This window comes from Salvelinus namaycush, chromosome 16 (assembly GCF_016432855.1).
Source record: "Salvelinus namaycush isolate Seneca chromosome 16, SaNama_1.0, whole genome shotgun sequence".
Taxonomy (NCBI): Eukaryota; Metazoa; Chordata; class Actinopteri; order Salmoniformes; family Salmonidae; genus Salvelinus; species Salvelinus namaycush.
Genome location: NC_052322.1, coordinates 35,967,130 through 36,111,308, shown reverse-complemented (window position 1 = coordinate 36,111,308; position 144,179 = coordinate 35,967,130). Strand labels below are relative to the sequence as shown.

At 43.2% G+C, this 144,179-nt stretch overlaps 1 protein-coding gene across 1 annotated transcript; it reads left to right on the top strand.

Annotated features, from left to right (window-relative positions):
- The first annotated feature begins 55,290 nt into the window (after window positions 1-55,290).
- On the top strand, window positions 55,291-134,951 carry LOC120061653 (solute carrier family 12 member 5-like). The gene is made up of 27 exons (XM_039011553.1): window positions 55,291-55,325; window positions 55,527-55,540; window positions 91,698-91,801; window positions 92,125-92,268; window positions 106,926-107,072; window positions 113,992-114,046; window positions 116,191-116,321; window positions 117,046-117,293; window positions 117,795-118,006; window positions 118,154-118,321; window positions 119,199-119,297; window positions 121,699-121,756; window positions 122,027-122,201; window positions 122,748-122,866; window positions 122,982-123,080; window positions 123,460-123,579; window positions 130,312-130,416; window positions 130,664-130,832; window positions 130,929-131,124; window positions 131,235-131,404; window positions 131,492-131,623; window positions 131,750-131,857; window positions 132,577-132,699; window positions 133,668-133,834; window positions 134,418-134,432; window positions 134,539-134,672; window positions 134,860-134,951. Exons 1-27 carry the CDS (start codon window positions 55,291-55,293, stop codon window positions 134,949-134,951), a joined length of 3,339 nt encoding a protein of 1,112 aa, XP_038867481.1.
- Window positions 134,952-144,179: the final 9,228 nt, after the last annotated feature.

Here is a 144,179-nt window from a genome sequence, read left to right as displayed (position 1 = left end):
GTGTGTGTTTTAAAAATTCAGCGACACAAACCTGTAAATCTAAACCATATATACAGGGTGTTGCATGATGTGATTGTTGAGAAAACTGGGACTTGTATCTTGCAACAAATCCTGAATTGGTTGTATACGTAATACTTGGTGTTAAAAAAATAAAAATTCTCAAACTGAAATGTTGTCGTTATTTGAAAGTGGCTCATTAACGTTATTGTCCCTCAGAGAGGCAAGAAGGATGGCTGAACAGCTGTTGAAAAACATTTATTATAATCCCGCTAACCCCGGGTCTTATGGTGGTAAAGAGCGTTTACAGAGAGCAATAGCCGAAGAAACAGGTAGCCTGTTAAGCGATGCTAAAGTGAGTGAGTGGTTATCAGAGCAGGATGCCTATACTCTCCATAAATCTGTAAGAAAACAATTTCCAAGAAATAGAGTTTTTTCTACGCATCCCTTATCCCAATTTCAGGCGGATCTATGCGACATGCAGGCCCTTGCCGATAAAAATGATGGAAATCGCTACATGCTAACGGTTATAGATATTTTCTCTAAAGTAGCCTTTGTAAGGGTTTTAAAAAATAAGAGCGGGGCCGAGGTAACCCGGGCCTTTGACTCGATCTTGAAGGCAGGAGGAGCACCCAATAAAGTGCAGACTGATGGCGGAAAAGAATTCTTCAATAAAACATTTCAGAAGCTGATGAATAAGTATAAAATAATACATTTTGCTACAGGCTCTGATTTGAAAGCTTCGGTTGTGGAACGCTTTAATAGGACTTTGAAAGAGCGGATGTGGCGATATTTTACAGCTCACAACACCCACAGATATACAGACATAGTTCAGGATTTAGTAAACGGGTACAACCACAGCTTCCATAAGAGTATACGTATGAAGCCCTCTGACGTCTCTTCGGAAAACTCTTTTCAAGTCTTTAAAAATATGTATGGTTTGTTCCCACTTCGCCGTAAGAAAAAAATGACTTTTAAATTCCTAGTGGGTGACTTGGTTCGTATATCAAAGTTGAGGGGTGTTTTCGACAAAAAATACGAACAAGGCTTTAGCTCGGAGTTGTTTACCGTTACCGAATGTCTGCCACGCATTCCCCCGGTCTACAAATTAAAAGATTATGACGGGGATCTTATAGAGGGATCTTTTTATGAGAAGGAATTACAGAAGGTCCAGTTGGGTAAAGACAAAGTCTTTCACGTGGAGGAGATTCTAGATCAGAAGAGAGAAAAGGGTAAAAAATGGTTGCTGGTCCGCTGGAAAAACTGGCCTCAAAAGTTCAACAGTTGGGTATTGGAGCATGATGTGGTGGAGGCAACGGGGATTAATTTAAACCCCTAGTCATGATAACTAGCGCATCAGTCGCGTGTACACAGTTGGGCATCATGGAACACAGCGGCTTCTACCTGACTCTCCCCAGTAATGCGTCGGCACAGATATATCGTAATAATCAGAGTTCGAAGTATACAACCAATTTTCCAAAGCCTATAGAGTTATCAGAGGCTTGGGAAGTAGGTCTCAGCGAGATTACATACCCCCATAGTTGGTATAATATCAAAGCTAAGGACCGTGATTTTTATTGCAAAAGGTTATCGGAACCTGCGAAACTTATTAAGCTTAAAAAAGGTTTCTATAGAACCGTCGACAGGATCGTCTCAGAGTTGAATGAACACCTAACCCTGAACAAGATGGAAATATTCCTATTCTACAATCCAATCCATAAAAGGATACAAATCTCAGGGCCTGCTAACGGAGGTATAAAGACCAGCGGTAATTTATCCTACATGTTGGGGATGGGTCCCAATAAATGGACGTATGTGAACGATAAATTATTCCCATTCCCTGCGGATATACATGCAGGCTTTTACAACATATTTGTCTATACCGACATCATAACCTATCAAAGGGTCGGAGACAGCTGTGTGCCCCTCCTGCGAACAGTTCATATAGACGGAAAGGATGGGGACATCGTCACTGTCAATTATGACAAGCCGCACTACGTACATGTCAGCAAGAACTATATTGAAAACATTCTGGTTGAGCTTAAAACGGATCAGAACGAAAACATTGAATTTACTTATGGTAAAACGATTGTAAAACTCCACTTTAGACCCACCAAAACCTCTCTACATATATAATATCTGTATTATATTTATAAACATAATACAAATAAAAGAGTTATGGAGCACCATCAGCTCGACCCTAACCGTTATGTTTCATACTATGTGGATCAAGTTGGTAATGGACTACCAGGATATCATGGAGCACCGACAATGTATGGTGCGGGGATAGGCGGTATATTCCGTAACCTCTTTAGGATGGTTTTACCGTTTATGAAGAGGGGCTTCAGCATAGCCAAACCACATTTAAAATCCGCGGCTAAAAATATAGTAAGTGAGGTTGTAGCCAATGCTATGACCCGAAGGGCGTCACCAGATGTGGAGCATCAAGAAGGCTCGGGGCTTATGATATTGTCTCGAAGACCAAAAAAGAGACCCCCAGGTTTAAGACGCAGGCCGGCACCTAAAAAGCGGCGGTTAACTGTTAAAAGAACCTCAGTAAGTCAAAGACGTGGTAAAGTGAGGAGGTCTGAACCAAAACAGGCTAAAAGAATACTAGGAAGTATTTTCTAAAAGAATAAGTGACATGGCTCTTTTACATCGAATGTCCTCTGAAGCTATAAAGACAGAACTCGATCTTTTCACGGCCCCTTTAACGCAGCATTCAATAGATAGATCCAGTTATGTGGAGATAGCCCCTCTCTCTGCTATTACCGATAACGGGCCTATCGAATTTTTCATACCAGGCCACGGTGACAACTATCTGGACCTCAACAACACCTTGGTGCATTTACGTCTAAAAGTGACCAAAAGAGATGGGTCTAATATTGCAGGCGATGCCAAAGTGAGTCTCATTAATTACCCCTTGGCCACCATTTTCTCCCAAGTTGATGTGACTTTGGGTGAACGCCTAATCAGTCAAAGCAGCGCCACATACCCTTATAGAGCCATCATGGAGTGTTTACTAAACTACTCCGAAGACACTCTCAAAACACAATTTAGCGCCGGGCTGTTTAGCAAGGATACTGCAGGAGCCTCTATGGAATCGACAGACCCTTCCACCGGTGCAAACAAAGGACTAGCGGCACGAGCTCGCTACTGCGCCGAATCTCGAGAGTTTCATTTGCTAGGCCCTATACACTCTGACATTTTCTTTCAAGAACGGTTACTCTTAAATTCGGTTGATTTAAGATTAAAATTAACCAGGGCCAAGGATGATTTTTGCCTGATGTCTCCCCAAGACGGGGATTTTAGTTTGAAAGTGTTGGGGGCCACCCTTTTTATTAAAAAAGTGTCTGTATCTCCGGCCGTACGCCTGGGTCACTCACATGCTTTGATGAAAGGAAATGCCCTTTACCCTCTCCAAAGAATTACCATGAAAACCTTTAGCATACCTGTGGGCAGTAGAATCTGCAGTCAAGAAAACCTATTTCTAGGCCCTTTACCTAGATATGTGGTTATAGGTCTGGTTGATCACGCCTCTAATACGGGGAGTTTAGATAAAAAACCCTTTAATTTTCAACACTTCAATGCAGAGTATGTAGCTCTCTGTCAGGACGGACGTCAGGTTCCTGCTAAGGCTTTCCAACCCCAATTTAACAACAACATATCTGTGCGAGAATTTTACAATCTATTCCTGGCTACAGGGAGGCATCTAAAAGATCTCTCTTTACCTATTGACAGAAATGATTTTGCAGAGGGTTACACGTTGTATGCTTTCAATTTATCCCCTGATGATGACACCTCAGGAAATCTGTCTGTGGTGTCCCAAGGTAACCTCAGGCTGGAAATGCGTTTCCGTACACCTTTAGCCTGTACAGTTAGCATGATTGTTTACGCATGCTCTGATTCAATCTTGGAAGTGAATGCCCGAAGACAGGTCTTAGTGGATTATTATTAAGGACCTTTGAGCAAAGACATGAATACCCAAGAGTTGGAAGGGCTCATGAGCCGCTTGATTGGAAAACAATTTTGTGGAGTGATGGCTTGTGATGAATTACCTATTGAGATATGGCCTGAGAGGCCTGCAATGTTTATTGTCAATACCCATCCTAAACACATGCCTGGTGAACATTGGCTAGCTATGACATTAGAACAGGAAGGTGGAAGAAAAATCTCAACTTTTTTTGATTCCTATGGCTTTCCCCCCGGTTTTTCACATTTCCCTAAATCTATTAAAGATTTTTTGACCCTAAACGGTTCAAAGATCTACTACAGCATCAAACAAGTGCAAGATAACCTTTCCACTACATGCGGTCACCACTGTGTATTTTACCTGTGCCAAAGAGCCCGGGGAGTTTCTTTTGAAGATGTTATGTTTCTTTATAAGGATGATTTAAGAAGTAATGATAACTTTGTATCTTGTTTTGTTAGAAAATATCAAAAGTGTTCAAATGTGTGTCGTTTAAGAACGCGTAATCAAGGCGTATGCTCACGTCATATGTTTCAAGAATGCCACAAATGTTAAATTGCTTATTTTTCAAATAAAACATTTTATTGAATTTAATCATAGTCATTCAAAAGTCATTTTCAAAAGTCTAACCACGCCGAGAGATCGGGATTAGGAAAAGGTCCTGAGACGTTCATGGGAGTAAATGAGTTAGCATCATCGCTTTCATAGGGGGGCGGTGTCGTTGGGGCAGCTTTAGGGGTGCTGTATCTCGTTGAAGGCTTTTGTTTTAAAGCTTGAATCTGTTGACGAAGCTTATGGTTGGGTACACCCGAGAGGGGAATGTTCAGGATTGCCAGGGCCTTAAGAAACTGACGCCAGCCGGGAGGCCTTCGGTCATCAGCAACCTTGTGGGCAGCCGTGGTACTTTTAAGTAAGTCCACCATATGGGACCCCCTAACAACAGCGCCCTGAAGTATAAACTCTCCAGAATCGTTCCAAGCAGCTAACCCCTTTGAGTCTTTTATCTTGTTCATAATGTATTTAACATTCTTCCTGTTACGTAAAGGCACATGTGTCAGTAGGTCATGCATAACTTTATCTTCAAAAGGCATTTGAGCTTCACCAGACATAGGATCTTCACTAGGTAAGATCGCCGGTACAGGCCTTACCGGGGCCTGGCTATCGTTAGGTTCGACATCTGTTAAAGGGTCCGGTAGGGAAAGTGTTAAATGGTTGGTCTCTCTCTCCCCTTGCTTTACCAGAGTCAAATATCTTTGCATTAGGTTTGTGTATTTTTGGATCTTATCATAGGGGTTCAATCCTTTTCGGTTCAAAACATCCTTCATGGCCGTATCCAAATCATTTTCAGCTGTTTGTCTGATATTTTCAGGACCCTGCATTTGATTTTTAAGTCTATCCAACTCTTGTTGTGGCACCAAGTACATTTTAGTGGCCATCACACCGCGTGTTCAACCCCCACGTCTGGCCGCAATAAGGCTGGTGATGAAGGGCACGGCTATACTGAGTAAAGGTAGAAGAAAACCTCCAGACTGTTGTATACTATGTCTTTTCTTTTGAAGACTGGCCCTTTTATTGGCAAAGAGTTTGATCGCGGTCTTTTGTCTCTTTAATTTTTTCAATTGGTTCAGGGTGAGTGGAATGCGTCCTTTGAGAAGATTCAAAGCAATCTCACATAAGGCTAATATGAGATCTGAAGAACAACTACCCAAGATGGCCTTCCGTCCTTTAGCTGTAGACCCAACTAGCCTTGTCAAGAGGGGCAGGTTTCTTTTTAAACGCAGAGACATAGCGTTTACTTTTTAGGAAGGTATGCAGCAGGCCGCTCCCACGGAAACAGCCCTGTACGTAGCCTAAGGTGTTCTGGAGTATTTGCTTTTAAATCCACGATTAAATAAGAAAATGGCTCTTTGGTAGCGTCCTCATAGCTCTCCATAAAGTATGATTTCCGTCCAGGGTACATCTGCTGAGCTAGAGTGCTAATTTGCAGTTTGTCTCTAGGATTTTTAAACAATACCATGTAGTTGGCATTCAAGCTAATGGTCCGACTATTTTTACCTTGGTGAAACACATTCTGGACCAAGTAAAGCACGGACAGGTTTCTATGATGAGTATATTGGGTAAAAGCTCGTGCAATTTCGGGGTGTTCGCTACCAGCAAATAGCATATCGTCCAAAACCAGCAGATTATATTTATGTGGGGGGAGAAGTTCATCATCAGACAGAGATTCGGGTATTCCTTCAACAAACTTGATTTTTATTGTCTTCAATAATTCATCATACAGAGGTTGGTAACATGAATAACACCATACAATATTGTCAGGCTTTTGAGATAACACATGTTCAGAATTCTCTAAAATACTTTTTACAAAAAAAGTTTTACCACTGTTTGATGGGCCTGCAATTAAGGCCGAAAAGGGCAGTTTTAAACGGGGGTCAAAATCCTCGACAGCCGTCATTATATCTTAAGCTTTAAGACACACTGGGGCTTGTAGCCTAAGTCAGTAGCCAAAGGGCAATGTGGTACCGTCAGGCAATAGCCGTCTCTTGTCATAGACTACCCTGAATCTTTTAGTGAGTGGGGCGTTTCTTAGATGGAACCCCTTTTTATCCCTCACTATTTTGTTGTAGGAGGTCAAAATCTCCAAGTCACTATTCTTGTCATTTACGAACCCCTCGACCAAGCGCGTGATTGATTCCAAGTTTACACGCGGGGCATTTTCGTAGTTTTGAGTCACGCCTTTGGCTTTCAACACCACGTGATTGTCTTTAGTCCTAAAAGCATAGCTTTTGGGCCCACATGAGGACCATTCTGTGATATGGTCACCCTCGGCGAGTTCACTAGTTAAACCCCCAAGATAGTTGCTAAGTGGGGGGTTCCAATCCCCCGGCTTGCTTACATAGACCACAGAGTCTGTGTCGTGGTAAAGAACCCGCCGCTGAAGCTGTTCCATGAGGGTGTACAGTTCAAGTCGGGCATAGGCTGTGGTAAATGCTGCAAGAAACACATTTACATTACCTGGGGGTAGAACCCACTTTGGGTTGCGCCGCCATTGCACCATGGCAATGTCTTGACTCAAGAATGAAAAATGTGAAATTTCGTATTGGTCCGAAAAAACAAATTCCAAAAATTCTTCCGGGTCTTTAATGATCGAAGTTGTTAGCATATTGCTTCTCTGCGCTAACTTCCCCCAAAGGGAGTTCAAGTACAATTTCGAAACATTTCTTTTGGTTTTGTTGACCTGTATTCTGTCAGGGTCAAGAAGTATGCCTTCTCTGTCATGGTAGTCTTGAATGTACTTCTCTTTACTCTCTTGATCTGTGACCGATGCTGGATAGCCTGAAGCCATCTGCTTGCATCTCAAGAAGGTCTTGATGTACTCTTTAAAAAGTGTGTCTGATTTCCTGGAAAAGTTCCACACTTCAAAGATTTTGGCCACACGATACCCCTTCTCCAAAGCCTTAGAGAATTCAACGGTGACCCATACACCTGTCAGGGCTCTTTCTTGATCTGAGTGATCACATGGGTTTTCCTGGTTGTTGTGTTCACAGCATGTGCGACAAAGGGGAAAGAAAAGTTTTCCTTTAGACCCCTTGTAAGGCAGCACAGGTATAAACAGACCCCTAGGAGGGTAGACAGTCGCTTTGATTAAACCAAAATAATTTTGAGGTATGTCAAAGTCGCTGTGAATAATTTCAGGATGCCCTATAGGATAGCATGAGGAACTCATTACATGAGGATATAGGGATGTAAAATCTACATAGCCTATTGTCTCGTCGGGTTGAGCTACATAACGCAATGTCAAAGCATTGGTCCTGCCTCCAAACAAGGCCTGTCTCGGTTCCAGGGGCTCTGGAGGGTCATATTGGGTAAGGAAGGCCTGAACATGAGGATCCGCCTTTTTCAGGGCTGTCCATTCGTGTTCCCACAAAACCACAACTTTTAACCCGTAAGTAGCCTTTAAAGAATTCAGTTTGTCTTGAAACTCTTGGTACATTTCCCCAAAAGTCTTTTGGGTTAGGACACACATGGCCTGGGGGACAAAGCATAATTTACAACCGTGGAAGAAACAACCGTTGTACTCATACACTGTCTCAACACCGTCAATCTGTGTGTATCCATCGACATGGTAAGGCCCAAAAGCCTTCTCCCCCCGATTCAAAGCATGTTGGATAAAAACATTTTTATCCTGGGCGAGGTACTCCAACCATTGAATGGAACCACTAGAGTAGGCCTTGAATTGTCGTCGGTAGTTGTCTGGCGATGGGATAGCTATAGATGCTGGAGTTAGATAGTGTGTACGATAGGTTTTCATGCACGCGGATGCAATAGTTGTACAGCTCCAGGGGTCAATGCCTGCATCTTTGATTACCTCTTCTCTGAATCTGAGGCATCCTTCACGTAGTATAACCACGTCATTGTCACAGTATGATTCCATCTCTTTATGAAAATCAAAAGTTCCATGTCTTACTGTCTCGTACCACGTCATGAATTTCTCACGCTCTTTGGGAGACATTTGATCACAACCGTACATTTCGGGGGCTGGATAAGCTCCTATATAATGTAGATTCTCCTCAGATGTGAAGAAGTGGGGGAAATAGCCTTTGACCGAGTTTTCAAAACCCAAGGCCTCTGGCATTTGAGCCAATCTCATGGGTAAGAAGCTTAAGCTGTCAATGTATCTCTGTTTGAAGGCGTGGTCAACAAAACATAAGATTTTACTCCCTTGAGCAATGACACTGGGCGCCACGCCTTGCTGTATCAAAGGGTTCAGAAGCAGATAGGAGTCATAGGCTCGCGCATTGTGAGCTATAAACGTGAAGTTTCTGTACTGGGCCTTTCTAAAATGTTTTAGAAAGAGTCGGGCGCAATCGGGCCCCTCGGCCGACCACTTTTCACCGGTGAAAGTCATGGTAGATACAAAAATAGGCAAGTGAACCCCTGATTGCTGATTTGTCTCAAAATCATAAAAAACATATTTCTCTGTATGTTCATCTTCAGCCAAGGGCTGAATGTAACACTCATGTGGTACTTCTTGAACAAGTTCTGCGTCTCTGCTTTTCAAGGGCCCTTTACAGATTGGGCAATGTAGAATACCACAAACATGGGGTTTAGGGCTGTCTATTTTAAGGTTGTAATTGCAATGACATTTTGGACATTTCTTGTTAATGTCACAACTGCTTACAGATTTACAGGCCTTGGGGTGCCATGTTTCAGTTTTGTGTTTTTCGTAACAGTAGGCCGAACGACATGTGCGGTGACAATCCTCACAGGGTGTCAAGTTTAGCGGTTGCATAGGGCATTGTTTATCCAGACATACTGAACAGTTATAACGGCACGAGTGCCCCCCCTTGCGGGTGTAGCCGGTATGACAGGCTGGACAGACATATGGGGCGCCTAAAAATGCTGTGATGTTAGTTACGGCATAGTAATGCTCATTTTGCACATAAAAGTACATAGTCTTAGGGTGTGGTTCTTGTATATTTTGGAACTTCAAGAGAGCGTCATTAGCCCTGCTGTGGTACAAAACCACAATCTTGATATTCAGAAAGTTTTCAAATTTGCCTATGTCGGAGAAAGCCACAGCCTCCTGTATACCTAAACCCACAGCCTTTTGTAGCTCTTGAGCTTTCTGTAACGCTTCACGCTCTGTACATCCTGGGCTGAGTAAGTGGGCCAAACCTATGGCAAAGCATAGCTTATTACCATGATTGTGAACGATTATGAGGTAGGCCTTTTTATTGCTTATGATTTCGGACTGCATCAGGCTATCGAGTTTACGTCTCTGCCCGCCGCCCCCTTGTGGTGGCCGGACTAATTGTACTACAAGTTCGAGGGTCCTATCTGCTAGCACGTTTAAATTTGACTGAACAAGGCGTTCTAGCAGGTTAACAAATTGTTCAAGATCTGCTTCACCCTTATTTAAAATAAGCGATACACGGCTCTGCAGACTGTCTCCAAAAATTTCCAACTGTAAGGTATCCCTTGGTTGGCTATAAGCTCTAACTCTATCTACCAGTTCATTCAAAGTGTCCATAAGCATTACGTAAAACACAGCATATTCCCGAATCTGACCCCCCCATGCGAAATTGAAAAACTGTCGAACCTCAATATTGTGGAATTTATTTCGATACAAAACATGTTCACTGCGATCAAGACCATCCCCATCCTGATTTGCTAGACAATTGTCCAACTGTTCAAAAACAACGTATTGGGTTTCAGACTCTTCAGACATGGGTGTTAAAGGCTGGCTTAGAGGTGTAGGTGGTGCAGAATTAAACCTAGGGCTCTCGTTCTGTACATTGTGATCAAGACCTTCCCCCTCCTGATTTGCTAGACATTTGTTCAGCTGTTCAAAAACATCGTATTGGGTTTCAGACTCTTCGAACATGGGTGTTAAAGGATGGCTTAGAGGTGTAGGGGGTGCAGAATTAAACCTAGGGCTCTCGTTCATCTGGGTAATTAAAGATATGATTGATTCGGGTATCTGTGATAACCTGTTTTCATCGGCAGACCCTGACTCATTCATACGTGTAATAATTTCAATGAGTTCGGAGGGAATCTGGGATAATAGGTTTTCATCTATAGCCCCTATGTCAATTAGCCCAGAATCATTCATATGGTTAATTATATCTTGGAGCTCTGTAGGGATTTCCGCTAAGAGGGTTTCAATTGTCTCGCTTAGGTCTATAGGGGGCGCCATTTCTCTACTTAAGGATGTGTGTGCTTGTGTTTTTTACATATGTGTTTTTTAACGGAGGTATTTGCTTGTTTTAACCCTACTGTTGTTTAACATGCGGGGAAGCTCTCTACGCCAGAATGACACATCCTGATTGTATTGATGTTCGAATAGAATACCCATACGACGTTGAAGTAAAGCCTTTCGTGATTTTAAACCCTGTGTAAAAGCCTTGAAAAGCACGGCTTGGTCTATTTCACAAGAGGCTGTTGCCCCACCAGAATTGGCCGCTTCAATAAGGTTGGCCACTTCACAGAACATCAAATCGTCTACCTCAGAAATGTCATTTAAAACTTTGAAATCATCAGGCTTCGCTGTTCTGGTGACTGGGGTCTTTGGCGCCTCCTCGGGATCTAGATGTGTAGCTTCTTGGATGTCTTTATAAGCCGGCGAGGAGTCTGCATTAAAAATAATACATACAGAAAAATAGGTTATTAACCCTAAAATATGTTAGCTAAAAATGTCAAATACATTTCAGATATAAGCCTATATATTAACAATACATTAATTAAATACCTCGGCTTTTTTGACGAGGGCTGTTCTGAAGAAGCTCTGAGAACTCGGGAACATGTCTTTGGTCAACCTGTATTACAGCATCTGCAGGTTCGGTAGATGGTGAGCCTGAAAAAAAACAAACAATATAAGGCCTTGTTTTAACATATTATTTTATATATTCAGGCATAAAAATAAAATATATATATAAATGATAATTGATTCATACCTTGTCCTTGTAACGCTGTCTCGTGAATACCCTCCCAGTAGTATTGTTCGGGTGAAGCAGACCTGTGGATCTGGGCACTGATTGTCCGTTGGTGTTTAATAGGGGGCGCCCAACGGTCCTGGCTCAGGGGAGTTGACCTGCCGTTTAAAGTCTCTGTTTGCGGCTTGTGTGTAAATACATCCTGGGAGTAGGGCAAAATTGTCTCGTAGGCATATCCTTCACAGAAACCGTGTAGACTCCCTATGGCACCCCTTCTAGGATGTATTTCCGCTGTAAACACATAAAATAACTTTTAATATAAGATGCCGACACTTTTTGTTTTTTAAGGTATAAATATTCTTACGGAATTCTTGGATCTTACTTACTACAATTCAGGGTCGGCGTTGGGATGTAAGCAATTTGTTCCGGAGACCCTACGGCCGGTTCGAGTTCAGTTATATCTCGGAGAATCTGCGTGAAGGTTTGAGAATCTAAAAAAACATTAGATAATATTAAAGCTCTAATCATTTTAGCTAATATTGACATTTTATACGTTAAGAATCCGGGCCCTAAGGCCTGTTTAATATTTCTATAACATACAACGTTTTCAAACAATTCCCCAGAACAAACAAATCTAATATATAGCATATGTAAATATTTATTTCAAGAACTAACCTTCAGAAATATCCATGAGGAGGTTTTTCCCAGATTATCTTTTTTAACGGGGTCCGTCCGATAACTATTCCTGGGGGAATGCTGTAGGGTAAATGCGCTAAAACGAGGCTAACAGGGGGACCTGTTTTGCTTAGCTTTTGTAGCCGTCTGACTCTAGTGGTGTCGTATTTTTTCGCGCTAAAACCGCCTCAAAGTTATCTTTGAAGCCTAAGACATGTGGTTCAAACACCTGCCATTTGGTTCAAACATAGGGTATTGGGGGGTGTCTAAACATTAGGTATCTTTTTGATATTCTAAAATCTCCGGGGGCTAGCATCTAGATGCTGGGGTGGGGAGGTCTCGACATCGCTGGGCTGAATGACTTTTAGGCCTCTGTTTTGCCAGATAGTGTAAACCTTGGTTTCAAACGACCCCCATGCATAGAGAGCCTTGAGCGCAGATGCAAGGGTATTTTTTTAACAAACACCTAGCCCCCTTTTTCTGTTTTTGAAACACACACACACACACACAGCCACTACAGCACACGCACGCACATACGCGCGCACATGGCTTTTTTCCGCAAGTTTTTGGGCTAAGAGTGAACAAACTAACGAGTTCATGACGTGGTGAGATTCTGCTTTTAAAACCATTTATTTCATTCAAAATATTTAGTACATACATTTTATAGCCTTACATTATTAAGGTCTTTTACGCAGCCTTTCTTACAGATCCAGGGATCTGATGCAACCATCCCCCATTATCAGTGTCCAGTTGGCCATCAAAATGCCGGGATCTCTTGCAAGGTTCATCAACACTTGGTAAGTTTTCACTCCAGGGGTAGATCCGACGTCTGGCCTTTTGGTCTTGACTCTGTCTCAAGGAAAGCCTCGCCCAGCGCTGTAACTGTTCACCATTTTGGAAGAGAATGTCCAGCTTATTCATAAGGGTTATGAAAATTGGATAATCCACCCATTTAAAACTAAACACAGGAATAAAAAAGTTTACATGTTTGCGTGCTCTGGAAGCTACAGGAGAATTGACAGACTTTGTAGCATTAGACTTATCATAAAGGTCACAGGCTAAAATTGTCACTTTGTTGTCAGGGCTATAGTCCATTGAAGCAATTCTTAGAGCCTTGAGATCACTGCGGCCGCAGACCTGTTCTTCCAAAGCATATCCTGGCACATTTGTACCACTCAGGACCTGTTCAATTTTACAAAGCGCCAGCCTGATGTTTAGCCATTCTCTCATCCCCAGAGCCGGGGGAAAACTCCCAGGTTTTGCCGGATAAAGGGGTTTGGGTCCACTGTCTGTGAATATCTTTACCGTAGAATCCTCCGGGTGGAATATGTAAGACATGTGGCCCTCACTCGTACCCAAAAATCCTTTAAAACATTCTGGAGCTTCACACAGAACTTTTTCAAGGCTTTGGTCACTGGGTTCATGACAAGCCGTGCATAACATCCCTAAAATTGGCATAGGTGTCATTTTTGTTTAATATTCAGGGGGGTTATCATGTACAGGCTTAAACAGGTATTGTTCAGCCGCTTTATAAGGGGCATTAACCACCCCCAAACCGTGAGAAACAGGTTGACCTGACACCTGGTCACTTACTCAACCCTACCCCCCTAACCACCACGATGTCCTGACCTGAAACCCAAATATGGGCATGCCCCCCTTCTACACGCCATTGGGGCATCAATCACTACATAGGGTCATAAATCATGATCTTTTTTGATTTACGACATTGACACCTTGTCACTTACCCCAAAGACCCCCACCTAACCATCAGGATGTCCTGACCAGAAGCCCAAATATGGGCATGCCTGCTACAACAGGACATAGGGTCATAAATCGTTACATAGGGTCATAAATCAGGCTGGGGTCATAAATCATTACCGGTTGACCTGACAACTGGACCCTTACCCAAAGACCCCCACCTAACCATCAGGATGTCCTGACAGGCAGCCCCTTAGGTTCACATAGCGGTCACATAGGTTCACATAGGGTCATCCATCAAATTTTGACGTGTGACATCTACTTTAATCTCTCTGACAGTGAACGTTCCTGTGTGGCTTAGTTACAAATTTGACTGAAATCTACTCTTGAAAATCTACGGCAAGACTTGAAAATGGTTTTCTAGCAATGATCAACAACCAATTTGACAGAGCATGAAGAATTTTGAAAAGAACAATGGGCAAATATTGTACAACCCAGGTGTGCAAAGCTGTTAAAGACTTACCCAGAAAGACTCAATGCTGTAATCGCTGCCAAAGGTGATTCTAGCATGTATTGACTCAGGGGTATGAATGCTTATGTAAATGATATATTTCTGTATTTCATTTTCAAGGCATTAGCAAACATTTCTAAAAACATATTTTCCCTTTGTCATTATGCGGTATTGGGTGTAGATGGGTGAGAATTTTTTTTATTTATAATTCAGGCTGTAACACAACAAAATGTGGAATAAATAAGTCAAGGGGTATGAATACTTTCTGAAGGCACTGTGAATATCTTTCCAAAAGACCATATTAATGTTAAATGCATTAATATTTGCTACTTGACTAGCATGCTGTTTTTGAAGGATTTCCTGACAACAGCGTCAACAACATATCAGTTGCATCTTGTGACTATCAACAAACCATGGCTGTTGTAGCAAAGTCATCAAACACTGAATTACTAATGAGGATCAAATCCCTTTAAAGGTCCAGTGCAGTCCAAAAAGTTATTTCCTTTGGTTTATATACACTGCTCAAAAAAATAAAGGGAACACTTAAACAACACAATGTAACTCCAAGTCAATTACACTTCTGTGAAATCAAAGTGTCCACTTAGGAAGCAACACTGATTGACAATACATTTCACATGCTGTTGTGCAAATGGAATAGACAACAGGTGGAAATTATAGGCAATTAGCAAGACACCCCCAATAAAGGAGTGGTTCTGCAGGTGGTGACCACAGACCACTTCTCAGTTCCTATGCTTCCTGGCTGATGTTTTGGTCACTTTTGAATGCTGGCAGTGCTTTCACTCTAGTGGTAGCATGAGACGGAGTCTACAACCCACACAAGTGGCTCAGGTAGTGCAGCTCATCCAGGATGGCACATCAATGCGAGCTGTGGCAAGAAGGTTTGCTGTGTCTGTCAGCGTAGTGTCCAGAGCATGGAGGCGCTACCAGGAGACAGGCCAGTACATCAGGAGACGTGGAGGAGGCCGTAGGAGGGCAACAACCCAGCAGCAGAACCGCTACCTCCGCCTTTGTGCAAGGAGGAGCAGGAGGAGCACTGCCAGAGCCCTGCAAAATGACCTCCAGCAGGCCACAAATGTGCATGTGTCTGCTCAAACGGTCAGAAACAGACTCCATGAGGGTGGTATGAGGGCCCGACGGGTGGGGGTTGTGCTTACAGCCCAACACCGTGCAGGACGTTTGGCATTTGCCAGAGAACACCAAGATTGGCAAATTCGCCACTGGCGCCCTGTTCTCTTCACAGATGAAAGCAGGTTCACACTGAGCACATGTGACAGACGTGACAGAGTCTGGAGACGCCGTGGAGAACGTTCTGCTGCCTGCAACATCCTCCAGCATGACCGGTTTGGCGGTGGGTCAGTCATGGTGTGGGGTGGCATTTCTTTGGGGGGCCGCACAGCCCTCCATGTGCTCGCCAGAGGTAGCCTGACTGCCATTAGGTACCGAGATGAGATCCTCAGACCCCTTGTGAGACAATATGCTGGTGCGGTTGGCCCTGGGTTCCTCCTAATGCAAGACAATGCTAGACCTCATGTGGCTGGAGTGTGTCAGCATGTATTTCCGCTGCTCCAGAGTCAAATGGTGGTGAAATTTACACCACTCCAGCCGACGCTTGGCATTGTGTATAGTGATCTTAGGCTTGTGTGCGGCTGCTCGGCCATGGATACCCATTTCATGAAGCTCCCAAGTGTTGCAACCGAGGACAGACGATTTTTTTGGCCTACAACTTCACGGCTGAGCTGTAGTTGCTCCTAGATGATTCCAGAAATTTGATGAAGTGACTTGTTGGAAAGGTGGCATCTTATGACAGTGTCACGTTGAAAGTCACTGAGCTCTTCAGTACGGGCCATTCTACTGCCGATGTTGGAAATTGCATGGCTGTGTGCTTTTATACACCTGTCAGCAACGGGTATGGCTGAAATAGCCGAATCCACTAGTTTGAATGGATATACACATACTTCTAGACATGTAGTGTATATTGTGTATTTTACCCATTAGGAAAGAGATGGTAAAAAAAAACATGCAGAGATTTAATTAAATGAACTGAGCCAAAAGCACAACATAGACACAGGGCCTGTGACAGAATCAGATGAGTCACCCCTGACCTTCTTTTGTCCAGTAGCAAAGCCTGATACCAAATGGCCTTGGGTTAATGTGACCTTTCCATTCACATGACTTCATCATGCAGCTATATTTATTTTTCATAAATGTTTTATGATGAGTATTTAGGTAATTCACGTTGGTCTCTGTAGTTATTCTAGTTGCTTTGGTGAGAGTTGTGATGGTGGCTGCAATGTAAAACTATGATTTATACCACGTGTGTGTGTGTGTGTGTGTGTGTGTGTGTGTGTGTGTGTGTGTCTGTGTGTGTGTGTGTGTGTGTGTGTGTGTGTGTGTGTGTGTGTGTGTGTGTGTGTGTGTGTGTGTGTGTGTGTGTGTGTGTGTGTGTGAGATGTGAACCAGCGTGTGTGTCTCCCTCACAGTATTTTTATGAGAGAACTAGAGCTGGCATACAGATGGTTCTGAGGTCAGGACAGCACCAGCCCCAGAGCTGAGAGACCATCACTCCTGCCTTTGGATGCCCTTGAAAAGCCCTGGGCATAGATTCAGGACAGCTAAATCTCTCCCAACTTTTTCACACCACTCTCAGAATCCCATATCAGTCGTAAATCTCAAAAACCTTCGGACTGCATAGCCAATAATGACAGAGTTTGCCCCATAGGCTTAAATTAATTTAGCACACTACACTGGATCAACTTCAGCAGTGCACTGCTAGCATGGCATTTTGTCTGCTGGTAGAATAGGGAAAAAGCTTGAGGAGCAACAGTATAGCAACTGACACGCTATACTCATTTGTGGTATATCCATATATCACACAGGGAAAAATGCATGATATTGAAATGTACGTTATATAACCTTAACATGCCATTATTAAACAGAAACATGGTGATAAAGGACAAGGTTGAGAAATATTGTTAACAACATCTAACATCGCATGCACCATGGAGCATCAAGTTGTTTGTGTAGCAGTTTGGAGAGATGTAATATTTACAGGGCTCTTAACAACTCCCATCAAGGTCTGATTGGGCCCAAGGTCTACCCAAATCGAAAATAAATTGATTTGTTTCATGCGCCGAATGCAGGTGTAGACCTTACCATGAAATGCTTACTTACCGCCCTTAACCAACAATGCAGTTTTAAGAAAAATAAGAGTTAAGAAAAATATGTACTAAATAAACTAAAGTAAAATATAAAAGCGCCACAATAAAATAACAATAACGAGCCTATATACAGGGAGTACCGGTACTGAGTCAATGTGCGGGGATACAGGTTAGACGAGGTCATTCAGGTAATATGTACATGTAGGTAGGGGTAAAGTGACTATGCATAGATAATAGATAATAAACAGCTAGTAGCAGCAGCGTAAAAAAAAGGGGGGGGGGGGTCAATGGGGGGGGTCAAGTCCGGGTAGCCATTTCATTAGCTGTTCAGTAGTCTTATGGCTTGGAGGTAGAAGCAGGAAGGCAGGAAATACATGCCATCTGCAAGTCAGCAGAATCATGGGCAGCCAGCCTGGAACAACCCTTTTGGGTAGGACATGGAGTTTTCCCTGGTCTGGGCCGTATTCATAAAGCATCTCAGAGTAGCAGTGCTGATCTAGGATCAGCTCCCATCTCTTATGTATGGTGTTTCAGAAAGCAAAACTGATCTTAGATCAGCACTCATACTCTGAGAAGCTTTGTGGATATGGGCACAGGTCACGGAATAAAGGAAAAACTTCTGACTTGAATTATGATTCATAGCTATGGCCAGACGAGTCCCTGACCATGTGTCCTGACTAGGAAACCACCATCAGATCAGTGGTATGTTAGGAAAGGAGATACAAAATAAAACACTATTGAAAAGCAGTGGGACATAGCTTGTATGTAGCCTGTGCCTGAGCAGGAAAAAGTAAACATGGATCAGCCTAGCCCAGGGCTCTATGGCCTTAATCTGAGGGATTAGGGCATCAGAAATGATGCTGTGACTGTGTGTTTGTTTGCACGTGTGTGTGTGAGTGAGTGTGTGTGTGTGTGTGTGTGCGCATGCATGCATGTGTGTGCACATGTGTATACTTGCGAATGAATCCATGTACGTGCACGTGTGTGTGTATACTTGTCCGTGCATGTGTGTTTGTGTGTGTGAGGTTGTGTTGCATTTGTGGTAGGCAGGCAGGCAGGGAGGTGGCCACGGGTTAAGAACTAAAGCCGCTTGGCCCAGATGAAGATGGCTCTCAGGCTCTCTGCCAATCCCACCACAGCCAGCAACCCACTCTCACTGAGAGACGGTGAGCTAGGACACACCCACACAGGCATGACTGTCAGACTGCTGCCTTCTTCCTCTCAATCGCTGTGTTCGCTCTCTCTACTGATTTGTTGAAATCTATTTGTACGTGCTGGGATGGAATAAAAACCAGCACACGCTTTGAGTCCCTTTCAAATGTAATTACATTGCAATGTTTTTAAACACATCAACCATATGTCTTCTTGCCATCTTGGCTTCATGCCTGGTTCACTGAATAGGTCATTACAATTGTAACGGGTGTCCTCCTCCTCTTCAGACGAAGAGGAGGAGTAGGGATTTGAGGACCAAAATGCAGCGTTGGAGTTAGACATAATATTTATTTACAAGAACCAGACGAAGACGGAAAACTCTTGAACAAATTACAAAACAACAAACGAAGTAGACAGACCTGGACTACGAACTTACACGTAACGAAGAACGAACGAACAAGTACTGACTACAAACAAAACGAACTCACGATACAGTCCCGTATGGTGCAACAAACACTGACACAGGAAACAACCACCCACAAACAAACAGTGTGAAAACACCTACCTTAATATGGCTCTCAATCAGAGGAAATGAAAACCACCTGCCTCTAATTGAGAGCCATATCAGGTCACCCTATTACCAACATAGAAACACATAACATAGACTACCCACCCAAACTCACGCCCTGACCGTCAAACACATACAAAATAACAGAAAACCGGTCAGGAACGTGACATAACCCCCCCCTCAAGGTGCGTACTCCGAACGCACCACCAAAAGTCTAGGGGAGGGTCTGGGTGGGCGTCTGACCACGGTGGTGGCTCAGGCTCTGGGCGAGGTCCCCACCCCACCATAGTCAATCCCAGCTTCCGTATTCCCCTCTGAATGACCACCCTCCTATTCCACCCACTTAATTTAAAGGGTACCGTCGATATAAGGGGCAGCACCGGGATAAGGTAGCTCAGGACAGAGAGGTAGGTCAGGATAGAGAGGTAGGTCAGGATAGAGAGGTAGCTCAGGATAGAGGGGCAACTCCGGACTGAAGGGCAGCTCCGGACAGAGAGACAGCTCTGGACTGAGGGGCAGTTCTGGATGGCTGGCTCTGGCGGATCCTGGCTGGACGGCTCTGGCGGATCCTGGCTGGACGGCTCTGGCGGATCCTGGCTGGACAGCTCATGGCTGGCTGACGGATCTGGCTGCTCATGGCTGGCTGACGGATCTAGCTGCTCATGGCTGGCTGACGGATCTGGCTGCTCATGGCTGGCTGACGGATCTGGCTGCTCATGGCTGGCTGACGGATCTGGCTGCTCATGGCTGGCTGGCGGATCTGGCTGCTCATGGCTGGCTGGCGGATCTGGCAGATCCTGTCTGGTTGGCGGCTCTGGCAGATCCTGTCTGGTTGGCGGCTCTGGCAGATCCTGTCTGGTTGGCGGCTCTGGCAGATCCTGTCTGGTTGGCTGCTCTGGCAGATCCTGACTGACAAATGGCTCTAGCGGCTCCTGACTGACTAACGGCTCTGACGGCTCGGGACAGACGGGCGGCTCTAATGGCTCGGGACAGACGGATGGCTCAGACGGCACTGGGCAGACGGATGGCTCAGATGGCGCTGGGGAGACGGATGGCTCAGATGGCGCTGGGGAGACGGATGGCTCAGATGGCACTGGGCAGACGGATGGCTCAGATGGCGCTGGGGAGACGGATGGCTCAGATGGCACTGGGCAGACGGATGGCTCTAGCCGGATGAGGCGCACTGTAGACCTGGTGCGTGGTGCCGGAACTGGAGGCACCGGACTGGAGACACGCACCATAGGGAGAGTGCGTGGAGGAGGAACAGGGCTCTGGAAACGCACTGGAAGCCTGGTGCGTGGTGTAGGCACTGGTGGTACTAGGCTGGGGCGGGAAGGTGGCGCCGGAAATACCGGACCGTGCAGGCGTACTGGCTCCCTTGAGCATTGAGCCTGCCCAACCTTACCTGGTTGAATACTCCCCGTCGCCCGACCAGTGCGGGGAGGTGGAATAACCCGCACCGGGCTATGTAGGCGAACCGGGGACACCATGCGTAAGGCTGGTGCCATGTAAGCCGGCCCGAGGAGGCGTACTGGTGGCCAGATATGTAGGGCCGGCTTCATGACATCCGGCTCAACACTCAATCTAGCCCTACCAGTGCGGGGAGGTGGAATAACCCGCACCGGGCTATGCACACGTACAGGAGACACCGTGCGCTCTACTGCGTAACACGGTGTCTGCCCGTACTCCCGCTCTCCACGGTTAGCCTGAGAAGTGGGCGCAGGTCTCCTACCTGCCCTTGGCCCACTACCTCTTAGCCCCCCCCCCAAGAAATTTTTGGGGTTTCTTCTCGGGCTTCCTTGCTAGCCGCGTACCTTCATATCTGCGGTTTTGGGCTTGATTCTCCGGCTTCCAGCCTTGCTTCCTTGCTGCCTCCTCATATCGCCGCCTCTCAGCTTTAGCTGCCTCCAGCTCCTCTTTGGGGCGGCGATATTCTCCTGGCTGCGCCCAGGGTCCTTTGCCTTCTAGGTCTTCCTCCCATGTCCATTTCTCCAAATAATTCAGCCTCTCCTGTTGTTGCTGCTTGGTCCTGGATTGGTGGGTGGTTCTGTAACGGGTGTCCTCCTCCTCTTCAGACGAAGAGGAGGAGTAGGGATTTGAGGACCAAAATGCAGCGTTGGAGTTAGACATAATATTTATTTACAAGAACCAGACGAAGACGGAAAACTCTTGAACAAATTACAAAACAACAAACGAAGTAGACAGACCTGGACTACGAACTTACACGTAACGAAGAACGAACGAACAAGTACTGACTACAAACAAAACGAACTCACGATACAGTCCCGTATGGTGCAACAAACACTGACACAGGAAACAACCACCCACAAACAAACAGTGTGAAAACACCTACCTTAATATGGCTCTCAATCAGAGGAAATGAAAACCACCTGCCTCTAATTGAGAGCCATATCAGGTCACCCTATTACCAACATAGAAACACATAACATAGACTACCCACCCAAACTCACACCCTGACCGTCAAACACATACAAAATAACAGAAAACCGGTCAGGAACGTGACAACAATTTAGCATGCTCTGTTACAAATACAGCACTGTTGTCTCTAAGGAATGCAATTTGTTAATGTAACCCTTTCCTGCAGCCAAATGACCTAGTGGCCTCATATGTGGAATGTTATTCATATTTTTCATAATTTCATAACTAATCAAAACGGTTTTGTAATATTTCAGTCTTACATTTAAGTCATTTAGCAGACGCTCTTATCCAGTCTTCTGTGATGTATATAAAGTGTAATATTGGGATGCAAGCTCAATATGTAAAACATTTAATCTCTAAAGCTGACAGGGTACAGGTGCTTCTTTTTTAAGCCCATAACCATGTGTGTGAGGTGTATACTTTGTTTCAAAGTATATTTCTTAAAGGCTACTAAGAAACACTCTGTGACCCTGATTTAGCCCACTGCAGTAAAATGTTAATCAAAACTGTTGAATTGAGGCATTCTGATAAAGCACGCTAGATTTGTCTTAATATGTGTTTTTAACCTTTAACCTTAAAATGTTTATTAATTATGAAATTATAAAAAATATGAATAACATTCCACCCATGAGACCATTAGAGGGCGATTTGTTCATTTGACTGCAGGAAAGGGTTGTGTAGTGGTCTGGGTGTAGCTGGTACAGAGGAGTCAGGCGCAGGACTGTCACGTTCCTGACCTGTTTTCTGTTATTTTTGTATGTGTTTAGTTGGTCAGGGCGTGAGTTGGGGTGGGCATTCTATGTTTTGTGTTTCTATGTTTAGGTCGTTTGTATTAGCCTTATATGGTTCTCAATCAGGGACAGGTGTTTGACGTTTCCTCTGATTGAGAACCATATAAAGGTAGGCTGTTCACACTGTTTGTTTGTGGGTGGTTATCTTCCGTGTCTGTGTATGTTGCACCATACGGGACTGTTTCGGTTTGTTCGTTCGTTTGATGTAGTCTGTTCCTGTTCGTGAGTTCTTCGTGTTATATGTAAGTTCTTAGTTCAGGTCTGTCTACGTTCGTTTTGTTATTTTGGTAATCATTTCAAGTGTTTTCGGTTTTCATCTTTTCTTTAATAAAATCATTATGTCAAATTATCACGCTGCGCTTTGGTCCAATCCCTACTCCTCCTCTTCATCCGAAGAGGAGGAGGACAGCCGTTACAAGGACAGCAGAGATGAGTAACACAAGTAACTTTACTCAAATATTCCAATAACATGTCGTAATACCGAGTCCACAATAACGGACCAAACATACATAAAACAATCACGCACAAAAACAGAGGGTTAAATAATGAACATGTAATTGGGGAATTGAAACCAGGTGTGTAAAACAAAGACAAAACAAATGGAAAATTAAAAGTGGATCGGCGATGGCTAGAAGGCCGGTGACGTCGACCGCCGAACGCCGCCCGAACAAGGAGAGGGACCGACTTCGGCGGAAGTTGTGACAGGTTGTAATTTCCAAAACTGTGGATGAGACAGTGTATCACTGAATTGGTGGTTCTGGTGTCTATACAAGTATAGAAAGGATGAATAAGGAAGAGGAAATAAAGCCATGATCAATTGTACTGAGCAATATCCCTCGGTGTTTGAATCAACCTGCATATGCACAGTTTTACAAGAGCTATTTAGCCATATCAGGTTTTGTCCTGCTGGATATGATTCTACATGTATTCAGTAAAGCAGGCTAAACCCTGAGCTAGGAGAGAGAGAAGCGAGAGAAGTGCCTTCCCTGACTCAATCTCTCCTTCCCTGACTCAACCTGACTCAATCTCTCCTTCCCTGACTCAACCTGACTCAATCCCTCCTTCACTGACTCAATCTCTCCTTCCCTGACTCAACCTGACTCAATGACTCCTTCCCTGACTCAACCTGACTCAATCTCTCCTTCCCTGACTCAATCTCTCCTTCCCTGACTCAACCTGACAAAATCGCTCCTTCCCTGACTTAATCTCTCCTTCCCGGACTCAACCTGACTCAATCTCTCCTTCCCTGACTCCATCTCTCCTTCCCTTTCCCTAAGGGAGAACACACAGGAAGGTTTGCTCTCAATCCCAGCTCCTAATAATAGACAACATTAAACTCTCAAATGCTTTTAGGAAACATTATTTTCCATTACTGTTTCCGGGTAGAAACCCACCGTGACCGTTCGTTATTCGTCTTCCACAAGCATCTCTAAGGACGAGTCAAATGCCATATCATCCTTCCCCCATCGGCACCAAGATGAAAGTCTCCTTATTGAAATGATTTTGATATCAGATCCATCTCCCTGACAACATACCTGCTACATAATATAAACAAGCAAGGGATTTTGCAAAGGTGCTGAAGCAGTGGCTCACCCTTCCACATCGGATCAAAGGAGACAGAAGCATCTGGAGGATTTCATGTTCGAAGCTTAATGGTCAGGAAGTTCCTCATTAGTGATGCTTTTAATTAGGCTGCCAGTGAGTCTTCTCTAGCTCAGCAGCCCAGCACAGCACAACCGTACAATACACCGTCTGTATGACCCAGATTGCAATGCTCCCTCAGAGATCCTAGTGTGCCTTGTATAGTGTGCTAAATAAATATTTTGCTGCTTAGATGCCAGGGAGTTCAAAGGTTTTGTGGTTTGAGGACGAAGTATCTAAATTAAGAAACACTTCAATTGTACTTGGTTAGTGAGAAGTTATTGTAGCTCCAAGTTTTTTGGGCTGTGGAATAAGGTAATACAGAACCTCTGGGCTATGATGTTGAATTCCTAGTGGTTTTATATCAGGAACCAAACTATCTCCCCTAATTCACTATCCATTACCTTACTTCAGCCCTCTTGCCAATGCCCTACTTTATCTTTTGTTCTCCCTCACCTGCTGCTCTGCACCCTATACAATCGTGGTCCCGTGTGGCTCAGTTGGTAGAGCATGGCGCTTGCAACGCCAGGGTTGTTGGTTCAATTCCCACGGGGGGACCAGGGTTCAATTCCCACGGGGGGACCAGGATGAATATGTATGAACTTTCCAATTTGTAAGTTGCTCTGGATAAGAGCGTCTGCTAAATGACTTAAATGTATACCTTATCATATCCAAAATCCAACTCCACACCTTCGGCCTCTATCACCCTCTATCTTCCTGATCACCACCCACTCTGCCCCATCCACTTACCGGCGAAGCAGCGTACTCAAATCTCCCCCCAACCTCCACCAACCACCACTCTCCTCTATCCTGATAACTCTGAGGTCCTGTGAGGTTGGCTATCTCACACAGAGAGTAGTAATTGCATTCTCCTCACTGCTGTGCCATTGTCCAATATTTCACCTAATAGTGTTTCTCTGACTGGGAGCTTTGTGGAACTCAAAAACCAATACAATCTCCTTTGTATTCAGCTTACTGCAATATAACTGTTATTTGTACAGTTTTTACAAATTGATGTTTTTTACAGTACTGTAGGTCAACGTAGAAAATAATCCATGTTGGTGTATTTTTCAACAGGCTCCAAAAACAATGTAGGCCTACCTGCCAATTAATTTTAATGTCGCATCACCTGACCACTAAAATAATCAGCTGTGAAGATGTGGTTTTCAGTGGACAGTTGCTTACTGTTTTTTTGTGTGTTTTTTTTCACCTTTATTTAACCAGGTAGGCCAGTTGAGAACAAGTTCTCATTTACATCTGCGACCTAGCCACATTAAAGCAAAGCAGTGCAACAAAAACAACAACACAGAGTTACACTGTCACGCCCTGACCATAGTTTGCTTTGTATGTTTCTATGTTTTGTTTGGTCAGGGTGTGATCTGAGTGGGCATTCTATGTTGTATGTCTAGTTTGTCTATTTCTATGTGTTTGGCCTGATATGGTTCTCAATCAGAGGCAGGTGTTTGTCGTTGTCTCTGATTGGGAACCACATTTAGGTAGCCTGTTTTGTATTGTGGGTTGTGGGTGATTGTTCCTGTTATGGTGTTCCTGTGTTTGTGTTAACCATATGGGACTGTTTCGTCTTCGTTCATTTGTCGGTTTATTGTTTTTGTTCGTTGTTTCAAGTATCCTTATTAAAATGGATAATCATCACGCTGCATTTTGGTCCTCCTCTCTTTCGCCCGATGAAGATCGTTACATACACATAAAAAACGTACAGTCAATAACACAATAGAAAATATATGTACAGTGTGTGCAAAGGGAGGTAAGGGAGGTAAGGCAATAAATAGGCCATAGAGGCAAAATAATTACAATTTAGCATTAACACTGGAGTGATAGATGTGCAGATGATGATGTGCAAGTAGAGATACTGGGGTGCAAAAGAGCAAGAGAATAAGTAACAATATGGGGATGAGGTAGTTGTGTGGGCTATTTACAGATTGGCTGTGTACAGGTACAGTGATTGGTAAGCTGCTCTGACAGCTGATGGTTAAAGTTAGAGAGTGAAATATAAGACTCCAGCTTCAGTGATTTTTGCAATTCGTTGAAGTCATTGGCAACAGAGAACTGGAAGGAAAGGCGGCCAAAGGATGTGTTGGCTTTGGGGATGACCAGTGAAATATACCTGCTGGAGCGCATGCTACGGGTGGGTGTTGCTATTGTGACCAGTGAGCTGAGATAAGGCGGGGCTTTATCTAGCATAGACTTATGGATGACCTGGAGCCAGTGGATTTGGCGACAAATATGTAGTGAGGGCCAGCCAACGAGAGCATACAGGCCGCAGTGGTGGGTAGTATATGGGGCTTTGGTGACAAAACGGATGGCACTGTGATAGACTACATCCAGTTTGCTGAGTAGAGTATTGGAGGCTATTTAGTAAATGACATCGCCAAAGTCAAGGATCGGTAGGATAGTCAGTTTTACGTTGGTATGTTTGGCAGCATGAGTGAAGGAGGCTTTGTTGTGAAATAGGAAGCCGATTCTAGATTTAATTTTGGATTGGAGATGCCTAATGTGAGTCTGGAAGGAGAGTTTACAGTCTAACCAGACACCTAGGAATTTGTAGTTGTCCACATATTCCAAGTCAGAACCGTCCAGAGTAGTGATGCTAGTCGGGCAGGAGGGTGCGGGCAGCAATCGGTTGGAGAGCATGCACTTAGTTTTACTAGCATTTACGAGCAGTTGGAGGGCACAGAAGGAGTGTTGAAAGGCATTGAAGCTCGTGAGAATGTGAGAATAACGTACTCCTGAATGGCTGCCAAGAAATAGAATAATCCTAACAGAGGTAGTTGCACAGGGCTACAATGACAAACATATAAGTACTAATGGTTTTAAAAAGGCTGAAGTTCTAGTAATGTAGTTGTCTCTCTCTCTCCATCTCTCTCTCTGGTACCAGGTCACATAGACAGGCAGCGTGAGTGCTATGGATTAGTGCTTTCTCCACTCCACTGCTGCACTGTGCACACCCAAGGTAGCCTCTATTCACACACATCTAAGAATCTATAATCCATGAACACAGCCACGGTCTTTAATACTCTCCCGCTCTCAACCCTCTTTCTCCCCTCTCTCCCTTACTCCTCCACTCTTTCCCACTCTCCACTATTCTCCCCCTCTCTCCTCTCTCCCAAACTATGTCCCTTTCTCCCATCTCTACCCATCTCTCCCCATCCCTCTCTACATTCTCTCTTTCTCTCTCCTCTATACTCCCCCTCTCTTCCTCTCTTCCTCTCTCCCATTCTACCCCCCTCCCATCTCACCTCTTCTCTCCTCTCTCCCAGTCTCTCTCCCTTCTCTCGTTTTCTCTCCCCCTTTGTGTTGAGTGGCTTTACTCTTCCAGAGGGTAACATTTCCGCTGGCACTCAGGCTTTTTTCTGAGGTCCTTTCCCTCTCTTTCAGGAGCACCGTTTTCACATTCACCCCATCTCTGTCATTTATTTTTAGAAGGCACTCTCTTTCTCTCTTTCTCTCATGTGTATTCTATCATGGTTAAAGCATTAAGATCTTAAAGTGACCCCTGGAGTTGACATGGTGTTCCAGTAAAAGCTCTAGCTAGTGAAAGGCCGTTGATATCACTTTTTAATGTAGAACCGCTACTGTACTTATTTTCCCAAAGAGCTTTGCACACCTGGATTGTGTAATATTTGCACATGATTAATTTTACAATTCTTCAAGCTCTGTCAAGTTGGTTGTTGATCATCGCTAGACAGCAATTTTCAAGTCTTGCCATAGATTTTCAAGCCGATTTAAGTCAAACTGTCACACCCTTGTTATATTGATTTTCTTTATTAGTTTAGTTAGGTCAGGGTGTGACATGGGGGTTGTTTGTGTGTTTTGTCTAGTTTAGGGTGTGTGTATTGTTTAGGGGGTTTTGTAGTATGTATGGGGTTGTGTTTAGTGTAGGTGTTTAGGAAAGTCTATGGTTGCCTGATTTGGTTCTCAATCAGAGACAGCTGTTTATTGTTGTCTCTGATTGGGAGCCATATTTAAGGCAGCCATAGGCTTTAGGTGTTTGTGGGTAATTATCTATGTTTAACGTTTTGTAGCTTGTGTATGCACTAACGTTTGTAGCGTCACGGTCGTTTGTTGTTTTGTTTTGTAAAAGTGTTCGTTTTCGTGTTTCGTCATCTCTATCAAAAGAAGATGTACTCATATCCCGCTGCGCCTTGGTCCGCTTATTATGACGATCGTGACACAAACCTGTAACTAGGCCACTTAGGAACATTAAATGTTGGCTTGGTAAGCAACTCCAGTGTATATTTGTCCTTGTGTTTTAGGTTACTGTCCGGCTGAAAGGTGAATTTCTCTCCCAGTGTCTGTTGGAAAGCAAACTGAAACAGGTTTTTCTCTAGGATTTTGCCTGTGTTTAGCTCTATTCCGTGTCTTTTTATCCTAAAAATCTCCCTTGCCGATGACAAGCATACCCATGATGCAGCCACCATAATGCTTGAAATTATGAAGAGTGGTACTCAGTGATGTGTTGTGTTGGATTTGCCCCAAACATAACGCTTTGTATTCAGGACAAACAGTTAATTGCTTTGCCACATTTTTTGCAGTTTTACTTTAGTGCCTTATTGCAAACAGAATGCATGTTTTAGAATATTTGTATTCTGTACAGCCTTCTTTTCACTCTGTCAATTAGGTTAGTACTGTGGAGTAACTACAATGTTGTTGATCCATCCTAAGTTTTCTCTTATCACAGCCATTAAACTCTGTAACTGTTTTAAAGTCACCATTGGCCTCATGGCGAAATCCTGAGCGGATTCCTTCCTCCGGCAACTGGGTTAGGAAGGACACCTGTATCTTTGTAGTGACTGGTGTATTGATACACCATCCAAAGTGTAATTAATAACTTTATCATGCTCAAAGGGATATTCAATGTCTGCTTTTTACATTTTTACCCATCTACCAATAGGTGCCCTTCTTCGTGTAACCGATGTGAAATGGCTAGCTAGTTAGCGGGGTGCGCGCTAATAGTGTTTCAATCGGTGATGTCACTCACTCTGAGACCTTGAAGGAGTTGTTCCCCTTGCTCTGCAAGGGTCGCGGCTTTTGTGGTGCGATGGGTAACGATGCTTCGAGGGTGGCTGTTGTCGATGTATGCAGAGGGTCCCTGGTTCGAGCCCAGGTAGGGGCGAGGAAAGGGATGGAAGCTATACTGTTACATTGATGCTGTTGACCCAGATCACTGGTTGCTGCGGAAAAGGAGGAGGTCAAAAGGGGGGTGAGTGTAACCGATGTGAAATGGCTAGCTAGTTAGCGGGGTGCGCGCTAATAGTGTTTCAATCGGTGACGTCACTCGCTCTGAGACCTTAAAGTAGTGTTTCCCCTTGCTCTGCAAGTGCCGCGGCTTTTGTGGCGCGATGGGTAACGATGCTTCGAGGGTGACTGTTGTCTATGTGCAGAGGGTCCCTGGTTCGAGGCGAGGAGAGGGACGGGAGCAACACTGTTACATTCGCAAGGCATTGGAAAACCTCCCTGGTCTTTGTGGTTGAATCTGTGTTTGAAATTCACTGCTCGACTGATGAACCGTACAGATAATTGGTTGTGTGGGGTACAAAGAGGTAGTCATTGAAAAATCATGTTATTGCACACAGAGTGAGTCCATGCAACTTTCTCCTATAGAGCTCCCATTTTTATGGAATGGTCTGCCTATCCATGTGAGAGACGTAGACTCGGTCTCGACCTTTAAGTCTTTATGAAGACTCATCTCTTCTATGATTGAGTGTAGTCTGGCCCAGGGGTGTGAAAGTGAACGGAAAGGCACTGGAGCGACGAACCACCCTTGCTGTCTCTGCCTTGGCTGTTCCCCTCTCTCCACTGGGATTCTCTGCCTCTAACCCTATTACAGGGGCTGAGTTACTGGCTTACTGGTGCTCTTCCATGCCGTCCCTAGGAGGGGTGCGTCACTTGAGTGGGTTGAGTCTCTGACGTGATCTTCCTGTCCGGGTTGGCGCCCTCCTCGAGTTCATGCCGTGGGGGAGATCTTTGTGGGCTTTACTCTGCCTTGTCTCAGGGTAGTAAGTTGGTGGTTGAAGATATCCCTCTAGTGGTGTGAGGGCTGTGCTTTGGCAAAGTGGGTGGGGTTATATCCTGCCTGGTCTTATCCGGTGTCCTGTGTGAATTTAATTATGCTTCCTCTAATTCCCTCTCTCTTTCTCTTCTCTCGGAGGACCTCAGCCCTAGGACCATGCTTGACTACCTGGCCTGATGAGTCCTTGCTGTCCCCAGTCCACCTGGTCATGCTGCTGCTTCAGTTTCAACTGTTCTGCCTGCGGCTATGGAACCCTGACCTGTTTACCGGACGTGCTACCATGTCCCGGACCTGCTGTTTTCAACTCTCTTTATCTACCGCATCCGCTGTCTCTAACTCTAAATGATCGGCTATGAAAAGCCAACTGACATTTATTCCTGAGGTGCTGACCTGTTGCACAACCACTGTGATTATTATTATTTGACCCTGCTGGTCATCTATGAACGTTTGAACATCTTGGCCATGTACTATTATAATTGCCACCCGGCACAGCCAGAAGAGGACTGGCCACCCCTCAGAGCTTGGTTCCTCTCTAGATTTCTTCCTAGGTTCCTACCTTTCTAGGGAGTTTTTCCTAGCCACCTTGCTTCTACATCTGCATTGCTTGCTGTTTGGGGTTTTAGGCTGGGTTTCTGTATAGCACTTTGTGACTGGCTCATGTAAAAAGGGCTTTATAAATACATTTTATTGATTGATTGATTATGTGACTTGTTCCGCAAATCTTTACTCCTTGCCATAACAAAGGGGTTGAATATTTATTCACTCAAGACATTTCAGCTTTTCATTTTTTATTAATTTGAAAAAGTTCCACTTTCACATTATGGGGTATTGTGTGTAGGCTAGTGACACAAAATCTATATTTTATCAATTTTAAATTCAGGCTGTAAAATGTGGGAAAGGTCGGGGGTGTGAATACTTTCTGAAGGCACAGTAGATCTCTCTGTTCAATATCACTTACCTTTCAACTTCTTGACCAGTTGTCTGGGACAGGGTTGTTGTTTCGGTGTGCCAATTCATAGGCAAGTTCTCTGCATTTACGGCTACTAAGCACATGAAACTGGTCTGAGAGATTCTTGATATGTTTTGCAAGCTCAGACTCCATGTCATCAGATAAGACCTCGTGTGCCTCTGCTACTCTATCATAGCCTTTCACGGGTACATGTTCATTTTCTGTTTTGCCAATGTACCTCCTCAGTGTCATTCAGCTTATGTTTTCATCACCTTGCTTCTGTTTGAATCTACCCTTCTCTCACTTCCTTGGCTGCTCTCAAGAACATGAAGGGAGGCTAGACCCCTTGTTTTATGTTTGTACACACAGGGCATGATGATGTCTGCTCTGTAACAATAAAAATGCACTATCTGGAGTTCATATGCATGACACATTGCAAAAATACTGTGCATAGTTTGCATAAAACCTTGCAAAATGTAATCATTTGTATGGGGTATGGTGGCCATTGGCTCAACATACCCAATGGCCATTGGCTCAACTTATACTCCAAGGCAAACATTTTGACTATATTAGTCCACACAGCTACAAGGATGCACTACAAGATGGCAGGTAGCATAGCAGTTAGAGTGTTGGGCCAGTAACCAAAAGGTTGCTAATTTCAAATCCCTGAGCTGACTAGGTGAAAAATCTGTTGATCTGTCCTAGAGCAAGGCACTGAACACCAGTTGCCCCAATGGCTGATCCCTGGCCATGACCCCACTCTCAGTGAGATATGAAAGAAGAAGAAAAATCATAATTTCACACCACACACTTGTACAGGTTACACACTTGTACAGGTTACACACTTGTACAGGTTACACACTTGAGTGAATCAGGACACACATAAGCAGCCCCTATTTAACTTTCATGCTAGGTTCAGGACCTCCTATGGTAGTTTAAAGAGACCCCAACTGATGGGGTATTAAAACAATATACTTTGGTTGAGATACAAGCATCATGAAACCTCTAACACAGTACATTCATTTTACTTTTGTTAAAATCCGTTTTCTGGACCTAACTTGCTTACCACTTTTTCCATGTGGTTTCGTTCTTTCACAGACTCCCTGAAATGATGACCTCTTCCTAAATATTTGGTCACATGATAATTTTGTGTATGGCTTCCTAGAAACAAGGGGAGGTTCAACTAACCCTTTGCTCAACTTATCCCACTCTCCCCTACGCTGTGAGTGCTTCTTTGCCCCCTATTCATATACATATGATAAATTTAGTATTTTTTACAACTTCGTCAGAAAATAACCCCAAAGGAAAAGTCATGAACTCTTGACTGAACCTGGTGGTGAACCAAGGCAGTCTTTCAACTTGACCTTGACATAGTGTAGTAGCTGTCAGACCAGTGCATGGTGACAGTGAAAGCTTTTAGTTTCAAATAATTAGGTTCAGAGAATGCTATACAATCCCTGCAGCCTACTTCAGATAACTGGCAGTAACCATACAGGAGAGGAAAACAAAATAGAGGAATACATAAGCAAAAATTAAATGGATCCTTGTCTTGCATCTAAAAAGAACATCAAAAGAGATGCTCAAACACAGAAGGCAACCTTACATTTGATGTGCACCCTCCCTCCCTCCCTCCCTCCCTCCCTCCCTCCCTCCCTCCCTCCCTCCCTCTCTCTCTCTCTCTCTCTCTCTCGCTCTCTCCCTCTCTCGTGAAGAGATGGTCGATGGGGATGAGTGTACGAGCAAGGGAATGAGATAGAGAAAGGGAGAGAGAGAGAATGCCTTCTGAATGCATGATGAATTTAGTCATCAGGCTTAGGCTGACTGGGGGCCGATCGTAGCTGTGCAGTGCGCAGAGCGAGCGAGCGAGCGAACAAGCGTGCGTGTGAGTGAGTGTGTGCGAGACCTTGGTCACAGGCACTCCATCATCAGCTATACCCTGCAGCCTCTCTCACTCTCCTTATCCTCCTCCTGAAGAGAGAGAGAGAAAGAGAGAATCACGCAACACGCCAGAAAGAAGAAGTGGAAAATATTTTTAAAAACTCTCTCCTCTCTGCACTGCTCTTTTGCTGAGCGTGAGAGGGAAGGGAAGAGGGAGAGAGAGGGAGGCAGTGAGCTACAGAAATAAAACAGTGCTTCTTGTCGTCCGTGCTGCTTTCTCTGCTGTGGCTCCAGCCCACAGAGCTCTGATTGTCAGCGCTAGAGCAGTAGCAGTGTCTCTCTCTCTGCAGACTGCAGCCTGAGGAAGAGAGGATGCTTAACAACATGACAGACACCGAGGAGGGAGAGGGGGGACCCAACAGCCAGGGTGAGTTATGAAATATGTCACGGAGCTGTGAGCGGGTGTGCAGGGGAGTGTGGGGGTGAATGTGCGTTTGTGCTGGGTGGTGGGAGGGGAGGGAGGTTAATAAGTGTGTTTGTGAGGGGGAGTTTAAATGTGTGTACAAGAGCAGTTTTTGGGGGGGAGGGGGTATGTGTGTGCATGTGCGCATACATGTGTGCATGTGAGTACAGTGCATGTCTGTTTCCAGGGATATGGTGTGTTTGTCTGTGTCTCTCACTTCATGACAGAGACAGAGAGAGAGAGAGAGAGAGAGAGAGAGAGAGAGAGAGAGAGAGAGAGAGAGAGAGAGAGAGAGAGAGAGAGAGAGAGAGAGAGAGAGAGAGAGAGAGAGAGAGAGAGAGAGAGAGAGAGAGAGAGAGAGAGAGAGAGAGAGAGAAACGGATGGACAGAGGAATGTATCTGTATCTCTGCACTCCTCTTCCTCCACTAGCTTATACAATCCTCAGCTGTGGCTGTTACTGCAAGGCTGCTGTGATGCTGTGGCAGGAATAATAATGGTGTTTCAGTGTTAAGAAGAGAAGAGGAGCAGCAGATAAAGTCCTGTAGTGTGACAGCCAGAGGACCAGTCTGCCTCATGGCACTGTCACTTGGCTCCCAAGCAGAGTCATGTTTGGGCAAGGGGACCGCCTGGGGATGCATATGTCAACCCCCATCTGTTTGCCAAGCGTTCAGACCATTTCCTCTTTTTTCTTGACTATAAACCCGCTGTTTTTTTCTGAAGTTGAGTAAATACAGTGGGAGGACGGATGTCCCTGGACCGCTGGGTCTTTGCGGCAGAGCAGAGCGGTGCAGAGTAACATTAGTGTGTTTCTGCAGAGACATTTCTTTCCTTTAGATGTTGCTTGCAGTGATTTCATGCTTGTAGATGTATAGATCCACGTCATAGGCATCTTGTCTGGTTTGTGATAAGGCTTAGAGAGCTCCTGGAGAGCGTCTGGGGAATCAATCCTCTCTTTAGGTGCTTAGATTCAACTCCAGGGACTACAGAACTCATTCATTCTGATGTCTCGCCCCATCAAGGATTATCTTCCATGGGGGAAAGATGAGCCATTCACAATGACGGAAATTATGATAGCCTGATAGCCTTTGTTAGTGTGTGTGTGTGTGTGTGTGTGTGTGTGTGTGTGTGTGTGTGTGTGTGTGTGTGTGTGTGTGTGTGTGTGTGTGTGTGTGTGTGTGTGTGTGTGTGTGTGTGTGTGTGTGTGTGTGTGTGTGTGTGTGTGTGTGTGTGTGTGTGTGTGTGTGCGTGCGCGCACATGCCTGCTTGCGTGTGTGCATGTGCGTGTGCATTCACATTGAGATCACACTTCAGTCATCTTAAATCATATTGAAAAGCCATTTCTTTGATGGGGGTCGACAGTATGCATATGTGAGCAATGCAACAAAATGACTTCCCATGACAGGCTTGTGGGTGCTCCCTCTGTGTGTGCCTGTGTATGTGCGTGCATATATGTACAGATGTAGTATCTTAATTTGATTACCCTGTTGCAGGAGAACTTTCCTGCATCACAGGCAATTTAAAATGTGTAGTGTATTTGAGGTTTAAAAAGGCTTCTGAAGTTTGTAACTTCCACTTTGAAATTTCAGACTTACTTTTCCCTTATGAAAAATGTATCAACCCCTACAAAAATGTCCATTAATTATAATCCACATAATAATTCACATTTCCTGTTGCTGCAGGATTATTGTCCTGCTGTAGCAAACTGGCTCAAATTAAGATCCTACATCTATAAGTGTGCGTGTTTGTGCTCTACATGGGAGATCTCTCTCCAAATCACCTCTGCCGTAAGGCAGTATTAATTATACACTGATAAGACAAATTAATTATGAATCACAGGATTTCCCAAAATGTATTAAACTGCTGATATTTCTGTACATTTCAATTCTGCTTTTGAACTCCATACGTGTAGAGATGTGAAGCAACGCTTTCCCAGCCACTGCAGTCTAAACTCCATGGTGCAAGCATAAATCTTAGTATTTGTACTGTCGCTGTCTGTGGTGCTGAAATTGGGCTGTTAAAATACTGTTGTTCCTGGAAGCATGCCCTTATGTTCCTGTCTACTGCATTTGGTAATACAGTGACTTGCACGCATTGCTGGGATTAGACTCTGTCCATGGTGCTGAAACTAAACTGTGCAGCAGTGGCGTAGCCAGACATTTGTCGCAGCTAACTTCCTACAATTTTACACATTTTGCCATGGGGCAAAGAGAAACATTTGCAGTTGTATAACTAATTTCATGCTATTCTGACTTATTAGGGGTGAGGCTTTCAGTTAGTTATTTTTGGCGACCTATCCCTTGAGAGTGAATGTCATTCCAGTTAATCTCTTATTTTATACACTCTAAGAAAAAAAGGTGCTATCTAGAACCTAGAAGGGTTTTTCGGCTGTCAACATAGGAGAACCCTTTGCAGAATACTTTTGGTACCAAGAAGAACCCTTTTGGGTTGCATGTAGAATCTTTTCCACAGTTTTACCTGGAACCGAAAGGGGTTATCCTATGGGGACAGCAGAAGAACACTTTTGGAACCTTTTTTTTCTCAGTGTATATTTCATCAAATCTGAGTAACCCAGTGGACTGCGTGCTATGAATTCTATCTGATGGTGTTTGCATCTTTAGATAAAAATACCAATAATGCCCCGTTTGGAACACTGACAAGTAAAGAAATAAAATAAAATAAATTTTTGTTGTTGTTGCGCAATCTGTTTGGGTGCTCCTGGCTCCCCAGTGACTATGCCCCTGCTGGACAGATAGCTATCTCTCATTCTCTTATCGTGTGGACAGTTGTGTGAGATTCTAGACATCAAACTTATGAAATAACACATATGGAATCATGTAGTAACCAAAAAACACAAAAGAATGCTAAGAGTGTGCAAGGCTCTCATCAAGGCAAAGGGTGGCTACCTTGAAGAATCTAAAATCTAAAATATACTTTTTTGGTTACTCCATGATTCCATATGTGTTATTTCATAGTTTTGATGTCTTCACTATTCTACAATGTAGAAAATAGTACAAATAAAGAAAAAGCCTTGAATGAGTGGGTGTGTTCAGTCTTTCGACTGGTACTGTATGTTCTTCAATTGGAATAAAGTCTAGTAACAGTTTCTATGAGCCTTCTACATTAAACAGTTGAAGTCGGAAGTTTACATACACTTAGGTTGGAGTCATTAAAACTCGTTTTTCAACCACTCTACAAATTTCTTGTTAACAAACTATAGTTTTGGGAAGTCGGTTAGGACATCTACTTTGTGCATGACACAGGTAATTTTTCCAACAATTGTTCACAGACTGATTATTTCACTTAATTGGAGGTGTACCTGTGGATGTATTTCAAGGACTACCTTCAAACTCAGTGCCTCTTTGCTTGACATCATGGGAAAATAAAAAAAAATCAGCCAAGACCTCAGAAATAAAATGGTAGACGTCCACAAGTCTGGTTCATCCTTGGGAGCAATTTCCAAACGCCTGAAGGTACCACGTTCATCTGTACAAACAACAGTACGCAAGTATAAACACCATGGGACCACGCAGCTGTCATACCGCTCAGGAAGGAGACGCGTTCTGTCTCCTATGTACTTTGGTTCGAAAAGTGCAAATCAATCCCAGAACCACAGCAAAGGACCTTGTGAAGATGCTGGAGGAAACAGGTACAGAATTATCTATATCCACAGTAAAACGAGTCCTATATCGACATGAAAGGCCGCTCAGCAAGGAAGAAACCACTGCTCAATAACCGCCTTAAAAATGCCAGACTATGGTTTGCAACTGCAAATGGGGACAAAGATCGTACTTTTTGGAGAAATGTCCTCTGGTCTGATGAAACAAAAATATAACTGTTTGGCAACAATGACCATCGTTATGTTTGGAGGAAAAAGGGGGTTGCTTGCAAGCCGAAGAACACCATCCCAACCATGAAGCACGGGGGTGACAGCATCATGTTGTGGGAGTGCTTTGCTGCAGGAGTGACTGGTGCACTTCACAAAAGTGGCATCATGAGGAGGGAAAGTTCTGTGGATATATTGAAGCAACATCTCAAGACATCAGTCAGGAAGTTAAAGCTTGGTCGCAAATGGGTCTTCCAAATGGACAATGACCTCAAGCATACTTCCAAAGTTGTGGCAAAATGGCTTAAGGACAACAAAGTCAAGGTATTGGAGTGGCCATCACAAAGCCCTGACCTCAATCCTATAGAAAATTTGTGGGCAGAACTGAAAAAGCGTGTGCGAGCAAGGAGGCCTACAAACCTGACTCAGTTACACCAGCTCTGTCAGGAGGAATGGGCCAAAATTCACCCAGCTTATTGTGGGAAGCTTGTGGAAGGCTACCGGAAACGTTTGACCCAAGTTAAACAATTTAAATGCTACCAAATACTAATTGAGTGTATGTAAACGTCTGACCCACTGGGAATGTGATGAAAGAAATAAAAGCTGAAATAAATCATTCTCTCTACTATTATTCTGACATTTCACATTCTTCAAATAAAGTGGTTATCCTAACTGACCTAAGACAGGGAATTTTTACTCTGATTAAATATCAGGAATTGTGAAAAACTGAGTTTAAATGTGTTTGGCTAACGTGTATGTAAACTTCTGACTTCAACTGTATATCTATTATAACCATTTATCCATTTCTAGAGGCTGCTATGTTTTCGAGCATGTTTTATAATGCATAATGCTGTGTGATGCGTAATGAATGCATAGCCTAAATGATGTTAAAAGCCTTGTGACCTGTTATGAAGGGTTATAGCAACTGTTATATTCCAAAATGTGATAGAGGGCCATATAAATTAATTGAAATTGCATTATACAGGTGGTTCATAGAAAGTGTTACCGTAATCCCTGTCCAACTCATGTCTTTGTCAATGAAGGGGTGTGTAACGTTGGGATCGACTGCCTGACTGAGTTTTACAGGATTAAGCTCGAAATTGGATTAACAAGGAAGATGTGCTATATGTTTATTGGCTTGAAATTCAGTGAGCATGCACCCTCCTGCAGTCTCCTGGAGCTGCTGAGAACACTGACACATTGACATTCATGCACACATGCACCCGCACAAACACACGCACACACGTCAAATCAAACAGTTATTAGCCAGTATATATACAGTGCCTTCAGAAAGTATTCACACCCCTTTTCCACATTTTGTTGTGTTACAAAGTGGAATTAAAATGTATTTAATTGTAATTTTTTGGGTCAAAAATCTTCACAAAATATTCTGTAATGTCAAAGTGGAAGAAAAATTCAAAAAACAATTAATATTGGAAAATAAAACACTAATATATCTTCATTAGATAAGTATTCAACCCCCTGAGTCATTAGATGTTAGAATCACCTTTTGCAGCGATTACAGCTGTGAGTCTTTCAGGGTAAGTCTCACTGTCATTTATGTTAGTATTGTGGAGTAACTACAATGTTATTGATCCATCCTCAGAAATCTCCTATCACAGCCATTAAACTAAGTAACTCATTTTAAAATCCCCATTGGCCTCATGGTGAAATCACTGAGCGGTTTACTTCCTTTCCAGCAACTGGGTTAGGAAGGGTGCCTGTATCTTTGTAGTGACTGCTGTAGTGATACACCATCCAAAGTGTAATTAATAACTGCACCCTGTTGAAAGGGATATTCAATGTCTGCTTTTTTTACCCATCTACCAATAGGTGCCCTTCTTTACGAACCATTGGAAAACCTCCCTGGTCTTTGTGGTTGATTCTGTGCTTGAAATTCACTGCTCAACTGAGGAACCTTACAGATAATTGTATGTGTGGGGTAAAGAGATGGGGTAGTCAATTAAAAATCATGTTAAATGTAACACAACAAAATGGGAAAAAGTCAAGGCACTGTACTAAACACCCACCTCAGGAGAGCAAACTTCATTCAAACATTTCAACTTCAAAAAGAGCTTCATGAAAAATGTTGCCCATAACTTTACTCACAGGGGTATCATGTAATGTTGTTGGAAAGGCTTATTCAAATTAAACATAGGCACCTGGTATTTCAAGAAGGGAACAATAACAGGTATTCTTGCACTGATCTTCTTCTGCAGGCAGCTCTGTAGAGTGGTCACTAGCTAGCACAGCCACAAAGTTATAACATCTGATTTTAAACCTAACACTAACCTTATAACCCTGATCTTAACCACACCGCTAACACTAATGCCTAACCCTAACGCTTAAATTCATCTTTCACTAACTTTTACAATATCATTATTTTTGACTTTGCATCTGGCCTATTTAGGGGAAATCACTCAGTTCTGCCTCTAGGACAAGACTCATGACAATAAACATCAGCATTCAATTAAACCTGCCCCATAGTATATTGCTAATAAAGGCTGAATTTACAGTATTAACTTAATGAAGAAAATATATAGGAAACTCCAATTATGCATCCGGCTCTGCCATCTACTTAATGGCTGTTTAAGAATATAGTCATTACTTCAGTTCCAACCTATATTTATTCTAGTTGATGCATCTGGGCCCTGGTGAGAGTGACATTATTGTTTTTTTGTTTAGCAGTGATTAAAACTGTGTTTTTGTAGCTCAATGCTAATGAGGGTGAGGGACTGTGACCAAGGAGGTCCAGATCCTATTCTGAGACTTTTATTTCTCCCAATGAGACTGAAAAAGGGAAAGAGAGAGAGAGAGAGAGAGAGAGAGAGAGAGAGAGAGAGAGAGAGAGAGAGAGAGAGAGAGAGAGAGAGCGAGAGTGAGCATATCCATTTGTCTTGTCATTACACTCTGTGGCTGTCCACTTACTCCATAGCAATTTTCACAAACGTGTAAAATTAAATCTGTGTCATCTGATTTCGCTTGGCACTCGCTTGCACTCGCTTACTCTCTCTCTCTCTCTCTCTCTCTCCCATTTTATAATAAGGCTGTAACGTAATAAATAAAAGTCAAGGGGTCTGAGTACTTTCCAAAGGCACTGTAGTTATCTTTTTGCTTTCTCATAATTTGGTTGGGTCTAAATGTGTTTCTGTCCTGTGGCTCAGAACCACCTGGCTGAGTGGACTCTTCTGTAGGTTAATCTCTCTGTAGGTGATGTGACGTGGTGAGGTTGCACCCAGGTGCAGAGAAGAGGACAGACGAGGAATCAGTGGTTAAGGGTAAACATAAAGCTTTACTTAGAAACGGTAGCCACAGGATCCCAGTACACATGAAAAAACAACAAACACTAAGTCTCGAAAACTACCTCAGGAAACAAACGCACACAGTTAACAATTCAAGCTTCGGCAAAGGACAACCTAACAATTAAAATAGGACACACCTGAGTGTCGTTAATGTCTCTAGGACGGTCTCTGCCGCCCTCTGGTGACAGGGGTGACCATGACAGGTGAGGGTTTTGTGGTAGATTGTGTGGGCATCGCTTCCTTTTAGGTGGTTGTAGAATTGAACAGCCTTTTCTGGATTTTGATAACTAGTCCTAATTCTTCTCTGCGTGCATTGTTTGGGGTTTTGCGTTGTACACAAAGTATATTTTTGCAGAATTCTGCATGCAGAGTCTGGGTGTTTGTCCCCTTTTGTGAATTTTGGGTTGGTGACTGGACCCCAGACCTCACAACCATAGAGGGCAATGGGTTTGATAACTGAATTTTTAGCCAGATCCTAATTGGGATGTTGAGTTTTATGTTCTTTTTGATGGCATAGAAGGCCCTTCTCTCTCTCTCTCTCTCTCTCTCTCTCTCTCTCTCTCTCTCTCTCTCTCTCTCTCTCTCTCTCTCTCTCTCTCTCTCTCTGTCCATTCCATTCTGTAAACATATGTTTCCCATGCCAATAAAGCCATTTGAATTGAATTGAATTGAGAGATGGAATGACAGAGAGAGAGACAGAGAGAGAGAGAGTGAGAGAGAGAGATGTAATGACAGAGAGAGACAGAGAGAGACAGGTGGAATGAGAGAGAGAGAGAGAGAGAGCTAGGCGAAATGAGATGACACAGGTTTCATTTGACATGTTTGTGAAAATTGCTATGGAGTAAGTGGACAGCCACAGAGGAGTATAATGACAAGACAAATGGAAATGGATATGCTTGATAAATAAGCCGTGTCCTGCTGTCAGACCAGCAGACAGAATGTTATCTCTGGAGGAAAAGGATTGTTCAGCCATGTCTCCCCATGATTCAGGATCCTGTGGAGAAATACACAAGGATCAGGGGCAATTCATGTCATTATTTAGTGTTGGGTGGCTAGCAGGCGTGTAATGTCAATGGTGATGTGCCTGAAGTAAGTCATTGAAGAACATACAGATTAGATTAGGGTAGAGGGGGTTGGGGTTTAAGAATAATGGAGGCAACTGTGTTCTTGGGGACCTTCAATGCTGCAGACATGTTTTGGTACCCTTCCCCAGATCTGTGCCCCGACAGAATCCTGTCTCGGAGCTCTAAACTGAGGATTTCTTTTTTTTTGAATCCATTTTTGGATAAGGCTGCAACTTACCAAAATGTGGAAAAGGTGAAGGGGTCTGAATAGTTTCCGAAGGCACTGCACTTCAGATTGTTTAGCCAGTATTTTATACATTATCTCATAGAACATTGTATAGTGTTTATAAAGAGAGAAACAGGGATATAGAGATAAAGTAGATAGAAAGAAAGAGACAGACACATAGATGAAAGGGATGCAGATAACTGGGAAGGAAGGAAGGAAGGGAGGGAGGAACATGAGTCACTCCTTTCTTTGCCGTCTTCCTCCACTACCTCCTCCCTTTCCTCCTCCTCTTCTTCTTCCTCCTGTACTATGATCTATGCTCTGGTTATGTCTGGCTCCATCTGTCCCCTGCGTGTGATCTCAGATAATTACTTCTCTATTATTAGTATTCTGTACATCGAGCAAGACATCAGCACAAACGTGCCTGGTACAGACAAAGATCACTGGCTGATACACAATCAAGGCGGGCAGCTGTGAAACTGTAAGTTGAAATACCCCTCTCAGGTCCCCCTCATTTGAGGATGGTTCTTCAAGGTTGTGGTTCCATGTCCCAACACTCATGTCTGAACATTTAAAGTGCAGAATATGCATTTGAACGGACAGTGTAGAGGAAATATGCACAACACATATTGCACCCACAACATACAGTGAAACAGTCAGTGCAGGACACAGTCCTAGAATCCACATGATTTCACTCTCCATCCAATATGGCTCCACACCAGAATTGGTTATTGTTGTCTATGTAGATTGGAGATTGGGAAATGCACAAAATTCTAATTGTATGGGTATCAGACATGGCTCACAGGTGGAGGGTGACCTTTTGTTTTCAATCCAGCATTTGATATACATCATTATGGGATAATGAGGCAGTCTGCAGTCAACACACACACACACACAAAGTAGAGTGATCATCAGCCCCATAGAGAAAGATAACATACTAATGAAACAGGCCTTGGAGCAAACAACCCCAAAATGAAAAAGAGCCCTTCTATCCTCTTTAAAATAATACATTTTTCTGATCGTCTTCAAAGAGATACTAGGTAAAAATAAGTTGGGATGTGAAAAACTGAACATTCCAATGGAAACTGTGGCTGTGGAGTCCCTAGAGCCCAGAGTTTACAGCCTACCAAGCAGCAATAAAAACTGACGCGTTGGGGGCTAATCAATAGTCCAGCAATGGGAGTGGTACTGAGGTGAGAGGACGAGTGGCTCACCTCTGGAGTGGGCTGGCACATCAGAAACACTTTCATTCACTCCCTTTCTGTGGGAAAGAAGCATCGACTCCACCTCGTAAATAATCTCCCTTCTCCCATCCCACACAATGGAGTTCTGATGTACCTAACCCCCCAAGCTAGTTGCTACGTTCATACTGTAGCAACAGGGATCATTGGCTAATATAATAGCGTTGTATTTGTGTCCTGTGATGCATACATTACATGTTTGCAGTTTTGAATTTAGGAGAGTACACTCTTAGAAAAAAAGGGGCTATCTAGAACCTTGAAGGGTTCTTTGGCTGTCCCCATAGGATAACCCTTTGAAGAACCCTTTTTTGTTCCAGGTAGAACTCTTTTGGTTCCAGGTAGAACCCTTTTGGGTTCCATATATACTGAACAAAATTATAAACGCAACATGTAAAGTGTTTGATGTGCTGAAATAAAAGATCACAGAAATGTTCCATATGGACTAAAAGCTTACTTCTCTCAAATGTTCTGCACAAATGTGTTTACATCCCTGTTAGTGAGCATTTCTCCTTTGCCAAGATAATCCATACACCTGACAGGTGTGGCATATCAAGAAGCTGATTAAACGGCATGATCTTTATACATGTGCACCTTGTGCTGAGGACAACAAAAGGCCACTCTAAAATGTGCAGTTTTGTCAACAATGTCTGAAGTTTTGAGGGAGCATGCAACTGGCAGGCTGACTGCAGGAATGTCCACCAGAGCTGTTGCCAGAGAATTTTATGTTAATTTTCTACCATAAGCCACCTCCAACATTGTTTTAGAGAAACAACAACACAGAGTTACACATGGGATAAACAAAGGTACAGTCAATAACACAATAGAAAAATCTGTATACAGTGTGTGCAAATAAGGAGGTAAGGCAATAAATAGGCCAATAGTGGCGAAGTAATTACAATTTAGCAATTTACACTGGAATGATATATGTGCAGATGAGAATGTGCAAGTAGAAATACTGGTGTGCAAAAGAGCAGAAAAACAAAAACAAATATGGGGATGAGGTAGGTAGTTGGTTGTATGGGCTATTTACAGATGGGCTGTGTTACAGCTGCAGCGATCAGTAAGCTGCTCTGACAGCTAATGATTTCAATAGATCATCATTATACTGGTGCAGTGAACAACATAGCAGAACATCCAATCAGGATTTGAAGAACCCTAATGAGTATCTCTGTATAATAAATTAGGTAAACTTGTAAGTAGGGCTGTGGCAGTGACCATATATCCGCCACACCTGCAGTCATGACCAAAGTAAATTTCCACGTGACGGTTGAGTCACACTAATCTCCGCACTGTTGGTAGTACCCAACTAGTACCCAACTCGCCTAATGGTCTTGTACTCAGGGCTCTATTGTCTCTCTAACCACCATGACATCAATGAAAGGCAATCCTATCAAACAGTATCATGCTTTTAAAACCCACTGTGATTGATCAATTTGAAGGAAGAAGTTCAACCTCAGGTTGGAACTGAGTGGAAAACATGGTCATTGTGGATGTTGTTTCAAAGCTTAGCACAGAGAAAAAGGGGAGGGTTTGGCTGGCTAGGATTTCCTTGTCCCATCGCGCTATGGCGGCTCCTTGTGGCGAGCCGGGTGCCTGCAAACTGACGTCGGTCGCCAGTTGGACTGTGTTTCCTCTGACACATTGGTATGGCTGGCTTCCAGATTAAGCGAGCAGTGTGTCAAGAAGCAGTGCGGCTTGGCAGGGTCGTGTTTCGGAAGACGCATTGGCTTTTGACCTTCGCCTCTCCCGAGTCCATAGGGGAGTTGCAACGAAGGGACAAGACTGTAACTACCAATTGGATATCATGAAATTAGGGAGAAAAAGAGGCAAAAAGTTAAAAAAAAACATGAAATATCACATTTACATAACTTTTCAGACCCTTTACTCAGTACTTGTTGAAACACTTTGGCAGCGATTGCAGCCTCGAGTCTTCTTGGGTATGACTCTACAAGCCTGGCACACCTGTATTTGGGGAGTTTCTCCCATTCTTCTTTGCAGATCCTCTCAAGCTCTGGCAGGTTGGATGGGGAGCTTCACTGCACAGCTATTTTCAGGTCTCTCCAGAGATGTTCGAATGGGTTCAAGTCCGGGCTCTGGCTGGGTCACTCAAGAACATTCAGAGACTTGTCCCGAAGCCACTCCTGCATTGTCTTGGCTGTGTGCTTAGGGTCGTTGTCATGACGTTGGCCTGGGGGTAGGTTTATGACAGTCATAAATACCTCTTTCCCCCTTTTTCCCTCTCCCTACTATAACTGATGTGACATAAGAAAACTCCTTGGTTAACATAGAGATTCTGGGAACATCAGAAGTTGGGGGGAAATGAACTATATTCTGGTAATCCGACCAACTGAACATATGCGGTGGTACTTAAGGTATATTATGTCAGTTCGGTTGCCCTCTGACACATTCTCATCAATGATAGAATGACATAAACTCTACTGTGGAAAGTCTAAACATCAGAGGTATCGGATTCACATGGAATTGTTTTTTAATTCAAATGTTTGAATATAAAATTATTTGTGAAGAGATGAAATGTAATTTTAGCTTCCAAATGAGAGATTTGGGTTTTCATAAGTTTGGGCCTCTGCTCAACCAGTGGCCCGCCCCTGTGAAGAGACATGGGTAATAAACTTTTCAGACACACCCCTCTCCCTCCACTATATAAAGTCATTGACAAAAATATAACTTCCTGTTCCGGGTACATTAGGATGACGATCCGATGTCAGAATGGTTCAGATAATAACTACAGAACTAAGCCAACATCAGCATTGACTTTGGTTGTGAATGGTATGAACTTTGAACTCGTATTCACTACAGAAGTGATACCTCCTAGCCGTTGAGTTAGCAACAGCTGCTACAAATGCAGGTTAGGAAGGACAGTCAGAGTATCCCGTCTACTACACAACGACGTTACTACGACAGTGACCACCAGAGACATTCTTCAAAGGACAGAGGACTCGGTTTGGCAATACGGTCTTCCATCTACCACCAACCTACTGAAGCGCAGCTCAGAGTAAATATTTATTGCATTTTCCTTTTCCAAATGGGCGGTAATTTAGAATGCATAAGATACTGTATTTACGATAGCACAGCTTCGCCTCTGTTCCAGTCTCCTGCTCTTTCACTAAAATCCAGCCCTTTCCTTTGTGTAACAAGCTGTCATATCTGTTCCGCCCGCTAGGGACGTTTTCCTTTATGACGGCAATTTGTAATCAAGTTATGATTTAATTGTGTATGTGTGATTCTGTGTGATTAGTTAGGTATTTAGTAAATAAATAATTAAACCCAATTTTGTATTGCTGATTCAACTTGTTAGCCAGGATTCTTGCAGATAACCAAGAATTTACAACTTTCAGAATATGAGACTGAAGTAAGATGACGATTAATATTGAATGCTATGGATGTAAAATATTACTAAATCTTTAAGAGTTTATTCGGAAGATAACAGCTCTATAAATATTCTTTCGTGGTGTCCCTCTCTAGTTAATTACATTTACATGATTAGTTCAATCAGGTGATATTAATTACAGAGAAATTATTTTATAGAATAGCATGTCATAGCAATTAATTTGGCATAGCCAAAGACACGACATATTGTCCTCTTGGAAGGTGAACCTTCGCCGCAGTCTGAGGTCCTGAGTGCTCCTGAGCAGGTTTTAATCATGGATTTCTCTGTACTTTGTTCATCTTTCCCTCGATCCTGACTAGTCTCCCAGTCCCTGCCGCTGACAAACAACCCACAGCATGATGCTGCCACCACCATGCTTCACCGTAGGGATGGTGCCAGGTTTTCTCCAGATGTGACGCTTGGCATTGAGGCCAGAGAGTTCAATCTTGATTTCATCAGACCAGAGAATCTTGTTTCTCATGGTCTGAGAGTCCTTTAGGTGCCTTTTGGGAAACTCCAAGTGGGCTGTCATGTGCCTTTTACTGAGGAGTGGCATCCGTCTGGCCACTGTAACATAAAGGCCTGATTGGTGGAGTGGTGCAGAGATGGTTGTCCTTCTGGAAGGTTCTCCCATCTCCACAGAGGAACTCTAGAGCTCTGTCAGAGTGACCATTGGGTTCTTGATCACCTCCCTGACCAAGGCCCTTCTCTCACCTCCCCTCTTCCATTTAAGAATGATGGAGGCCACTGTGTTCTTGGAGACCTTCAATGCTGCAGAAATGGTTTGGTACATTTCCCCAGATCTGTGCCTCGACACAATTCTGTCTCAGAGCTCAATGGACCATTCCTTCGACCTCATGGCTTGGTTTTTGCTCTGACATGCACTGTCAACTGTGGGACCTTATATAGACAGGTGTGTGTCTTTCCAAATCATGTCTAATCAATTGAATTTAGCAGAGGTGGACTCCAATCAAGTTGTAGAAACATCTCAAGGATGATTAATGGAAACAGGATGCACCTGAGCTCAATTTTGAGTCTCATAGCAAAGGGTCTGAATACTTATGTAAATAAGGTATTTAAGTTTTTTATTTTTAATACAGTTGCAAAAATGTATTGACAAATGTGGAACAAAATGTGGAAAAAGGGAAGGGGTCTGACTACTTTCAGAATGCACTGTAGCCTAATAGCTTACCGCATATTCGACACAGTAGAAAAACATTTAAAAAAATAATATTTAAAATGTCTTTGGTACATAATTGGTCTTGCCTTTACTACAAAATGAAACAAATTCTAGTAATGGCCTTTGAATGTGGACTGTATTATTATGCATACTAGATGGACTGGTTACCTTACGCTCCAAAATGTATATCCATGAGTCTGGGAGAGAACGTATAGGCCTTGGCGATGTTATTAGTTCATTGATTGTGTAGGGCGGCTTGCAGTTAGCCTACAATTATAGTGAATTTGTATTTGATTTTGAATAACCCAGTAATAGGGCATTTTTTATATTTTCATAATTAATAGGCTGACACATTACCTTTAGCTACAGATTATCTCACCACCATGCATTTCCATCTCCTGTCTCTCCTTCATTCCTTTCTCGAGTGCGCAGAGAGAGGAGCTGTCAACAGTTTTAATTAAATATGTTTTCTTGTGAAAATATGTTACTATCGATGTTCCCGAACAGATTTCACTTAATAGCTGCAGGAACAGGGTTGGAGAGCCTATGGCATACAGAGTTTGGACGGAATATGACCTGTAGCGCAGCGAGAGGCTGCATGCTCCTCATACAGTGGTTGATGCATGGAGTGAAATACAGTAAGTGTTCTTATAAGCCCAGACATTTCTATGTGCAATCCTGTGTGAAAGCAGTGTTTTGACCGAAAGGTTGCTGGATCGAATCCCCGAGCTGACAAGGTAAAAATGTGTTGTTCTGCCCCTGAACAAGGCAGTTAACCCACTGTTCCCGGTAGGCCATCATTGTAAATAAGAATTTGTTCTTAACTGACTTGCCTAGTTAAATAAAATGTTTTCCACTTTAAGAGGAAGATCCCAGCTGCTACTGTATTTATGTCTGAGCTGCTCATATTAAGCACATGCTCTGCAATAAAACTGGAGTAGCCGACGCTGGCATGATTGAAAAACGAATTTTGTGAAAGCGGCCTCCATTCGCCATTCGAGTGCATACGGATTTTATTTAAATAGGCAAGTCAGTTAAGAACAAATTCTTATTTTACAATGGCGGCCTCCCCCGGCCAAACCCTCCGAGTCCGTATTTTTATTTATTTTTATTTCACCTTTATTTAACCAGGTAGGCAAATTGAGAACACGTTCTCATTTACAATTGCGACCTGGCCAAGATAAAGCAAAGCAGTTCGATACATACAACAACACATAGTTACACATGGAGTAGAACAAACATACAGTCAATAATACAGTGAAAAAATAAGTCTATATACAATGGGACTCCCAATCACGGCCGGTTGTGATACAGCCCGGGATCGAACCAGGGTCTGCAGTGACGCCTCGGTGCACCACTCGGGAGCCACTCGGGCGGATGACCTGTATTTTTCCCCCTGTTCCTGCCCAATTGATAATGGGCCATTATAAATCCAAACTAAAGACAAGATTTAATTGAGAATAGTCTGATAGTCACAGCGTGTGCTGCCAGAGGCAAGGAACAGAGATTAAGCTTTTTTTTGCAACATTCTCAAATCATCAATAGTCTATAGTTGCATCATGCAGCCCATATTTGCTTTGATTTCGGAGACATTCAAAGGTGTGTATCATTCACAACTAAAGTTGCCAAGTAACTCAAAATCTAGCGCATAGGACTTTTACGGTAAACCACTTCATTTACGGTAAACCACTTCAAATCACTTCATATGCGCACTCGCTCTGGAATGGGAAAAATATCATTTAAAAAAAAATATATATATACATATATATATAAATTGTATTGAGCTACGTGCAGTTATATTCTTCTTACTATAAAATCATATTGTCACACCCTGGCCTCTGTTATATTGATTTTCTTTATTAGTTTAGTTAGGTCAGGGTGTGACATGGGATGTTTGTGTGTTTTGTCTAGTTTAGGGTGTGTGTATAGTGTATGGGGTTGTGTTCAGTAGAGAGGTTTAGGAAAGTCTATGGTTGTTTGGTTCTCAATCAGAGACAGCTGTTTATTGTTGTCTCTGATTGGGAGCCATATTTAAGGCAGCCATAGGCTTTAGGTGATTGTGGGTAATTGTCTATGTCTAACGTTAGTAGCTGTGTGTGCACTTTCGTTTGTAGCTTCATGTTCGTGGTTTATTGTTTTTTGTATTAGTTTGTATATTGTTCGTTTCGTCTCTAATAAAAGAAGATGTATTCATATCACTCTGCGTATTGGTCCGATCCATGCACCTCCTCAGACGAGGAGGAGAACGAACGTGACACATATAATGATATGGGACTTATAAGCATATTTTGTCTACTAAATTATCTAGCCTACAGCCTATGGCATGACGCATAGCCAGAAAACATACAGTAGGCCATCTCTTATTCTGTTCTTCTAAAATAAATGTTTCTTCATATCATAATGTTTCTTTAGACCTGCCTAAAGTAAATAATGGATGTATTGTGATAGTGTATATTAAATGGATTTATTAGACTTTTTTAAATGTAGATGTTCAAAAGTCCCAAATCAGCAGCTTGTATGCACGGAGGCCTGGAAAGGCTCAACGTGTTTATGACATTAACAGGCTGACAAATTTCATGACCGCCACAGCCCTACTTGTAAGTCCAGGCTATATGCATCCATCTGAAGGCCAAGTGTATTGTTTGTGTTTATCAATCTCACTTCTTGTAACATCTCAGATCTAATTCCCTGAAAGCACCTATCGGTCTTCATACGCATTGATTTTGACCAATTACAGTCAGACGAAAAGGTTCCTCTCCTCTCTGCTGGCTTACTCTCACTCTCCCTCTTTCTCGCTCATTTTCTCCTTTTCACTCATTCTCTCAAGGCATCATGATAGGGGATGTGGACTGTATGTTCCTCTATGTTCTTCACAGTAAAAGGGATGTGGACTGTATGTTCTTCTAGGTTGTTCACAGTATAGGGGATGTGGACTGTTTGTTCTTCTAGGTTCTTCACAGTATAGGGGATGTGGACTGTATGTTCCTCTATGTTCTTCACAGTAAAAGGGATGTGGACTGTATGTTCTTCTAGGTTGTTCACAGTATAGGGGATGTGGACGGTTTGTTCTTCCAGGTTCTTCACAGTATAGGGGATGTGAACTGTTTGTTCTTCTAGGTTCTTCACAGTATAGGGGATGTGGACTGTATGTTCTTCACAGTATAGGGGATGTGGACTGTATGTTCGTCTAGGTTGTTCACAGTATAGGGGATGTGAACTGTTTGTTCTTCTAGGTTATTCACAGTATAGGGGATGTGGACTGTATGTTCTTCTAGGTTCTTCACAGTATAGGGGATGTGGACGTTTTGTTCTTCTAGGTTCTTCACAGTATAGGGGATGTGGACTGTATGTTCTAGGTTCTTCACAGTATAGGGGATGTGGATTTTTTGTTCTTCTATGTTCTTCACAGTATAGGGGATGTGGACTGTATGTTCTTCGCAGTATAGGGGATGTGGACGGTTTGTTCTATGTTCTTCACAGTATACACCACCTTTCCATCTGTTCCTTTCCATCTCATTGTGGTTTTTATTCTGTTAAATTCATTTGTTTTATTCAGCAAATGTTTGCCTTACTTTTTGGGAATGGCCTCATAATTAAGCATTTCCTTGTAAAGCCTACACCTGTTGTATTTGGCGCATGTGACCAATAATATTTTATTTGGATTGGATCTTAATATTGCACACTACTGCATATGCCCCAGGACACTGCATTCTACCTTGTTTTACCAAGCCCCCAACAAACACACACACATATACACACACACAATTCATTCCTGACCATGACGGGTGTTAGAGTTATTTTGTTTAATCGATGCTACTGTATGCCTGTTTCTACTCCCTGTAGCTGACAGGCCCTCTAAAAGCCCCCTGTTGAGGCTGTAATCAAATTGCCATATATACCTCTGTATTTCCATACTGAAGTAAAAACAGAGATACACAATGTTTTATTATTTGACTGACATCCATACACTTGGAGATCCTTCTTTTCATTTCCGTCTCTAAATATTGGGTTATTTTCCTCCATCTTGTCAGTTTCTGTTGGCAATGCTGTTATCAGTCCATTCATGTAACAACAATGATGCCAACATATAGCCTACAGTAAACAAAAACATGATTTATGGCTAAAAACATGTTTATGATTATATAGTGGATTCAGAAGAACATCTTAAAGGCTTTACCTCTTAAAGCCGTGTTACACGGCATGACACAGAAAAGTTTGGTCACCACTTATGTAACAACAGCATGTACAGACAGAATGTTGGCATGTCTGAGCAAGACACAGGTCAGAGGTTAGGGTATTATTATGATGGATAGACAGACGCCTGTTAAAAATACAACACAAGCACAGCGCTGCCAAATCAACAGAATGCCCCGAAATTGCTTTGAGCATGCAGAATACTGTGTAATGAAAATGTAGTTGATAAAGACAGAATATTATTATCCAAAGAAGATTACACAGGAAAGTGTCACGACTTCCGCCGAAGTTGGTGCCTCTCCTTGTTCGGGCGGCGTTCGGCGGTCGACGTCACCGGCTTTCTAGCCTCCACCGATCTACATTTCTTTTTCCGTTTGTTTTGTCTGTATTGTACACACCTGGTTCCCATTACGTTTTAATTATTTCCCTATTTAACCCTCTGGAGCCATCATGGCTCTCTACCTCTGTCCCTGACTCTCTACCTCTGTCCCTAACTCTCTACCTCTGTCCCTGACTCTCTACCTCTGTCCCTGACTCTCTACCTATGTCCCTGACTCTCTACCTCTGTCCCTGACTCTCTACCTCTGTCCCTGACTCTCTACCTCTGTCCCTGACTCTCTACCTCTGTCCCTGACACTCTACCTCTGTCCCTGACACTCTATCTCTGTCCCTGACTCTCTACCTCTGTCCCTGACTCTCTACCTCTGTCCCTGACTCTCTACCTCTGTCCCTGACTCTCTACCTCTGTCCCTGACTCTCTACCTCTGTCCCTGACTCTCTACCTCTGTCCCTGACTCTCTACCTCTGTCATTCTACCCTGTCCCTGTCATTCTGTCTGTCTGTCTCTCTCAATTCAATTCAAAGTGCTTTATTGGCATGGAAACATTGGTTTACATTTCCAAAGCAAGTGAAATAAAAAATACAAAATGTACAATAAACATTACAATCACAAAAGTTCTAAAGGAATAGAGACATTTCAAATGATAGATTTTGTCGATATACAGTGTTGTAATGAAGAGCAAATAGTTTAAGTACAAAAGGGAAAATATATTAACATAAATATGGGTTGTATCTACATTGGTGTTTGTTCATCACTGGTTGCCCTTTTCTTGTGGCAACAGGTCACATATCTTGCTGCTGTGATGGCACACTGGTAATCCACCCAATAGATATGGGAGTTAATCAAATTTGGATTGTGCACATAGCCTGTCTTCTCTTGAGAGCCAGGTCTGCCTACTGCAGCTTCTATCAATAGCAGGGCTATGCTCACTGAGTCTGTACATAGTCAAATCTTTCCTTCATTTTGGGTCAGCCAAATAACATTCTAGTTTGCTCTGTTTTTTTGTTAATTCTTTCCAGTGTGTCAAGTAATTATGTTGTTTCATGATTTGGTTGGGTCTAATTGTGCTGCTGTCCTGGGGCTCTCTTTGTGTTTGTAAACAGAGCCCCAGGACCAGCTTGCTTACAGGACTCTTCTCCAGATTCATCTCTGATAGCTTTGATATGGAAGGTCTGGGAATTACATCCTTTTATTTTTTTAAACCTTTATTTAACTAGGCAAGTCAGTTAAAGAACAAATTCTTATTTACAATGATGGCCTAGGAACAGTGGGTTAACTGCCTTGTTCAGGGGCTGAACGACAGATGTTTACCTTGTCAGCTCAGGGATTCAATCTAGCAACCTTTCGTTTACTGGTCCAACACTCTAACCACTAGGCTACCTGCCGCCCAGATGGTTGGGTGGTTGTAGAATTGAATGTCTCTTTTCTGAAAGTCTGACAGCAAAGACATCATGACCAGATGAGGACAACCGCTGCTCCGGCCGTACATATATATATGATGTCTTTGCTGTATATATATATATATATAGAGAGAGAGAGAGAGCGAGAGAGCGAGAGAGAGTCTAATCTCTCTCATGGTCTAATCTGCTTGCCAGATGTTCCCACCCCATCCCACCAGTGTTTTGGATCTGAATCAATTTGTGTAATTGCCCATACACTAATGCAGAATGAGTCCATTGTAATTTTACTAAGAGAGAGAGAGTGAGATATGTCAGGAGCAGCAGTTGTCCTCAGCCTCATCTGGTCCTGATGTCTTTGCTGTCAGTCTTTTCTGTCTTGAGACTTGTTTGGCTGGTCTTTGGGAAGCAGTGAAAGTGCAGCACAGTCTGTCCTTCCACTGCAATGCAGGGAGCATCCCATTGTCTATTGCAGCATCTCATCTCAACTTGGCAGGGGTCACCTGTGTTCAGGTGCTTTCCCACGGATCTAGGGTCAGCTTTCCCCATCCCAGCCAGCAGGGAGGCAGAAATAAAACAGATTCCAGGTCTGTGCTTTGTGTTACATTACCCTCCATCAGATGCTTCAGGTTCTCAAAGTATTTTCCTTGCATATTGTTTCCAAGTTGACTGTACAGAAAACCAGTAATGATTGTTGTGGTGTAATATGGTGTGATGTGCTGTGGTGGTTTGGTGTGATGTGGAGTGATGTGGTGGTGTGATGTGTGTGATGTATTGTGTTGTAGTGTGGTGTGATGTGGTGTAGTGTGGCCAACTTGGCAGGGGTCACCTGTGGTCCGGTGCTTTCCCACGGGTCAGGGTCAGCTTTCCCCATCCCAACCAGCAGGGAGGTGTAGTGTGGTGTGATGTGTTGTGGTGTAGTATGGCGTAGTCTGGTGTGATGTGGCGTGGTGTGGTGTGGTATGATGTGGTGGTGTCGCGTGCTGTGATGTGGTGGTGTAGCGTGGTGTGACGTGATGTCATGTGGTGTGATGTGGTGGTGTGGCGTGGTGTGACGTGATGTCATGTGGTGTGGTGTGATGTCGTGTGATGTGGTGGTGCTGTGATGTGATGTGGTGGTGTGGTGTGACGTGATGTCGTGTGGTGTGGTGTGGTGTGGCGTCACGTGACGTGGTGTGATGTGGTGTGGTGTGGTGTGGTGTGATGTGGTGGTGTGGTGTGACGTGGTGTGGTGTGGTGTGATGTGGTGGTGTGGCGTGATGTGGTTGTGTGGTGTGACGTGATGTCGTGGTGTGGTGTGATGTCGTGTGATGTGGTGGTGATGTGGCGTGGTGTGGTGTGACGTGATGTCGTGTGGTGTGGTGTGGCGTGGTGTGATGTGGTGTGACGTGATGTCATGTGGTGTGGTGTGATGTGGTGGTGTGGCGTGGTGTGACGTGATGTCATGTGGTGTGGTGTGATGTGGTGTGGTGTGATGTGGTGGTGTGGCGTGATGTGGTTGTGTGGTGTGACGTGATGTCATGTGGTGTGGTGTGATGTTGTGTGATGTCGTGTGATGTGGTGGTGGCGTGGTGTGGTGTGACGTGATGTCGTGTGGTGTGGTGTGGCGTGGCGTCATGTGACGTGGTGTGATGTGGTGTGATGTGGTGTGACGTGATGTCATGTGGTGTGGTGTGGCGTGATGTGGTTGTGTGGCGTGGTGTGACGTGATGTGGTGGTGACGTGATGTGGTGGTGATGTGATGTGGTGTGACGTGATGTCGTGTGGTGTGGTGTGGCGTGGCGTCACATGGTGTGGTGTGGTGGTATGATGTGGTGGTGTGATGTGGTGTGATGGTGTGATGTGGTGGTGTAGCGTGGTGTGACGTGATGTCGTGTGGTGTGGTGTGATGTCGTGTGGTGTGATGTGGTGACATGACGTGGTGTGATGTGGTGTGATGTAGTGTGATGTGGTGTGGTGTGGTGTGATGTGGTTTGTTGTGGTGTGATGTAGTGTGGTGTGGTGTGGTGTGATGTGGTTTGGTTTGGTGTGATGTTGTGTGGTGTGTTGTGGTGTGCTTGCAATAACAGGTTCACAGTAGATATGTGAAAATGTTTCTTAATTTTGTGGACCAAAACACCTGCAATATATAAAAGGCAGAAAAGGGAACACAGTGCAGACAGTGCAGTAATGTTTGTGAATGTACTCTCCCTTCTTTACAGTGTCTATTCATTTAATTGTTTCACTTTTTATTTGATTCATTCTATTCAATAATGGGTTCATTCATTCACTCATTTGTGTATTCACCTGCAGGCTGTTGTGAGAGAACTGAGCAGTGCTTATATCATTGTGGAGTGTGCTAGGTATTATATCATTGTGGAGTGTGTTAGGTATTATATCATTGTGGAGTGTGTTAGGTATTATATCATTGTGCAGGGTGTTAGGTATTATATCATTGTGCAGGGTGTTAGGTATTATATCATTGCAGAAGAGCATTGCATTATGTAAGGCGTTCCTCCTCTTAATACCATATACAGTTTTAATATTGCTGCTGCTTCCTGGTAATTCCACTGATGTAGTCTCAGTTGATTTACAGCTTTGCTAAATTGCGATTGCCAGCTGTTTCTGGCTGGATTGGATAATAGGACACTGGCCATTTCTCTGTGCGATGATGATGATGGTGGTTGTAGTGATGCAGGTTAAATATCTCAGACCTGCTTCTACATCCCAACGAGGTGAGGAGAGTAAACTGATCTGATCTGAACCAGAGGAGGTCAAGGAATGTCAATAGGTTGTCTGAAGTTCATCAATCTTGTGCTTGCTTAGCTTAGTAGTGCCTATCTGCCCACTTTTATATTCCAGTGTCAGAAACTGTCTTTAATCTTCAGGGAATGAAAATGTCATAAAGGCTTGAACATCTTGTACTCATTGTAACGGCTGTCCTCCTCCTCATCTGAGGAGGAGAAGTTTAAAGGATCGGAGGACCAATGCGCAGCGTGGTAAGTGTCCATAACGTTTATTTTAAAACATAAACTGAACACTATGAAATACAAAACAATAAATGTGAACATGAACGAAACTGAAACAGTACCGTGTGGCAACAAACACTCACACGGAAACAAACACCCACAACCCCAACAGAAAACAGGCTACCTAAATATGGCTCCCAATCGGAGACAATGACAAACACCTGCCTCTGATTGAGAACCATATCAGGCCAAACAAAAACCCCACATAGAAACAGAAAACATAGAACCCACCCAACTCACGTCCTGACCAACACTAAAACAAAGAAAATACAAAAGAACTAGGGTCAGAACGTGACACTCATGTTAAAGGAATTTTCATTCCTATGTGTTCATCAACCAATTCAATTAATAAAACACTCTGCCCATTCATAAGAATTTGTAAGATACTTATTTGCATAAAATGGACAGAAACCAGTCTCAAAATCAATCAATCAATAGCGTTTATTCTCGAGAGTACTGATCATAGTACAATTTACATCAGGTTATATAATAAAAATGACGTCATAGGTTTTAAAATGTCCTCCCTCCTCTCGGATACAATGGCAATATAGTTCACAAGCCTTCCCACATTGTCTGCCACCTGTTAAACAATCTACTACCAGCCCAAGGTCTCTCCCCTCCCTGGGTAGAGACAGAATGTCCTGTAAGGAACACAGCATTCCAGCCGGTCTGACGATAGCTCCATTCGTTTCTAACAAGGAACAGAAAGTCCTTGTTCTAATTCTTGACTAAAACTACCCACATTATATTCAGTATTATGATTATAATAAGATTCATACATCCATACAGTAACATAGTAGTATTCTGTTTAGTTATAGTTCTAAGTTAACCTGTTTGGCGTGCAAGCCCGACGTCGGTACACTTATGACAACAGCCAGCTCAAAGTGCAGGGCGCGAAATTCAAAATATATATTTTTTTTAATATTTAACTTTCACACATTAACAAGTCCAAGACACCAGATGAAAGGTACACATCTTGTGAATCAAGCCAACATGTCCGATTTTTAAAATGTTTTACAGGGAAGACACAATGTAAATCTATTAGCTAACCACGTTAGCAAAAGACACCACTATTTTTACTCCATCAGTTTTTTACTACATCAGTAGCTATCACAAATTCGACCAAATAAAGATATAAATAGCCACTAACCAAGAAACAACTTCATCAGATGACAGTCTGATAACATATTTATTGTATAGCATATGTTTTGTTAGAAAAATGTGCATATTTCAGGTATAAATCATAGTTTACATTGCAGCTACAGTCAGAAATTGCACCGAAAGCAGACAGAAAAATTACAGACACCAACGCCAAATAACTAAATACTCATCATAAAACATTTCTGAAAAATACATAGTGTACAGCAATTGAAAGACAGGCATCTTGTGATTCCAGACAATATTTCCGATTTATCAAGTGTTTTACAGCGAAAACACAATATAGCGTTATATTAGCTTAGCACAATAGCAAACATAATAACAGCATTGATTCAAGGCAAAAATAGCTATAACGTATAAACCACCAAAATATATTAATTGTTTCACTAACCTTCTCAGAATTCTTCAGATGACAGTCCTGTAACATCATATTACACAATGCATATAGAGTTTGTTCGAAAATGTGCATATTTAGCGGCACAAATCGTGCTTAGACAATGAGAATAGTGTCCATAACGTCAAGCAATCTGTCCGGCGCCATCTTGTAACGGCACCTTTTCTTATCGAATACTATTCATAAACTTGACTAAAAAAATACAGGTTGGACAGCAATTGAAAGACAAATTAGTTCTTAATGCAATCGCTGAATTACATTTTTAAAATTAACCTTACTGCGCAATACAGGCTGCGATAACGCAAGGCTACACTGCAGGAAATGGCGTCTTATGCATTTGACATTTTTCAACAGAACAATGAATTATCAGCATAAATAGTTCTTACTTTTAGATGAACTCCCATCAGAATCTTGGGAAATGTGTCCTTTGTCCAAAAGAATCGTTGCTAGGTTGGAGAACGTCGTCTTCAACGTTGCAATTAGCTGTAAACAATAGCCATGTGGGCCAGAGATACCCAACTTCCTAAAACGTCACGAAAATAAATACCCGAAAATCGCAATATACTGACATAAACTGATATAATTCGGTTTAAAATAACAACATTACGATGTCTTCAACACCTATATCGAATAAAAACAGAGCCGGATATATCTAGGAGCTAATACGGGAGCTTCTAAAATGACATGCCAAGACCCTTCCTGCGTCAGAGCGAAGAGTGGAAAGATGGGACACTTCGGTTCCAAGCAATTTATAACCTTTGGGACCTACGTAGAAACTCCATTTCAACTCTCCCTATTCGCTGACACCCAGTGGAAGGCGTATGCAGTGCATCTCAACCAATAGAGGACAGGCAAATTAATACACAGGTCTCAGAACAGCCAGCAAAATTCTGCATTCTGACATACACATAGGAAAATTGCTCTAAGTCCAGTTCTGTTTCACCCACAGATATAATTCAAACGGTTTTAGAAACTAGAGAGTGTTTTCTATCCAATAGTAATAATAATATGCATATTGTACGAGCAAGAATTGAGTACGAGGCCTTTTTGAAATGGGCACCTTTTATCTGGCTACTCAATACTGCCCCTTGAGCCCAAACAGGTTAAATGTATACATAATTTAGTCATTATTCATAAAAATCCCATAACATATGACATAACATATGACTAAATATTATACATCCAATCACACATCTATTTTTATTTGAAATATCAATTATATCCAAAAATCTAAATCAACCACAACATCTAATACAACATCAACCACACAATAACCAATATATATATTTACAATGGCTGTTCCAGGCCTACATCAGAATCATAACTCTTCTTGTCAGGATTTTCGTTATAATCTTTATTTAAAAAAAACAGTCTAACATCAAAACAAGAAGGGACCTAAATATTTAAAAATGTCTCAAAGTAGACGGATCCATCCTCAGTCTGGGAACCAGTATTCATCCTTCCACTGGTCAGAACTTGGAATCGGTCCGTATCTTATCATCTGTATTGTCATCGATTTCTCCAGAGTCCTGGAAATGAGACCTTTCACACCCAGAATCAAACATCATTCACACAGAACCAAAACACTCATACAGGTGAAATTGGCCCACATCACAGTGATTATGACAATTTTCCATTTCCCAAACATACTGTCAAATCCATTTGTAAGAGATTTATCCACCCCCTAGTTCTCTGCCAGAGCCTTGGTCACTGATCCGTCTGGAGCTGTGTTATTTAAAAAATAAACATACAGCAATGAATCTTAATGTATATAAATGATCAGATTCAAAATGGTGATTGATGTAGATTCACTCTAAAAACCAACACATGGTTGCCATCTCCTCTATTTCAAGAGCATAGTCAGAACTACAAATGACAGATTATTCCATACAAAACAATAGCGCACATTTAGCGCTATCAGAGTTAAACACATCACACCACACCAACCACCACATCACACCACGCCACACCACCACGCCGCACCACACCACACCACCACATCACGCCACATCACGCCATACCACATGACACCAAGCCACACCACACCACACCACCACACCACGCCACACCACATCACATCACACCACCACATCACATCACACCACGCCACACCACCACATCACATCACACCACGCCACACCACCACATCACATTACACCACATCACATCACACCACATCACACCACCACATCACATCACACCACATCACACCACGCCACACCACCACATCACATTACACCACATCACACCACACCACCACATCACACCATCACACCACATCACACCACATCACACCACGCCACACCACCACATCACATTACACCACATCACACCACACGGCTGTAGTGACGTTGTATTGATTAATGTGACGACTGCTGCTCATCGAATGATTAACGGTTTATAAATACGTGGTTAAATGAATCAGGTAATTATTAACTCATTAACCTGGGGCACCGTGGGAACGTTTGGTTTTATTGAGTTTCTATTTCCTAAATTAACTCAATGAATCAGAATATTGATTTTACAACAGTCGCTAATTAATCAATTTCCTCAAGTCTAATTCTGAACGTTGCATAATCTGGGAATCTGCACAAACCCGAGTCCCACCAATGAGTCCGTACTATACCAATTGAGTTGATGATAAAATTATAATATAAGATACATATACACAAACACACAGTCAAGGCTATTGATTAGATCTTAGTACAACGAAACAGCACCCTAGCGGGCCAACACAATATGACACGTGTTACACAAAATGGGGTTTTCAAAAGAGAGAGAAATAGAGAAGGTACATGAGAGAAAAGTACACTTGGGTGCATTTGTCAGCTATGCTTATTTAACCATAACCTTGCCCCGAACTGCCGCCCTTATGGGTCAGAATATAATGATGTCATTACGTGTTGAAGGTCTCCGACTATGGGTCAGAATATAATGATGTCATTACGTGTTGAAGGTCTCCGACTATGGGTCAGAATATAATGATGTAATTACGTGTTGAAGGTCTCCGACTATGGGTCAGAATATAATGATGTCATTACGTGTTGAAGGTCTCCGACTATGGTTCAGAATATAATGATGTCATTACGTGTTGAAGGTCTCCGACTATGGGTCAGAATATAATGATGTCATTACGTGTTGAAGGTCTCCGACTATGGGTCAGAATATAATGATGTCATTACGTGTTGAAGGTCTCCGACTATGGGTCAGAATATAATGATGTCATTACGTGTTGAAGGTCTCTGACTATGGTTCAGAATATAATGATGTCATTACGTGTTGAAGGTCTCCGACTATGGGTCAGAATATAATGATGTCATTACGTGTTGAAGGTCTCTGACTATGGTTCGGAATATAATGATGTCATTACGTGTTGAAGGTCTCCGACTATGGGTCAGAATATAATGATGTCATTACGTGTTGAAGGTCTCTGACTATGGTTCAGAATATAATGATGTCATTACGTGTTGAAGGTCTCCGACTATGGGTCAGAATATAATGATGTCATTACGTGTTGAAGGTCTCTGACTATGGGTCAGAATATAATGATGTAATTACGTGTTGAAGGTCTCCGACTATGGGTCAGAATATAATGATGTCATTACGTGTTGAAGGTCTCCGATGGCGGTCTCTGCATGGACCGTTTTGGCTTCTCTGATGACGCACTTCTCTGGTTACAGGGTGTAACTCTCTGGTTGTCCTCACGATGTCAGTGTCCTTTGTCTTAGTGGTCTGTTTCCTCGCCCTTATTCTGAAATGAGAACAGCCAGCCCTTTTGAGAACAGCCAGCCCTGTAGTGTTTCCGCCTCTAGGGCAATTCTCTGGGCGTACCAAGTTACGAGGCAAGGTCTCATTTTTAGACAACTAACCTAACATTTCATCTTTACAAAAACATTCTCTTTGATCTGGACATTTTCCACACAACGTACAATGTATAAACATCAAGCATATACTAGGAAAACTCTTAAAGTTACAATGTTTTCGTTATAACGTTGTCCTTTAACTTTTAATAACATAACAAAAACGACATACATTTTCATAGTCCATCTATCGTCATTACCACCATTGTGGTTGACCCAAAGTCCATGTATTACATGTTAATGTCTGAGGCCGGTTCTCCATAGTGAGAGGACAAAGGAATTTTGTCTGCTGCCTTAGATTTACAATGGGCGTGAGGTGTCTCCCCCCTATCTCCATACCTATCGATCTCTTCCCCTCTGGTGGGTGTGAGAGATCTCTCTGTAGGATTGTGGTCCACGGTAACCTGACCCGAGCAGGCCAGTCATGACATCACACCACCACATCACACCACCATACCACATCACACCACACCACTCCACATCACACCACGCCATGTGACGCCACACCACCACACCACACCACACCACCACATCATGCCACATCACATCACACCACACCACACCACCATGCCACGCCACGCCATACCAACCCACACCACCACATCACATCACACCACATCACACCACACCACATCACACCACCACACCACATCACACCACATCACACCACCACATCACATCACACCACCACACCACATCACACAACATCACACCACACCACATCACACCACCACATCACACCACCACATCACACCACACCACATCACACCACCACATCACACCACCACATCACACCACATCACACCACCACATCACACCATATCACACCACCACATTACCCCACCACCACATCATACCACACCACCACATCACATCACACCACGTCACACCACACCACCACACCACATCACACCAGCTCATCCTTCTGATTCAAGCTGTGTTAACTCCCTGTTCTTTGAATGAGATCACAGGGATCATCAGGATGCCAGAAAGGCTTCTGTTGTCTTTGGTACGAGAAACCTCTAACAGATCTTTTTACAGCTAGGGCCTACCTGCCTAAATAATGGGTAGGAAAGCTCTGCTACTTGTTGGGGTAGAAAGACCTTTTGTCTTTAGTGTTTAGTCCTCTGTTTTATTTTGTGTTGACAGCACTTTGCACAGTGCAGAGAAATATATGGGAGTGAATGAGAGAACGGGAGAGGGACAGGGGTGGGGGAGAGAGAGGGATGGAGAGAGAGAGACCCACACTAATCCTCAAGCTAAGCTGATACATCTGATACTGTATCTCACACCCTGTCTGCTTAGATTGGAGATTAGGAAATATAGCTATCATGTAATCCTTTCTTCCTCCTCTACCTCCTCATCACAACCAGCTCACACTGTTCCAGTGTGCCACACCACACTAACTTCAGAGCAAGTGTGGAAATAAGGCTAGCTGCTTACCAACTCCCTGACACAAATTCTCATCTGCTTATTGACAATGCGCTCTCTCCACAGGCACAGGCTGCACTGTACACTATCTCTAGTTGTAGATATTCAGCATAATCAGTATATAGTGCATTTTAGCATTTCTACATCATTGAAAAGGGGCTGAGATGAGATTAATCCTCAAAAAAAAACAGGCTCCAAAAGTCTACATAGATTACTGAAGAATCCTCTGAACATGACAGGCAGCTGTGTCCAGGGGAGACGTTTATGGGAGTGTTTATGATGGGCAGAGTGAGGACAGGAGAGGATCCATGGCTGCAGCCTTTTCCCACCTTGGTATTCCCTTCCCTTCTGCCTGCAACATGGGATCACACTTAAGAAGGTCCATGAATCCATGGAAATGCAGCCATGTGAAGTCCCAGTACTGGGAGCATACACAGCAGGAAGTAACTGCCTAGTTAAATAAAGGTTAAATAAAATAAAAATATGCCTCCTCCATACGTACAATAACATTAGTACACAATAATATGCTTCCTAGTAGGATAAATCCACACAAATGTGCGATGGGTGCTTAGAAATCTTAGAAATCTGATCCATTTAAAAACAGCTTAAAAGAAGATTAGATTATGACAGTCTTTTTGAGTCTTTTTGTCCTTGATTGAGGGATGTGAGTGTACCCCCTTGAGGGGTCAGTCAGAGCCAACCAGGGTTGAGTTATTACATCACTGCATCAGGCTGGTGTGCTGATTGAGACTAGATGCCCACTCCTTCTGGCTCGGTCGCTGTATCTCTCTCTCTGTTGCTTTCTTTCTCTCTCTCTCTCTCTCTCTCTGCATCTGTCTCTCTCGCACGCTCACTGTTGTACACCAGAGCATTGTACCACACGACAGAGGTAAATAGCTCCGACATGCTCAGTAGGAGCCAACGTTATCTTCCCTTAGCCTTGTAAGGGCCGACACCCACCTTAGAGGCTATGTCACACACCTGTGAACACCTCAAGCAAAGTACGCACCTGAGAAGAAATTGACAGGGCTGTGGAGGGGGTTGGGGTAAAGAGGGGATGGTTGCATAATGCATGATGGCCTTGGGGTGCGACTTGTTTTCTTCCAAATAGCTCATATGACTGATCATCACACAGCCTCGGCTGGTGCTGGGTAGAGGTCGCTTTTTCACTTTATTTGTGCAAAACATATAAAGGCACAGTTAGGGGTCGGCAGGGGGGCTGCGGGGGTCCACCCCCCATTTACATTTTTTATATATATATCTAGTCAATTTTAAAATATTTTTTTAAGGAAGAAAGTCCAGATTTCAACTTACTCTTGAAAAATGTAATAGTTGGGTAGTGCGTCATCAGTATTCCTCTTATCATTGCATACATTGGAGAGCTATTTGTAACTTGTTAGAATTGTCCAGATCAACTAGCCCATAGAGTCACTCAAATTTCACATGAATGCACATTAGACATGGAAAAATGTATAGAATTAAAAGAAAATTTGCATCACAACTGCAACATTTTCTCTGCACCTCATGACAAAATGTGTAGAATTACAGGAAATAAGCTTTAAACCTGCTAAATGTTCTCTCTGCCAACAAGATGAACAGTGCTTGTGCCCATAGAAATAGACATGGTACGCGCTGAGGGGGGACGTGGGATGTTCCCCAATGCTGGAAGGGGGGCCTGAGTAAAAAAGTTTGGGAACCCCTGGTCTAGAACATTCCCTGATCCTGCTCTAGTCTAGAACACTCTGATCCTGCTCTAGTCTAGAACACTCTGATACTGCTCTAGTCTAGAACACTCTGATACTGCTCTAGTCTAGAACACTCTGATACTGCTCTAGTCTAGAACACTCCTTGGTATTGCTCTAGTCTAGAACACTCTGATACTGCTCTAGTCTAGAACACTCTGATACTGCTCTAGTCTAGAACACTCCCTGATATTGCTCTAGTCTAGAACACTCTAATACTGCTCTAGTCGAGAAGACTCCCTGATACTACTCTTGTCTAGAACACTATCTCATACTGCTCTAGTCTAGAACACTCTCTGATACTGCTCTAGTCTAGAACATTCCCTGATATTGCTCTAGTCTAGAACACTCTGATACTGCTCTAGTCGAGAAGACTGCCTGATACTGCTCTAGTCTAGTACACTATCTGATACTGCTCTAGTCTAGAACACTCTCTGATACTGCTCTAGACTAGAACACTCCCTGATACTGCTCTAGTCTAGAACACTCTGATACTGCTCTATTCTAGAACACTCTCTGATATTGCTCTAGTCTTGAACACTCCCTGATACTGCTCTAGTCTAGAACACTCTCTGATAATGCTCTATTCTAGAACACTCTCTGATAATGCTCTAGTCCAGAACACACTCTCTAACAGTCAATAAATAGTTTGAGGTTGTGTTGAGATTTGATTTTGGGGGGGTATAGGATCCATCATTGGAATGAGCACTTTTATCTTAAGCTTGAGAAAAGCGTAAATACACTATAGCAATTAGGGGTAAATCATATAGTCAATTTGTTTTTTGCTGAACACTGCCCCTGCCTGCAGGCAGGCAAGATACTGAGAAGTCTTGAGCACTAGGCTTCCAGTTATTTGATTTGGGAAAAGCATTTGAAAGAGTTACTAAACTGTCTTTATTGTAAGCTGGAAGCAAGAACCCGCATATTTTGTAAACTGGGCTTTAAGGCTCCCGAGTGGCGCAGCGGTCATAGGCACTGCATCTCAGTGCTAGAGGCGTCACTACAGAGACCCTGGTTTGAATCCAGGCTGTATCACAACCGGCCATGATTGGGAGTCCCATAGGGTGGTGCACAATTGGCCCATCGTCATACGGGTTTGGCTGGTGTAGGCCGTCATTGTAAATAAGAATTTGTTCTTAACTGGCGGGCCTGGTTAAATAAAAATAAAAAATACATTTAAGAGGTGTGGTTTGGCAAGTTATTGCATGGCTGCAAATCAGTCTCAGCAAAAGGTAGCTAAACTTTTTGAAAAAAAGGTGCTATCTAGAAACTAAAAGTGTTCTTAGCCTGACCCCATAGGAGAACCCTTTGAAGAACCCTTGTTGGTTCCAGGTGAAATCCTTTTTGGTTCCAGGTAGAACCATTTTGGGTTCCATATTGAACCCTCTGTGGAAAGGGTTCTACATGGAACCCAAAACTGTTATACTTGGAACCAAAAGGCTTCTACCTGGAACCAACAAGGGTTCTTCACAAGGTTATCCTATGGGGACAGGCTGAGAACACATTTAGTTTCTAGATAGCACCTTTTTTTCTAACAGTTTAACTACCTTTTTTACTGTGCTGATAGTAATAGACTGTTTGTGAGTCCTAATCCAGGCCATCTAGTCCCCCAGAGCACTATGTTGAAAAAGATTATTGTTCTTCCTGTTTGGGCTTAGTCAGGCCTAACAGCAGCTGGATGGCAGGACAGCAGGACAGTGTTTCAGAGCCATGTTACTGGGCAGTTAGTAGGTGCTGCTCACACTGGAGATAAGGAGAACCATTTTGACCATGCAAAAAATGCAGTGATGTTGACAAGAATTACTATCATTTCAAGTACATGGCATGGTGTGGCACTTCGCTTTATAGTATTGTCTAACATCTTTGCATCCCAGCTTCATTTCCATCTCCTAAGCAGGGTTCGGGGTCAATTCCGTTTCAGGATATTAATGTCCACCTTTTTTTTCCTGGAAATTGTTTGAGTTTAGGAGTTGTAATAAAAAAATGGAAGAAATGGAACCTCACCTCAGAATTCCTCCTGTCTGTGGAGGAACAAAAACACTTTGGAGGCAGGTAATGTACAGTATAACCAGACGGTTTATTCAGTAAAACAAGAATGTTCTGCAGAGAGAGAACATTTTCACTTTCCACTAGTCAGGAATGAGACAGAACCACTGGGGGGAATTGGCCACCTATAACCAACAGACCTTAAATGACTGATTGGATCCCAGGAGGGTCTAAGGCCAGTTCCTGCCTACCTGAAAGAGACCATTAGGAAGGGACAAATAGGTAGCCTCGTAATTACCAGACTGATTAAAGCTGCTCTATCAATTCGTGTAGCGAAACAGAATGTACGCTTGCGAGACTTCCGGATAGTTGTACGAGGTATAGGGAAGGAGGGGAGCGAATGCTTTGGCTTTTACACAAGGTCAAGGTAAGAGTGTAGCCTCTCTTTTCAGGCCCTGGACATGTTGGTGCACAAAAAAAGGATGTTCTTTGAGATGGAAGTCTTCACCATCAGTCACATAACAGGGGCAATTGTCCTAGTATGGAGTGGATGAACACTGTGTAATTTGGCTGACATGAACATGTCCCATAGGGTGAGTTCCAGAATGGCAGGAGGATTCTAAATGACATCACCGTTGCATGTCTGCCTGTATAAAGAGCAGGCCTGCTGAGCAAAAGGAGACAAACTCGACAAGTCTGAGATCAGGCCTCAGATCAGACCTTTTTCTCTCACACAGCTAGGGATGGCGGGTGTCACAGTCTGACTGTTTTTCCTGTGGACCATATTGAGGATCATAGTGTGTGTGCTTTACTTCCTCTGCAGTGTGACACGCACTCAACGGACAATTACCCTGCCCACACCTCAATGGACCTTTATATCTATGATTGTCACAATTGTAAACATGTATGTCTTTTTTGTTTGTTGTTTTGCTTCATTCACACCTGCACTGTTGGAGCTCAGAGCTTAGGAATTGTACTGTACACTGTAACTACACCTGCGACCCTGTGCATGTGACTAATTAATCAACCACAAAAACATCTGTAGCACAGAGAAATGGTCTGTAGCACTCAGAGACAAACTGCAGGCAGGCAATGAGAGGGAGATTGAGAGATAAAGAACAAAAGAGAGCCAGAGAGGAAGGAAAGAGAGATTACAAAGATAGCGAGAGAGTGAGAAAGAGAGGGGGGGGGGGTAGGCAGGCGTTTTGTGCGAGCGTGATATTAGAAGCCTAATGACATTACAGGACATAAGATTAAACCACACACTATGCAGCGTTTGAAGGGTGGTAATGAGCTTGGCATAATGAAATAGATGCAGAGAAAGCAGAGTGAAAATTGAACCATTCTCCTATTTGTTTAAAATGCTATTTGTGCTGTTACGGTGTTAAATGTGAAAATAAAGTCTTATTGGCTGCACTTGTCACAGGGGAAAGTCTTGTACTTCAGCCCCTTTTCAGGTGTCCCAACTTTTCTTTCTACAAAAAAGGTCCCTGAGTGAGGGTGACAGTGAGAAGGAGAGAGAAAAAGAGATAGCATGCCTGCCTCCACAGGACCATGACTGTCATGGTCCCTTCCTTCGCTCGCCCTCTCCATCAGCTGCTAACGCGCCAACAAACAGTGGAACAGAATGCTCTCATTATCGCCTGTGCTCCCGAGTGTATTGTCACCAGGAGCTCAGCGGGTCGCTGCTACCCTCAGGGAACAGTCATGTTTTCAAGCTGCAGCATCACAAGCTCGTGGAGGTGATGATTTCATGGATGTGAGAGATGATGCTGAGAGGATGCCTTGGTGGTGAGAACAGTGTTTTAGATGTAAGAGATGATGCTGAGAGGATGCCTTGGTGGTGAGAACAGTGTTTTAGATGTAAGAGATGATGCTGAGAGGATGCCTTGGTGGTGAGAACAGTGTTTTAGATGTAAGAGATGATGCTGAGAGGATGCCTTGGTGGTGAGAACAGTGTTTTAGATGTAAGAGATGATGCTGAGAGGATGCCTTGGTGGTGAGAACAGTGTTTTAGATGTAAGAGATGATGCTGAGAGGATGCCTTGGTGGTGAGAACAGTGTTTTAGATGTAAGAGATGATGCTGAGAGGATGCCTTGGCAGTGAGAACAGTGTTTTAGATGTAAGAGATGATGCTGAGAGGATGCCTTGGTGGTGAGAACAGTGTTTTAGATGTAAGAGATGATGCTGAGAGGATGCCTTGGTGGTGAGAACAGTGTTTTAGATGTAAGAGATGATGCTGAGAGGATGCCTTGTTGGTGAGAACAGTGTTTTAGATGTAAGAGATGATGCTGAGAGGATGCCTTGGCAGTGAGAACAGTGTTTTAGATGTAAGAGATGATGCTGAGAGGATGCCTTGGTGGTGAGAACAGTGTTTTAGATGTAAGAGATGATGCTGAGAGGATGCCTTAGCGGTGAGAACAGTGTTTTAGATGTAAGAGATGATGCTGAGAGGATGCCTTGGCAGTGAGAACAGTGTTTTAGATGTAAGAGATGATGCTGAGAGGATGCCTTGGCAGTGAGAACAGTGTTTTAGATGTAAGAGATGATGCTGAGAGGATGCCTTGGTGGTGAGAAATGTGTTTTAGATGTAAGAGATGATGCTGAGAGGATGCCTTGGCAGTGAGAACAGTGTTTTAGATGTAAGAGATGATGCTGAGAGGATGCCTTGGTGGTGAGAACAGTGTTTTAGATGTAAGAGATGATGCTGAGAGGATGCCTTGGCGGTGAGAACAGTGTTTTAGATGTAAGAGATGATGCTGAGAGGATGCCTTGGCAGTGATAACAGTGTTTTAGATGTAAGAGATGATGCTGAGAGGAATGCCCCTGGCAGTGAGAACAGTGTTTTAGATGTAAGAGATGATGCTGAGAGGATGCCTTGGTGGTGAGAACAGTGTTTTAGATGTAAGAGATGATGCTGAGAGGATGCCTTGGTGGTGAGAACAGTGTTTTAGATGTAAGAGATGATGCTGAGAGGATGCCTTGGTGGTGAGAACAGTGTTTTAGATGTAAGAGATGATGCTGAGAGGATGCCTTGGCAGTGAGAACAGTGTTTTAGATGTAAGAGATGATGCTGAGAGGAATGCCCCTGGCAGTGAGAACAGTGTTTTAGATGTAAGAGATGATGCTGAGAGGATGCCTTGGCAGTGAGAACAGTGTTTTAGATGTAATAGATGATGCTGAGAGGATGCCTTGGTGGTGAGAACAGTATTTTAGATGTGAGAGATGATGCTGAGAGGATGCCTTGGTGGTGAGAACAGTGTTTTAGATGTGAGAGATGATGCTGAGAGGATGCCTTGGTGGTGAGAACAGTGTTTTAGATGTAAGAGATGATGCTGAGAGGATGTCTTGGCAGTGAGAACAGTGTTTTAGATGTAAGAGATGATGCTGAGAGGATGCATTGGCAGTGAGAACAGTGTTTTAGATGTAGGAGATGATGCTGAGAGGATGCCTTGGCAGTGAGAACAGTGTTTTAGATGTAAGAGATGATGCTGAGAGGATGCCTTGGTGGTGAGAACAGTGTTTTAGATGAAAGAGCTGATGCTGAGAGGATGCCTTGGCAGTGAGAACAGTGTTTTAGATGTGAGAAAAGCTGGGATTGTTATTCCTTATTCCTACCTTATACTGTACAACAATGGACGGATACTTTGTATTGCTACTTCTAAGTTACTCATTGTGCGCTTATATCTTACATTTGACAGATGCTTCTCAATTTTCTTTACCGTCACAAGCTCAGTTAATAGCTGATTGATGATAATCTCTGACTAGTAGCTATGCCACAGGTGGGATAATTGACATGCTGGTGATGTGGATTCACCTGTAGACAGTAGTAGTGATTTTGAACAGTCTCTATCTGGGTCACGTCACGTCCTCCTCCGCACACACAAACATGGCAGCTGCTGCCGAGGATCCGTCTCTGTGCTCTATGTTCTCTTCTCTCTCCCAGGCATGCTTTGAAGACACTCTGCAGATGTATTTATAACCCCATCCACAGGCAGACAGCAGATACCTGGGCGGAGTGAGAATACAGAGAAAGACAGTTATATAACCAGCAACCACAGGAATCACAGCTCTCTCTGTCTCTCTCTCTTTCTCTCTCTCTCTCTCTCTCTGTCTCTCTCTCTGTCTCTCTCTCTCTCTCTCATGTAGACTACTACAGTAGCTGAGGCAATGATGGGGTAATGTAAGGTACTTTGGGGTTGGTGCAAATGGAAATGGGAAGTGCTGCATATGATGCACATTGTGTGCTTTATGTATTATTTATTCAACAAATGGAAGCAGACATAGAAAGATGTAAGATGTACAAACAAGAGCTCCATAACATCCTCTCCTGCGCTCAGGTCCCTCTGAAGCCTCTTTATGAGAACACTGATGTGTACCGATTGGCTCCAATGCAGATAGAGAAAGAATGAGAGTGAGCGAGAGAAAGAGAAAAAGAGATAGGTAATGAAACAGAGAGATAAGAGAAAGAGAGAAAGAGAGTGAGAGAGAAAAAGAGAGAGAGAGCATGTGTGTGAGAGAGAGAGAATTAAAAACAAATCACATTTTGATAAACTCCCGTAACTATTGGGTGAAATACCACAGTGTGCCATCACAACAGCAAGATTTGTGACCTGTTGCCACAAGAAAAGGGCAACATGTGAAGAACTGAAACCATTGTAAATACAACCCATATTTACATTTATTTATTTTCCCTTTTGTACTTTAACTATTTGCTCATCATTACAACACTGTATGTAGCCATAATATGACATTTTAAATGTCTCTATTCCTTTGGAACTTTTGTGAGTGTAATGTTTACTGTTCATTTTTTATTGTTTATTTCACTTTTGTTTATTATCTATTTCACTTGCTTTGGCAATGTAAAAATATGTTACCCATGCTAATAAAGCCCTTTGAATTGAGAGAGAGAGGAAGAGCGAGAAAGGGAGAGAGAGAGAGAGAGAGCATGTAAAACAAGCGAGATCCATCCCTCTGCCAGGCGGAGCATTACTGTAAATTAAAAGCAGGGCCTGGACTATGAGTGACCACTCCTAGCACCCGTGTCAGACCTGTCAGCCGCAGCCAGCCAGCATATCAAACTCTTAATCCATTAATACTTGCAACCCTGTCCATAGCTATAACTCAGACGACAACAGGAGCGTAATTTAATTTTGGACAGATCGGGTCGACCCGCCGCTCCGTCACCCTCTCTCTCTTATCTTTCGTCCCCGGGCCATCTTATCTCTCCAGCCCACAGCAGGTGCCGCTGCCTCGCCGGAGGGGGCGAGAGGAGGGGGAGGGAGGGGAGGAGAGAGAAAGGTGGATCATTGAGGATCTGATCTGCCGATGAGTCTTCAGTGCAGTTAAATGGCGGTGTGAATGCAGTTTAATGATCTCAATCGACAATCTCACTCTACAATCTCCCTAAACAATCTCACAGTGGGTGTTTATGTGGAAGGAGGAGTGTGTTTAATGCTGTTATCCACAAAGCAGAGTAGCAGCACAAAGCAGTTTCACCTGACAGGTTTACAAGGCACTATACCTGTCAGAGAGAAAGATTAAAAGCAACGATGCAAAGCATTCAATGACAATAGCAGTGGATAGATGTTATTGGAAACCCAATGATGCATGCTGTTTTAATTGAATGATAGTTTGCAATATTCAGCTGTCTCCCTTGTTACATTAACTATACAGAGAGTCTACGTAAAAAATGGGGTCAGGATTATGAGTATTCACGAGTATGCAATAGTTGAACATAGTTTAACTATTGCATTACAGAGTGCCAGGTGCCCCAGCTTCTATGAAGGACACAGAGCTATGGTATGCAATCATTCTGCACATTGTGCTGCCATAAGCAAGTAAGCAATATGGTACCCAGTTTGGTTCATTCAACTTGATCACACTGTAATTCACCCCATGTTCACTCTGCCTGCCAAGGGCACATCTCTACTGTATGACATTGAGTTCCCCCCCATCACAGAAAATGCAGCATCATTCCTCCTTTTGGTATTCCCTCCGCACTGCCGCTAGGGCTACTTACTTTTTACAGAGCAATGAATCTATTTTGTGGCAAGAAAATGCAAGGAAATGCCACACAAATCTACAAGTGGCAAGGAAATGCACATTTGACATTTATGTTGGATGCGTTGTTGGCGGACTGAGCTACATTTGAGAGTTATCTCTGGTGGCTGGGGCTGGGGATGTGAGCAGCACTGCGACATCGCTGAGAAAAAGACAGACGGACAGACAGACAGGCAGACAAACAGCCAAGCAGACAGGCATGCAAGCAGACAGGAAGGTAGGTAGGAAAGCAAGCAGGCAGATAGGCAGACAAGCAGACAGGCATGTAGGCAGACAGGCAGATAGGTAAGCAAGCAGACAGGCAGGCAGGCAGACAGGCAGGTAGGCATACAAGCAGACAGGCAGGTAGGCAGGCAAGCAGACAGGCAGGTAGGCAGGAAAGCAGACAGGCAGATAGGCAGGCAGGCAAGCAGACAGGCAGGTTGGTAGGCAGGCAAGCAGACAGGCAGACAGGCAGGTAGGCAGGTAGCACGCAATGCTGTCACTCTGTTAGAGAGAAAACACTATCCTAGAACAGAACACAGACAGATGCGTGTCTGTGTCACACTCCAGTCCCGTGCGTGTGATCTGTGATCTGTGTGCATGTGTCAGATGGTCAGAGAGTGACGGAGAGGGACCTCTCTCACATGCAGATGTTAATTTCTCTCTTCCACTGTGGCCTCCAGCAGCTGTTGGATAATCCTCTTGAGCCAGCCTTCTATTAAGCTTTTAAAAGCCGGTATAAACTGTCCATTTTGAAATAACCATTTCACATCAATCTGCACTCCCGCAGCTTTTCAACTCGGCTGCAGCAGCAGCTACCTTGGTCCTGCTGTTGCTACGGCAGAACTTTATGACATCAGAGAGAGAGAGAGAGAGAGCGAGAGCAAGTATGTGTGGAAGAAAGAGAGGGGGAGAGAGAGAGTGAGTTTGATCTCTACAAAAATGGAGGCATGATACATTTCGCTGCATACTTTTTTTTGACAGATCATTATCTTGACAAGGTAGAGTCACCAGAATAATCATGCTGTTGCCTCCAAATGTGCCACCAGCATGACAAGTCAATTTGTTACATTTGCAAATGGATCTGCTATGGTAATTAGGCTGGGTAGAGAATGGTAGCTTATCTGCTACGCAGAACCCCTCTCTCCTAAATGCCAAACTTTGACTGGGCCACAAAGGATTTATCCTGACAACTAATGAACTCTGGGAGCCGTGCACACACTCCAGTCCTGGGGTTTAACAGTGTTCTCTGACAGGCCATGTACAATTTTAGATTCCGAGTTTAACACCCTTTGTCTGCATTTTTAAGCCCTTAACCTCCAGCCCTGCACATAGAAATTTGGAAGCCGAGTCATTGGATGTGGAATGTGGTTTTTGACCGTGGGGGATATGCTAGTGCGGACAGAGAGTTATGGAGTCTCACAGTGTTTGGTGCTCTATGCCTTCATGCTCTATGTCTGTGCTGTAAGCCATTATGTGTGTATGTGTGTGTTCTATGCCCATCTTTGAGCAGATTCTTTGAAAACCCCCCAGGTGAGACTGGTCCTACTTCCTCGGCCCTGCAGTGCAGAACTCCACCTTGGATGAGGTCAATTAGTGAATATATTATGTTGCTTTAGTGCTATGTTATTATGCATTAGGTATGAATATGCAGTGAGTACATAATGCGGTGAAGAAAATAGATGGAAACAGAGGAGTAATAAAATTGACAATTTCTTATCATTAATTATAAACTGGGTGGTTCGAGCTCTGAATGCTGATTGGCTGACAGACGTGGTATATCAGACCGTATACCACAAGTATGACAAAACATTTATTTTTACTGCTCTAATTACGTTGGTAACCAGTTTATAATAACAATAAGGCACCTCGGGGGTTTGTGATATATGGCCAATATACCACGACTAAGGGCTGTGTCCAGGCTTTCCTCGTTGCGTCTTGCTTAGGAACAGCCCTTAGACATGGTATATCGGCCATATACCACACCCCCTCGGGCCTTATTGCTTAATTATTCAACATGCCCTATCTCTTTGTAGTGTAATGAATGGTCACTAGTAGTTCTATTTCTTTACTTGCACTTCTTGGCATAAGTTCAACCTTGAGGCTTGGATGCATATAATTAGTGTGTAAATAAATAATTCACAGCCACACACACAGCCAAAGCAATCAATTAGTCACCATTTGTATTGGCATTGTTGTCTCCATAACTAATGCCGCCAGGTTGACTGGGGAATTTCTGATGCTTCTGATTTACATGATATGTCAATGGTGAGATCGATACAGGGACTGTGTCTGTCTGCTCTCTGTTAAAACAGACCATAATTTGGCGCTGATGGATGAAAGGGATTCTGTGTCTCATGTTACAGGATGGGGAGAGAGAGAGTGCGTGTGGCAGAGTTAGGGCAGTTGTTAGTTAGACAGACAGTGCAGAAGAACAAGAAGAACAAGAACAAGAGTGAATTTAGAGATGTCAGTTGCAGGGGAGGGACTGAAAAGGAGAGTGCATCTCCAAAGCTACTCACACCTTATCCCCTCCTCAGTCGAGCAGCAGAGCGGCAGTCAGGCTTAACCTCTGCCCTCTGGGCAGGTAGGCCCACCGAGAGAGAAAAGACTGAGAAATTCTAATTGGGTGAAACTTACTGGGATACAGAAAAGTTTGATTGGAGCAGACTCCAAAGCAGACATTGTGGCACTGAGCTGACTGTTACATTGCTTGTTCACTCTTTGGTCCTTTAAAACTTCTTCGGGATCGGTGTCCCTTCCACGGGATGGTTGAGCTAACATAGGCTAATGCAATTAGCATGAGGTTGTAAGTAACAAGAACATTTCCCAGGACATAGACACATCTGATATTGGCAGGAAGCTTAAATTCTTGTTAGTCTAACTGCACTGTCCAATTGACAGTAGCTATTACAGTGAAAGAAAACCATGCTTTTGTTTGAGGAGAGTACACAATTTTGAACATGAAAAGTTATTAATCAACAAATTAGGCACATTTGGGCAGTCTTGATACACCATTTTGAACAGAAATGCAATGGTTCATTGGATCAGTATAAAACTTCGCACATACCCTGCTGCCATCTAGTGGCCAAAATCTAAATTGAACCTGGGCTGGAATAATACATTATGGCCTTTCTCTTGCATTTCAAAGATGATGGTACAAAAAAATACAAAAGAACGGTTGGTTTTTTCTTTGTATTATTGTTAGGAATTTTGTTAATAAATAGTTAAAACAAATTCTAGCTTTAGATAAAACTATAACTAATTGAACTCTGCATGCCTGGTGAAAAGAGATTTGTGTTGTGGGTCATAAAATAAGCAGAAAGGGTCGTTAAACTATGGTTGAACTGACCCAACTTAGCCCTGAGGTGTTTAGATAAGGCTGTGGGTAACTTTTTAGGTCTTCTATTATCTTGAGTTGTCTGCTAAAGTGGTAATAAATTATAGTGAGCCTTCAGGATAAATGATTATATTGTGTGTCATGTGAGTGCCCTGTGAAGTTGGAATGAACTTTTGAACCTGTTTTCTATTTGTCAGGACAATGAGACTTATTCTGTAACCTATGACGTCATATCTTGTATATAAACCTGTGTTTATGATCAAATGGCAGCGTGCTCCGAGAATAAACACTATTATCTAATTTTAATAAGACTGTATCCTGTCTATTTTATGTTAATAAGTATCTTACAAATTCTTATAAATAGACAGATATTAATTAAATTAATGAGTACATTAGAGGAATTATTTAATTCCACTAACAATTATCTTTTACCAGATCTATTGTGTTATATTCTCCTACATTACTTTCACATTTCCACAGACTTCAAAGTGTTTCCTTTCAAATGGTACCAATAAAATAAATATACTTGCTTCAGGGCCTGAGCTACAGGCAGTTAGATTTGGTGTAACGGCTTTCTTCCTGGGATGAAGGAGAGGACCAAAACGCAGCGCGGCTAGTGTTCAACATGATTTAATAAAGAATACGTGAACACTACAAACAACAAAACAAGAAATGTGAAAACCGAAACAGTCCTATCTGGTGCAGAACACAAAGACAGAAGACAACCACCCACAATCCCCAACACAAAACAAGCCACCTATATATGATTCTCAATCAGGGACAACGATTGACAGCTGCCTCTGATTGAGAACCATATTAGGCTGAACACAGAAACAGACAAACTAGACACACAACATAGAATTCCCACCCAGCTCACGTCCTGACCAACACTAAAACAAGCACAACACATAAGAACTCTGGTCAGGACGTTACATTTGGGTATGTAATTTTAGGCAAAAATTGAAAAAAAGGGGCGGATCCTTAATTAAGAACCAAAAAGGGTTATTCAAAGGATTCTCCTATGGCGACAGCCAAAAAAAGCCTTTTAGGTTCTGAATAGCACCTTTTTTTCTAAGATTGTGTGAAGGGGACTGAGCCTGTTATAGCATCGATAGAAGCAAGGGAAATCATTGTGTATAGAGGGGACTGAGCCTGTTATAGCATCGATAGAAGCAAGGGAAATCATTGTGTGTGAAGGGGACTGGGCCTGTTATAGCATCGATAGAAGCAAGGGAAATCATTGTGTGTGAAGGGGACTGGGCCTGTTATAGCATCGATAGAAGCAAGGGAAATCATTGTGTGTGAAGGGGACTGGGCCTGTTATAGCAGCTATAGGAACAAGGGAAATCATTGTGTGTGGAGGGGACTGGGCCTGTTATAGCAGCTATAGGAACAAGGGAAATCATTGTGTGTAGAGGGGACTGGGCCTGTTATAGCAGCTATAGGAACAAGGTAAATAATTGTGTGTGGAGGGGACTGGGCCTGTTATAGCAGCTATAGGAACAAGGGAAATCATTGTGTATAGAGGGGACTGGGCCTGTTATAGCAGCTATAGGAACAGGGGAAATTATTGTGTGTGGAGGGGACTGGGCCTGTTATAGCAGCTATAGGAACAAGGGAAATCATTGTGTGTAGAGGGGACTGGGCCTGTTATAGCAGCTATAGGAACAAGGGAAATCATTGTGTGTAGAGGGGACTGGGCCTGTTATAGCAGCTATAGGAACAAGGGAAATCATTGTGTGTAGAGGGGACTGAGCCTGTTAGGAACAAAAGACATCGTTTCGATACCATGTGCTTTAACAACAAGCTTTGACGACTACGGTGGGATTTCACACTTGTATAATCTGCACACTTCAGAATCCATGATACAGTGCATTCGAAAAGTATGCAGACCCCTTGACTTTTTCCAAATTCTGTTACATTACAGCCTTATTATAAAATAGTTTTTCCCCCTCATCAATCTACAGACAATAACCCATAATGACAGTGCAAAAACAGGTTTTTAGACATTTCTGCAAATGTATTAACATTCTAAAACTGAAACTGTACCTGTCTAAAAACAGATTGTAAAAGCTTCAATCAGTATGGAGTCAGAGTGATGTCAGAACAGGTTCAAAGGTGAGGGTTCATTGGGATGGTTCTAAGATAAATTGGTAGATGGAATGAAGGAGAGGTAGTAGGGATGAGTATGCAGTTAAAACCCTATGGATTGTGGTCAGGAAATACTTAATGCTCTGTAATGATTTATGAACTCCAAGGCTTTTTTCATCTTTAAGTCTTTATGAAGGAGAAGATGATGGATGGACCAGTCTGCCGGTGGGGTTGGTGATGATTTTCTGATGTCATACTATGCATGAAACCAGTGATATTGTTAGGTAGTTTTCTTCAATAGGATCTCAAGTGTTAGAGAAATAACATGCAAACTTTGCACTGATTCAGACTTATAGCAAATCTGACCTCTAGGCATCCCCACCCAGGAAATATGGCCTATTTTTGCTGTGTTAACTTGATGTCCTGTAATGGAAGATATTTACAGTGGTCCCAGGGTAATATCTCAGGGCCACTGCGAGGATACATCACTATTAATTTATAGACGTTGACAGGCCACATCATTACAAGAGCAAGAGTGTCAACATGGTTTAGAGGCTGGAGATGGCTTAGGCTGGACGGAGAAAGAGAGAGGGAGAGGGAGGGAGAGAAAGACAGAGAAAGAATGAGAGAGAGAGAATGAGAGAGAGGGGGGAGAAGGAGAGAGAGAAGGAGAGAGAGAATGAGAGAGAGAGTGAGAGAGAGAGAGAGAGAGAGAGAGAGAGAGAGAGAGAGAGAGAGAGAGAGAGAGAGAGAGAGAAAGAATGAGAGTGATAGAGAGAGAGAGAGAGAGAGAGAGAGAGACACAGAGAGAGAGAGGGAGAGAATGAGGCTTAGAGAGAGAGCGTGCAGCAGTTCTGAACTGTGTGTCCAGGGTTTGTAAGAGTATTGGCGGAGGTTAAATCAGCAGCCAGGCTGTGGGATGTTTGCATGCTTGACCTCGGTGTCGGGTAATCCCCCTGCCTCTGCCATCCCATCGAAGATTATACATTTCAGATACATGGTGCTCATGTTGGGAGACTGTGGCTCAAATTGCACTGCTCAAAGTGTAGAGGGAAAATCATGCACCAGAAAATATGGCATAGAGGAAAATATACACACACCCATACACATACATGGACATGCATGCGTTCATACACATGCATGCATACACTCACACGCATGCACACACGTATAATATTTTTTTTTAAATATGTTTTGGAAAACATGGAAAAAGTACAAAAAGTTCATAGCAGATTACATTCTAAGCCAAAGGCTAAAAATGGGGTTTAAATGCAGATTTTTAAACTTCTTGACGCACGGATCCCTTTAGCGGGATCATTTTCATCAACAACCGCTGAATTGCAGAGCGCCAAATTCAAAAGAAATTGCTAAAAATATTTATATTCATGAAATCACAAGTGCAATATACCAAAACACAGCTTAGCTTGTTGTTAATCCACCTGTCGTGTCAGATTTTGAAAATATGCTTTACAGCGAAAGCAATCCAAGCGTTTGTGTGAGTTTATCGATCACTAGACAAAACATTACAAACAACTAGCAGCAATGTAGATTGGTCATGAAAGTCAGAAAAGCAATAAAATTAATCGCTTACCTTTGATGATCTTCGGATGGTTGCACTCACGAGACTCCCAGTTACACAATAAATGTTCCTTTTGTTCGATAAAGATTATTTTATATCAAAAAACCTTTGTTTGGCGCGTTATGTTCAGTATTCCACAGCCTTAGGCAGGTCATCAAGGGTTGACGAAAATTCAAAATTTAATCCGTAAAGGTCGTAGAAACATGTCAAACGTTTTTAATAATCAATCCTCAGGTTGTTTTTAACATAAATAATCGATAATATTTCAACCGGACTGTAAACTATTCAATACAAGAGAGAAAGAAAATGTCTAGCTAACAGTGTCGCGCGCATTAACTAATGGAAGGACATTCAGCTATCCACTGACGCGATTTGATAAATCTTGCTAATTTCTCAGAATAAAAGCTTGAAACTATGTCTAAATACTGTTCACGCCCTGAGGAAGCCGTGGGAAAAGGAATCTGGTTGATATCCCTTTAAATGGACGAAAGGCAGGCAATGGAACAGTGATTTTTCAAAATAAGAGGCACTTCCGGGTTGGATTTCCTCAGGTTTTCGTCTGCAAAATCAGTTCTGTTATACTCACAGACAATATTTTGACAGTTTTGGAAACATTAGAGTGTTTTCTATCCAACTCTGTCAATTATATGCATATTCTAGCATCTGGACCTGAGAAATAGGCAGCTTACATTGGGAACATTATTTTTCCAAACTTAAAAATTCTGCCCCCTAGCTTCAAGAGGTTTTAAACTGTGGTGGATTACTGTATTTTAAGGTGGTATTACAATGGAAATAAAAAGCATCAACTGCACTGATATGATGGCAGGTAGCCTAGCAGTTAAGAGCGTTGTGCCAGTAACCGAAAGGTTGCTAATTCAAATCCCCAAGCAGACTAGGTGTAAAATCTGTTCATGTGCTCTTGAGCAAGGCACTTAACCCTAGTTGCTTTGCATAAGAGTCTCTGCTAAATCAGTGGTTCCCAAGCAGGGGTAATAGAACCGCAGGGGTACTTGAGAAGACTCATGAGACCATAGGGTTATTGGTAAAATGCACATGGGGGGGTGCTTCAGGGCTACCTGGGCAGAGCAACATTCAGCTGGTGGTACAGTAAATGAAAATGGTTGGGAACTACCGTCCTAAATGACTAATGTGTTCATCAAAGCAGTGAGTTTGGGGCATGTTTTTTGTCTTATTCCATGTGAAAGAGAGCTCTGCTTTATATTCAGGGAGCATTAGGTTCAGGTATGGATTGCCTGTATAGGTTCAACAATGCAGCTAAATGCTGTAATCCTCTGTGCAACGTCAAACTACATGAACATTAAATGTTTGCTTATCCAATGTGACAGGTAATGCGTCTTTAGGGAATTGTTCCAAGTTTCAAAGGATTACTGTGCTGTGTGAGAGCAATTTGGCTGCTATTTGACTTTGTCTCCTTGTTTTTAAGATGAGAGTATAATGCCGTTGGAGCCCCCGATACAGAAACACAACTGACTGAGCTATTGTGACCAGCCCGTAGCTAATGCTACATGTTCATCATCAGAAATGTATTTACAAATAAATCACTATTCTTCACAGTGTAGTCAATGTGCAGTCGTGGGAGCACACTTTTGGCCTTACCCTCAATTTTATAGTAGAAGGTTTGTTTTGGCTCATATCAAGAGGAAGTTAAAGGAGGTGTCAGACTCTGAAGAGGAAGTGCACATTTTCTCTGTCCCTGCTGAGGGTGCTGACTTGGCCCACAGGACACTTATTTACTTAGTGTATTTCCTGAATAGATAATCCACTGCCAGGGGGAAAGGGTACAGCACGTTACTGTTAGAATCCATCAACATTGACAGGACTAGCCCTGGATGGCTACAAACAAGACGGAGCCCCATCCAGCTGCTCAGGGCCAATGCAGGCCTAACTTGACTTGAGATGTTCTTTGTGCTCAACTAGAGTGTTCCAGTGCATGATTTACACAAAACGTTATCAGCTGTTTCAAATGTACTGTCTCTCAGTCCAAGCTGCTTTAGAATGCATGTAGCACCCGACCTTACCCCGGCCCAACTGTAGCTCATGGGTATGGATGAGCTCCACTTAACCTCCATGGCTCATTCATTCAGCACCTCCTAATATCTGAGATCAAGCTGAAGGAAAGATGCACCACTTCGGCTGCACATGAATAGTGATTCTGCAGCTGTCTGATCACATCAGTGTTGTGCACAGGTTTGACTGATCAACAGTGAGGCAGGCTTTGCATGAAAATGAAGAAGGAACCAGACTGGTACTGAGCAGGATTTGTGATGCACCCATTCTGTTCTATGGTTCTGTTCTAGCTAATACCGTTCAAGTAGATTCCTTCTGTAGCTAATTTAACTAACAGGATTGCAATTGTGAATGGCTGATCTTTTGGCTGGTCTTTTAGTTAGTATCTCTCCACAGAGACCACCAGTGTAACTTTATGAGAGAGACAGAAGATGTATTGCTGTTTTCACAGCCCTATCCCCCAGACTCCTCTCTTCTCTCTCCATCCAATCAATAAAGGGCTGTGTCTCTTCTGCTGCTTGGCACTCTCCCCTCAAATGTGTTGGCGCATCTACTCAGGTACTGTTGTGTTTCAGTGTTTTAAAACACCACAGGGATTAAGGTCTTGTGTTTGTGTGGTTTTCTGCTTGTCTCTATAGTGATGTGATTATCTACACCGGATACATTACACAGATTACAACAAATGGACAATGCCATGACGCGGTGTCACAATCGTAAGCATTTTCAACCTCTCCCTGAACCAGTCTGTAATACCTACATGTATCAAGCAGACCATCATAGTCCCTGTGCCCAAGAACGCCAAGGTAACCTGTCTAAATGTCTATCGCCCCGTAGCACTCACATCTTTAGCCACGAAATGCTTTCAAAGGCTGGTCATGGCTCACATCAACACCATTATCCCAGACAAAGGAGCTGATAGTGGACTACAAGAAACTGAGGGCCAAGCACGCCCCCATCCACATCGACGGGACTGTAGTGGAGTGGGTCAAGAGCTTCAAGTTCCTTGGTGTCCACATCACTAAGGAATTAACATGCACCAAACACACCAACACAGTTGTGAAGAAGGGATGACAATGCCTCTTCCCCCTCAGGAGGCTGAAAAGATTTGTCATGGGCCCTCAGATCCTCAAAAAGTTCTACAGCTGTACCATTAAGAGCATCTTGACTGGCTGCATCACTGCTTGGTATGGCACTGCTTGGCATCAAAACCGCAAGGCACTACAGAGGGTAGTGCATACGGCCCATTACGTAACTGGGGCCGAGATCCATGCCATCCAGGACCTCTATACCAGGTGGTGTCAAGATGAAGGTCCAAAAAACTGTCAAAGACTCCAGCCACCCAAGTCACAGACTGTTCTCTTTGCTACCGCAAGGCAAGCGGTACCGATTGGCCAAGTCTGGAACCAACAGGACCCTGAAGAGCTTCTACTCCCAAGCCATAAGATAGCTACGTAGTTAGTTAAATAGTTAACCAAGTAGCTACCTGGACTATCTGCATTGACCCTCTTTGCACTAACTCTTTTGACTTATCACATACGCTGCTGCTACTGTTAATTATTTATCTGGTTGCCTAATCACTTTACCCCTACCTATACAGTAAAATCAGAATGTATTCACACCCCTTGACTTTTTCAACATTTTCTTATGTTATAGCCTGAATTTAAAATGGTTTAAATTCAGATTTTGTGTCACTGGCCTATACACTATACCCCATAATGTCAAAGTGAAATTATACTTTTCTAAATGTTCTACAGTATTCAACCCCTTTATTATGCAAGCCTAAATATGTTCAGGAGTATGAATGTGCTTAACAAATCACGTAAGTTGCATGGACTCACTCTGTGTGCAATAATAGTGCTTAACATGATTTTATTATGACCAGCTCCTGTCTGTACCCCACACATACAATTATCTGTTAGGTCACTCAGTCAATCAGTGAATTTCAAACACTGATTCAACCACAAAGACCAGGGAGGTTTTCGCCTCGCAAAGAAGGGCACCTATTGGTAGATGGGTAAAAATGTGATGGGGAAAACTAAGGATGGATCAACAACATTGTAGTTACACCACAATACTAACCTAATTGACAGAGTGAAAAGAAGAAGTGTCACGTTCCTGACCTGTTTTCTGTTGTTTGGTATGTGTTTATTGGTCAGGGCGTGAGTTTTGGGTGGGCAGTCTATGTTTTCTGTTTCTATGTTGGTTTTGGGTTGCCTGGTATGGCTCTCAATTAGAGGCAGGTGTTTGACGTTTCCTCTGATTGAGAGTCATATTAAGGTAGGTTGTTCTCACTGTTTGTTTGTGGGTGATTGTCGTCCGTGTCTGTGTCTGCGCACCACACGGGACTGTAGCGTTCGTTTGTAATAGTCTGTTCCTGTTCGTGCGTTCTTCATGTTTTATGTAAGTTCTCTCGTTCAGGTCTGTCTACTTCGTTTTGTTGTTTTGTAAAATTATCAAGTGTTCTTCGTGTGTTTAGTTTCGTCTTGTTAATAAAGTATCATTATGTATTCACAACCCGCTGCACGTTGGTCCAATCCTTGCTACTCCTCTTCGGATGAAGAGAAGGAGGAGGCTCGTTACAGAATCACCCACCAAACCCAGATCAAGCAGCGGGTTAACGGACAGCAACGACAGCGCAAGAAGGAGGAATGGACATGGGAGGATGTTTTGGACGGTAAGGGTTGCTACACATGGGAGGAGATCCTGGCTGGAAAGGATCGCCTCCCATGGGAACAGCTGGAGGCAGCTCGGAGAGCGGAGGAAACCGGAGAGAGGAACCGGCGTTATGAGGGGACGCGTCTAGCACGGAAGCCCGAAAAGCCCGTGAGTACTACCCAAAAAATTCTTGGGGGGGGGCTAAGAGGTAGTGGGCCGAGGGCAGGTAGGAGACCTGCGCCCACTTCCCAGGCTAACCGTGGAGAGCGGGAGTACGGGCAGACACCGTGTTACGCAGTAGAGCGCACGGTGTCTCCTGTACGTGTTCATAGCCCGGTGCGGGTTATTCCACCTCCCCGCACTGGTAGGGCTAGATTGGGCATTGAGCCAAATGTCATGGAGCCGGCCCTACATATCTGGCCACCAGTACGTCTCCTCGGGCCGGCTTACATGGCACCAGCCTTACGCATGGTGTCCCCGGTTCGCCTACATAGCCCGGTGCGGGTTATTCCACCTCCCCGCACTGGTCAGGCGACGGGGAGCATACAACCAGGTAAGGTTGGGCAGGTTCAGTGCTCAAGGGAGCCAGTACGCCTACACGGTCCGGTATATCCGGCGCCACCTTCCCGCCCCAGCTCAGTACCACCAGTGCCTGCACCACGCACCAAGCCTCATGTGCGTCCTCAGAGCCCTGTACGCACTGTTCCTCCTCCACGCACTCTCCCTGTGGTGCGTGTCTCAAGCCCAGTGCCTCCAGTTTCGGCACCACGCAGCAAGCCTCCTGTGCGTCTCCAGAGCCCTGTACGCACTGTTCCTTCTCCCCGCACTCGCCCTGAGGTGCGTGCCCTCAGCCCGGTACCTCCAGTTCCGGCACCACGCACCAGGCCTACTGTGCGCCTCAGCGGGTCAGAGTCGGCCGTCTGCCCAACGCTTTCTGCACTGCCTGTCTGCCCAGCTCCGTCTGAGCCATCCGTCTGCCCAGCTCCGTCTGAGCCATCCGTCTGCCCAGTGCCGTCTGAGCCATCTGTCTGCCCAGCGCCGTCTGAGCCATCTGTCTGCCCAGCGCCGTCTGAGCCATCCGTCTGCCCAGCGCCTTCTGAGCCATCCGTCTGCCCAGCGCCTTCTGAGCCATCCGTCTGCCCAGCGCCTTCTGAGCCATCCGTCTGCCCAGCGCCTTCTGAGCCATCCGTCTGCCCAGCGCCTTCTGAGCCATCCGTCTGCTCAGCGCCTTCTGAACCATCCGTCTGCCCAGCGCCTTCTGAGCCATCCGTCTGCCACGAGCCATTAGAGCCGCCCGTCTGTCCCGAGCCATTAGAGCCGTCCGTCAGTCAGGAGCCGCTAGAGCCGTCCGTCAGTCAGGAGCTGCCAGAGCCGCCAGCCAGTCAGGAGCTGCCAGAGCCGCCAGCCAGTCAGGAGCTGCCAGAGCCGCCAGCCAGTCAGGAGCTGCCAGAGCCGCCAGCCAGTCAGGAGCTGCCAGAGCCGCCAGCCAGTCAGGAGCTGCCAGAGCTGCCCTACAGTCATGAGCTGCCCTACAGTCATGAGCTGCCCTACAGTCATGAGCTGCCCTTCAGTCATGAGCTGCCCTTCAGTCATGAGCTGCCCTACAGTCATGAGCTGCCCTACAGTCATGAGCTGCCCTCCAGTCATGAGCTGCCCTCCAGTCATGAGCTGCCCTCCAGTCATGAGCTGCCCTCCAGTCATGAGCTGCCCTCCAGTCATGAGCTGCCCTCCAGTCATGAGCTGCCCTCCAGTCATGAGCTGCCACTCAGTCCGGAGCTGCCACTCAGTCCGGAGCTGCCACTCAGTCCGGAGCTGCCACTCAGTCCGGAGCTGCCACTCAGTCCGGAGCTGCCACTAGTACAGAGTTGTCCCTCTGTCCTAAGCTACCTCTCTGTCCGGAGCTACCTCTCTGTCCGGAGCTACCTCTCTGTCCGGAGCTACCTCTCTGTCCGGAGCTACCTCTCTGTCCTGAGCTACCTCTCTGTCCTGAGCTACCTCTCTGTCCTGAGCTACCTCTCTGTCCTGAGCTACCTCTCTGTCCTGAGCTGTCTCCTCTATGTAGGAGGGGCCTTAGTGAAGGTTCCTGGACCATGGTCGGGGGCGAGGGTCGCCACTCAAAGGACGCTAAGGAGGGGGACAAAGACAGTGGTGGAGTGGTGTCCTCGTCCGCCGCCGGAGCCGCCACCGCGGACAGATGCCCACCCAGACCCTCCCCTTGAGTTGTAGGGGTGCGCCCGGAGTTCGCACCTTGAGGGGGGGGGTTCTGTCACGTTCCTGACCTGTTTTCTGTTGTTTGGTATGTGTTTATTGGTCAGGGCGTGAGTTTTGGGTGGGCAGTCTATGTTTTCTGTTTCTATGTTGGTTTTGGGTTGCCTGGTATGGCTCTCAATTAGAGGCAGGTGTTTGACGTTTCCTCTGATTGAGAGTCATATTAAGGTAGGTTGTTCTCACTGTTTGTTTGTGGGTGATTGTCGTCCGTGTCTGTGTCTGCGCACCACACGGGACTGTAGCGTTCGTTTGTAATAGTCTGTTCCTGTTCGTGCGTTCTTCATGTTTTATGTAAGTTCTCTCGTTCAGGTCTGTCTACTTCGTTTTGTTGTTTTGTAAAATTATCAAGTGTTCTTCGTGTGTTTAGTTTCGTCTTGTTAATAAAGTATCATTATGTATTCACAACCCGCTGCACGTTGGTCCAATCCTTGCTACTCCTCTTCGGATGAAGAGAAGGAGGAGGCTCGTTACAAGAAGGCCTGTCCAGAATAAAAATATTAATGCATCCTGTTTGCAACAAGGCTCTAAAGTAATACTGTAAAAGATGTGGCAAAGCAATTAACGTTTTGTCCTGAATACAAAGTGTTATGTTTGTGGCAAATCCAATACAACACATTACTGAGTACCACTCTCCATATTTTCAAACATAGTGGTGGCTGCATCATGTTATCAGTATGCTTGTAATCATTAAGGACTGGGGAGTTTTTCATGATAAAAAAATAAACAGAATGGAGCTAAGCACAGGCAAATTCCTAGAGGTAAATCTGGTTCAGTCTGCTTTCCACCAGACACTGGGAGATGAATTCACCTTTCAGCAGGAAAATAACCTAAAACACAAGGCCAAATCTAACTGGAGTTGCTTACCAAGAAGACAGTGAATGTTCCTGCATGGCAGGGTTAAAGTTTTGACTGAAATCTGCTATTGAAATTGGTTGTCTAGCAATGATCAACAACCAATTTGACAGAACTTGAAGAATTTTGAAAAGAATAATGGGCAAGTGTTGCACAATCCAGGTGTGGAAAGCTCTTAAAGACTTATCCAGAAAGACTCACAGCTGTAATCAATGCCAAAGGCGCTTCTACAAAGTATTGACTCAGGGGTGTGAATACTTATGAAAATTTGATATTTAGCATGTGACAAATACATTTAGATTTATTCAATTTTTTATTTGAGCTGGGCGTTGATGTTTTTCATTATATTCATGTTAGCTGACGGTGAAAGTATTGGATTTGCTGTTTTGTTATTTCAGTCAGTTTGTGCATAGTTAATGCTTTAAACATCATTGGGAGATAGGACTGGATAGTGTCAGCGAGCTAGCTGAGGACCCACAACCACACTGCAGGGACCTTTAGAGGCAAAGGAAGGGAGAGTGGTCTTAAGACTATGAAGCCTCATCCTTAATGGGTGCATTAATCAAAATGTGCTGTGGCACCAAGGACTCAGAGGACACGTTGTATGAGGGTACCTTTATCATGAGCTCACACACTGTAGTCTTAATTAAATAGAATGTATAGTCACACACACCTCTCACTAAACAGCCTCCTTCTCTAGTATTTTCTCCCTCTCTCCATGTTCTACTGTGGAGGTAGCGAGTGATCTTTGAGCAACTTTCAGGACCAATTAGGGTTAATTGCCTTGCGCAAGGTCACATCAACATATTTTTAACCTAGTCGGCTCGGGGATTCAAACCAGCAACCTTTGTGTTACTGGCCCAATGCTCGTAATCACTAGACTACCTGCCACCCTGTTATGCAGTGCAGCAGAGCTGAGTGGGAGAATCAGTTCACAACTAAAGAGTGTGGATGTCCTTCCCTGGCGAGATCAATATTGTGGGTAAAGGATGAACAGGGAGACTGTATGTAAATCTGACAGAGGTCAAATCGATTTACCTCGCACCCCCCCTACATGCACACACACACACGCGCACACCATACACACACACGCACACACACACACACACAGAGAGATGGAACAGGAAGGGAGACTCTTTCTAACAACACGTTTTCTCTTTCTCGATTTCTGAACTCAATAAAAATCTATGTCGTTTACGATAATTGTATGATTAATAACTACAGCAACAATATGTTTAGAGAGCAATTTGAATGCCAAACAGAGCATGCATATAAATAAAAATCCATCTTTAAAAAGCTTTGAGATCTTATGAGAAGCACTAGCTACATACTGTAAATGCAATTCATGGCCCATTTCTATAAAGCACCAAGACAGGGACTAATTCATTACATGCACTTGGATAGGTCAATATAAACTCATGAAGCAGAATAAACTGCTGTGCACATTCCGAGGCCATGCCTGCTGATTAAACGATCCGGGCTGTGGCTAATGATATAAGCCGCTCTATCTGCTCCCCAATGGGCATCTCTCATACTGGGTCATCCCGCCAAAGGTAAATTAAGAAACTTTCATGGCTAATGTATTTTTACATACAGGACTATAGTACAGTATGCATGCCTGCCATGAATGTGATCAGAATGACGGTCAGGTGTACATACTGCATAATAAGCTGAAAATGTTATCTAGCTAACACGGTGCTATCCAGATCCATAAAGTATAGGGGTTCTACAAATATAGGATACAGAAGGAAACTAATCCTGCAACAACAGGACATTTGAATTACTTTGTGGATTATAGTTAATGGACATTTTTGAAAAATCAAGTCTGAAATTTCGAAGTGGAAATTACAAATTTCAGAAGCCTTTTTACACCTCAAATACACTATACATTTTTTTCTGCATTGCAGGAAAGTTCTCCTGCAACAGGGTGATCAAATTAATATCCTACATCTGTACCTAGCAAGATCATAGTGTAAATGCTTATTAGACACCAATATGTCAATACGGGCAGTTCCATGACATGCCATGCTTTGTGAGAGATTACATTCCAAGACTTCGATCTTACATAACCTATTCACCATATTCTGTGTTATACTGACTTTTACAAACACGTCTACATTATGCTGAATCATTGAATGCACAGTTTTGTTACATAACACAGAACACAGCAGTAGCTCCATGTAAATCACATAGAAGAAAAAATATAGTGCAACTTGTTACCAAAGAGCCAGAGCTATATAGGCCATAAACTGCTAATTCACTGCACTCCCAGTGCTCAGAGTAGGAGGAAGCCCCCCCCCCCCCCCCCCCCCCCCGCATCTTAGATTTGTGCCTTAGGGCAACTTCTAGCCAGAGCCCCTGTACTGTTGGCTGATGTGGTTGGTTTGGCTTTAATGTAATGCAGCACACACACTGCATGTCCTGTATTAGTTTCGGTGTGCAGCGATATGCCAGGTTGACTGTGCTGTGCTGTGCTGTGTGTTCTAGTGATGGCAGGTGTGGTCGATTGTTGTGTGCTGCCTGGCGCTGATGCACTGCAGTGGATCTTTAGTATTCCTCTCCTGCCTTCTGAGAAGGGTCTCCTCTGGGACTGGAGTGGAGCCAGTGCCCATATCTAACACCGCTCCCTTCATATCTCTCTCTCTCTCTCTCTCTCTCTCTCTCTCTCTCTCTCTCTCTCTCTCTCTCTCTCTCTCTCTCTCTCTCTCTCTCTCTCTCTCTCTCTCTCTCTCTCTCTCTCTCTCTCTCTCTCTCTCTCTCTCTCTATCTCTCTCTATCTCTCTCTCCATCCACCCCTCCCTCCCTTCATGCTATTAATAGGCCCTGCGCACAGACTCTGTGTCAGGCAGCTGACAGGGGCAGCTGACAGGGGCCACAATCAGAACCCCGTGCCAGGCGGGAGAGGGGACAGGGCAGGCAATCCAAAAAGTATCGATTGGACGACTGGGCATGTGTGTATGTGTGTGTGAACTGCTTAAAAACCCCTCTATATTCCTGAACAGTGAAATAACACCTAATATCTAAATCACACTGATGTTTGACTTTCTATGAGGTTCTCTGTGTGATATGATAAATATTCACCAAGATGATGAATACACACAATTTAGAATCTCTGGTTCCATTTGTCATTCCCAGCATGAACCCTTCCCACACAAAGCCTGTACAGATCCATCTAAAGAGAGCATTTCCTGGCTCTAGCGACTACCCCATGTGTGCTAACATAATTCAATCCTGAACGATGAATCATTTCTCCAAGCTAACATCATTTATTAACAAACAGCACATTCATATTAATCGAAATCCAATCATTTCACTCCTTCTGTTAAAATAACCTGGGTCTGTCATTAAAAACTACATATTGAGAAAGTCATTGTTCAGTGTTACCAATGTCTGTGTTTTGCAAACATTCATATCAATTAAATATTTTCCCCATTTGAATCAACATCTCTCTTTTAAGGATTATGTGTGTGTGTGTGTGTGTGTGTGTGTGTGTGTGTGTGTGTGTGTGTGTGTGTGTGTGTGTGTGTGTGTGTGTGTGTGTGTGTGTGTGTGTGTGTGTGTGTGTGTGTGTGTGTGTGTGTTTCTCTGTTAAGCCTTGGGGTGCTGTCTGTGTGTTTCTCTGTTAAGCCTTGGGGTGCTGTCTGTGTGTTTCTCTGTTAAGCCTTGGGGTGCTGTCTGTGTGTTTCTCTGTTATTAACCCTTAGGGTGCTGTCTGTGTGTTGCAGGCGATGGGAACCCCAAGGAGAGCAGTCCCTTCATCAACAGCAGCAGTGCCAGTGATGTGGAGAAGAGCCAGCAGTACGATGGCAAGAACATGGCCCTGTTTGAGGTCTGTAACATGAGGCTCCTTCACTTGCTTACCTATAATTACACTATAATTAACTTAGTAATGATCTAGTAATTATCAAATTGCTTTGTTCCATTGGTTTCGATGAAACAAGCACCTACAGTATATACGAAGCCTTGCTTACTTACTTACCATCTGACAGCAGGTGGGTTGAATTCTTTGAAATAAGAACTGGCTTAATCATATAGTTTCTCAGTTGTCAATATCAGCTGTAAAATTCAATATTACCTGCATGTTTCCTACTGTGTTTTGTCCTCTGGTATAGTGATATGGTGTGTCTGTCCACCTTTCTCTCTGTCCTGCAGGAGGAGATGGACAACAGTCCTATGGTGTCGTCCATACTTAGTAGTCTGGCCAACTATTCCAACCTGCCTCAGGGCAGCAAAGAGCACGAGGAGGCCGAGAACGAGGAGGGGGCGGCACCATCCAAAAAAAAACCTGCTGTCAAGGTACTCCATCTAATCTAACTAAAGTCTTGTCCTAAACATAAACATTAGCTGAAGTTTGACTTGATCTGAGGTGGCAGAGTGTATCCCTCCCAGGTCTCCATCCTCCACCTGGACGAAAAGAGGGCCTGGACAGGATGTTATTGATGATGCTGTCTGCCATGTTTAGGCCTGGAAAGGATGTTATTGATGACGCTGTCGGCCATGTTTAGGCCTGGACAGGACGTTATTGATGACGCTGTCGGCCATGTTTAGGCCTGGACAGGACGTTATTGATGACGCTGTCGGCCATGTTTAGGCCTGGACAGGACGTTATTGATGACGCTGTCGGCCATGTTTAGGCCTGGACAGGACGTTATTGATGACGCTGTCGGCCATGTTTAGGCCTGGACAGGACGTTATTGATGACGCTGTCGGCCATGTTTAGGCCTGGACAGGACGTTATTAATGATGCTGTCTGCCATGTTTAGGCCTGGACAGGACGTTATTGATGACGCTGTCGGCCATGTTTAGGCCTGGACAGGACATTATTAATGACGCTGTCGGCCATGTTTAGGCCTGGACAGGACGTTATTGATGACGCTGTCGGCCATGTTTAGGCCTGGACAGCACGTTATTAATGACGCTGTCTGCCATGTTTAGGCCTGGACAGGACGTTATTAATGATGCTGTCTGCCATGTTTAGGCCTGGACAGGACATTATTGATGACGCTGTCGGCCATGTTTAGGCCTGGACAGGACATTATTAATGACGCTGTCGGCCATGTTTAGGCCTGGACAGGACATTATTGATGACGCTGTTGGCCATGTTTAGGCCTGGACAGAACATTATTGATGACGCTGTCGGCCATGTTTAGGCCTGGACAGCACGTTATTAATGACGCTGTCTGCCATGTTTAGGCCTGGACAGGACGTTATTAATGATGCTGTCTGCCATGTTTAGGCCTGGACAGGACGTTATTGATACACTGTCGGCCATGTTTAGGCCTGGACAGGACATTATTGATGACGCTGTCGGCCATGTTTAGGCCTGGACAGGACATTATTGATAACGCTGTCGGCCATGTTTAGGCCTGGACAGGACATTATTGATGACGCTGTCGGCCATGTTTAGGCCTGGACAGGACATTATTGATGGCTGTGCACGCTGTCCTTTTCCTTCCCCGCCGATTCACAGCCGTTTGGTTGCCATTTATCGGGCCTGAGCAGGGCTGGTTGACGTTTATTACCATGAATCTTGTCCTGGAGGCAGAACTGAGCCATTTCCCCTTAGAAAGGCCAGCTGCAAATTCAAAATTGGCTATATTGTAAGAATTCATAATTAGTTCTTTGGTCTTAAAAACTTCTTGTCAATAGGGGGGCGCTGTTTTCATTTTGGAAAAAATCGTGCCCAATTTAAACGGCCTCGTACTCTGTTCTAGATCATACAATATGCATATTATTATTACTATTGGATAGAAAACACTCTGAAGTTTCTAAAACTGTTTGAATTATATCTGTGAGTAAAACAGAACTCATTTGGCAGCAAGCTTCCATACAGGAAGTGAAAAATCTGAAAACGAGGCTCTGTTTCAGGGCCTGCCTATTCAACTGGCTTTTATTTATCGATATGTATGCACTTCATACGCCTTCCACTAGATGTCAACAGGCAGTGGAAGGTGGAATGGGGTGTCTAGCTTGATCTTAGGCCGAATAAGAGCTTTTGGAGTGACAGGTCCGGTATTTTCTTTGTCTTCGACGGCGCGCGGGGGAGCTCGACATTGTCTTCTGAAAAGCGTTCGGTATACACGGCAAATATCTCCGGCTCTGATTTTATTTGATACATATGATAAAAACATCATAAAGTAGTTTTTTTCAACCGAGTTTTATCAGTTTATTCAACGTTTATTGGGACTTTTGGAGTTTTCCGTTCTTTGCGCCAAGAGAGTATGGGAATGTTAGCAACCTTGGCTAGCATTGTGGCGCGAATTCGACAGAAGAAATGGACATTCTAAAACCAAACAACGATTTATTCTGGAAATAGGACTCCTTGTACAACATTCTGATGGAAGCTCAGCAAAAGTAAGAAAACATTTATGATGTTATTTCGTATTTCTGTGTAATATGTTGATGCCTATTCTCCGCCGTGTTGGTGAGTGCTGTCTCACAATAACCCAAGCTGTATGTTGTGGTAAAGTTATTTTTAAAAATCTAACACAGCGGTTGCATTAAGAACCAGTGTATCTTTCAGATTTTTCACTTCCTGTATGGAAGTTTGCCGCCAAATGAGTTCTGTTTTACTCACAGATATAATTCAAACAGTTTTAGAAACTTCAGAGTGTTTTCTATCCAATAGTAATAATAATATGCATATTGTATGATCTAGAACAGAGTACGAGGCCGTTTAAATTGGGCACGATTTTTTCCAAAGTTGCCATACAACAAGTATTTTTATGTAAAGTTTATGATGAGTTCTTTGGTCAGATTAGGTGAGTGTCCAAAATATCTCCGGACATTCTGGGGAAATTACGGCTACGTATTCACAATGTATAACCACGATTTGCAGCTCTAAATATGCACATTTTCGAACAAAACATAAATGTATTGTATAACATGATGTTATAAGACTGTCATCTGATGAAGTTGTCCAAAGGTTAGTGATTAATTTTATATCTATTGCTGGTTTTTGCGAAAGCTACCTTTGCGGTGAATAAATGCGTTTGTGTGTTTGGCTATTGTGGTAAGCTAATATAATTCTATATTGTGTTTTCGCTGTAAAACACTTAAAAAATCGGAAATATTGGCTGGATTCACAAGATGTTTATCTTTCATTTGCTGTACACCATGTATTTTTCATAAATGTTTTATGATGAGTATTTATGAATTTCACGTTGCTCTCTGTAATTATTCTGGCTGCTTTGGTGCTATTTTTGATGGTGGCTGCAATGTAAAACTATGATTTATACCTCAAATATGCACATTTTCGAACAAAACATAAATGTATTGTATAACATGTTATAAGACTGTCATCTGATGAAGTTGTTCAAGGTTAGTGATTCATTTTATCTCTATTTTGTCGGTTTTGTGAAAGCTGCCTATGCGGTGGAAACATGGTGAAAATATGCGGTTGTGTGTTTGGCTATTGTGGTTAGCTAATAGAAATACATATTGTGTTTTTGCTGTAAAACATTTAAAAAATCGGAAATGATGGCTGGATTCACAAGATGTTTATCTTTCATTTGCTGTATTGGACTTGTGATTTCATGAAAATTATATTATATGATATCCCTGTCCCGTTAGGCAAGGCTATGCTAGTCAGCTTTTTTGATGAGGAGGATCCCGGATCCCGGGAGGGTGATGAAGTAGAGGTTTTAAGTAAAGTTTATGGTTAGGCATTATGGTTATCAGTGTGGTTAAGGTTAGGGTTAAGATTAGGTTGCATCACATCCGGCCGTGATTGGAAGTCCCATAGGGCGGAGCACAATTGACCCAGCGTCATCCGGGTTTGGCCAGGGTAGGCCGTCATTGTAAATAAGAATTTGTTCTTAACTGACTTGCATAGTTAAATAAAGGTTACAGGTTTAAAATCTAATTTTATGACTTTGTGGCTGTGCAAGCTAGTCACCACTCTGCAGAGCTGCATCCAGAACAAGATTTATGAAGAAAAATGCTAACCTGCCTTAGCAGGGCCACATTAGGCCTGTTACCCCAGCACATGTGCAGTGGAGCATAACCCTGAGACGACAAGCTTCTCTCTCAGCCTGTCTTGTTACACTGATACAACAAGCTGCTCTCTCAGCCTGTCTTGTTACCCTGATACAACAAGCTACTCTCTCAGCCTGTCTTGTTACCCTGACACAACAAGCTGCTCTCTCAGCCGGTCTTGTTACCCTGATACAACAAGCTGCTCTCTCAGCCTGTCTTGTTACCCTGACACAACAAGCTGCTCTCTCAGCCGGTCTTGTTACCCTGATACAACAAGCTGCTCTCTCAGCCGGTCTTGTTACCCTGATACAACAAGCTGCTCTCTCAGCCGGTCTTGTTACCCTGATACAACAAGCTTCTCTCTCAGCCTGTCTTGTTACCCTGATACAACAAGCTGCTCTCTCAGCCTGTCTTGTTACCCTGATACAACAAGCTGCTCTCTCAGCCTGTCTTGTTACCCTGATACAACAAGCTGCTCTCTCAGCCTGTTTTGTTACCCTGATACAACAAGCTGCTCTCTCAGCCTGTCTTGTTACCCTGACACAACAAGCTACTCTCTCAGCCTGTCTTGTTACCCTGACACAACAAGCTTCTCTCTCAGCCGGTCTTGTTACCCTGACACAACAAGCTGCTCTCTCAGCCTGTCTTGTTACCCTGATACAACAAGCTGCTCTCTCAGCCTGTCTTGTTACGCTGACATAACAAGCTGCTCTCTCAGCCTGTCTTGTTACGCTGACATAACAAGCTTCTCTCTCAGCCGGTCTTGTTACCCTGACACAACAAGCTGCTATCTCAGCCTGTCTTGTTACCCTGATACAACAAGCTGCTCTCTCAGCCGGTCTTGTTACCCTGACACAACAAGCTACTCTCTCAGCCTGTCTTGTTACCCTGATACAACAAGCTGCTCTCTCAGCCGGTCTTGTTACCCTGACACAACAAGCTACTCTCTCAGCCTGTCTTGTTACCCTGATACAACAAGCTGCTCTCTCAGCCTGTCTTGTTACCCTGACACAAATCAAATCAAATTGTAGTTGCCACATTCTTCATAAACAACAGGTGTAGACTAACAGTGACATGCTTACTTACGGGCCCAACAATGCAGAGAGAAAAAAATAGAAGTAATAGAAAAATAAAAAAATAATAACACCAGGAATAAATACACAATGAGTAATGATAACTTGGCTATATACACGGGGTACCAGTACCGAGTCGATGAGCAGGAGTACGAGGTAATTGAGGTAGCTATGTACATATGGGGGATAAAGGGATAAAGTGACTAGGCAACAGGATACATTATAAACAGAAGCAGCAGCGTATGAGATAAGTCAAAAGAGTTAATGCAAAAAGGGTCAATGTAGATAGTCCGGGTAGCTACTAGGTTAACTATTTAACTAACTATTCAGGAGTCTTACGGCTTGGGTGTAGAAGCTGTTCAGGGTCCTGTTGGTTCCAGACACGGCATCCGTACCGCTTGCCGTGTGGCATCAGAGAGAACAGTCTATGACTTGGGTGGCTGGAGTCTGTGACAATTTTTAGGGCCTTCCTCTGACACCGCCTGATATAGCAACCTGGTCTCAGAGCACTTCGTATTATTCTGTACATAACTACTCCATTTAGTATTATATGTTACGTTTCGTAGGTATATATTAATTTGTGGATGTCCATCACCGATTTTGTACAATGTGTTACAAATTATAATTCGTATTATATGTTACGAATTTGCAAGACGTACAATAAGTTACGATTCTGCAAAATGTATGAAATCTTACAAATTCTAGCTAGGTGGCTAACGTTAGTTAGCTGGCTAATGTTAGCTAGGCTGGGGGTTAGGGTTAAGGGTAAATTTAGGAGTTAGGTTAAAGGGTTAAGGTTAGGGTTAGGGTTAAGGGGAACGGTTAGCTAAAAGGGTTACGATTAGGGTTAGGGTTAAGGGAAGAGTTAGCTAACATCCTAAGTAATTGCAAAGTAGCTAAAAAGTAATAAGTAGTTAAAGTTGCTAATTAGCTGAAATGCTCAAGTTGTCCGTGATGAGATTCGAAATCGCAACCTTCAAGTTGCTAGACATTTGCATTATATGCAAACCTATCCACCCCGACCAACCACCCTACTTTTGTATGTTCCTTATGTAACCATCTGTGTTATGTAACCATACCAAACATAACATAACATACTAATTTCAGTGTCTCAGATTTACGTTTACTATGTTAAGTCTAGTCTATGAGAGCAGGCTGTGTAAAGAGGTCCTGGATGGCAGGGAGCTCTGCCGCAGTGATGTACTGGGCCGTATGCACTACCCTCTGTAGCGTCTTGCGGTCGGATGCCAAGCAGTTGCCATATACAACAAGCTGCTCTCTCGTCCTGTCATTACCCCGATACAACAAGCTGCTCTCTTGGCTTGTCGTTACCCTGATACAACAAGCTGCTCTCTCGTCCTGTCGTTACCCCGATACAACAAGCTGCTCTCTCGTCCTGTCGTTACCCCGATACAACAAGCTGCTCTCTCGTCCTGTCGTTACCCCGATACAACAAGCTTCTCTCTCGTCATGTCGTTACCCCTATACGACAAGCTGCTCTCTTGGCCTGTCTTGTTACCCCGATACAACAAGCTGATCTCTTGGCCTGTCTTGTTACCCCGATACAACAAGCTGCTCTCTTGGCCTGTCTTGTTACCCCGATACAACAAGCTGCTCTCTTGGCCTGTCGTTACCCCTATACAACAAGCTGCTCTCTTGGCCTGTCTTGTTACCCCGATACAACAAGCTGCTCTCTTGGCCTGTCTTGTTACCCCGATACAACAAGCTGATCTCTTGGCCTGTCTTGTTACCCCGATACAACAAGCTGCTCTCTTGGCCTGTCTTGTTACCCCGATACAACAAGCTGCTCTCTTGGCCTGTCTTGTTACCCCGATACAACAAGCTGATCTCTTGGCCTGTCTTGTTACCCCGATACAACAAGCTGATCTCTTGGCCTGTCTTGTTACCCTGATACAACAAGCTGATCTCTTGGCCTGTCTTGTTACCCCGATACAACAAGCTGATCTCTTGGCCTGTCTTGTTACCCCGATACAACAAGCTGCTCTCTTGGCCTGTCTTGTTACCCCGATACAACAAGCTGCTCTCTTGGCCTGTCGTTACCCCGATACAACAAGCTGCTCTCTTGGCCTGTCTTGTTACCCCGATACAACAAGCTGATCTCTTGGCCTGTCTTGTTACCCCGATACAACAAGCTGCTCTCTTGGCCTGTCTTGTTACCCTGGTCTGAGGCAGGTTACTGCATCATTTCCCTCCACTCTTTTTCTTGTTATCTGCATCTTCATTTGACAGCTTCTTCCAGCCAAGAGGCCAAAAGAGGCTGATATTGTCATGTTTTGTCTTTGATCATCATGTCTTGTCCCTGTGCTTCCCTCTGCTGGTCTTATTAGGTTCTTTCCCTCTTTCTATCCCTCTCTCTCCCCCTCCCTCTCTCCCTCTCTCGCTCTCTCTCTCTATCGTTCCGTTCCTGCTCCCAGCTGTTTCTCATTCTCCTAACGACCTCATTTACTCTTTCACACCTGTCCCCTATTTTGCCCTCTGATTAGAGTCCCTATTTCTTCCTCTGTTTTCCGCTTCTGTCCTTGTCGGATTCTTGTTTGATGTTTGCTGTTCTGTGTCCTTGTTCCGCCCTGTCGTGTTTTTGCCTTCTTCAGATGCTGCGTGTGAGCAGGTGTCTATGTCAGCTACGGCCTGTGCCTTCCTGAAGCGACCTGCAGTCTGTGGTCGCGTCTCCAGTCGTTCCTCTCTACTGACGAGAGGATTTCAGTTTCCTGTTTTGGATTTACCTTTGATAATATCCAGGAGAATCATTGTTTGTTTAATACTGGAATAAAGACTCTGTTTCTATTACGTCGCTTTTGGGTCCTCATTCACCAGCATAACAGAAGAATCCGACCAAGATGGACCCAGCGACTATGGATTCTCTCAACACTGCCGTCGAGTTCCAGGGAGCAATGCTCGGCAGACACGAGCAGGAATTGTTTGCTGCTCGTCATGCCGTTGAGACCCTGGCCGCTCAGGTCTCCGATCTCTCTGGACAGTTTCAGAGTCTTCGTCTCGTGCCACCAGCTACTTCCTGGTCTTCCGAGTCTCCGGAACCTAGGGTTAATAACCCACCATGTTACTCTGGGCAGCCCACTGAGTGTCGCTCCTTTCTCACCCAGTGTGATATTGTGTTCTCTCTCCAGCCCAACACGTACTCAAGAGAGAGAGCTCGGATCGCTTACGTCATATCACTCCTTACTGGTCGGGCTCGGGAGTGGGGCACAGCTATCTGGGAGGCAAGGGCTGAGTGTTCTAACGATTATCAGAACTTTAAAGAGGAGATGATACGGGTTTTTGATCGTTCAGTTTTTGGGAAGGAGGCTTCCAGGGCCCTGGCTTCCCTATGTCAAGGTGATCGATCCATAACGGATTACTCTATAGAGTTTCGCACTCTTGCTGCCTCCAGTGACTGGAACGAGCCGGCGTTGCTCGCTCGTTTTCTGGAGGGACTTCACGCTGAGGTTAAGGATGAGATTCTCTCCCGGGAGGTTCCTTCCAGCGTGGACTCTTTGATTGCACTCGCCATCCGCATAGAACGACGGATAGATCTTCGTCACCGAGCTCGTGGAAGAGAGCTCGCGTTAACGGTGCTTCCCCTCTCCGCATCTCAACCATCTCCTCCCACCGGCTCAGAGACTGAGCCCATGCAGCTGGGAGGTATTCGCATCTCGACTAAGGAGAGGGAACGGAGAATCACCAACCGCCTTTGCCTCTATTGCGGTTCTGCTGGACATTTTGTCATGTCATGTCCAGTAAAAGCCAGAGCTCATCAGTAAGCGGAGGGCTACTGGTGAGCGCTACTACTCAAGTCTCTCCATCAAGATCCTGTACTACCTTGTCGGTCCATCTACGCTGGACCGGTTCGGCTGCTTCCTGCAGTGCTTTGATAGACTCTGGGGCTGAGGGTTGTTTTATGGACGAAGCATGGGCTCGGAAACATGACATTCCTCTCAGACAGTTAGGGAAGCCCACGCCCATGTTCGCCTTAGATGGTAGTCTTCTCCCCAGTATCAGATGTGAGACACTACCTTTAACCCTCACAGTATCTGGTAACCACAGTGAGACCATTTCCTTTTTGATTTTTCGTTCACCTTTTACACCTGTTGTTTTGGGTCATCCCTGGCTAGTATGTCATAATCCTTCTATTAATTGGTCTAGTAATTCTATCCTATCCTGGAACGTTTCTTGTCATGTGAAGTGTTTAATGTCTGCTATCCCTCCTGTTTCTTCTGTCCCCTCTACTCAGGAGGAACCTGGTGATTTGACAGGAGTGCCGGAGGAATATCATGATCTACGCACGGTCTTCAGTCGGTCCAGAGCCAACTCTCTTCCTCCTCACCGGTCGTATGATTGTTGTATTGATCTCCTTCCGGGGACCACTCCCCCTCGGGGTAGACTATACTCTCTGTCGGCTCCCGAACGTAAGGCTCTCGAGGATTATCTGTCTGTTTCTCTCGACGCCGGTACCGTGGTGCCTTCTTCCTCTCCCGCCGGAGCGGGGTTTTTCTTTGTTAAGAAGAAGGACGGTACTCTGCGCCCCTGCGTGGATTATCGAGGGCTGAATGACATAACGGTTAAGAATCGTTATCCGCTTCCCCTTATGTCGTCAGCCTTCGAGATTCTGCAGGGAGCCAGGTGCTTTACTAAGTTGGACCTTCGTAACGCTTACCATCTCGTACGCATCAGAGAGGGGGACGAGTGGAAAACGGCGTTTAACACTCCGTTAGGGCATTTTGAATACCGGGTTCTGCCGTTCGGTCTCGCTAATGCTCCAGCTGTCTTTCAGGCATTAGTTAATGATGTACTGAGAGACATGCTGAACATCTTTGTTTTCGTTTACCTTGACGATATCCTGATTTTTTCACCGTCACTCGAGATTCATGTTCAGCACGTTCGACGTGTACTCCAGCGCCTTTTAGAGAATTGTCTCTACGTGAAGGCTGAGAAGTGCGCCTTTCATGTCTCCTCTGTCACATTTCTCGGTTCTGTTATTTCCGCTGAAGGCATTCAGATGGATCCCGCTAAGGTCCAGGCTGTCAGCGATTGGCCCGTTCCTAAGTCACGTGTCGAGTTGCAGCGCTTTCTCGGTTTCGCTAATTTCTATCGGCGTTTCATTCGTAATTTCGGTCAAGTGGCTGCCCCTCTCACAGCTCTGACTTCTGTCAAGACTTGCTTTAAGTGGTCCGGTTCCGCCCAGGGAGCTTTTGATCTCCTCAAGAAGCGTTTTACATCCGCCCCTATCCTTGTTACTCCTGACGTCACTAAACAATTCATTGTAGAGGTTGACGCTTCAGAGGTGGGCGTGGGAGCCATTCTGTCCCAGCGCTTCCATTCTGACGATAAGGTCCATCCTTGCGCTTACTTTTCTCATCGCCTGTCGCCATCGGAACGCAACTATGATGTGGGTAACCGCGAACTGCTCGCCATCCGCTTAGCCATAGGCGAATGGCGACAGTGGTTGGAGGGGGCGACCGTCCCTTTTGTCGTTTGGACTGACCATAAGAACCTTGAGTACATCCGTTCTGCCAAACGACTTAATGCACGTCAAGCTCGTTGGGCGTTGTTTTTCGCTCGTTTCGAGTTCGTGATTTCCTATCGCCCGGGAAATAAGAACACCAAGCCTGATGCCTTATCTCGTCTCTTTAGTTCTTCTGTGGCTTCTACCGACCCCGAGGGGATTCTCCCTGAAGGGCGTGTTGTCGGGTTGACTGTCTGGGGAATTGAGAGACAGGTAAAGCAAGCACTCACTCACACTGCGTCGCCGCGCGCTTGTCCTAGTAACCTTCTGTTCGTTCCTGTCTCTACTCGTCTGGCTGTTCTTCAGTGGGCTCATTCTGCCAAGTTAGCTGGCCACCCCGGCGTTCGGGGTACGCTTGCTTCTATTCGCCAGCGGTTTTGGTGGCCTACTCAGGAGCGGGACACGCGCCGTTTCGTGGCTGCTTGTTCGGACTGCGCGCAGACTAAGTCAGGTAACTCTCCTCCTGCCGGTCGTCTCAGACCGCTTCCCATTCCTTCTCGACCATGGTCTCACATCGCCTTAGACTTTATTACCGGTCTGCCTTCGTCTGCGGGGAAGACAGTGATTCTTACGGTTATCGATAGGTTCTCTAAGGCGGCACATTTCATTCCCCTCGCTAAGCTTCCTTCCGCTAAGGAGACGGCACAAATCATCATTGAGAATGTGTTCAGAATTCATGGCCTCCCGTTAGACGCCGTTTCAGACAGAGGCCCGCAATTCACGTCACAGTTTTGGAGGGAGTTCTGTCGTTTGATTGGTGCTTCCGTCAGTCTCTCTTCCGGGTTTCATCCCCAGTCTAACGGTCAAGCAGAAAGGGCCAATCAGTCGATTGGTCGCATATTACGCAGCCTTTCGTTTCGAAACCCTGCGTCTTGGGCAGAACAGCTCCCCTGGGCTGAGTACGCTCACAACTCGCTTCCTTCGTCTGCTACCGGGCTATCTCCATTTCAGAGTAGTCTTGGGTACCAGCCTCCTCTGTTCTCGTCCCAGCTCGCCGAGTCCAGCGTTCCCTCCGCTCAGGCTTTTGTCCAACGTTGTGAGCGCACCTGGAGGAGGGTCAGGTCTGCACTTTGCCGTTACAGGGCGCAGACTGTGAGAGCCGCCAATAAACGTAGGATTAAGAGTCCTAGGTATTGTCGCGGTCAGAGAGTGTGGCTTTCCACTCGTAACCTTTCCCTTACGACAGCTTCTCGCAAGTTGACTCCGCGGTTCATTGGTCCGTTCCGTGTCTCTCAGGTCGTCAATCCTGTCGCTGTGCGACTGCTTCTTCCGCGACATCTTCGTCGCGTCCACCCTGTCTTCCATGTCTCCTGTGTCAAGCCTTTTCTTCGCGCCCCCGTTCGTCTTCCCTCCCCCCCCCCCGTCCTTGTCGAGGGCGCACCTATTTACAAGGTACGGAGGATCATGGACATGCGTTCTCGGGGACGTGGTCACCAGTACTTAGTGGATTGGGAGGGTTACGGTCCTGAGGAGAGGAGTTGGGTTCCATCTCGGGACGTGCTGGACCGTTCGTTGATTGATGATTTCCTTCGTTGCCGCCAGGGTTCCTCCTCGAGTGCGCCAGGAGGCGCTCGGTGAGTGGGGGGGTACTGTCATGTTTTGTCTTTGATCATCATGTCTTGTCCCTGTGCTTCCCTCTGCTGGTCTTATTAGGTTCTTTCCCTCTTTCTATCCCTCTCTCTCCCCCTCCCTCTCTCCCTCTCTCGCTCTCTCTCTCTATCGTTCCGTTCCTGCTCCCAGCTGTTTCTCATTCTCCTAACGACCTCATTTACTCTTTCACACCTGTCCCCTATTTTGCCCTCTGATTAGAGTCCCTATTTCTTCCTCTGTTTTCCGCTTCTGTCCTTGTCGGATTCTTGTTTGATGTTTGCTGTTCTGTGTCCTTGTTCCGCCCTGTCGTGTTTTTGCCTTCTTCAGATGCTGCGTGTGAGCAGGTGTCTATGTCAGCTACGGCCTGTGCCTTCCTGAAGCGACCTGCAGTCTGTGGTCGCGTCTCCAGTCGTTCCTCTCTACTGACGAGAGGATTTCAGTTTCCTGTTTTGGATTTACCTTTGATAATATCCAGGAGAATCATTGTTTGTTTAATACTGGAATAAAGACTCTGTTTCTATTACGTCGCTTTTGGGTCCTCATTCACCAGCATAACAGATATGAGAAAATTCTAAACGGGTAGTAGATATTAACCTGAGAGGATGGGATAATGTTTTTTTTTTTTTTTTTTTTTATCTTAGATAAAATGAGGAGTAGCATCATACCAGCCTTACTCAATCACCTGACTACAATTCCTCTCTTGCTGTGAAATTGGGGCAGATGATCACATGGCATGGTAATTGGTCTGACAGGTTATTTTAGAGGTGGTTTATGTTGTCTTTAGCATCAGTCAAATTGATAGGAACGATTGTTCTGCAAAGAAAAAACATGACAGGCTACTTTTTACAATTTAATGAAGATTGATGCATCGAAATGTGCATTTATTTGTCCATTTGTAGTTTAGCACTTGAGGACTCATACAACAGGTAGAGTTTTGTGTACTGTGGACTTCAGTAGTGTTCTCTACAGCAGTGGTTCTCAACCCTCGTCCTGGGGACCTAAAGGGGAACATTTTTTGGTTTTGCCCTTGCACTAACATACCTTTCAAATGATCAGCTTCAGCTTGTTCATGATTAATTATTTGAATCAGCTTTGTTTGTACATGGGCAAAAATAAAAATGTGCACCCCTTTAGGTCCCCAGGACTAGGATTGAGAAACACTGCTCTACAGTGAGAGAGACAGGCTGCCGTGGAGCCTGTCACTGAATGCTAAGTAATTCCGTATATGGTGTGGTGAGGCTCCTATTGTGATGAGTCACCTGGAAGATCTGAGGTCCAAGGGCAAAACCTGAGGTAGACAGTCTGTCAGAGTGGCCCTGCAGTAGGCTACCTCTCACTGGCTCTCCCCTGTGGCTCTGCAGAACCCTTGTGGCTAAGACATCTCTCTCTACATACAGATTTCAATTTCCTTCCCATGTCTCGTCTCCTCCCAGGTCTCCACATAATTTAAATGACGAGCTTGAGACACTTAATTGGAGTGTCAGGAAGACAAGCAAGGACTAAGAGGACAAATAATTGCTTGTACCTCTACTTGTACTGTCTTATAAGACGTTGTCATTGTTGTCATTGTTGTCACTATTAAATATGACCAAAACCCTGTTTCATAGGCGACTGGAATTTAAACTGACTTTCCAATCTTATCCTAGAATAAATTGCATTTAAAAGTAATAAAAAAGTGTGAATCCTGCACTACCATAATGTGTTAGTAATGTCCCGTGCAGGTATTAGCTACTGGAGGTCTGGTCACAAGTGGAGTCCTATGGCAGATCCAATCCCATTGAACTCAATAGCTGAAAGCTATGTCTAATCAAGGGTAGCGTTTGAGAATGACACTGTGGGATGACATTGTTGGGATAATTACATTTTCTCCCACATACATAGCTAGACAGATAGGCCCATGTAAAGAAATGAATGAGAGGGTCCTTCTCCCTGGCAACAGGACAACTGTGCTAGTCATTAGCTAAATGAGCTGACAGAGCAATAGAGGACATTGGGTTTGGGCAGCCAGAGCTAGTATCCTAGAGCCACTTCCACCTGCATGAATAGAAGAGTGTGAAAGTAAGTTTCTACTACTTAACTATGATATCACATATATGGATTATTTTCTCTCTGTGTAGTGAGACACAGAGGAATCTCTGCTGCCTGAATTTCAGCATAATTGCCTCAGAAGAAAAGCTTTCAGTCATGGACGGACAGAATCGCTCGCCAAAATAATGAAGAAAAGGAAAAGCGTTATCTTCCTGCAGCCATTCAAATAGGTTAATGGGGAGGAGATGTCTCCATTTTGACTGAATAAAGAGCTTGTCATTCTCTCTTCATATGATTACTGTCTCTTTGTGATGGGATAGAGGAGGGCCTGTGAGCTTCTGATGAGTCTGTACTGTATTTCAGTATGATGAGTGCAGAATGAGTCTGTACTGTATTTCAGTATGATGAGTGCAGAATGAGTCTGTACTGTATTTCAGTATGATGAGTGCAGAATGAGTCTGTACTGTATTTCAGTATGATGAGTGCAGAATGAGTCTGTACTGTATTTCAGTATGATGAGTGCAGAATGAGTCTGTACTGTATTTCAGTATGATGAGTGCAGAATGAGTCTGTACTGTATCCACCAAACTCAGATGCAAGATTTGGTCACTGGAGGAATTTGTTTTGTTCCACTAAGGTGTTGGGTACATTACTGTACTTGTATAATAATGGTTGTACTGCCGTGCCACTGTTAAATTTTCATATCGCGTGCACACACACACACACACAGTATCAATCCGTTTTGCGCTGTGTTTGTTCTCAAGGCACCATCGCTGGGCACTCTGATGGGGGTGTATCTACCCTGCATCCAGAATATCTTTGGTGTGATCCTGTTCCTGCGGATGACCTGGATGGTGGGCATCGGAGGGGTCTTTGGCTCCTTCATCATAGTCTTCATGTGCTGCTCCACGGTGAGTCTGGAACATATCCTTCTCACAAACCTATTCTCTTCTGTTCTCCTCCTTCTCTCATTCTTTCTTCCCCTCATCCTCTCTCTCTTTATATCACCCTCCATGTTTCCCTCTCTGTCGGGAGAGCTCTTTTTCTCTTCCATCCACTCTCTCTCTCTTTCCCCTTCTCCCTCTCTTTCTCTATCCCAATGTCCATCAGTGTTAGAATGGGCACTGTGCCTGCCAGAGCAGAGGCCAGTTTGCAGCTCTGATAAGGATATACTTAACACCACTTCCATTTTAATTCTGTTTGATGTCCAAAGCTCTCCCAGCTGAGTAAATCCTAGTTTAATCCTGTTTTGACCTGAGGTAACCCTACAAGCTTTACAGAATACATTTACAATTCATCCCTTCACTTACAGAAATAGCTTTTAATTTACAATGTTGTATACATAAGTATATTTTGGGTTTCTATACATGCTGGTTCATAGAAATTTCATCATTTGTTACTAAAAAATAATTATATAACCCAGAACAACTGAAACTTAAATTCCAGAATGCATTTGGAATGTAGGATTTAAAAAATAAAAAAAATTGTGTTCCTTTTGATTAATTCTGGTTTGTCTAAAAGGGTCTAAAAGCTATAGCCTTAGTAGTACTAGCCTTGAGGACTATCTCCCCCCATGAGCCAACCTCCAAACAATAGGTGACCACCCTTACCTCCGTCTATCTCAAGATCCAGTAACAAATTAAGGCTAGCTAGCACTCTAAGCTACTATCTGCTCCATTACTGCCTATTAGCATGTCAGCAACAGTACTAAAAAAAGGCAGATGCAGCCTGTCCAATCAAAGGACTGATCAAAGACAACATCAAACCCCAACAGCTCTGATTAGGCAGTGAGCTCAGGACTCTAAAGGTCTGCTACTGTACCTTGGGCCATACATAGAGGTTGTGACCTGGACTCGAGTGGGACCAGTGGGACATCTGTTCCAGTCCCAATCCAGGGATTTAAAAAAAATGTATTTCACCTTTATTTAACCAGGTAGGCTAGTTGAGAACAAGTTCTCATTTGCAACTGCAACCTGGCCAAGATCAAGCAAAGCAGTTCGACACATACAACAACACAGAGTTACACATGGAATAAACAAACATACAATCAATAATACAGTAGAAAAAGTATATATACAGCATGTGCAAATGAGGTAGGATAAAGGAGATAAGGCAATAAATAGGCCATGGTGGCAAAGTAATTACAATATAGAAATTAAACAGTGGAATGGTAGAAAATGCAGAAGATGAATGTGCAAGTAGAGATACTGGGGTGCAAAGGAGCAAGATAAATAAATAAATACAGTATGGGGATGAGGTAGTTGATTAGATTCCACCTGTGGTAAATTCAATTGATTGGACATGATTTGGAAAGGCACACACCTGTCTATGTAAGGTCCCACAGTTGACAGTGCATGTCAGAGTAAAAACCAACCAAACATTTCTTCAGCATTGAAGGTCCCCGAGAACACAGTGGCCTCCATCATTCTTAAATGGAAGAAGTTTGGAACCACCAACACTCTTCCTAGAGCGGGCCACCCGGCCAAACTGAGCAATCGGGGGAGAAGGGCCTTGGTCAGGGAGGAGTTCTTCTGTGGAGATGGGAGAACCTTCCAGAAGCACAATCATCTCTGCAGCACTCCACCAATTTGGCCTTTATGGTAGAGTGGCCAGACAGAAGCCAATCCTCAGTAAAAGGCACATGACAGCCCACTTGGAGTTTGCCAAAAGGCACCTAAAGACTCTCAGACAATGAGAAACAAGATTCTCTAGTCTGATGAAACCAAGATTGAACTATTTTGCCTGAATGCCAAGCGTCACATCTGGAAGAAACTTGGCACCATCCCTACGGTGAAGCATGGTGGTGGCAGCATCATGCTGTGGGGATGTTTGTCAGTGGTAGGGACTGGGTGACTTGTCAGGATCAAGGCAAAGATGAACGGAGCAAAGTACAGAGAGATCCTTGATGAAAACCTGCTCCAGAGCGCTCAGGAACTCAGACTGGGGTGAAGGTTCACCTTCCAACAGGACAACGACCCTAAGCACACAGCCAAGACGAAGCAGGAGTGGTCTCTGAATGTCCTTGAGTGGCCCAGCCAGAGCCTGGACTTGAACCCGATCGAACATCTCTGGAGAGACCTGAAAATAGCTGTGCAGCAACGCTCCCCATCCAAACTGACAAAGCTTGAGAGGATCTGCAAAGAATGGGAGAAACTCCCCAAATACAGGTGTGCCAAGCTTGTAGCATCATAAGACTTGAGGCTTTAATCGTTGTCAAAGGTGCTTCAACAAAGTACTGAGTAAAGGGTTTGAATACTTATGTACTGTAAATGTGATATTTCATATTTAATATTTTTTCTCAAATGTCTAAAAACCAGTTTTTGCTTTGTCATTATGGGGAATTGTGTGTAGATTGATGAGAGGAAAAAAACAATTTAATCAAATTTTAGAATAACTCTGTAACGTAACAACCTTTTGAAAAAGTCAAGGGGTCTGTTCCGAACTGTTTCGGGATGGGAAGCATGCAGACGGACACCTTTAGATAGAAAAGACAGCAGGGTTTCAGAGGATGGGAGAAGTGTCCAAGCTATCTCTTATAAGAGATTATAACTGAATGCTGATTTGACGCTTCATGTTTTCCTGTCTTGTTCTACATTGTACCAGACATGGGTTCAAATACATGTGCATTTGAAATGACAAAAAATATTTGATTTGAAAAGTAATTTAAATACCTGAAATTGTATTTGAACCCAGGTCTACTTTGTACATGGTTATCAGTTCACATCACTGTAAATTTACATATATCATGTGTCCTCACTTGATGAGGGGTAAGGTGATCCCAGATCTGTGTCAAAGGGCAACTTCTTACCGGAGCTTGTCTGTCTGCCCAGGGATGCTCAAGGAGCATGATTCCCAGTAGAGCAGTCCCAGGGTCCTTGGCCTGCAGCATCAGATAACAGTAAAACAATTAGGGCTTTATCTGTGCTCCTCAGAGAGCAGGGTCACTTCATTACCAGCTGATAAGGAGTCTCATAGCAGTGCCACGTCACCAGGCCTGTTGGGCTCTGAGAGGGCCCCGTCGCCACTTAATACACACACACACACAGCTCCAGGCGTGCCACTGGAAACCCACACTGAAGAGGCATTGATTGAGCGCAATCACCTCTCTCTATCGTGTTCATAATGTCACTCTCTTTTTGTCTCTCCGTGACTCATTCTCTCTCCCTGTGTCCTGACATCTATTTCCTTCATTGTCTTTCTCTATCCATCTCTTTCCTTTAATCCAGATATCTTGTTCTTTCTCCCTCTGATTCCTCCATGATCCATTCAGTATTTGTCTCTATCTAACCATTCTGACTAACACTCTTTCTCTGTCCTAACTACCTCACTCGCTCTCTTTTTTTCAACTCTGACTGTCTCTGTCCTTCTCTCTTCTGTCTCTTTTATTTACTTCAATGCTTCCCCTCTCACAGGCACCTGTCTCTCCCTCTCACAGACACCTGTCCCTCCCTTTCACAGGCACCTGTCCCTCCCTCTCACAGACACCTGTCTCTCCCTCTCACAGGCACCTGTCTCTCCCTCTCACAGGCACCTGTCTCTCCCTCTCACAGACACCTGTCTCTCCCTCTAACAGACACCTGTCTCTCCCTCTCACAGACACCTGTCCCTCCCTCTCACAGACACCTGTCTCTCCCTCTAACAGACACCTGTCTCTGCCTCTCACAGACACCTGTCTCTTCAGTGGTCAGATATTTTTGATAATGATATTTTTCCACCCATCAAATAAGTAAGGTTATTTACAGGTATGCTCATTTGATCCTAAATCTGTTATTAAGGTTATTTACACAATGGGTTAACTGATCCTAAATCTAAGGGAAACTTTTATCTCAAGCCTGCAGATTGTCCCCACCTTAGATATAAATACTGACACTATAGATGTCTATGATCTCTGTCTTTTATTTCTGCCAGGATGTTGATTAGATTGATGAGTTCTCAGGTTAGTTCAAGGTTGCATTGTATGTTGTCATGATCGATCATCTGTCAAATACACTGAACAAAAATATAAACGCAACATGCAACAATTTCAAGTTACAGTTCATCTAAGGAAATCAGTCAATTGAAATCAATTCATTAGTCCATAATCTATGGATTTCACATGACTAGGAATACAGATATGCATTTGTTGGTCACAGATACCTTACAAAAAAGGTAGGCGTGGATCAGAAAACCAATCAGTATCTGGTGGGACCACCATTTGCCTCACGCAGCACAACACATCTCCTTCGCATAGATCTTGATCAGGCTGTTGATTGTGTCCATCAGCTTATGTTTCAGCATGATAATGCGCCATGTTGCAAGGATCTGTATTCCTGGAAGCTGAAAATGCCCCAGTTCTTAATTGGCCTGCATACTCACCACACATGTCACCCATTGAGCGTGTTTGGGATGCTCTGGATCAACTTGTACGAAAGTGTGTTCCAGTTCCCGCCAAGTGGGACAACATTTCAACGGCCTGAATGTCACAACAACGGGCCTCAGGATCTCGTCAAGATATCTCTGTGCATTCAAATTGCCATTGATCAAATTCAATTGTGCTCATTGTCCATAGATTATGCCTGCCCATACCATAACCCCACCGCCACCATAGGGCACTCTGTTCACAACGTTGACATCAGCAAACCACTCGCCCACACAACGCCATACATGCTGTCTGCCATCTGTCCGGTACAGTTGAAACCGGGATTCATCCGTGAAGAGCACAATTCTCCAGCGTGCCAGTGGCCATCGAAGGTGAGCATTTCCCCACTGAAGTCGGTTTACGACGCCAAACTGCAGTCAGTTCAAGGCCCTGGTGAGGACGACGAGCACGCAGATGAGCTTCCATGAGCTGGTTTCTGACCGTTTGTGCAGAAATTCTTTGGTTGTGCAAACCTAGAGTTTCATCAGCTGTCCGGGTGGCTGGTCTCAGACAATCCGGCAGGTGAAGAAGTCTGATGGGGAGGACCTGGGCTGGTGTGGTTACATGTGGTCTGCGGTTGTGAGGCAGATTCTCTAAATTCTCTAAAATGACGTTGGAGGCGGCTTATGATAGAGAAATTAACACTACATTTCATGGCAACAGCTCTGGTGGACATTCCTGCAGTCAGCATGCCAATTACACACTTTGAGACATCTGTAGCATTGTGTTGTGTGACAAAAAGTCACATTTTAGAGTGGCCTTTTATTGTCCCCAGCACAAGGTGCATCTGTGTAATGATCATGTTGTTTAATCAGCTTCTTGATATGCCACACCTGTAAGGTGGATGGATAATCTTTGGGAAAGTACAAATGCTCACTAAAAGGGAAGTAAACAGATTTGTGCACAACATTTGAGAGAAATAAGCTTTTTGTGCGTATGGAACATTTCTGGGATATTTTATTTCAGCTCATGAAACATGGAACCAACACTTTACATGTTGCGTTTATACACTACATGACCAAAAGTGTGTGGACATCTGCTTGCCGAACATCTCATTCCAAAAACATGGTCAGTAATATGGAGTTGTTCCTCCCTTTGCGGCTATAACAGCCTCCACTCTTCTGGGAAGGCTTTCCACTAGATGTTGGAACATTGCTGCGGGGACTTGCTTCCATTCAGCCACAATAGCATTAGTGAGGTCGCGCACTGATGTTGGTCGATTAGGCCTGGCTCGCAGTCGGTGTTCCATTTCATCCCAAAGTTGTTAGACGGGATTGAGGTCAGGGCTCTGTGCAGGCCAGTCAAGTTCTTCCACAGCGATCTCGACAAACCATTTCTGTACGGACCTCGCTTTGTGCACGAGGGCATTGTCATGCTGAAACAGGAAAAGGCCTTCCCCAAACTGTTGCCACAAAGTTGGAAGCACAGAATCGTCTAGAATGTCATTGTATGCTGTAGCATTAAGATTTCCCTTCACTGGAACTAAGGGGCCTAGCTTGAACCAAGAAAAACAGCCCCAGACCATTATTCCTCCTCCACCAAACTTTACAGTTGGCACTATGCATTCGGGTGGGTATGGCATCCGTCAAAGCCAGATTAATCCATCGGACTGCCAGATGGTGAAGCGTGATTCATCACTCCAGAGAACGCGTTTCCACTGCTTCAGAGTCCAATTGTGGTGAACTTTGAACTACTCCAGCCAAAGCTTGGCATTGCGCATGGTGATCTTTGGCTTGTGTGCGGCTGCTTGACCATGGAAACCCATTTTATGAAGCTCCCGGAGAACAGTTCTTGTGACATTGTTTCCAGAGGCAGTTTGGAACTCGGTAGTGAGTGCTGCAACTGAGGACAGACGCTTTTACGCGCTATGCGCTTCAGCACTCGGCAGTCTCGTTCTGTGAGCTTGTGTGGCCTATCACTTTGCAGCTGAGCCGTTGTTGCTCCTAGACATTTCTACTTCACAATTAAAGCACTTACAGTTCACTGGGGAAGCTCTAGCAGGGCAGAAATGTTACAAACTGACTTGTTGGAAAGGTGGCATCCTATGACGGTGCCACGTTGAAAGTCACTGAGCTCTTCTATAAGGCCATTCTACTGCCAATGTTTGGATATGGAGATTGCATGTCTGTGTTCTCGATTTTATACACCAGTCAGCAACGGCTGAGTGGCTAAAATAGCCAAATCCACTCATTTGAAGGGGTGTCCACATACTTTTGTATATATAGTGTCTTTTTGTTCAGTATATAACTAAGAAACTATTTTGAACCATCTTCACAAGGTTCATACTGAAGTATGGCATAAGGATAGAGCATCACAAACAATATATTATTAAACTAAGAATCAGAACTCTGCAGCTGGTGAATAAAATATATTTAACTGCTCCTCCATTTTAAATGTATAGTTTTCTCTCCCCACTGACTCTCTTGTCTCAGACCATGCTGACAGCGATCTCCATGAGTGCCATCGCAACGAATGGAGTGGTGCCAGGTGAGTGCGTAACACAGTGTGTGCATGCGTGGGAGGCCTGGGTGCCGCAGGGCAATCCTGTTGTAATTTCCAAGCAATTAGGTTTTCATGTCCTCTGATATTGCTCAGGTCTGTGGACAGGTAATACTTAGTCTCGAAAACCCGACCCTATGCAACAGTAACTAGGGTCTGGCTTCGACGACGGACTCTTTTGACAACTTTGATAAGGGGGGAAAAAATCTGCGGTGGGGTGCTCAGACAGAGAACTCTCCCAACAAATCACGAGGCAGACATGTCAGAAACTCGCAATTCGAAACCAAAGTTTGTAAGCAAAACCTTTGCAGTGGTTTTAGCAAAGATAGTTGATGCAAACTATTCACTTTCTAAATGCACTCATTAAAAAGTACCTCTGTGATCTCCATCTTGCTAGCTACTATTTAGTATTCTATTCAAGCAGATAAGGTAGTGATGTAGGCAGTTCCACTATGCCAAAATGACGTTATATTACATACAGACGCTGTTAAGCCGAGGCATTTGAAAATATGCAGCCGAAGTACAACGAGAGCAGATACAAATTCATTGCTTTAACTAATTATGAAAATGTTAAGAGAATGTTGAGCAACGTAATAAAGTAATGACTTTTCAAATAAGTTACCTTACACGTTAGGTTGGCTGACAATTTGTTAGCTACGCTGTCCTTACCAACCACATAGCATATCATTACAGTAGTATGTACCGGTATGTTAGCTAGCTACATAATGTTAGTTGGCTACTTATACATCAAACTTGTCAGTATATTAACTATAGGCTATCTAACTACCCAACGTTTACTGACTTGATTATTCTCGTCATTCTTAGCTTAGCTAAATGGTATAGTCGTTGTGCGTTTGATGGACATTCGGGTGCTTTTGTAAATTCACTCTGGCCATCTACTCTGATTTCAGAGCACTCTCGTCTGAGTGTACAAGAGCACAGAATAATGAATTTATGAGTGCTCAACACCCGTTGAATATGGCCGGTGTCGATAAACGTTGGCAAAAAATCATTATTAAATTGTTGTCAGCAGCACAGTTACAGTCACCAATGCTCTGGATAACATGAAAACTGCCTAACCAGCTCTTCTAGGGTGAGTAAAATGGTCAGTGGTCTCATTTGTGTCTGGAAGTAGCTAGCAAGTTAGCTTGGGTGTTTGGCTGCCGTTGTAAGGTCAGAACGCTTAAATCAACCCTACTCCTCGGCCCGAGCGTCCAGTGTGCCCCCCGAGAGCAAAACGCCCTGAATTTACAAACGGCCAACCTGACAACGCTCTGAATTTACAAACGGCCAACCTGACAACGCTCTGAATTTACAAACGGCCAACCTGACAACGCTCTGAATTTACAAACGGCCAACCTGACAACGCTCTGAATTTACAAACGGCCAACCTGACAACGCTCTGAATTTACAAACGGCCAACCTGACAACGCTCTGAATTTACAAACGGCCAACCTGACAACGCTCTGAATTTACAAACGGCCAACCTGACAACGCTCTGAATTTACGAGCACATTGACAACGCTCTGAATTTACGAGCACACTCTGGCATTCAAGATTGAATTTAAGAACACACCCAAAGTCGTAAAATGTCTAACTAGTAATTTGTTATGCTAACTAGCAAGAGGTTGCATAGCAACAGCATCAACTTCCGGTAGACAGGCAAAGAGCTAGTACGCTCAACTGAAAGCATACTGCTCGTTTACAGTATACTAAAATTAACTAATAGTATATACTCATTATGTAGTATACAGTATGTTAGCATGGGTATTCGAACACAGCTTAGGTAATGCTAGCATGGCTAAATCAGAACCACACTGTATTAGCGCCGCTTCCACCACCTGCACAAAGTCAAAGTGTGAAACTATTCTATTCAGAAACCTAGAATCTATTTTGTACCTATCCATAAAACCATAGTAATGTAGAGAAAGTCTAGAACTGCATTCAAGCTCTCTCTAACATGCCTAAGCAATGTCTATGCAGCACTATCTTTTTGTTTACGAATTACTGCTTCTGCAGATTCAAGCCCCAATTCTTTAGACTTTTGTGCAGACCTGGGGTTCATCTTTGAAGACAATGTTGCAGAAATAGAGCCAAAGAGGAATGCCAATGGTTGTGTTTGTGTCTCTCAGCCGGAGGCTCCTACTACATGATCTCCCGTTCCCTGGGGCCTGAGTTTGGCGGAGCTGTCGGAATCTGCTTCTATTTGGGGACTACTTTTGCGGGTGCCATGTACATCCTTGGTGCCATCGAACTTCTGCTGGTAAGGATAGATGCTTGCTATTATTTTACTGTTTTGTTTACTATCTGTTTTGTATTCCTCTGTGCCTTTTCCAGCGTTTTATATTGGGGCGAGACCACAACATTGATTAATGCAAAGGGAAGATGTGCACTCACATGTCTGTGTTCTTCAGTGTAGATTGTAATGCAAGAGATGAGGATGCAGAAAGCTACCCACTAAATACAATCAATTGAAACCCATTATGTTGATATCTTTTCATTTTAGACAAATATGAAAAGTTGTTGCAATTCCTGAGGGTTTTTTCCTTAGAGACATAATATCTCAATTATCATGAATTTATCCAGCAAGCTGTCACACTCAGAGCTTTCTTTAGATCTGCTTTTTCAAAATAATTCTAAATGCATTTCCTTTCATCTGCTGGTTCATTTGTTAGTGCCTTGTCTGTTCCATCATCCACCATCATAAAAACAATACCATTTTTATTACGTTTATCTGATGTCTCCAATGTTTGAGATCATGTCTGATCTCTCTTCTCACTCCCTTCCTCCTTTTTTCCTTCATCCTCCTTTTCTGACACTTGCTCCCATTCTCTCCCTCCATCCTCATACCTCCCTCTATCATTTTTCATTTTTAACACACCCTTTCTCTCCCTGCATCCTATTCTTACTCTCTCCTCTCTTCCTATCTCATTTTCTCTTCTCTTCCCTTCCCTCTCTCTCTCTCCCTCCATCTTTCCCTTCTCTAGATTTACATCCTTCCCCAGGCGGCCATTTTTAAGATGGAGGGTCTGGAAGGGGCTGATATGGAGGCAGCGATGCTGAACAACATGCGCGTGTACGGCACCATTGTGCTCAGTTTCATGGCCACGGTGGTGTTTGTGGGGGTCAAATATGTCAACAAGCTGGCTCTGGTCTTCTTGGCGTGCGTTATTCTGTCCATCCTGGCTGTTTACGCTGGGGTCATCAAGACGGCCTTTGAACCCCCTGTTTTCCCGTAAGTCTGACCTGACTGAGCCTTGTGCACTTTTCCGCTGTTGCTCACTTAAAGATTGAATCCACATTGGGGGAAACAGCGCCATTGTTTGCCCCAGCGCCATTGTTATTGTTTTGATTTTGTTGATGAAAACAGAGGAGAGGCGCATTCGTCAGCGTGGGAGAAAAAAAAAATTGCTGCATATTCTGCTGTCCTACCATGCGTGGAATAATGTCCAGGGGGAATGGTGTTTGTTGTTTGCAGTCATTTCTTTGTTGTTGTATTATACCAAACAGACATGGGAGTTTGACCAATTAAGGTTTCCAACTTTAAAGTTGTTAGAGCTTTACAAAAAGAACTAAACAAATGTCATGATGACCCTGTCTCTGGTCATGTTTAATGTTTACTTAATTTACTCAGTTAAGTCATGAGACTTGCATATTTATGTTAATTTCTGTAATGTTTTCCTAACCTCTAAATAGACCGGTGGCTGATGATGTCTTGTCTGTCCTCCCCCTACAGCGTGTGTATCCTGGGGAACCGCACTCTGATCTCCAAGGGATTTGACGTGTGTGCCAAGGTCATTGAGAGGGACAACGGCACGGTCACCACCAAGCTATGGAAGATTTTCTGCGACTCGGAGTTCCTCAACGCTACCTGTGATGAGTACTTTGCCAACAACAATGTTTCTGAGATCCAGGGCATCCCAGGGGTCAGCAGTGGTATACTGGCTGGTAAGAAGTGCCCCATTCAGAACGTATTGTAAGCTAATGTAGTCTGTAATAGAGAGACATACTGGTACTCCACAAGAGGTATGTAATTATTATGATGTTTGTGCATCTCTCTCTCTCTCTCTCTCTGTCTCTGTCTCACTCTCACAGAGAACCTGTTTGGTTACTACCTGGAGAAGGGAAACTTCTTGGAGAAGCGGGGAATCTCAGCCATGCAGGACCCTGACGCTCCCATCACCAACTCCAACCGTTACGTCCTGGCTGACATCACTAGCTTCTTCACCCTGCTCGTGGGGATCTATTTCCCCTCTGTCACAGGTCAGTCAATGCTGGGGTCACAGGTCAATCACTGGGTCAACAGTCAGGGGTCACTGCTGGGGACGGACTAGGCCAATCATATACCAAAAGGACAGTGTGGGTACAGGCTTTTGTTTCAGCCAAGCACAAACCTGATTAATCTAATCACCTATATTAAGTTATTATAATTAAATTAACATTTTACCTTATGATTTCAAAGTAAATGCTACATTCAAAAAAGCACTGCTTGTATACTTTGACTAATAATTTGCTTATACAAGGGCACCTAACAGCGGTATTGGATTTCTCACATGAGAAACATAATTCCTATTGTTATATCCACTTTATAGTAACCTGGGAGTCTCTCCACAGTCCCAAATGCAGAGAGAGAGACAGAGAAATACTTTCCAGAACTGATGACACTAGAGGAGCTGAATGAGGTGAAATTAGATCAAGTGGAATTTCTGCCAAAAACCACATCAGCAGAAAGTCTGGGGACATTCCCACTATCATCCCAGTTCATAACCGCTGAATAAAATGCCCATTGTTTACAAGCATTTGCTCTGTGACATTAGTATTATCATGTTTTGTGAGAGCTGCTTCTGGTGATGTAAAATGGTTTGTTGAACACTGCACCAGTTAAAAACAACAAACAAAAAAACACAGTTGCTATTACAACTAAAGAATTAAGATTTTTTTTTTTTGTTGGGCCTCCACTTTATCACTTTCAGAAAGCACTCCCTAGCTAGCACAGTAAAAATAAATAAGTAAAAAACATGTGTGAAACATAGGACAAGCCATTACACATCAAGTGTGAAGGATGGGAATTGATCCTGTTTCTCCCCCTCCCCCCCACCCCTCTTCTGTCTCTCTCCTCTTCTGTCCCTCTGCCTCCCAGGTATCATGGCTGGCTCTAACCGCTCTGGAGACCTGCGCGATGCCCAGAAGTCCATCCCCATAGGCACCATAGCAGCCATTACCACTACTTCTATAGTCTGTATCCTTTACTACAGTAAATACTGCCAGTCTTACTGGAGCAGTCCATGTTTTTTTAACCTTCTCAGGGACTACTGACGAAAATACGCTGGAATGTTACATATAATATATGTGACGTTTGAATAGACAATATGAAGCATTTGATTCTTCATTTAGTTTTAGGTTTTGTAAATGCTTAGCGTTTTTTGGGAGACAGTTTGTACTGAAGCCTGTAGGTACAGTGTATTTGTATTTATTAAGGATCTCTGTTAGCTGTTGCCAAGGCAGCAGATACTATTCCTAGGGTCCAGCAACATTACGGCAGTTATATACAATTAAAAATACATTTCATAACACTTTTCACAATGTATTAAGTGTGCCCTCAGGTCACTACTCCACTACCACATATCTACAATACAAAATCCATTGTGTGTAGATTGTGTGTGTTAGCATGTGTATGTGTATGTGTATGCTTGTGTCTGTGCCTGTGTGTGTGTCTCTTCACAGTCCCCACTGTTCCAAAAGTGTATTTTTTTTATATCTGATTCTACTGCTTGGATCAGTTACCTGATGTGGAATAGAGTACCATGTAGTCATGGCTCTATGTAGTACTGTGAGCCTCCTATAGTCTTTCTTGGACTCTCGGATTTTGAAGAGACCTCTTGTGGCATGTCTTGTGGGGTATGCATGGGTGTCCGAGCTGTGTGCCAGTAGTTTAGACAGACAGCTCGGTGTATTCAGCATGGCAATACTTCTTACAAAAAAAAGTAGTGATGAAGTTAACCTCTCCTCTACTTTGAGCCATGAGAGATTGACATGCATATTATTAATGTTAGCTCTCTGTGTACATTTAAAGGCCAGCCGTGCTGCCCTGTTCTGAGCCAATTGTAATTTTCCTAAATTCTTCTTTGTGGCACCTGACCACACGACTGGACAGTAGTCCAGGTGCGACAAAACTAGGGCCTTGTTAATAGTGTTGTTAAGAAGGCAGAGCAGCGCTTTATCATGGACATACTTCTCCCCATCTTAGCTAATGTTGCATCAACATTTTTTGACTATGACAGTTTAAAATCCAGGGTTCTTCAAGCAGTTTAGTCACCTCAACTTGCTTAATTTACACATTATTCATTATAAGATTTATTTGAGGTTTAGGGTTTAGTGAATGATTTGTCCCAAATACAATACTTGTTGATTTTGAAATATTTAGGACCAACTTATTTCTTGCCACCTATTCTGAAACTGACTGCAGCTCTTTGTTAAGTGTTGCAGTAATTTCACTCGCTGTAGTAGCTGACATGTATAGCATTGATTCATCCGCATACAAAGGACACACTGGCTTTACTCAAAGCAAGTTGCATGTCATTAGTAAATATTGAAAAAAGTAAGGGGCCTAGAAAGCTGCCCTGGGGAATTCCTGATTCTAACTGGATAATGTTGGAGAGGCTTCCATTAAAGAACACCCTCTGTGTTCTGTTGGACAAGTAACTCTTTATCCACAATTTAGCAGGGGGTGTAAAGCCATATCACATACGTATTTACAGCAGCAGACTATGATCAATAATGTCAAAAGCCGCATTGAAGTCTAACAAAATAGCTCCCACAATCTTTTTATCATCAATTTCTCTCAGCCAATCATCAGTCATTTGTGTATGTGGCCCTGCATGTTGAATGTCTTTCCCTATAAGCGTGCTAAAAGTCTGTCTGGTCAAACACATTTCTTCCCAAAAGTTTACTTAGATTGTAGGCTTAGATTGAAGATATATCAAATGGGAGTGGCAATATCGTCCACTATCATCCTCAGTCATTTTCCATCCAAGTTGTCAGACCCAGGTGGCTTGTCATTATTGATAGACAACAACAATAAAACATCTTGTCTTCCAAATTACAATTCTTGTCTTTCATAATTTTGGCAGTTATACATGGATGTATAGTGTCGGCGTTTATTGCTGGCATGTCATGCCTAAGTTTGCTAATCTTGCCAATTAAAAAATCATTAAAATAGTTGGCAATATCACTGGGTTTTATGATGAAGGAGCCATTTGATTCAATAAATGATGGAGCTGAGTTTGCCTTTTTGCCCAGAATTTCATTTAAGGTGCTCGAAAGCTTTTTACTATCGTTCTTCATATAATTTTTTTCATAGTATATTTTCTTGTTTTTTTAATTCAGTTTATTCACATGATTTCTCAATTTGCAGTATGTTTTTGTGCCATTCCTTTTGCCTCATCCCTCTCAACCATACAATTTTTCCATTCCTTATCAATCCACAGGGATTTAACAGTTGTTACAGACGTTTTCTTAACAGGTGCATGCTTATTAGTAACTGGAATAAGCAATTTCATAAATGGGTCAAGTGCAGCGTATTGTTGCTCTTCATTGTGTAATGTGTGTATTGTGAGGTGTTCCTTCACTGCTCCTCCCAGACATGTCTGCCGTGGTCCTGTTTGGGGCCTGCATTGAAGGGGTGGTCCTGAGGGACAAGTGAGTTATTTGTGTTCCACTCTACATCCACTTCCTGTATTACTATAGCTAGCATCGTTGCCTCGTGAGTCTTGCCCATCTCAAAATCAATACTCTCCCACTAATTGTCCATGTAATCAGATGCAACACATTGAATAACAAATAATACTTAAAGGACTTGATTGAGAATGTGTGCACTGAATTGATACTGCAATGGACAGTGGATGAGGCCAGCTGTTATGACAAAAACGAATTGAAAAAGTCAACTTAGATCTGTCTCTCTGACTTCAGATTTGGTGAGGGGGTGGATGGTAACCTTGTAATTGGTACCCTGGCGTGGCCTTCACCATGGGTGATCGTGATTGGCTCCTTCTTCTCGACCTGTGGGGCAGGGCTTCAGAGTTTGACTGGAGCGCCACGCCTCCTGCAGGCTATTTCCCGCGATAGCGTAATCCCTTTCCTTAAAGTGAGTAAACACACACACATACATACATATACACTAGCACTATTTACTTCGTGGAGTGGTCAATCAGCGGACATTGGTAATTTTCTGTAAAGATTATACTGCATACTATTACCAGAACCACTGTTTCTACTCTTCTAATACCATCGAGACAATTTCTCTGTTTGTTCAGAGAAATGTAGATCCACTCTACTCAAATAGCTCTCAAGTGTGTCGGGGCTAGCAGTGATTACTAATTCATGGTCCTACTATAGTCCAGGCTCAGGTTGAGTTGCTGTGACAGGAGCTGGCTGTCACCCCCACTGATTAAATGAGGAAAAGTTTCCCAGACTGAGCAGACATGTCTAACGTGTGATATAGGGACGATAGTGATTAATCATGCTGCAGCAAGGACCAGTGTGACCTGAATGAGAGGACGTGAGGGGCTGAAACTCTTGCAGTCCACTCAACTTAATACTACAATGTGCTGTGCTATAGGTTCAGGTGTGCGTGCATGCAGGTGTGGGTGTTAATAGTTCATTGTACCTCACTGTTGTGCGTTGTCTGTAGGTGTTTGGGCATGGCAAGGCCAACGGAGAGCCTACCTGGGCCCTACTCCTCACAGCCAGTATCTGTGAGATCGGTATCATCATCGCCTCTCTGGACGCTGTTGCCCCCATCCTCTCCATGTAAGACAACCACATGTCTAATATATACTCTGCTTCTCCTGAACACACCATGGAGATGGTTATGTCTTGGTAGCAAGTATAGCTGTTCTGAGTTCTTCTTTCTCTCTCTGTGTAGGTTCTTCTTGATGTGCTACATGTTTGTCAACCTGGCCTGTGCCCTGCAAACTCTGCTGAGAACCCCCAACTGGAGGCCTCGCTTCAAGTTCTACCACTGGTGAGTTAAACAACTCAACATAGCAGACATAGCTCTAGATCTTAGCCATGGAATCATTGCCAAAGAGCGCTGCTTAGCTAATATTCTCAGGTGTGAAACAGTCTATTATAGCATTTGTGTTTTGCACTGGATATCAAGCCAGACCAGGTAGGTTCCTGTTGGGAAGCTGTTATTTACCTGAGTAGTCTGCCAGAGACACTGTGGGAGCCTGGCTTAGCCTATAATGATCCTCTACTGGCTCGAACGTAACAACAGCAGACAGAGAGAAAAGATATCCTGTCTCCAATCTGTGGCCATTATTATAATCAGTGAGTGGTTTGACTTTCGCAGCATCAAGCAACAGACTGAGGATATAACTTCCTGTCCCTCTCCCCAACAGGGCTCTCTCCTTCCTGGGCATGAGCTTGTGTCTGTCGCTCATGTTTATCTGTTCCTGGTACTACGCCATTGTTGCCATGGTGATTGCTACCTGCATTTACAAATACATTGAGTTCGCTGGGTGAGTGAGCTTCCAACCTTGGACTACAAAGCAAAGAAAAATCACAACTAAGAAATTATATATAATAGTAAAAATAAAGAAAAACCCTGGAATGAGTAAGTGTGTCCAAACTTTTGACTGGTACTGTATATATATTTTTATTTATTTAACCTTGAGATTAAACATCTATTTCACACGAGAGCCCTGTACACATTACAATGAAAACAGAATAAGAAAACATACTCATATATGTGTATAAAACAATATAATTCAGCACACAATAACAAAATAAACATATTTAATCAAATCAATCACATTCAACTACATAGAGGTCCTCAATCAATAATGTAAACTGCCTGAGTGACACCAGCACATCTAACTGCAGTGAACTCTGCCGATTGTTCCACAAATTAGGGCAAAAGAACAAAACGCAGATTTTCCCAAATCTGTGGAGACTGAAGGGATCGCTAGTATTATCCATTCCTGAGAACAGGTTTGGTAACTTATGATTCTTAACTTAATTAATGAAGTTACATATGAGGGGAGTTTCTGTAAGATTGCTTTGTAAATAAATCAAAGATAATGCAGCTCTCTTCTTACGGACAGAGAGGTCCATCCCACATTTTTCAATGATGAGTCCTAAAATTGTCCCCTGTGATAAAACGTATTGCGGAATGGTACAAAGGTTGCCGCATGCATGTAAACAATATCACCAAAATCCAAAATATGGAGAAGCGTTGTTTGAACAATTTTTCTCCTGTTTTCAATACAGAGGCATGATTTATTTCGATATAAACAGACAATCTTGAATCTTAGCTTCTTAGACATATTTTCTATATGCGTTACGAAGGACAACTTGTCATCAATCCAGACACCCAGGTACATATTGAGAAACAAGTTCAATTTGGGCTCCATTTGTAGCGCAAATATGCAGGTCCTCAGTGTCAACATTTCATGACCTAGAGAACAGTATGAGCTTGGTTTTACTTGTATTTAACGCATCATGAAGGCGCCGGAGGGGATAGCTGCCGTCTTATCGGGTCTTAACCAACCATGCTATTTTTTTATTGTTCGTAACTTGTTTTGTACATAATGTTGCTGCTACCATCTCTTATGACCAAAAAGAGCTTCTGGACATCAGAACTGCGATTACTCACCTCAGATCAGAGTTTTTCTTCAATGAGTCAGACGGGAGTGATATACTACAGACACTAGGCCCAGATCCCCGCAATTCGCTGAAGAAGGAAACGGATAATTTAGCGGAAAAATATCAGGGTGTCTTGTGAGGATCAGGCGACGAGTGGCTAATCTGCCTTTGCCTTCCATTCTGCTAGCTAAAGATCAATCGCTGGAAAATAAATGGGTCAAACTGAAAGCACGTATATCCTACCAACGGGACATTAAAAACTGTCATATTTTATGTTTAACCGAGTTGTGGCTGAACGACGACATTAAGAACATACAGCTGGTGGGTTATACACTCTATCGACAGGATAGAACAGCAGCCTCTGGTAAGACACGGGGCGGGGGCCTATCCATATATGTAAAGCGCCATAAGCAAACAGGAAAACGCTCATCCAAAGGTGGCGCTCCTAGTGGCCGGGGACTTTAATGCAGGGATATTTAAATCAGTTTTACCTCATTTCTATCAGCATGTTAAATGTGCAACCAGAGGGAAAAAAATTCTAGACCACCTTTACTCAACACAGAGACGAGTACAAAGCTCTCCTTCGCACTCCATTTAGCAAATCTAACCATAATTATATCCTCCTGATTCCTGCTTACAAGCAAAAATTAAAGCAGGAAGCACCAGTGACTCGGCCTATAAAAAAGTGGTCAGATGAAGCAGATGCTAAACTACAGGACTGTTTTGCTATCACAGACTGGAACATGTTCCGGGATTCTTCTGATGACATTGAGGAATACACCACATCAGTCACTGGCTTTATCAATCGAGGACGTCGTCCCCACAGCCATGGATTGCAGGCAACATTTGCATTGAGCTAAAGGGTAGAGCTGCTGCTTTCAAGGAATGGGACTCTAACCCAGAAGCTTTTATCCCACTATGCCCTCAGATGAACCATCAAACAAGCAAAGCGTCAATACAGGACTAAGATCGAATCGCACTACACCGGCTCCGACAATCGTCGGATGTGGCAGGGCTTGCGAACTATTACAGACTACAAAGGGAAACACAGCCGAGAGCTTCCCAGTAACATGAGCCTACCAGACGAGCTAAATAACTGCTATGCTCACTTCAAGGCAAGTAACATTGAAACATGCATGAGAGCATAAGCTGTTTCCCTGATGACTGTGTGATCACGCTCTCCGCAGCCGATGTAAGTAAGACCTTAAAACGGGTCAATATTCACAAGACCACAGGGCCAGGCGGATTACAAGGACGTGTACTCCGAGTATGCGCTGACCAACTGGCAAGGATCTTCACTGACATTTTCAACTTCTCCCTGTCTGAGTCTGCAATACCAACATGTTTTAAGCAGACCACCATAGTCCCTGTGCCCAAGAACACTAAGGTAACCTGCCTAAATGACTACCGACCCGTAGCACTCACGTCTGTAGCCATGAAGTGCTTTGAAAGGCTCACATCAACACCGTTATCCCAGAAACCCTAGACCCACTTCAATTTGCATACCACACAAACAGATCCACAGATGATGCAATCTCTATTGCACTCCACACTGCCCTTTCACACCTGGACAAAAGGCACACCTGTGTGAGAATGCTATTCATTGACTACAGCTCAGCATTCAAACACCATAGTGCCCTGAAAGCTCATCACTAAGCTAAGGACCCTGGGACTAAACACCTCCCTCTGCAACTGGATCCTGGACTTCCTGACGGGTGGTAAGGGTAGGTAAAAACACATCCGCCACGCTGATCCTCAACACGGGGGCCCCTCAGCGGTGCGTGCTCAGTCCCCTCCTGTACTCCCTGTTCACTCATGACTGCACGGCCAGGCACGACTCCAACACCATCATTAAGTTTGCTGATGACATAATAGTGGTAAGCTTGATTACCGACAATGATGAGACCGCCTATAGGGAGGAGGTCAGAGACCTGACTGTGTGGTGCAAGGACAACAACGTCTCCCTCAACGTGATCAAGACAAAGGAGATTATTGTGGACTACAGGAAAAGGAGGACCAGCATGTCCCCATTCTCATCGACGGGGCTGTAGTGGAGCAGGTTAAGAACTTCAAGTTCCTTGGCGTCCACATCATCAAGAAACTAACATGGTCCATGCACACCAAGACAGTCGTGACAGTCGACAAAACCTATTCCCCCTCAGGAGACTAAAAAGATTTGGCATGGGTCCTCGGATCCTCAAAAGGTTTTACAGCTGCACTATCGAGAGCATCCTGACGGGTTGCATCACTACCTGTTATGGCAACTGCTCGGCTTCCGACCGCAAGGCACTACAGAGGGTAGTGCATATGGCCCAGTACATCACCGGGACCAAGCTTCCTGCCATCCAGGACCTCTATACCAGGCAGTGTCAGAGGAAGGCCCTAAAAATTGTCAGACTCCAGCCACTCTAATCATAGACTGTTCTCTCTGTTACCGCACGGCAAGCAGTACCGGAGTGCCAAGTCTAGGTCCAAGAGGCTTCTAAACAACTTCTACCCCCAAGCCATAAGGCTCCTGAACAGCTAATCAAATGGCTACCCAGACTATTTGCATTGCCCCCCCCCCCCCTTCTACGCTACTGCTACTCACTGTTATTATCTATGCATAGTCACTTTAATAACTCTACCTACATGTACATATTACCTCGACACCGGTGCCCTCGCACATTGACTCTGTACCAGTACCCCATGTATATAGCCCCGCTATTTTTATTTACTGCTGCTCTTTAATTATTTGTTTTTCTCTTATCTCTCATATTTTCTTAAAACTGCATTGTTGGTTAAGGGCTTGTAAGTAAGCATTTCACTGTAAGGTCTCCACCTGTTGTATTTGGCCCATGTGACCAATAACATTTGATTTAATTTAAGATCTGTAAGTGAATTCTGAATTCATGCTGAAGTTCACGAATGGCCTGCTGCACCGAGGTGGCACAGGAATAGAAAACTGTGTCATCTGCATAGAGATGAATGTTACAAGTATTAACAGTGTTTCCTATGTCATGAATGTACAAGGTGAACAACAATAATAATAAGTCAAACCCTGAGGAACACCTTTTTGAATCTCAAGGAATTCAGATTTAACCCCATCTGTGAAGATGACCTGAGTTCTGTTGCTAAGATAATTCTGAAACCTTAAACGAGCTGTATATCCCAGGCCTGTTTTTGATAGCTTCTTCAGCAAAACAGAATGATCAACAGTGTCAAACGCCTTTGACAGGTCAATAGACAAAGCAGCACAGCTCTTTTTAGCACCCAAGGCATTGACAAGATCATTAACAACTATCATTGTTGCTGTGGTAGTATTATGCCCAGGCCTAAACCCTGATTGGTTTATAATAAAAATATAATTATCAGGTAAAAAGGAATGAAGTTGTACATTAACCAAGGATTCAGGAATCTTCACTGAAGAAGGTCGTCTTGAAATGGTGCGATAGTTGTCAAGATCCTTTGTATCCCCACCCTTATGTAGTGGGAGCAAGTGCGGATTTCCATGGTTTTGGAATACTTCCTGATAACAATGTTAATTAAAATGTGGGCTACTGAGCCAGCAATAAAGGGAGCTGCACACTTAAGCAGACCAGGCTGCAAATGATCAGCCCCTGTGGATTTTTTTTGTCTAATGTTAGCAACGCAACCAGGACTACTTTATCGGTGAATTTCCCAAAAGAAAACTCCTGACCAGCATTTTCAGTTAGTATATTTTCACCAGCATCCAAACTATTATTTTCAAGAGCTGGCTTTGAAATACATTCAAATATATAGCCTGCAGAGATAAAATGGTGATTAAATGCATTAATGATATCAATTTTGTCATTATAGGGCCAGAATCTAAATTAATTTATTGGGGGAGAGAAGAGGAGACATAACCCTTCAGTGACATAACAACTTTCCAAAATGTAGCTGGGTTCCCTGTACATTCAGATAGTGTATGAACATAATAATCAGATTTAGCTTTTAAAACTATTTTTATACACACCGATTTCTCAATCGCCTGAAAGACTGCCAGTCTGGGAGTCTGTGAATCTAGCTTTGGCCCAGGCAGCATCTCTGTTGTGCATCACTTCAGATAGCTCTGGACTGAACCAAGGGCAAGACCTATTTTTTAATTCTCCGTTTTTTAAAGGAAGCATGTTTATCTGCAATACAATTGAAAACATTTGAGAGGTGGTTCAGAGCCATCTCTGGGTCAGGTATAGATGTAATACAATCAAAGTCACCAAAATTAAGATCACAAAAAAAGGCCTGTTCATTAAAAAAAATGTATTCCTCTTGTTTGGTAAAACGAGGTTTGGATCTAGTCATCCGTATATCTTTGACACATACAATGGGACAGTGGTCACTAATATCCAAAGAAAATACCCCACTCCCGGCATATTTCTCTGGAGTATTTGTAAATATGACGTCAATCAAAGTTCATAGGGTCCTTTAAGTTTGGACGAGTAGGCTTTGTAATCAGCTGGCACAAATTTAGATTAGTACAAAAATCCTTTAACCAGTCAGTCAGCATCCTGCGTTCCACATGCAAGATTAAAATCTCCAGCTATCAACACCTCTGAGGTAGTAAATATTGCAATTAAATCAGTGAGTTCGTTTAGTACACACTTCTTGGTGGAGGGTGGACGATAGGTTCCTATAACTGTTATTTTTTGGTTTAAACCCAACTAAAGACTTAAAGCCAACCATTCAAATTGTTTAGGACTGGTGGTAGCCTTTAACAGAGACAAAGAAAGCAGATTATTTGTGTAAATAGCAACACCACCACCTTTGCCTTTCCTATCAGCCCTAAACACATTTTAACCAGGGCTTTATCAGTTAACCAAGTTTCAGATAAAAAATATCAGGGTCTACCTGAGAGGTCCACATCCTGACATGATCCATTTTAGGTAATAAACTATGAATGTTAAGTTGTTAAAATGTCAAACCTTTTCTGCATTTAAAATCACAGAGTTTCAATACAAGTCAGATTACTTTGAGATTTCAGAACAACAGGAGACTCAAAGATTGGATTATGAAAGAAAACAGAGTAGGAATAGCAATGACGTTTCTCCAGTTAGCACCATTTGGCCTGTCACCACTTTCAGACACAACATGTGGAACTCTCACAGTGACCAAAGAGGAGATGGTAAAAACTGACTTACATGTAATGCTAATATTGTCCTCATATCTATCTATCTATCTTATCTATCTATCTATCTATCTATATATCTATATATATATATATATATATATATATATATTACATTACACACACAGTACCAGTCAAAATTATTTATTATTATTCTATTTTCGACATTGTAAAATAATAGTGGGAAAAAAAGTGTGAAACAAATCAAAATATATTTGAGATTCTTCAAAGTAGCCACCCTTTGCCTTTATGACAGCTTTGCACACTCTTGGCATTAAAAAATATATGTGAATGAAATATAGATCAAACTGGAGATGTTTAAATACAATGGTTAAACACTGTTGGGATGTTCTCATGTTCACACTCACAGGCTATTAAACACACATACTAAGCATCAGTGAACATTCAGTTCATTCATTCAGTTCATTCAGTTCATTGATGGTTAATTGGCTCTAACTCTCTGCTCGGTGGTGTGTGACAGGGCAGAGAAGGAGTGGGGAGATGGTATACGTGGCATCTCACTCAGTGCTGCTCGCTTCGCCCTCATGAGGCTGGAGGAGGGACCGCCTCACACCAAGAACTGGAGGTCAGTGAGTCACAGAGAGGGGTACTCACAACTACAAGATACACTTCTATTATTGCACAAGCTTTAGTCATCATCTGTACCATACTGAACTCAAGGGAAATGTATTTGATTATATTGAGATTTGATATTGATATTTGATATATTTGATATTCATGAATTTTATAAAAAGACATTATCCATGGTATTTCTGCCAGTTTCCAGCTTTAGTCTCTCTGTAAATCTGAATGTTGATATTCTTGCTGGTTAGGCCTCAGATTATGGTTCTGGTGAGCATGGATTCAGAACAGAATGTGGAGCAGCCTCGTCTGCTGTCCCTGACCAATCAGCTGAAAGCAGGAAAAGGTCTTACCATCGTGGGTACCTCAGTGGTGGGCACCTTCCTCAACAACCATGCAGAGGCCCAGAAGGCAGACCAGGTCCGTACTGTCTGAGAGACACACACACAGAAACAGTGATGAATCATTTATGAATCATGTATAACACCCTGGTCTCTCTTCCACTGTGTGCTCCAGTCTCTGAGGAAGCTGATGGAGACAGAGAAGGTGAAGGGTTTCTCCCAGGTGGTGATCTCCTCCAACCTGAGGGATGGAACCTCCCACCTGATCCAGGTAGGGGGGCTGGGAGGCCTGAAGCACAACACTGTGCTGGTCAGCTGGCCACGCACCTGGAAACAGGCCGAGGACAACCTGCGCTTCAGGAACTTCATCGGTGAGTTAGAGGTGGTCAGATGACAGGTTTTTCACTATGCTAAGAATGCTTTGGGAAGGTCTTGTGTGTTATCATCATCATATCCTAACTCATGTTCAACACCTCTGCAGAGGTGGTTAGGGAGACGACTGCAGCCAGCATGGCTCTGCTGGTCCCTAAAAACATCGCTGCCTACCCGTCGAACGGAGAACGCTTCACTGAAGGCCAAATTGACGTGTGGTGGATCGTCCATGATGGAGGCATGCTGATGCTGCTGCCCTTCCTTCTCCGCCAGCACAAGGTGGGATCCCATTTTGGGGATTTGGAGAGAACATGTTTTTAGTGTTTGTTATTCAGCAATCAGCCATAGACTTCCTTGTGATGCCAGGTTTGGAGGAAGTGTAAGATGCGCATCTTCACCGTGGCCCAAATGGACGACAACAGCATCCAGATGAAGAAAGACCTGATCACCTTCCTGTATCACCTGCGTATCGATGCCGAGGTCGAGGTGGTGGAAATGGTGAGAGACAAAAACACGTTATATTTTTTTAACATATGCTCCGTACGGTGATGTATTGGGGAGAGCAATGGCAGTTCAGTCAAATAATGTGCATTTATATGTTTTAACACCCATTTGCCTTTTTAGCATGACAGTGACATCTCAGCCTATACATATGAGAAGACTCTGGTGATGGAGCAGCGCTCCCAGATCCTCAAACAGATGCACCTCACCAAAAATGAGATGGAGAGAGAAGTAAGCCCTGACACCTCCCTCCTCTAATGTATAACTCATACATAGGTAACTGACTATGATTTAATATTACCAGTGTGGTTGTTAGCAATCACCAAACAAAGCCATAGTGGCCAAAAGAAAGCTCCTATGGTTTATCTAACCCCTTTTAGTACCACTTGTGTTGAATGAAACAATGCCCTTATAGATTATCTGAAGGTTTTTTAGCTCACCTCTACCTTGTTATTTGTATTCAGCCAGCCATCATCACTCACTGAATTTGAAATGCCAGCAACAGGGCAAGGCAGCAGGGGAATGATTATAATTACTGAGCTAGGTTTAAAATGCAATCTCTGTGTCTGTACTTGCCCAGTCTGATCTGTCTCATTAATCAAGAGAGCAGACTGAACAATATTAACATCAGATAAGATAAAGTGTGAGGACTTACAGAACAACCTGTGTGCTCTTACAATGACTATTCCACTTCAAAAACAAGTATTCATTCAATAATGTCATGCATGTAAAAAATAATAATAATAATACAGAAAAACACATGCTACAGAACATAAGCATCAATTCTGGCTTTGTGTTGAGCTATCCACCGCTCAGTTATAATCTGTCAAGTATTGACACATTGCTTCTCTGTGATTTGTTGTACCAGTAACTTACATATCTTGACTCAAAGTCTCATGTTTGAACTCTTTGTCTTTCTTTAAAACCTCTTGCTGCTTTGATTTCCACAGATCCAGAGCATCACTGATTCATCCCGTGGTTCTATCCGTCGTAAGAACCCGTCTAACTTGCAGTCTCAGCAGAGCAGTGAGGAGCCGGCAGGAGTCAGCGTGGAGGAGAAACCAGAGGAGGAGGTACAGAAGTGTCCTCATACCTAACTCTCTGATCAACCTTTGTACTATGTGTACACTATGTGCTTGCTTAACGAGCACCGATTCTTCCTGATTTGGCTCACACTGAGGCTCCAACCAAGGACCTGTGCCTTGCTAGCGCACGTGACCGCCCTCCTAAAGAATCTTACCAGTCAGCGTCACGTGAAAAGCTAGCTATTCTCTGGCATAAGTGGAGACACTTCAGGCTGAGGAGTAAGTTTCACACACCATGTGCTACATTCACCCCTAAAACTTAAAACTTACTCAACAGCAACCCCAGTGTTGAGCTGAGCGCAACTGTAGATCTGAGTCACTAGGCACCACTGTAATGGACATCACGCTGCTTGCTTAGCTAGTACCACATCCTCCTGATTCGGCTCACACCGAGCCTCAAACCCAGAACCTGTGCCTTGCTTGCACACGTGACCATCCCTCCTAAAGCATCTTACCAGTCAGCGCCACATGAAAAGCTAGCTATTCTCTGGTGTAATTGGGGACATTTCAGGCTGAGGAGTAAGTTTCACACATCCCCATGTGCTACTCTATCTGTCCTTCATTCTGCTGTGTTTAAATGGTCCTATTATTTCTCACCATCTCTCTCATCTGCTGCATGTTTCTTTGTTCTGTCTATCCTCTGTCATCTCTAGGCCTACTGCCTTACCTCATCCTCTGTCAAAATGCCAATTCTCTCACTTTGACATTGTTCTCTGGCGTGTAGCATTTTAAGGGGACCTTTTCCTTTACAACATAAAGAAGGGATATGACAGAACAGCATCTTACCTAGTTTCTTTGTTACAGTGCCCCACTTGTGCTTTCAACTCACCGCCCAGCGGTGGTCTGGTGCTTTTATTACGTCACCCCAACTGACAGATCTCTTTCTTTCCTTCACCCTGTCACGTTGTTGCGTGGTGTCCCTCTCTTAGTCTGTGGCTGTCTCCCGCCCTAAACAGGTGCAGCTGATCCACAATAAGAACCCCACGTCCCCCACCACGCCCACAGGGAGCGCTGCCACCCCCGGGTCGGAGGTGCAGATGACCTGGACAGACAAGGCTGAGACCCAGGCTGCAGCAGGCCACCCAGAGCAGGGCGGGGTCAAAGACATCTTCAACATGAAGCCGTGAGTCTGCTGTCACTTTCACTTTCAATCACGTGTCCAAAGGCTTGTGTGGACTACTCTCTTAGGGAAAAAAGGTGCTATCTAGAACCTTTAAAGGTTCTTCGGCTGTCCCCATAGGAGAGCCCTTTGAATAACCGCTTTTGGTTTCATGTAGAACCATTTTGGGTTCAATATAGAACCCTTTCAACAGAGGGTTCTACATGGAACCCAAAAGTGTTCTACCTGGAAGCAACGAGGGTTCTCCTTTGGGGACAGCCGAAGAATGCTTTTGGAACCCTTTTTTCTGGGAGTGTACTCCTAAACCGTGTTAAATGCGGAAGACACATTTCAGTTGAATGCATTCAGTTGTACAGCTGACTAGGTATCCCCCTTTCCCTTTCCCTTTAAAGTAAATAGAAAATAAGGACAAAGTATTTATAGGTTGTGACTGTTGGGGGGTGGCAGTTGTTTATAAGCTAGTTTCAGAAGTAATACCACAAAGGTTTGAAAGGCTTTGAGAGTCATCCGCACAACACAACTTCTCAATGTAAGTTCAGTATTGTAAAGATCTCTGCATTGTCATTCTCTTCTTACCATGCTGCAGGGAGTGGGAGAGCCTGTAAGTATTATACTAGCATGATGTTTAAATGTTTTCCATGCATGTTGTGAAATAGCAGTAATGATGCAACATGCATTCTGTACTGTACTCCTGTCTGTCCCGTCAGGAACCAGTCCAACGTGAGGCGCATGCACACAGCGCTGAGGCTCAATGAGGTCATCATGAAGAAGTCCAAGGAGGCCAAGCTAGTGCTGCTCAACATGCCTGGACCACCCAAGAACCGCATGGGAGAGGAAAACTGTATCCTATCATATCTTTGTCATGTTATATTATAAACTTCTGTATTTTATAATACTATAACAATACGTAGCTTCTACTGTCATAAATGTAACTGAAACCAAAGTGCTCAACAGGATAGCTAGCATGAATAGGCTACAAAAGCCAGATGTGAAAACTTGCTTATTCCTTAACTCTAATCCTTTCTCAGATATGGAGTTCCTGGAAGTCCTCACCGAGGGTCTCAACCGGGTCCTCCTAGTACGTGGTGGTGGACGCGAGGTCATCACCATCTACTCCTGAGAGACCTCAAATCAAATCCACACCCCTTCACCTTGCATCTTAATGGTTTATGGCCCCTGCTTCCACTCCCCCTGCTCACTTTGCACTACGTAGTTAGTACCCCCCCCCCCCCCCCCCCCCAAACGCACCAGCTGAATTCTCCTTTACTCTCAATCACCTCTACCAGCATCATGTCTGCTCCTCTCATCATCTCGAAAGTTGTGGCATCAAACCTGTTTAGGTTCTTCAATGGCTATCAGATCACTAGATGTCAAATGGCACATGAGTTTCTTCTTATACAGAGGAGTGGACATATTCAAAAGACAAATTATTCCCCAAACTAGAGGTCAGATGTTTTTGTTGTGTTTGTCCTTGTGTTTTATTTTATCTGTCTGTCAATCTTGTTGCTTTTCTTCTTATTTTTGTAAGGATGTGGGTTACTTGCAAGAGAAGGATGGATATATTCTCATTGCTGGTCTATTTCATGTTTTTCTTTTTATTTATTTATGCATTCATTTATTTTGAGAATACAGTTAATATGTTTTTTGTTGTGCATTTGGTTGGTTTATGTTATGTACATTATGATGTGTTGAAATCATTGAGGGAAGAGGGTGGGTCGAGAATTCATCAGTCATCAGCAACATGTCTTCCTATGGATTGTCACCTTGAGGACACCTGAGCAGCAGTGAAGTATATTACAGTCGGAAGGAAGGAGAGAGGAATAGCGTTCATACCAGTCAGTTCACAGGCGGTATTTGAAATGTACTTAATGAATTGAATACATTTAATTTGTCATTGAACTGACTCAATTATGATGGAGTTGGTGTTGACCACAACCCTGGCTTTTTATACTGTGAAGAAAACAGTACAATGAGATATTTGAAGTTGCTAAGAGACACATCATGACCTCAACCTTTGACACCCCCCCCCCCCCCCCCCCCCCCCCCAAAAAAAAGCTGATTACCGTAAATAGTGTCCTTTGTCCAATCATTTAATACATATTACTACTAGCTATACCTTGAGAGTGCTGACAAGACTTTTAAGTGGCATAAACTATTGTTATAACAGTGATAGGACTGTAAGAATAAACCGTGAAAAATGTATTGATATAAAGTAGATAATAATTGCAAGAAACTACTGTGTTATAATCTAAAACAAAATTATATTTGTTTAATACTATCATACCAAATGGCAAACATTTCAATATTTTACCATGTAGTAGTTTACATAAAAAAATGTGAATTGCTAATTTAGAGACACTCAGAAAACTATGTTTGTGATACATTGATATATTTTTAGTAAATACATCTGTTTTTCTTCATCATGATTTGGTTTACACTAATTCCAGTCTAGAAATGTGAATTCTATAATTCTTGCCAAATACAAACATACAAATTGTGCCATATGAAAATAAATAACTTTTTGATACAAACCTCTTTGTAGTACCAAGGCAAAACTGTGTATTGAATTGACTATGTTTAAGGTGGAATTTAGCAGTGAAATTACAACTGGTTTGAATGGATAGTTTTGAACCCAGCATTACTGCGAATCTTCACAACTTTGTACTAGAATGGGAAGAAACATAATTTATTTTCAATGTGGCACAGCTATTTATTTGCTAAATATAATATTACTGTCAATTCCTAAGTTCTGCACATTTACAAGGTCATGTCTAAAGCATCAACCCTGAACTAATACATGAATCATAATAATTATTTTTGTAAACAAATATATGGAAATAGATACATATGTGTACATACAGGTAGACCTCGTATTTCACATATTCGTTTCTGTGCAGTGGAGGGCACTGTTTACCATGTGGTAGAAACATATATAAAGTCTATCTATATAAATAACTCAATTATTTTTTGTATTATATTGTTTTCAAAAGAAAATGATTGAATTTTATTTATTGAATAGTTTATGTAAAATCTGGATATTTTGTGTGTGATGTGCACTGTATTTATGTGAAGGATATCGTTTATCTACCATATTATGACATATTATAGAGGTTCTAAAATTTCAAAAGCTGCTTTACTGATCCATGTGTAAATATTGAACCAAAAACATATGGGGGATTAGGAAGGGCATACAGGGTTGGGGTGAGCTGAATAGCAAGGCAGCTAGTCAGTGGTTTTCAATACTGTCCTTGAGGTTCAACAGTAAGCTACATTTTGCTCCAACAAATCACATAGTCAATGGAGTTGTTAACTGACTATTGATGTTGACATGACGCTGTTTTTGTGGGAAAAAATATATATACAAAAGAATTCACAGCTGGCATTAGTCAACCAACATCTCCACTGAGCATTATTTAGTTGGAGCAAATGCAGCCTACTTGAGGACCAACATTGACAAATATTGCTCAATATTAAGTTAAGATTGAAGACCTGAAACAGTAATTTGAACTAGATATCTAAGGGCAGTTCTGAGGGCAGATAAAAAATATATTGAGTTTATTTGAGATATAAAATATTCAGGTGTTTCCCAAATAGATTTTAAAATATGCTGAAGTCAGTGAGGGGACTGACCTTTTTAGGTGTTTGACTGGTCCCTTAGATCCCAGTAAGACACACCAGTAAGTTTTGTTGACAGCTCTTAGCTGGGGAAGAGGTGATTAGGTCTGGGGTCTTTCTAGAAGTTAGTGGTAAATAGTTATCCTCACTCAGCAGACTTACTAAGTGTCACAAAAATACTACCTACAATCAAAATAATATAATCTTGGAAATATTTAGCTATACAGTATATATAACTATTTAAATAAAATCTAAAATACTATAATGTATATACAGTAACTCAAAATATTAACATGATATGACTTGTCTGAAAGATGACGGTTGAAAATAATGTATTATATCCCTGTTTGCATGGTGTTTGTAACAATAGTGTCATAGGGTCTTCTTACTTTTTATTCTCGCTGAACTCTTATTTGGATTGAGTAACGCATAAAGTAAATTTTCCAAAGTGTATCTTTTGAGCTCAAAATAGGTAATTGTTTATTCTCGGAAAACCCAGACACAGCTGGAACATTGTTTACATTGTGGGAGGCAACCCGCCTGCCTATGGAGACTAGTAATTTATTCTATATGTTTGGCCTCAGTCATCAATTAACTACAGAAAACATTAAAAGATATGGCGATTTGGAATATGAATTTTTGTGTCAACTGGGGATCTATGCATTTCAAACCTACTGTAAACCCAAAAAAACATAAGACATTTCTTGGACATATATTTTGTCAGAATATGTGCAAAGTTCAGCTGTGTCCATCCCCATATCAACAGTTTGACATGGGTGAAAGATGTTATCCGGGCTTAAGAGTACACTGCTGAGCCTATTGTTGTTGCATTAAGCTGAAGTTTCAAATGCTGCAATCTTCGGAATCAAGTAGTTCCAAAGCTTTTTTGTGTGTGGAGTTATTGGGTACATGAGATGACGAGCGTTGGAGCCATCGAACTATAGAACTAGAATATCTATGTTTTGAAAATGGCTGTGTGTTGGCACATGGATGTCCATTGTGCAGAGCATCTGTATGTTTGGCTACAGTATGGTTCTTAGATATGTGGTTTCTATAGACACATAAAATCCTCCCTTATAACCAACCAACCTACTGATTCACCAGCAGTGTGACTGTGGTAGTTATTAATATTATCAAAGACAACAAAACCAGGGCTTCCACCTTTGGCAGAGGTCAAAGGGACCTTTACAGTATGGTATTATATTCACATGTTTGATGACTCCATCTCTAGAAGGGAGAGGGATGTCAGTGACAGAATTGTTGCAGTAAAGCTACCATCCTTCAGGTATTTCCCAAGTATCATGTCCCAAATATCAGGGCTGTCAGAGTTAACTTGAGTTAACTTTTTGTAATTTTAGGGTACTAATTAATTGCATTGTCTGGAAACGTTCAAAATACCTAATATACAGCTAAAAACAACAATGCAATGTCAAAACAAGTTGACATTGATGATAAAGAAAGTGTGCTTTAACAATGTACCTAATTCTGCTTTACCATTAGTTTGGACAAAATCAAGGTGTCAGTATTATTGTAATGCTTTTTCTATTTAAAAAAATTCTTAAATTACTGCTCAATTTGAGTTAATTCTGAATTTGCGATTAATCACATCAAATCCTGCGATTTAATTCGATTAAATGTTCTTAATTGTTTGACAGCCCTAGAAATATACACTGAGTGTACAAAACATTAGAAACACCTTCGTATTATTGAGTTGCACCCCCTTTTGCCCTCAGAAAAGCCTAAATTCTTCGAGGCATGGACTACAAGGTGTTGAAGCATTCCACAGGGATGCTGAACCAAGTTGAGTCCAATGCTTCCCACAGTTGTGTCAAGTTGATTGGATGTTTTTGGGTGGTGAACCATTCTTGATACACATGGAAAACTGTTGAGCGTGAAAAACCCAGCAGCGTTGCAGTTCTTGACACACTGAAACCTGTGCCATTGGCACCTAGTATACCCTGTTCAGTCACTTAAATATTTTGTCTTGCCATTCACCCTCTGAATGGCACACATACACAATCCATGTCTCAATTGTCTCAAGGCTTAAAAATCTTTCTTTAACCTGTCTCCTCCCCTTCATCTACACTGATTGAAGTGGATTTAACAAGTGACATCAATAAGGGATCATAGCTTTCACCTAGTCAGTCTGTCATGGAAAGAGAAATGTTTTGTACACCCAGTGTACATTAGAAACCTTCTCTTGAGTAAAAAAAAATCTTTTAACAAACAGGGTGTGAAAAGGGCTCTCAAATCCATGTATCCTTACCCTGTTACATTGGACCTTTACTTGCGCAGACTACATTGAAGTTATGAAAGTGTTCATCAGGAATGCACTTCTGTTTACAACCCTGTAAAAGAACCTGAATAAACTCGGCCAATTTATTTAGACCATTGATTTATTCATTTAGAATCCAACATGTTATATTGCTGAGAGGCTATTTGTGTCAGTCCAAAGCAGGGACAGGCTTTTCACTGTGATAGTTCTAGCGCATATGTGCACAATTGTGAATAATTGTGATTGGTTTAATGCATGCACGTAATGTATACTGCAGTGTGTTTCTGCAATTTAATATTCAGCATTTAAATTATTTATATTTATTTATTTTACAATTTAGGTAAAGAATTTGTGGCCACAAAAAGTAAATCACAGTGGTAATATAACTGCAATGGTCTTACTGTGCACATTTGCTCAATAATTGTTGATACATGTTGATTTAGATTGAAAATGATTCATTATGAAATTATTTAACTGAAACACTGAGTTTGCCCACAATACAATTATGTCAGCGGCTTCCAGTGTAATCAAAAGTCACAGGGGAAATACAACTTTAATCAATCATAACCCTTGTGAAGGGCTATTCAGTCCAAGGAAATCTAGACACACAATTCTATTTCTAGAACCTTCCTCTACATCTGTGTCTCAAATGACACCCTTTATTTGCAATGTTGGGCACTTTTGGACTTGGTCAAAATCTGTGCACTATATGGTGAATTTGAGAAAAAAAAACTGCCATTTTATGTACAAGCTCCAACTGCTGTATTGCACTTCCACCCATATTCTTCTAAAATACCAATTGTTTTTCATACAGACCTATTCTTGATTAAGCAATGAACTGTTTTGCTGTTTTAACTGAGGACAATGCATAGTGTGAGGGGGATTTTGTAGCTTTTACTGAGAATGGACTACTGTGCGTTCTCTATTCTGGTTTCCTAAGACTTTAGAACCTAGTATATGCATGTAGATGTGCCGTTTTCATGACAGTAAAGTAAACCTCAACACATTGTATTAATGTTGAATAAGCCTCCTTTTTTTAGAAGGTTGAATTTTTGTGCAACCCTCATGATTCCTTCATCATCTCCAGAAGTCTGAGCACTTAACCCAAGCAGGAGAAAAAAACAAAAGCTAGTGTTTCTAAATCTTCACGTATGATACTCTATTTATACTTGGTCCATAAGAGCATTGTAATGCATTTTTAAATGTAGACCTTTATGTAGATCTATGAATAGCTATCTTGATTAGTAATTGTTTTGTGTTCACAATTTTATGTTACCTCTCCTAGGAACAAGAGTGATGATGTAGAAAAAAATGTAGTGGCGTGTTCAGATATGTCTGTGTCTGCAGTGTGTGTGTGTGTGTGTGTGTGTGTGTGTGTATGTGTATGCATGTGTTTGTTTGAGAGAGGACATTGTATTTAACGAAAAGATGAAGAATAAAGATGGGACATCTGTAAATAAAACAGTAATTAACAAAGTAGAGCTTAGATGTTTAATTTGTGTGTCAATGCAAGTTTAATATTTTACAGATATAGAACTATGTATTCTCTATTGTGTTCAATAATGATATACAGTATAAACAGTTATTTTACTGTGTTGTTTTACCATGTCAAAGGCGTATACATCAATGGCTAATGGTTTCCTCAAACCATTTTATAGATTTGTCTGCACAAAATGCAATAAACTGAAGTCATTTTATTACAACTTTGCTTGCAGGCGTATTCTTTGTTTATAGCCAAACTATTGAGGGTCTTACTAAACAGTTCAAAGCATATTAAATGCTTAAAAACACTCATGAACTTCTTTGGTCCAGTGACATTTTCTAGACAGGGAAATACTTTGGGAGTGAAACAGTACTTTTATATGTGAGGGGGGCAGGAGACCATTCCAGTCAGCTTGAGTCGTCTCGACAGACCCGGGTTCGATTCCGGGCTGTGTAGCAGCCGGCTGCGACCGGGTGACACATGAGGCAATGCACAATTGGCCCAGCGTCGCCCAGGTTAGGGGAGGGTTTGGTTGGCCGGGATGACCTTGTCCCATTGCGTTCTAGCGACTCCTGTGGCGGGCCGGGCGCATGCACGCTAACACGGTCGCCAGTTGTACGGTGTTTCCTCCGACACATTGGTGCGGCTGGCTTCTGGGTTAAGCGAGCAGTGTGTCAAGAAGCAGTGTGGCTTGGCAAGGTCATGTTTTGGAGGACGCATGGCTCTCAACCTTCGCCTCTCCGGAGTCCGTACGGGAGTTGCAGCGATGGGACAAGACTGTAACTACCAATTGGAAATCACGAAAAGGGGAATAAAAGGCTATTTTTTAAAATATATAATAATAATACATTGTTAGAGGTAAAAATATGTATATAATAATAATACATTGTTATAGATTAAATGTTTACCATAGAGCTGTTTGAAAAAATTGTGAAATAGCATAAGCAGGTTAGGCAGACACACCCCAATGCACTATTTAAACTCAGACTGTTATGACAAGTGTTCTTATCTCACCTAGCAAAGCTCAAGAGATTGTAGGCATATTTTTCTTATGGACAAAGTGCACCAGAAGACCTTGTTTTTCATATGACACTTGCATCATCATATAGTATCATACGTCTTACTCAGTCATACAATAGCCACAGTATGAGTCATAATACCCATAAAACCTGGCGGTCAAACAGGGAAATGGTTCCAATCATTTTCCCACCATTAATTTTTCCCATAGGGGATTTTAAAAGCACGTGTAGGCTTACCCTGGCGGGACGTTTTGATAACCATGTAAATCTCTCTTGGACAAGGTGAATATTATCAATACATTCAGCTGTATTTACCCCCCAAAATTAAATGCTAATTAGCTTTTAATGTGGCGATCATAAAGAACTACAAATGCCATGATGATCGGGATGAGACTGCCAAATTGAGGCAAAGGTAAGAATCTCTGGATTGACAATCTAATGTTATCTAAATGTAGTAATGAATAAATTGGCAACATTTATTTAAATGTAAAATTCTGTGAACTGTCTTGTACAAGCTTGAAATTGACACAATGCCTGTCAGCAAAGGTGTCAGCTAGAGATGACATGCAGGAGCTTGCAGGGATTTGTAATTTTGCATGATGTCTACTTTTATGCCAATTATAATTTTTTGAATCTGAGAGGAAATAGAGCCGACTATATTGATAAAAGTCACATTGTCTGAGAGATATTTACACGGTTATCAAAACGTCACGCTAGTGTAATCCTACACGAAACATAGCCCTTATTTTAAGTGTTTCTAAAAAATGTATGGTTAAAAAAGAATTGGAACCATTTCCCTGTTTGATCAATAGGTTTTATGGGTATTATGATACGTCCACTGTGGGGCTCTATAGCATACAAATTGGATGACAATTTATCATACATCTTGGAGGATGTATAGTATTATACATCTTTCTCTGAGAACAGGTTGCTTGTTGCGCTGTAACAACAAAGGAGAATTACGGGGAGAATTAACGTTGGCGTTTAGGGGAACTAACGACAAAGGTTAGGATAATTTTACGTAAAAGGTTAGGAGAACTAAAACAACGGTTGTAATAAAAATTGTGTGAATTTACAAAGCAAGTTAGATGTATTGGGTTAAGTTTAGAATAAAAGTTATGCCGACAAGACTCAAACACACAACCTTTGGATTGCTAGACAGTCATGGATTACTCCCATCCATCCTCCTAGACCAACCTCCCTACTTTCATTGCTGTCTAAATCTTGGAGGTGCTCAGAAATACATAAAGTATGTTTCGTATGGCTCTGAAGCCAGGCTGTTATGTATGGAAGTATTTTGAAGTCTGGCCATTTTTTTTAATGCACTTTATTTTGTATTGCTTTTTTAAATGTATCAATGCGTTTTAATAGCTTTGAATGTTTAAGTTAATTTCAAATGTTAATAGTATATTTGACAAATCCTTAGTTTTTTTTGTGCAACTCATAAAGTAAATTAACTTAGTTCGTACTACATTCATTTCCTCTTGCTTTTTCAATTTAATGCATGGAAAAGATTGTGTAAGAACATTCAGGTAACCTTAGCGGAATTAGCTAATTATCAAGGTCAATGTTTTTATATCAAAAGTAACTAAATTACTTTTACTCTGAGTACTTAGACTGCTCGAGTGGCGCAGCAGTCTAAGACACTACATCTCAGTACTAGAGGCATTGCTACAGACACCCTGGTTCAAATCCAGGCTGTATCACAACCAGCTGTGATTGGGAGTCCCATAAGGCGGCGCACAATTGGCCCAGTTTTGGCCGGTGTAGGTCGTCATTGTAAATAAGAATTTGTTCTTAACTGACTTGCCTGGTTAAATAAAGGAAAAATACACACATTTTACTCAAGTGAAAGAAAATGTAATTATAGTAACTAAAGAAAAGGACTAGGGTGGACAGTATCTTAAGCTAGGTTACGGAGTGATATTGCCACTACGGTGCATCTGTAAGAACGGC

Excerpts from the sequence above, each read along its gene's own strand:
- LOC120061653 (XM_039011553.1), top strand. The coding sequence starts at position 55,291 with ATGTCGTGTGGTGTGGTGTGGCGTGGCGTCACATG. Across the intron at positions 107,073-113,991 it reads TCTTCATGTGCTGCTCCACG|ACCATGCTGACAGCGATCTC; the intron begins GTGAGTCTGGAA and ends CTCTTGTCTCAG. Across the intron at positions 114,047-116,190 it reads AACGAATGGAGTGGTGCCAG|CCGGAGGCTCCTACTACATG; the intron begins GTGAGTGCGTAA and ends TGTGTCTCTCAG.